Source organism: Antechinus flavipes, chromosome 1 (genome assembly GCF_016432865.1).
Source record: "Antechinus flavipes isolate AdamAnt ecotype Samford, QLD, Australia chromosome 1, AdamAnt_v2, whole genome shotgun sequence".
In the NCBI taxonomy this organism is placed as follows: domain Eukaryota; kingdom Metazoa; phylum Chordata; class Mammalia; order Dasyuromorphia; family Dasyuridae; genus Antechinus; species Antechinus flavipes.
This window is the reverse complement of record NC_067398.1, coordinates 332,351,158-332,477,454: the sequence shown is the minus strand read 5'-3', so window position 1 is coordinate 332,477,454 and position 126,297 is coordinate 332,351,158. Positions and strand designations below refer to the sequence as shown.

The window sequence follows — 126,297 nt, the reverse complement described above, 5'->3', positions numbered from 1 at the left end:
AAAAATAAAACAACTCTGAGATACTATCTCCCACCTATCAGAATGGCTAATATGACAAAAGAGGGAAATATTGGATTTTGGAAAGGATGTGGGAAAACCAGGCACTAATATCCTATTGGTGGAGTTGTAATTTGATCCAACTATACTGGAGAACAATTTGGAACCATGCCCAAAGGACTATAAAATTGTGCATATCCTTTGATCCAATAATACCAAAAAAAAGGGGGGGGAGGGTAGGAGGGAGAAAAGACCTATTTGTACAAAAATATTTATAGCAGCTCTTTTTGTGGTGTCTATAGAATTAGAAATCCAAGGGATGCCCATCATTTAGGGAATGGCTAAACAGGCTATAGCTTATAATTGCTAATAGAATATTATTATGCTATAAGAAATGACTTCAGAAAAACTTGGAAAGACTTACATACACACCGTGAAATGAACAGAACCAGAAAAATGTTGTACACAGTAAATAGCAATATTGTTCAATGAAGAACTCTGAATAACTTAGCTTTTCTCAGCAATGTAATGATTCAAGACAACCCCAAAGGACTAATGATAAAACATACTGTCCTCTTCTAGAGAAATAAACTGAAACATGCCATTTTTTTACTTTCTTTCATTTTTTTTCTTTTAGTTGAGTCTTGTTCCAAATGACTAATATGGAAATGTTTGAAATAATTACTCATGCATAATCTATACTTGATTGCTTACTGTCTCAGAGAGATGGAAGGAGAGGGAAGAAAGGATAAAATTTGAAACTCAAAACTTAAATAAAAATGTTTAAGTTTTCTTTAAAAAAATAAATAGCACTTATATTTTTCTTAAAGATAAAAGTTTCACATTTGAAAATACAAAACAAATAGAGACAATTTTAAACAAGCCAGCATAATTGCAATAACTGTCAATATTTTCTTAATATCTTAATTTCAAAATATAATTTCTATTTCTGAAAAGGGGTATTGAAAAGGGAATTTGATTGGGAGTCTGGAAATCTAGATTCCCTTTCTAGTTGTATCATTAATCAGTTGTTTGACCATGATCAGTTGTTTGACTTCTCTTTGGGATTCTTTTGAAAATAAGGGGGTTGGACTAGATGATAATGAGATACTGCTAACAATAAGACAACACCAACAATTATAGTGCTTTGCAAATATTATCTTTTTTTATCCTAGAACATAGGTATTATTTTCATCCACATTTTTGTTGTTGTTCAGTTGTCATGTCTAACTCTCTGTGACCCCATTTGGGGTTTTCTTGGCAAAGATACTAGAGTGTTTGCCATTTCCTTCTTCATTTTACAAATGAGGAAACTGAAGTCAATAGGGTTACATGACTTGCTCAGGGTCATACAGTTAGTAAATGTCTGAGACTGAATTTGAACTCATAAAGATGAATCTATCCACTGTACCATTCAGCTGCCCCATCTTCATTTTACAGATGAGGAAACTGAGGCCAACAGAGTTAAGTGACTTGTCTAGAATCATATGGCTAGTAAGTAGCTGAGGCTGGATTTGAATTTAGAATTTCCTGACTCTCTAGGTTCAGCATCCTATCTATTACATTCCTTCCTGCTCTAACATTCTATATTCTAAAATTTTTTGTTCTAAATTCACATAGTCTGTGCTTCTTTGTAAATTTAACCCCCAAAAAAGCATAGATATTTGATCCCCTATTCATCACATTTAGACCACTGTAGCTTTTTTGCTATGAATCAATTCTAGATCTTCCAAAAGATTAGTTGAACTCTCATTTAGTAACCAAAGTAAGACTTGTGTTCTTCCTAGCATACACAGACTTGGGAAAATTAGTGAGTTAACCTAACTATAATTTAATTTGGTTAAGAATTTTCTTTAAAAAACAAAGATAAGGTCAATAAGATAAGGCTTGGGAGGGAACTGTGACTCAGACTATCAGGAGCCTTTGGTCTAGAAAACAGTCCTCAAGGTGGCAAATATTAATCAAAAAGTGCCACTGAAAACAAAATCGAACATGAGAAAAGGATCTAGAAGACATTGAGTCTTGAAGATAAAGCTCCCCACTACTATCTCTTGGGCTATTCTCAGCTAAAACTTTGACTTCCCACCTTATACAATTAAGGAACAGTGTGGAGTACTGGTCAGAGATCAAAACTAGTAAGGAAGACCATGGGCAAGTTATACAATTTCTCTGAACTTCTATTTCATCTCTAAAATGAAGGTATTAATGCCTATAGATTTCTCAAAAGTTGTTGTGAAGGTCAGATGAGATCATGTATATTGTAGTTTGCCAACTTTACCATGCTATTTAAATGGTAATTATTATCAGTGTTCATTTTTATATTCCATCCAGTATCTTGAAATATTCAGTGGCTGGCCTTCGGTGATTCAGAATGATCATTTTTCATAACCTCATTGTGGAAATACTGGAAAAACAAAAATCCCACACTCCAAAGTCAGTGAAGAAAAATACAGTCATCTATATATTAATAATAATACATCTATCTAATAATAATATACTCTCTCTTTTCCCTCCCCACAATTTCTATATTTCCTCTTTTCCTTTTCTCTGTCCTATCCTCAGTGTCCTTTTGCTTCTCCTAGTCCCCTATTATTGTGATAATAGACCTGACTTTGGATTGCTACCCAGTCACTTACAAGGTATATGGCCTTCCTTGTTTTATTGGGATTTTGGAGCATGTCCAGATCATTCAAAATGGAAGGACTCATGTGTAAGATGCTAGGGACCTGCTTCTAGAAGGAGATACTCTGTGTTTGCTAACTACATAGGAGCAGCTTCTTTCCCTTCACTGTACATTGCTGCTCTCTCTTTTTGGTGGTATTCAAAGATGAAAGTCATTTTCACCTATAGCATGGGCACCATGCACTAATTTGGATGGGGGAATAGGAATGGGCTTGGGGTTTTAGTCTTGTTTCATTTGTTTTGTTTTGTTTTTCAGTTCTAGGAGCAGAAAATGAAGTCCCAGAGCACCTTGGGACCATGAGGACTTTAGGATCCTGCATTCTAGGATAGATAGTGCAACCAGAATAATAGAGAAGTCCTGAATAGTTAAGGTCCCTGGATATAAAACCCAGGAGTTTGGGATTTGAAACTTAGTGGACTAATGCTTCATAAGAGTTGAATTAAGCTTTGAATCTAATCCTTTTCAACTCCTCAGTTCCTGAGATGTAGAAGGGAATATGTCCCCAAAAATGGGAGGGGGGGGATAGTTTATATTTGTCTTGTTGTGCTTTTGAAGTAATATTCCTTTAAACATAAAAGCAATCTGATGGAACAAGATAGAGAACATTATAGGATGGAAAATGGATGATTTTGAATATTTTAAATTAAAATGGTTTTGTACAAACAAAGTCAATAGGGACAAGATTAGAAGGAAAACAAAGAAAAAAAAAACACATTTTATAGCAAGTTTTTCTGATAAAGCCCTCGTCTAAATAAAGGAATGTGAACAGACAGTTTTCAGACTAAGAAATCAAAGCTATCTCTATAGTCATGTAGGGAAAATGCTCTAAATCACTGTAGATTAAAAAAATACAAATTATATAACTCTGAGTTACCACTTCATATCTATCAGAATGGATAAAGAAAAGGAAATGATAAATGTTGGAAGGAGTATGGAAAAATTGGGACCATAATGCACTATAGGTGGAGTTGTGAATTGATCCAACCATTTTAGAGAGTAATTTGGAACTATGCTCAAAAGACTATAAAACTGTGCATACCCTTTGATCCAGTAATACCACTACTGATTTGTATAACAAAGAAATCAAAGAAAAATACAATAACATATATGACAGATGTTTTTTGTGGTGGCAAAGAATTAGAAAGTGAGGGGACACCCATCAGTTAAGGAATGTCTAAACAAGTTCATGTATGTGATTGGGATATTAATGTGCTATAAGAAATGACAAGCAAGATGATTTCAGAAAAACCTGGAAAGATTTAAATGAATTGATGCAGAGTGAATTGAGCAAAATTAGAACTTGTATCCAGTAATAGCAATTTGGTATAATGAACAACTGTGAATTATTCATCTATTCTGAGCAATACAATGATCCAAGACAATTCTTTAACAATTATGATAAAAAAATACTATCCAGTTCTGGAGAAGAAACTAACAGAGCTTGAATACAAATGGAAGCATACTTTTTAAACTTTATTTCTCTTGGAGGGAGGAGAGGTTCTGTGATTTCTTTTGCAATATGGCTAATATGAAAATATATTTTGTGTGATTTCACTTCATTTGGAATGGGATTAGATAGATAATAATAGCTAGCATTTACATAATACTTTGTTGTTCAGTCATTTTTTCAGTCATTTCTGATTCTTTGTGGCCTCTTTGGGAGTTTCTTAGCAAAGATACTAAAATGGTTTGCCATTTCTTTTTCCAGCTCATTTTACAGATAAAGAAACCGAGGCACGTAGGATTAAGTGTTTTACCCAGGGTCACATAACTAGTAAATGTCTGAGGCTGGATTTGAACTCAGGTCTTCCTGATTCCAGACCCTACATTCTATCTATTACAAGACATAGCTGCCCTATGAAGCACTATAAACTTTGATACAAAGCACCTTACAGATGTTATTTCATCTGATCCTTATAACAATTCTTCGAGACAGAAGTTACTACTATCCACATCTTTATAGATGAAGAAACTGAGACTGAGATTAAATGACTTATTTAGGATTATATGGCTATCTATTAAGTATCTGAAACAATATCTGACTTCAGATCTTCTTAACCCCAAGTCCAATACTCCCATACCACCTAGAACTGGATGATTTCTAAAATCTCTTCCAACTCTGAGCTTCTGACTTTGCTGCTTATTACAAGTATTACAATTAATTACAAATTATTACAAGTTATTTGCAACTTATTACATCTATATAATAATAATAATACATCTATCTAATAATAATATATTATGTGTATATTTTATATTTATACATAATGCAATTTTATATTTACATTTATTATATTGTGTTATTTATATGTATATATAATTTAATATAACTTATTGTTATTATTATCTAGTATTTACTCTATGCCAGGCTCTATGCAAAGCATTTTACAATTGTTATTATTCATCCTTCATTCAAAAAGGACCAATGACAAATAGCAGAAATGTCTTAACTCTCCAGTGATTTGGATTTAAGTTAGAGGGACTTTCACAAAGTTTTCAGCTTCACTCTCTCTTCCAGTCATTGAAGTCTAGTTGTAAGGCAAAAGTCAGGGAGAATAGCAATGCTAGGATGAAGATGAGCAAGACCCTGGTTCCTACCATGTCTGAACAAACTCTAAGCACCGCAGAGCTTGCTTCAGCCCATTCCACCAGGGAAAGTCTTTGCATAAGTTTTATACTTACCAATTTCCTTCAATTCATTCTGTCCACCAAAATGATTTTACCACCAAGTGTGGTCATTTTGCATGTTACAATTTCTTGGAACCACAGGTGAAAGTTGGGTGAAAAGTGGACATCAAAGGTCTCAGCAAGCCCTCACACCAGAGCTGCTAATTCTCCCTATATATGTGTGTGTATGTGTGTGTGTGTGTGTGTGTGTGTGTGTGTGTGTATACACACATACATATTTGTATATACTTCAAATTCAAACACTAATACTTTACTATTTGTCTGACCCTAGGCAAGTCATTTAACTTGCTTGCCCCAATTTCAACTATAAAATGGCAATAATAATAGCACTTAGCTAGAAGAATTAATATCAAATGAGGATCATATGAGATAATATTATTAAAGTGCTTAGGATAGTGTCTGACACATAATAGGTGCTTAATAAATGCTTTTTTCCTTTCTTCCTACATAGACAAACATCTAAGAAACTCATTCATCAAAATGTCAACTAAAAAGTGTTGGACAACAGTAGACTTGTGATGGAAAGTACCATCAGCATCCAGAGAGAGAACTATGGAGACTGAATATGGATCATAGTATTTTCATCTTTGTTGTTATTGTTGTTATTTGCTTGGTTGTTTTTTTCCTCATTTGTTTCTCTTTTGATCTGATTTTTCTTGTACAGCATGATGAATATGTTTAAAAGAACTGCACATGTTTAATCTATATCAGTTTGTTTGCTATCTTGGGAACAAGGCAAGAGAAAAAAGGAAGAAAAATTTGGAACACAAGGTTTTGCAAAGGTGGATGTTGAAAAGTATCTTTGCATGTATTTGGAAAAACAAAATATTATTAAAAATAAAAAAATAAGTTGGACAAGTGACAGAGTCATGAAGATCTGTTTATAGATAGAGGGGCCTATCTTAGCAATAAAAAATAAAATCATTTTTTACCAAAATTTTTAATTTAAAATTTTAATTAAAATTTTTAATATCTACTGCCATTCCAAATACTTACCATGTCCAAACTAGATGCATGACAGGCTTTCAAAATACTGAGAGTCAGTGGGAGAAATTAAAACCATGTGGGAACAGAATGAGGTACATATTATCCCTGTTGTCCTATCTGCAATTGGAATTATCCCAAAGACCCTTTCAATGAGTCTATAAAAAGCAATCTTTTTTTTTCCTCTGCACAATAATGCACAAAACATTAAATACAAAAAAAATAGCAGTATGGTGAATTGTTTTCAAGGCAGTTAAGTGGCACAGTGCAAGAGAGTGCAGGGCCTGGTGTCAGAATGAGCTGAGTTCAAATTCATTCTCAGATACTTACTAGCTATGTGACCCTAGGCAAATCACTTAATCCCCTCTTTCTTAGTTTCCTCATCTGTAAAATGAACCAGAGTAGGAAATGGCAAACTATTCCAGGTATCTCTGCCAAGAAAACTCCAAATAGAATCACAAAGATTCAGACATGACTGAAATGACTGAAGAACAAAATTTGTACTAATGATGAGGTCAGGGTAGCTATTCCTAATTCAGAATAAATATGTGACAAATTCACAATGCCATTCTCTTTGCCAAAAGGTAAGTTAATTTTTTTTTTAAATTTTATTAAAGCTTTTTATTTACAAAACATATGTATAGGATAATTTTTCAATATTGACCCTTGCGAAACTTTCAGTTCCAAATTTTCCCCTCCTTTCCCTCTTCCCCCAAATGGCAGATAGTCCAATACATGTTAAATATGTTAAAATATATGTTAAATCCAATATATATATACGTATTTATATATATATATATAATACACACACACACACACACACACACACATATTTATACAGTTATCTTGCTGCACAAGAAAAATCAGATCACAAAGGGAAAAATAAAAAATAAAAACCTGAGAAAGGAAACAAAATGCAATCAAATAACAGAGAGAGTGGAAATGCTCTGTTGTGGTCCACACTCAGTTCCCACAGTCCTCTCTTGGGTATAGGTGGCTCTCTTCATTACTGAACAAGTAGAACTGGTTTGAATCATCTCATTCTTGAAGAGAGCCATGTCCATCACATTTGATCACCACATAATTTTCTTGTTGCTGTATACAGTGATCTCTTGGTTCTGCTTATTTCACTGAGCATTGGTTCATGTAAATCTCTCCAAACCTCTCTGAAATCATCCTGCTGGTCATTTCTTATAGAACAATAATATTCCATAATATTCATATACCACAATTTGTTCAGCCATTCTCCAACTGATGGACATCCGCTCAGTTTCCAGTTTCTAGCCACTACAAAAAAGGGCTGCCACAAACATTTTTGCATGTGTGGGTTCCTTTTCCTCCTTTAAGATTTGTTTGGGATATAAGCCCAGTAGTAACAGTGCTGGGTTAAAGGGTATGCACATTTTGATAGCTGTTTAGGCATAATTCCAGATTGCTCTCCAGAGTGGTTGGATCCATTCACAGTTCCACCAACAATGCATCAGTGTCCCAGTTTTCCCGCATCCCCTCCAACATTCGTCATTATCTTTTCCTGTCATCTTAGCCAATCTGACAGATGTGTAGTGGTATCTCAGAGTTGTCTTAATTTGCATTTCTCTGATCAATAGTGATTTGGAGCACCTTTTCACATAACTAAAAAATAGTTTCAATTTCTTCATCTGAAAATTGTCTGCTCTTATCTTTTTTGAACCATTTATCAATTGGAGAATGGCTTGAATTCTTATAAATTTGAGTTAATTCCCTAAATATTTTAGAAATGAGGGAAAAGGTAGATTTATTTAGGAGAAGAGATTACAAACAAAATAAGAGGTAAAATCGGTATGAGGAGTGGCAAATATGAAATAGATTTGGGAGAGCAATAGGGTAATCCATTTAAGAAATGTGCCATGAACCTAAGAATACCATTGTTTGGAAGGTTAGAGCCAAAGAATTGTTTAGCAGACTAATCAAAGTTAGCTAGAGAAAGGATAAAGATGCCATTAAAGGGAAGACACCATGACGGGGAGAGAAAGAATGAACTTAGCCTGGAAAAAACTTAGCAAAGATCTTCATCAAGAAGAGATCTTTTATAGGGAAAATATAGTATTGGAGATTTTTCAGAGAAACCAGGGAAGTAAAGGATGGAATGTACCTGGCAGACCAGGTCCCAGAGCTGTCTAAAGATATGCTAATCGATATTTCAAAGGTCGTTTAAAGATGTACAGAGATTGGGGGATAGACTATGAAGGTTGATAAAGAGTTCCATCCTCACAATCTCCCTTTACCAACAGGGTAGTCTAGGACTTGGTTATGCCTGATATTATCTGGTCGGGCTTCTTCCTGACAAGGCAAGAGAAAAAGTTCACATCACTCAGACTAATTTTTGTCTGAAATCCATTAAAAAGATAAGAAGAATGAAATGATGATGATGATGATGATGATATTATTCTACAAATTCGGGGATTACTGATAGAAAGACCTAATTTGGAATTTTTCTAACAATTACTAGCTGAGTAATGTTTTAAGTCATTTAATCTTTGGATACCTCAAGTGACTCCCTAAGACTTATCTATTAAATAAGATAATATTACCAACTTCAACATTTTCTCCCTGTTTCTTCCTCTCCTCATTGGTGACTTCCTCCTGGGGACCACCATTTTGGGAAGGATCTAGGCTAGGTTCACTTCATTATTACCCTCAATTATCTCCTGACTTCACTTCCTCTTCCTCACCCACACATTGCCAAGCAAAGTAGGTACTCTTTCTCACTTGGTCCCTAGCCACAAACATAATTTCATGAGGTCCTCAGGTTCTATTCCACTCCCAGCTTAACTCCCTGAACTCCTTATATTTCAGACTTTTCCCTTTCCTAACCTGCAACCTTATCCTCATGGGTACTCTACCCCCTATTCTTTCTAGCACTTTTATATGTGTTGTTTTCCCCATTAGAGCTCCTTGAGGGCAGACTATCCTGTATTTTTATCCACAGTGAGCTCAATATAGTGCCTCAGACATGTTGTTATTTAATAGTCCCATTTTCAGTCATGTCCCACTCTTTATGACTTCATTTGGGAGTTTTTTTGGGTTTTTGTTTTTTTTTTGAGTAATTTGCCATTTCCTTCTCTAGGTCATTTGACAAAAGAGGAAACCAAGGTCAACAGAGTTAATCCAGAGTCACATAATTACTAAGTATCTGAAGCTGGTTTTGAACTCTGGTCATCTGGACTCCATCCAGGCTAAGTGCTCTAAGGAGCATGTCTTAAACCCAAACCAATGTGATTCTCATTGACCACTAATAGGTTTCAGGTCAAGCCTTACTTCGTCATTGTTTGGGTCCTGATTGACTCAGATTGAATGTAAATAGCAGTCATTTCTGCTCTGGCCACAGGTTCTTCCCTTGCCAGATTTATCTAGATTTTTTTTTAAACTGGGTGAAAAGAGATTCTTTGCTTCAATTGCTACCCAGCTTTTATCACTGTACGGGTGTAGCCTTAGTCAAAGACCTTAATTTTTAAAAAGGCCAAAGTCTCCCACTGTATCCAGGGCCATCCCCAGTCGTTCTGATCTGTTTCTGGCCACTGAACCCAGATAGCTTCTGGAAGAGAAAGTGAGGTAGGTAACCTTGCACAACTCTTTGTCACTTAAATCTAATTCATTCATGGCACTTCTCTGAGATCATGGTCCTTTTCAAGAACAAAGGACAAACAACAATATATACTATTTCACCTAGCTGCTCTGATCTTAGTTAGCATTTAACAAATGCTCTGTCTTGTGTCACTATGGTGTCATGAAAAGAATGTTGGACTCAGAGTCAAAAGATCAAACTTAGACTATTAGCTCTAACACTTAGTGCGATCTTTGGCAAGTCATAGAGTTGAAGGATTTGAAACTGGAAAATTCTTAGGGTTTATTTAGTTTAGTTTATTGCTTAGTTTCCCCCCACATTTTACAGGTGTGGGGGGAAAAATCACCAGTGGGTTTAACTGAGTCATCCAAGATCACCTAGATTTTGAATAGTAAACCTAAGATTCAAATCCTTAGTCTTTGATTCTAAACTGAGCACACTTTACACTATAGCCAGGAATGTTCTGGTAAATGTTTAACAACTGGCTGGGGAAGGAGAAATGTGCAAAGAGACATTCTCAAATTTAGTCTACATTGTTAATACTTTCTCTATCTCACTTTTTAAAATGTAAACAATTAAGAAAAAATAAATCAATCCCAGATTTATATTATTTGTCAATTTCTGATGTTCATCCTGAAAATTTAGTAATCAGTACTTAGGAGCTGGTTAGAGCTAGACCCAGCATAGTCCTGAACCCCTCTCTCACAATCTCCTTGGAGTCCAGCTTTCTTATTTGTAAAATGAGAATACCATTACCTATATTACCTGTTTCATTTCAGGTGCCCTGAAGATTCAGTGGTTCTCCCTTGTATATAAAATGCCTTATAGATTTAAAACATTCTATAAATGTAAACTATTGCTATCATTATAAAGAAGGAGGAGAAGGAGGAGGAGAAGAAGAAAAGTAGAGGTAGAAGAAAAGTAGGAAGAGGAAGAGGAAGGAGAGAAAGAGAAGGAGGAGAAGGAAGAGGAGAATGTGTGATTCTATGATACTGACTCACCTTGAACAAGCATTTATGTCTTGAACAACCATTTATGGGAGGGTTATTCTGAGTAAGGCATTTTGATAAGTGTTAAAGATACAAAGAGTCATACCAGAGTTTATACACAAAAAGATAACTGATATACAAGACACCATATGGTAAATGCTAAATTACAATAAAGTCCAGTGGTCTCAAATCCAAATTTTGTATTTGTTTCAAAAACACTAATCTGTTTGTACTCCCACTATTTATATTCTTTTTCTTAACAAAAATTTGTTAATCCAATTATGTTTGTCTGAACAAAGGGATAAAGGGCTCCATAATAGGATTCTGATGAACTGAAGGCAGTCTAAAGAGGAGATGCAGAGGCAATATAATATAGGCAATGGGATTTTATGGGGAGGGAGAGGTTCCTGAAGAGTGTGGGGTAGGGTGGGGGTGGGATGGAAAGCTTTCGTGGAGGAGCAGAATCTTAACCTGGGCCATGAGGAATGACTGGGATTTATATAAGTAAAGATGAGGGGGAGGACATTTTAGAAAGGGAAACCTGAGTGAGCAAAAAACATAGAGCCTGTGCTCTTTAATACAAAAATAGGAATGCCTGTGGCATGTTTAGGGAATGAGATCACTTTGGCTTGCATTGAGGGTTACTTCTGGGGACCCAGAGAAACATAAAGATGGAGGCAGATTGGATGTATCTTATTTCATTGGAAATGCACAGGTATTAATTTTTTTTGAGGAGGAGGGATACTTTGTGTAAATCAAATCTTTAGAAAGAAGATCCTAGCACAAAATTTAGGATGAATTACAAAGGAAGAGAATGGAACCATGTCTATGGTAAAGGCTTGTACCTCCACTAGATATCCACGTTTATTAATGGTGAAACTCAAGAATGGCACAGGCTTTCCATTGCTCAGGTTATCCAGAGCAGAGCAGACCATAGGGTCACCTGAAATTTCTACACTCATAAAAGGGAGTGGCTAGGTCCTCAGAGCTGGTTTCACCCAAAAATGTATCTGTTATATTTTGGGGAGTTGTTAAGGATTTTCTTTTCTTTCTTTCTTTTAGTGGCAAGGTCCTGACAGGTCCTAGCAGAGAAATCCTGGCAGAGAGATAAAAAGGGGTTAACTCTGAGAAGGGAATGTCTTCACAGCAGGCAGGGGTCCTGGCAGGCAGCTATGCCAAAGAGAGTTTCCTTGGCATGGCATAATCCTGCTTTGGGCATTCTGCAAAAAAATGAGTCTAAAAATTGCCCTTTAAATAGGAAATTTGAGTCTGAAGTTTCAATTGAATGAAATTCCTTCATTATTGAAAAAGACCTCTTAGGTTCGAGCTAAGTAGGAATGGTTCTAGACTAATTTTCAGCTCAATAGAGGGTGTAGCCAGCTACTCAATAGAAATATCAGGTCCAGATATCTAGCTAAATGAGACCATTTAAGTTTGAACTAAGTAGGGAGTGGTCCTGGGCCAATCTTAATGAAACCATTTAACTGCCCCAAGGGAGGGTCCCTGCCAGGAGAGTTTCAGGGCTCACCTCAAAAGTCAAGGACAGTTTCAGGGTTCCCCCATCACTTCCTTCCTTCCTTCCTTCTTTTCTTCTTCCTTCCTCTTTCCTCTTTCCTCCTTTCTTTCTTCCTTCCTTTCTTTCTCTTTCCTCCCTCCTTCCTTCTTCCCTTCCTTTTTTTCCTTTCTTCCTTCATTCCTTCCTTCCTTCCTTCCTTCTTTCCTTCTTCCTTCCTCTTTCCTCCTTTCTTTCTTCCTTCCTTTCTTTCTCTTTCCTCCCTCCTTCCTTCTTCCCTTTCTTCCTTTATTCCTTCCTTCCTTCATTCCTTCCTTCCTTCCTTCGTTCCTTCATTCCTTCCTTCCTTCCTTTTGCAATCAGGCTTACATGATTTTCCCAGTCATACAGCTAGTAAGTTTTTGTTTGTTTGTTTGTTTGGGTTTTTTTTTTGGGGGGGGGGGTTGCTAGTAAGTTTTTGAAGCTACATTTAAATTCAGATCCTCCTGATTTCAGGGCTGGTGCTCTATCTACTGTGCCACCTACCTGCCCCAAGTTTCCATGTTGTTTATTTGACAAATATAAATCTTCTGTTCTGATTGATATTAGATTGTAAGCATATTCAGGACAGAGATCCTAATGGTTTAAAAATGAGTTAGTGAAATAAACATTGAATGTTCAGTTAGGAGATCCAGCTTTAGATTCTATTTTCTAGTTAAGTGACCCTACACAGGTCACTTAAGTCTCTGAAACTGTTTCCTCATCTTTACCATCTAGATAATATCAAGAGCACCTACCTTAAAAGGTTGTTCTTTTTTTTTTTTTTAATTTATTGAGGCTTATTGAATATATTTTCAAAATATATGCATAGTTTTCAACATTCACCTTTGCAAAACCTTGTGTTCCAAATTTTTTTCCTTATCTTCCCCCTTTTCCTCTTCTAGACAGCATGTAATTCAATACGTTAAATATGTGCAGTTCTTCTATACATATTTCCACAAGTATCATGCTGCACAAGAAAAATTAAATCAAAAAGGAAAAAATGAGAAAGAAAACAAAATGCAAGCAAACAACAACAAGAGTGAAAATGCTATGTTGTGATCCACCCTCGGTTCCCACAGTCCTCTCTCTGGGTGTAGATGGCTCTCTTCATCACAAGATCATTGGAACTGGCCTGAATCAGCTCATTTTGAAAAGAGCCACATCCATCAGAATTGATCATTGTATAATCTTGCTGTTGCCGTGTACAATGATCTCCTGATTCTACTCACTTCATTTAATATTAGTTCATGTAAATCGCTCCAGGCCTTTCTGAAATCATCCTGCTGATCATCTTAAAAGGTTGTTCTAAGAATTAAATTAAATATTGGATTGAAAGCTCTTTCTACACCTACAAGCACCAGACAAAGTGATTTGTCATAATATATCTTTATATCTCTGGTTCTTCTCATCTCCCACCATGGCCTAGTCATTAGTATGTACTCAGTAAATATTGTATGAAGCACAAAAATTAACTGTGTTTTAAATGTAGTCACAGTGATAGTTATGTACTGGACAAAAGCACTGCAAGATGGCTGTTAGCCATTGTTGTGGTATTTTGCTTTATTTTGTCTGCTTTCCCTATTAACAAGTAAATGGGTAGCTTCTAGATTGCAAAGTCTGAAGGCCATGACCCTCCACTTGCTTCCTTGATCCACTTCTGAGGCAATAAGTGAGACAATGGCAGTCAGTAAAACAGATAGCTTGTCATGGAGAGGGGCACTATCAGAGAGACAGTCACTTCACTTCTCTGAGAGGGTCTCAGTTTCTCCATATGTAAAATGAGAGGTTTGGACTAAGGTCTAATACTCTCTCATATTCCATGCACTAAAGTCCCTTCCATTTGAAAATTCTGAGTTGCTATAATATGAGAAGGTAGGAAAAGGTAAACCCAGGTAGAACAGAGGGAAAGAACACAGTATAAATCAGGGAAGGGAGGAGAAGGAAAGAAGGGAAAGGGGAAAAATAATTTTCTCTCTTCTACATCAGAGACTATTTAGTCACCACTTTTTTAGATTTTTAGATTAATAACTCAAGAGTCAGTAAAAGAAGTGATGTTATCACGTTGCCTGGAAATCATTATATGTCATTCATCTGTCTGAAACATTCTTAGCTTTGGTCAAGTCTGTAAGCTGGGGGATGAACTAGGTAAGTTCCAGCAGTGCATCGGGGAGAGAAAATACTATTGAGACATAAGGCCTGGTAGTGCAGTGTGTCATAACACAGGTTCCCAACCCTTTTTATATGCAGAAACAAACCAAGTTAGAAGAACTCAAAGTGATGATGGCACATGGCAGAAGGCCTGTGCCTAGTGATGACCTCTGGAAGGCTGTCAGAGAGAAATACAGTAAATACCAAAGGAAAGATTTTGTGATTGATTAAAAAATAAACTTTAGTCACCACTAAGCCCAAACCCCCTTGAAGCCTATGAGGCAATGTTGTCCTCCCAAGTAGAGAGAAACAAATGAAGAACTCTCTGTACTTATTAAATCTGAACTGGCAAGGGCCCACACTTAGTGGAACACGATGAGAGAGGAGGGAGGGGGAAGGATAAGTGCTTGAGATCCACAGCAAAGTCAAAATCCCAGATGGCGCAGCCATGGAGACTAAGACAACTGAGACAGAAGAGGAAAAGCTGAAAAGACAGAAAATGTACTAGAAAAAAAGGCTTGTAAGCTTGGTCTAGGAAGCTGAGCAGTTGGCTACTCAGGTGGACAGAGGCTCCCTTTGGATATCCAAGATCATTATAAAATGTGATCAAATTTCCGTCACCTCCATCCTGATTCTGGAGTACCTCAGTATCTCAGAGTTGGGATGAAAACTCAGAGGTTGTCCGATTTAATCCATAACTGAAGATTTCCAAGGAGAAGTAATTCATTATGCCTTAAGACAGTCCATGTTAGTCTTGGACAGCTCTTGATTATTTGGGTGTTTTTTCTAACATCAAATATGACTCTGAAATTTCTACCCATTGTTTCTACTTTTGCTCTCTGGGGCCAACTTGAATGAATCTAATTCGTTTTCCACATAAGAAAGCCCTTTCAAGTACTCGTAGACAAATATAACATCCCCTTTACTGCCCTTATTCCCACCCAATTTTATTCTTCTCTATGTTAAACAGTCCTATTTCCTCCCATTAATCTTTGTATGGCATGATCATGAATCTGGTCATTTTCCTGTAGATCAGTGCTTCAACTTTTTTCTTTATCATGGACTGCTTTGGAGAAACCATAGGACAATTTCTCAGAATAATGTTTTTAAATATATAAAATAAGATATATTGGACTATAAAGGAAATCATTTATACTGAAATAAAGATGTAACTTTTTTTTCCCATCCAAGTTTTCCTTAGCTAGACTTCCTAAAATCTATTCACAAAATCCAAGTTCAGAACTCACTTACCTATGTCTTTTATTATTATTATTATTATTTTGGTTTGGGGAAAGCATGAACGCAGTTCCACCACTACCACCACCACCACCACCACCACAAATTATGTAGTGGAGTTTCCAGCATTTGGGAAAATCACAAGTATCAGCCTATCCAGAGTGGATGGATAAGCCTTGCCTGGGGAAACCACCTTTGTGATCATGGAGTCAACCCTTCCAGGTAAGTAAACCTAAGTCTTTTCTAAGATTGGTATCCAATGGTTCTTGCCTTTCATTCCGTCTGTGGGAAAAAGCAAAAACAAAAAACAACAATAACAACAACAAAAAGCAGTGCCTGGGCTTAAAAATGTTTGCAAATCGCTTAATCAGCAGGTAAGGCCCCAAATGGCTTTTCTGGGAAAGACAAAAAGGAAAGAGCCCAACTCCCTGAGGATATGTGTTAGTTACCACAGTATAAGGATGGTCTCTGTACCAGATCTCTGAAAAGCCAATTCACCAAGATTCCCAAATGCTGATCTTCAGCTTCTCACCTGGGGACAAGCCTCTGACAATCTTACCCTCCATGCATTCTGAGTTCAGGTTAGGACCAGTGCCTGAAAAGTCCTCTGTTCTTCCAATGGATTCTTGAGTGTTGAGGGAAATTTTTACTTTTCTATTATAACCAGTTATTAAATTAAGGTTTTCATTTCTATGTCATCATTCGGTGATCAACACTTGTAAACCGGTCAGTCAATCTCTGAAGGACATTGTTGATACATGAGATTGCCTAAATCCTAGGGGGTACATGCTCTGTGATCTTGGGTGGGATCCTATCCAAGTAGAAGACCTTACAAACAGAATCTAATCTTGGTGTATTCTTGCCCTTAGGAAATAAGCCCTTCTCTTTTGAATCTTCCATTAGAATATATAGGGTGACCCAGCTTATGAAGGAGAAAGCCAACCAGAATTTTCTGGGTAGAGATGGACTCCTTTGTCTAGATTGATGGAGGCAACTGAGTCTCACAATCAAGTGATGTTTTCAGAGAACTTAAAGATTTTTAGCCCAACCCCTCATTAATTGTTCACCAATCAGGCTTGATTTTCACCACTTAGGGGAATCTCCTTTTCCAAAGGTATTTAAGCAGTCAGTGATCTCCATGTTTTTGTCTTTAATTACCCAGATAAATCATTGACCATCAATTTATTGACTACCAGCTAGCCTAATTAACTATTAATTACAGAGAAACTTTCTCAAGCTTTTCATTTGTCTCAGTTTGTCAAGCCCTAGAACACCAGAGTTAATGCCCACTAAAGACTGTATGATTAAACCTCCTATTTGCAGGAAGGCTGATTCCTATCAATAATTTCTGATAATAATGACAGAATTGTGAGGGTTTTAACTTCTGTCTAGAAAGCCAATACCTCAAATTTATATTATCCTTACTTGCTCAAAGTACAACCTGACATGATTACTAGGAATTGCTTGTTGGACTCCATCCAAGGGAGTTTAATCAATTAACAAACAATTATTAAGCATTATTATGTATCAGGCATATTTACTTACTGAAATACCAAAATAACCTAATTAAAAGATGGATTTGTGTTATGGACTGTGGAAAAGAAACATGGGACTGGGATCCAAGAGGGTTTCTAATACTTTCTCTGCCATTAATTTCTGTGTGGTCTTTCACAAGTCATTTTCCTTTATGGTTCTCAATTACTTCCTCAGTAAAACCAGAGTCCAAGGTCCCCTTCTACATTGTGATTTATTGGATTTTATTTTCTCAAGTTTGGAGGAAGTGGATCTTCTATCCCATCACCACCACAACAGCCATATTGCCAGAAGAATGTGCCAAGAGCTGAAGCTAGAAATGCCATTGTCTCAGCAAAACTATGTTTGGAGTTCAGCTACTTCCTTCCACATCCCTGAGGGCCCCTGTATTATTGCTGCTTTCCTACTGTCCATCTGTCCAGAGTTCACCCACTGTGATACACTCACACTCATATCTGACCTCCTAGGCAATCCCCTGTGTCTGAGATTTCTCCCCTTTCTTTATTCCAATCAAAACTCACATATCCAGTGTCCCACTTTTATAGTTCTGTTCCAATCTTTACCAACCCTCTAACATACTGACATTCCCACTCCTAGTCTCAGGCACTTTGTTATTACTTACTAATGAGCTTAGGTTACTTATTTATATTGTAATGGCCAAAGAACAAGATGCCCTGATTATAAATGTCAAGAGACAAAAAACTAAATACTTACCACCGTCATAAGGATGTCTGATGCAGAGTATAAATGGAAAAGGGATGTCCTGCATCTAGTAAGATCCTCCAGATGCTCTCCATTGTACTGATGTCATCAAGCCATGGAATACAGGAGGTTCTCTTAATTGAGCTTGGGAATCACTCAAAACAATTTGAATTAATTATCTATATAGGAAAAACTAAATGGATGAAGAATGGCAATTATCCAGATTATGCTAGGGGAGGTGGAACCATACATCTGTACATATGTTTTAAGGACAATGAGTCCTTAAATAGGAGAGAAGGCTGAATTGCTTTTGGGAAATGTGAAATTCTTTTAATGATTCCAAGCTTCTCCCTGAAACAAAGGTCCATCTTTTTTATATCAATATTATTCCACTTAGTCTCTAAAACTGTGGGTCAATCAAAGGGCAATGCTGAGGTACATGGTGGGTGTAAGCAAACTGCAACACATTACAAGTGAACAGCACAAGAGGAACTGTATAAAGGAGATTATCTGGAAGATATATCAGCTAGCTGGCTCAGCAGATAACTAGCATTTATGCATACCTTTAAAGTTTGCAAAATCTTTTTAAAAAATAACATCTCATTTTATCTTTGCAATAATTCTGAGACACAGATGCCATAACTATGCCCATTTTATAGATGAGGAAACTGAGGCAGATACAGGTTGAATAGCTCAGAGTCACACAACCAATAAAAGTACCTAAAGTCACATTTGAATTCAAGTCTTCTTGATTCTAGGTTCAATGTTCTATTCTTCTCCATCTTACTACTCCAGTGTTGACTTGAAGTCAGGAGGCCCTGATATACTGTAACCTATTTAACATATAAAGGACTGCTTGCCATCTGAGGGAGGGGGTAGAGGAAGGGAGGGGAAAAATCGGAACAGAAGTGAGTGCAAACATATCTAACATATATAGGACTGCTTGCCATCTAGGGGAGGGGGTGGAGGAAGGGAGGGGGAAAATCGGAACAGAAGCGAGTGCAAGGGATAATTTTGTAAAAAAATTACCCTGGCATGGATTCTGTCAATATAAAGTTATTATAAACTAAAATAAAATATAAAAAATAAAAATAAAAAGAACACACACACACACACACACAAAAGTGAGTGCAAGGGATAATGCTGTAAAAAAATTATCCTGGCATGGGTTCTGTCAATAAAAAGTTTTTTAAAAAATAATAATAATAATTAAAAAAAAAAGAAGTCAGGAAGCCCTGAATTCAAATTCTACCTCAGGTTCTAGACAGATGTGTGACTCTAGATAAATCACTTAATCTCTTTCAGCCTCAGTCAATTCATCTGTAAAATGGGAATAATAATAGCACTTATCTCACAAAGTTGTTGTGAGGATCAAATAAAATAATGTGTGTAAAACACTTTGCAAACCTAAAGTAGGACATAAATAGCAGCTATTATAATTAGGATATATAGATGTATATATAAATAATCAAAAAAGGAAAGGGCTTGTGAAGTGAGATACCAAGTCAAGTTAAGTCAACATGAATTTATTAAGCTCCTAATAGCCAGGCACAGTGTTTAGTGCTGGGGATACAAATAGTACCTGCCTTCAAGGAGATTAAGGTTTAAGAAGGGAGATAGCATGCAGTTTATAAGAAATAAATTATAGGCAGGATAAGTAGGAAATAATTCACAGAGAGAAAGTTCTGGAATGAAGAGGGATTAAGAAAGATTTCTTGTAGAAAGGAGGATTTTAGCTAAGATTTAAAAGAATGCAGGGTAGCTCATAGCCAGAGTGGGAAGGAGCCTTCCTAGGTTTGGGGGATATCCAGTGAAAAGGCCTGGGAGATCAGTGTTGTGTGAAAAAAACATCATCAAGTCAAAGTGTGGACAGGAGGAAAGTGTAAGAACACTGGGAAGGGAGGAAGGGGTCAGGTTACAAAGGGTTTTGGGGAAAAAAGCGGGAGGGTTTTATTTTTGATTTGACCTTTGGGGGAATCCCAGACAGGCAATTTTCCACCCCACCTCCCCATCAACCACCTTGATTGGCCTAATCCTAGAAGGGCTCTCAGATGACTGTGAGCCAGTATTGCCCTAATGAGGACATTACTTCACCATGCTGTGAACTGTGTCAACAAATGGGTAAAGCTCGGTGTTTGAAAGGATCAATGAAGTGTTGTCATAGTCTCTGGAGAGACTGTAAGAACTTAGTTCCACAACAGCTCCAGAAGCTGTTCAGCCAGAAGCAGCCAATCTGACCAAAGCTGATTGTGCCTCCAAAGACAGGCAAACTGGATTCTGGGGCAGAGCCATGGGAATCTCATCTGAGGGCCAGCTATGGAAGAATCCACTTGAATGCATCCACCTTGCCTCATAATGAAACAGGACCTGCGTTTTTTCAATCCCATGGGAGCTTTTCAACACTGCGAGAAAGGTCTATGGCTTCTTTGACTTTTCAAAGACATATAGACATTGTTTTTTCTATGTAGTTACAGTCTAGACTTTTATTGAGAACTTTGCATAGTCTCATGAAGTAATATCAACAAGAAAACTACAAGAAAGTAGTGTGTATGCATAGATCTTTGTGAATCCCCATTAATTGCTTTTGTTGTTATTGGGATTTCTTTCTCTTCTTGACTTGCCTACGATTTGGATTTAAATGAGGCACAGATGCACCAAGTCATTAGACTCATTCTCCTTCAGAATTGTTGAAATCCAATGATTTTTACAGTTATCCCTTTCCCATCGTGGTTTCCTATATATTTTCTGTATATGAAAGTTGGCATAAAAATTAAATGGGAATTTGGGGGAAAGGAGTTTTGCAGAAATTACAGACAATATGCAAAGGCCAGCAGACTACATCAAAAAAAAAAGCTTAGAAACTCAGAAATATATAAAACGTATCTATAGCATTATATAATATCAACATATTTTATCTTTTAATACTATAATAATTCAGACTTCTCTGATAAGACTAAAAAATTTTCCATAGATTTTCCATACTTAGAAGGACACAGTGGACCTACTCCTCCTTCCAGATGTGGAAGACTTAACTACATTTTTTTTATTTATTATTAAAGCTGTTTTTTTTTTTAATGTATGCATAATTTTCAAAATTCACCTTTGCAAAAACTTGTGTTACAATTTTTTTTCCTTACCTTCCCCCACCCCCTTTCCTAGATAGCAAGTAATTCAATATGTTAAATATGTGCAATTCTTCTATACATATTTCCACAATTATCATGCTGTACAAGAAAAATCAGATCAAAAAAGGGAAAAAATGAGAAAGAAGACAAAATGAACACAAACAACAATAAAAAGGGTGGAAATACTACGTTTTGATCCACACTCAATTCCCACAGTCCTCTCTCTAGGTGTAGATGGCTCTCTTCATCACAAGGCTATTGAAATTGGCCTGAAATCCCAAAGAGATTTTAAAGAAGGGAAAAAGACCTGTGTGTGCAGGAATGTTTGTGGCAACCCTCTTTGTAGTGGCCAGAAACTGGAAACTGAGTGAATGCCCATCAATTGGAGAATGGATGAATAAATTGTGGTATATGAATATTATTGTTTGGTAAGAAATGACCAATAGGATGATTTGGTAAGAAAAGACCAATAGGACTTACATGAACTGATACTGAGCAAAATGAGCAGGACCAGGAGATCATTATATACTTCAATAACAATACTTTTTGATGATTCTTGTCAGATTGGCTAAGATGACAGGAAAAAATAATGATGAATGTTGGAGGGGATGCGGGAAAATTAGGACACTGATGCATTGTGGGTGGAGTTGTGAACGAATCCAACCATTCTGGAGAACAATCTGGAATTATGCCCAAGAAGTCATCAAACTGTGCATCCTTTGATCCAGCAGTGCTACTACTGGGCTTATACCCCAAAGAGATACTAAAGAAGGGAAAGGGACCTGTATGTGCCAAAATGTTTGCGGCAGCCCTGTTTGTAGTGGCTAGAAACTGGAAATTGAAAGGATGCCCATCAATTGGAGAATGGTTGAGTAAATTGTGGTATATGAACGTTATGGAATATTATTGTTCTGTAAGAAATGACCAACAGGATGAATACAGAGAGGCTTGGAGAGACTTACATGAACTGATGCTAAGTGAAATGAGCAGAACCAGGAGATCATTATACACTTCGACAACGATATTGTATGAGGACATATTCTGATGGAAGTGGATTTCTTTGACAAAGAGACCTAACTTGGTTTCAATTGATAAATGATGGACAGAAGCAGCTACACCCAAAGAAAGAACACTGGGAAATGAATGTGAACTATTTGCATTTTTGTTTTTCTTCCTGGGTTATTTTTATCTTCTGAATCCAATTCTCCCTGTGCAACAAGAGAACTGTTCGGTTCTGCAAACATATATTGTATCTAGGATATACTGCAACATATCTAACACATATAGGACTGCTTGCCATCTAGGGGAGGGGGTAGAGGGAGGGAGGGGAAAAATCGGAACAGAAGCGAGTGCAAGGGATAATGTTGTAAAAAAATTACCTTGGCATGGATTCTGTCAATATAAAGTTATTATTAAATAAAAAAAGGAAAAAAAATACTATATGATGATTAATTCTGATGGACGTGGCCATCTTCAGCAATGAAATGAACCAAATCAGTTCCAATGGAGCAATAATGAACTGAATCAGCTACACCCAGTGAAAGAACTCTGGGAGATGACTAAGAACCATTACATAGAATTCCCAATCCCTATATTTTTGCAGACCTGCATTTTTGATTTCCTTCACAGGCTAATTGTACACTATTTCAAAGTCCGATTCTTTTTGTACAGCAAAATAACTATCTGGACATGTATACATATATTGTAATTAATTTATACTTTAACATATTTAACGTGTATTGGTCAACCTGCCATCTTGGGGAGAAGGGAGGGGGAAGGAGGGGAAAAATTGGAACAAAAGGTTTGGCAATTGTCAATGCTGAAAAATTACCCAAGCATATAACTGGTAAATAAAAAGCTATAATAATTTAAAAAAAAAAAAAAGAAAGAACGAAAGAAACTGGCCTGAATCACCTCGCTGTTGAAAAGAGCCATGTCCCATCAGAATTGATCATCATTTAATTTTGCTATTGCTGTATACAGTGTTCTCCTGGTTCTACTCATTTCACTTAGCATCAAGATAACTACAATTCTTAATAAGTCTGCTCATTACTTTAAGGTCAGAAATCTAAGTAATAGTCAATCATTTCCAAATATATTCCATACTTGATAGTAGTTGTTCATCCATAGTATGGTCATCATGGATAAAGCTGAGTGAGGGGAGGGGTCCTTTATCCTTTACCCCCCTAGGTACCAAGAATGGACTTGTGTTTTATTCTGTATACCTTTGACACTGGTCCAGAACCCTAAACTTTCGCAGGGTCTATTGAACCCCTGAACCCCAATAATTCTCTGCCTCATTTCTGACCTAGCCTTTATCACTGATACAGCATTGCCTCAAACTGATACTTGTTAAAGATTTTAGCTTAAAAAGGTCAAATCCTCCTGTTGAGATTTAAAGACCCCAAAAGGTAGGGTTGCAGACTGGTGTCACAAAGTATCTCAAAAGAATTTACAGGCTTGAACCCATGTCCAAGTCAAGGGGCAAAGTTTATTATAATTGTAATGCCAATTGAAGCAGGCTAAGTTCCAAATGGATTTAGCAAAGAACCAGGAGCAAGAAGACAAACTTATAGGAAAAGATAGCATTGGGTGCTTCATGTCTCTAATATGCTAATTTTATGGCTTAGAGGCAGAATTAAGGAGTAGTCTGGTATGCACCTTGATACTAAATTTTATGGTTTAGAGGTGGGGTTGAGGAGTAGTCTGGTATGCACCTCATTATTGTCTCAGAAACTTTGTTGTTACTGACCAACAGTTTGTTACCTGACAGCAAAGTTTGCAGGACTATGTTACATATTCCGGTAAACTTTAGGATCATTGACAGATTGTTATAACAATAACAATCCTAAGATCAGGGGGCCTCAGGATTACTGCTATATTTCTCCTAGAAGCTGCACCCACTACTCCCACTGCCATCTCCAGGCATCCTAATCTATATTTTGTCATTGGACCCAGATGGCTCTAGAGGAGAAAGTGAGACTGGTGACTTTGCACAGCCCTCCCTCACTTAAATCCAATTCACTTGCATGTTATGGTATCATCTCTATGTTGCCACAGTTCTCTTCAAGAATGAAGGATAAACAACAGCTTTGATTATACTTTTCAGCTCTAGGTGAGTACAGTAGAGTTCCCATCCTGGAAGCCGAAGCCATGGAAACCTTGGGCCTCAGGATTCCAGGCCAGATACTGCTATCAGGCCAGCAAGGAAGCTAAGAAGCCCAAGAGGACTTAGAGTTGAAACTTTGTGGAACTGTGCTGTAAAAGAACTGGATTAAGTTGTGAACCTCATCTCCCTCCACTCCCTAGAGACTGAGGTATGGTAGGGGAAAGGTTTGTTTGTTCTTGCAATACCTTTGAAGTAAATACCTTTGTGAAAGGTTTAAAAAGAAAGAGAGCTGTACGAGGCTATACAAGGGAAAGTTACAAGTGGGTACAGTTTCTAAAATAAAAAGTAATCACAAACAAAAGCATCTGGAGAATCTCACTAACTACAGTACAAGAATCCCTCTTACCTTTGAATTCTACACTGGATATCCTCTGTGACAGTAGCAGACCCCTTTGACAAGCTTATATCTCTCTATTTTGTTCTTCTTTTGATATGTACAATTAAAGGATCATGTTCTTTGGCCTTCACAGTACAAATAACTATAAAGTAAAATTATGTAATAAGTTAACCTAAGAGTTCGTTGTTGGATGAATTAAAAGCTATCAGGAATCAGTTTGGAAAAGTCACTATTTGGGGGAGGGAATGAAGATGGGGGCAGCACCCATAGAAATGAAACACTGGATATTGAGTTTTGATTAGGGTAGAGAAAGGAAGAAAGGCAATTTTTAAAACAGACAGTAACTCAGGTTAAGTTGTGGGGCCAGCTCTAATGGCTGTGGAGGTAGCAGGAACAGGCTTGTGTTTAGCCGGAAGAAATAAAGGACATAAATTAAGTTCACAAGGACCTCTGGAAAGATGCCAGGGGTGGGCTCAGGCAGCAGTGCTCATGTCTTACCACAGCGTGAGTTCCAAATGGTTCCCGCTCTGGTAAAACATGCCAAGGACAAGACCTGGGAGGGAGAGTATATTTACACTGATTCATGGGCCGTAGCCAGTGACAAAACTGAAAAGTTAAAAACATGGCAGGCACAGAGGTGGAAGACTAGAGAGAAATAAATGAATAACCTAATGGAAAAGCATCTATTACATTCTATGTGCCCAGCAATGTGCTGAGCACTAGAGATACACATAAAAATACAAATGACTTCAATAATAGGCAGCTAGTTGGTCCAATGAGTGGAGCCATTTGGACCTAGAGTCAGAAAGATCTGAATTCAAATCCAGCTGTGTACAAGTTGTTTGCCTCAGTTTCCTGAGGTTTATTTCCTATAAAATAGGGATAATAATAGCACCTACTAGAGGCATTGTAAGAATAAAATGAGATAATAATTGTAAAGTTCTTTGCAAACCTTAAGGTACTATAGAAATTCTAGCTATTATTATTATTAAAATATAGATAGTCCTGAACCTCAATGAGTTTGCATTCTATTTTTTCCCTTATTGCTAAAGTTAACATTTCTAATACAATATTGAATAGTAATGATGATAGGGGGTAATCTTGTTTCACTCCTGATCTTAACTGGGGATGCTTCTAGCTTATCCCCAATACATATGATCCTTGCTGATGGTTTTAGATAGGTGCTACTTATTGTTTTAGGGAAAATTAGAGTTTGCATTCGACTGTGATAGATCACACATAAAGAAAAATAAGAGGTAAGGCAGGACTCTCTGGGAGAGTCACACTGATTGGACTTGCCATTTTCACTACTTCCATGCCTCACATGAATGTACACCCCACATGCCACACCCTCAAAGAAAAGGCCAACAACCAGCTTGATAGATTTACATGACTTTTATCATATGGTAAAGTAAGAAGCTGCTGGGGCTCCCTGGCGCCTTGCCCCAATGAACAGAGTGAACATAGAGGAAGTTCTGGAGGAAACGTACGAGCTAGAAGTCATGGGATCTTGCCACCACAGCTGCCAACTGTCTCAGCTACCAATATACACTACCCACCTTGATCCCCACCTGTGGTAGTCTCCAGAGGATTGCAATCTGCCATTTGGTGTCTATATTCTTGTCATATTATTATAACCTAGCCATACTCTATGAATAACTTTCTAGCGCCATCTGAATAGTATCAACATATGAGATGTATAGATTCATATTTCTTTTGGGGTCCCTGATAAATGTTTGTGGGAGTTCAAAGATGACTGTTCCTTATTTTTGATATCAGAAATCTATTTAAGAATTAATATACTCTTAAAACAATATCTTATGGACTTGGCTCTTTTCAAAAATGAGATGATTCAAGGCAATTTCAATAGATGAGGTAGAAAGTGTCATCTGCATCCAGAGAGAGAAAACTATGGAAACTGAATATGGATCAAAACACACTATTTTCACCTGTTTGTTATTATTGTTTTTTGTTTGGTTGGTTTTTTTTTTCTTCTTTCTCATATTTTTTTCTCTTTTGAGATTTTTTTTGCACAACATGATGAATAAAATAATATGTTTAGAAGAATCACCCATATTTAATCTATATCAGATTGCTTGCTATCTTGGAAAGAGGGAGAGGAAGGAGAGGGAGAAAAATCTGGAGCACAAAGATGGCAAAGGTAAATGTTGAAAATTATCTTTGCATGTATTTGGAAAAATAAAATACTACAAAAAACAATATCTTATATGATATTCCCCAATAAATTTAATATGTGACCTGAATATTAAAAATCATGCCCTTAATGTTAGGGAAAAAGCAAATCATAAAGTTTTTATTTTTTAAACTGGTTCAAATGTTTATTAAACCAACAGAAGTAAAACCTCATCTAGGGAAAGATACAGAGGTACCAACAGAGGGAAAGGAGGGAATGAAGATTAAGGAAGGCAGGGACAATGGAACTTGTTTAGCAGAAGATCAGTTACTATTTCTGAGTCCCCTTGGCAGCTCTGGAGAGCCACACCAGAGCCAAGGATGGGGGGGAGGTAGGAGTTCCAACAAAATAACTGAAAACTTAGATTTGATACTTTACATAGATTTTATACCTATCTGAATAACCAATAGAGGCAACTACAAAAAATAAAATAGATAATTTTGTTTATATTAAAGTAAAAAGTTTCTATACAAGCAAAATTAATGTATTTAGGATAAGAAGGGAAGTGGTTGATTAGAAAAAAGCTCCATGCTAAATATCTTTGAAAAGAATCTGATAACCAAGAGAGACAACAAGCAAAACTATAAGATTAAAAAGCCATTCATGGTCAAATGAAATGAACAAATGGTTCTCAAAATAATTGCAAATAACTAGAAACTATATGAAATAATGCTCCAAACCACTAACAATAATAGAATTGCACATCAAAACAACTCTGAGATTTTATCTCATACCCTTCAAATTGGAGAATATGACAAAAGATGGGTGTGGTTAATATTAGAGAGATTGTAGAAAAAATAGGCAAACTATTGGTGGAGCTATGAATTAATACAAACATTCTGGAAAACATTTGAAATCATGAAATAAAACAACCACAAGATCCACATCCTTTGCTCCAGAGATTCCATTGTTAGGCAGCTATCCTGAAGAGGTTATTGATAAAAAAGAAAGTCTCCATGTACAACAGACTATAATAGTAGCACTTTTTGTGGTAGCAAAGAATTAGAAACAAAGTAGATATTCATTGATTGAGGAATAGCTAAACAAATTGTGGTACATAAATATAATAAAATATTTCTGTGCTATAATAATAGCTAATATTCCTATAGTACCTTAAGGTTTTTAAGGAATTACAAATTATATCAGTTTATTCTCACAAAAACTCTGGGAAGTGCTATTTTATTCCGATTGTACAGATGCGGAAACTGAGGCAGACAAAGATTAAATGACTTAAGAATTACAAAGCTAGTAAATGACTGATAAAGAATTTGAGTCACACTCAAGTATTTCTGATTCCAGGACTAGGACTCTATTTATTGAACTTTCTAAGTTCCAGAAATTATAAACATAATGAATACAGGGAAGCATGGAAAGACTTACATGAATGGATAAAAATGAATATAAGCTGAACTAGGAAAACGATATACAATAACTACAACAATGAAAGTAGAAAAAATAATCATACAAGTAATTGAAACTGAATGCTGTAAAATTATAGTTAACTGGCAGCTAAACTCTCATAATGGATTAGTAATTGAGTAGGAAGGGAACTTGGTAAGAAGGATGCTCTTCCTCCTTTCCTTCTTCTATGTCACCTGCAGTGAAAACTAGGACTAGGAAAGTAAGCCAAAGAGTGAAAATGAGGTATTGCAGCAAAATAGCTGTTCGGACATATATACATATATTGTATTTAATTTATACTTTAACATATTTAACATGTATTGGTCATCCTGCCATCTAGGGGAGGAGGTGAGGGGAAGGAGGAGAAAAGTTGGAACAAAAGGTTTTGCAATTGTCAATGCTGAAAAATTACCAATGCATATATCTTGTAAATAAAAAGCCATAATTTAAAAAAAAAAAAAAAGAAAGAAAGAAAGAAAGAAAGAAAGAAAGAAAGAAGAAAAAAGAAAGAAAGAAAGAAAGAAAGAAAGAAAGAAAGAAAGGAAGAAAAGAAGAAAGAAAGAAAAAAAAGAAAGAAAGAAAGAAAGGAAGAAAGAAAGGAAGAAAGAAAGGAAGAAAAGAAGAAAGAAAGAAAGAAAAAGAAAGAAAGAAAGAAAGAAAGAAAGAAAGAAAATGAGGTACTGATTTGACCAGATCAAGATGGGGATTAGAAGCAAAATGTTGACTAGACTAGAACAAAATGGATGGGGATGGTGTGTGAAGTCCTAGGAGCATAGGATTTAGCATAAAAGCCAAGAAGAGATAAGTGCATACATGGATTAACTGAGACTAGTCAGAGAAATGCAGGGTTGACTAGGACTCAACAGATGCAGTGAGTGGTGAAAGTAAAGTTCAGACAACAACTCCTTTCTCCTTGACTTGCTTTTCTGGGACACCACCTGGAAAAGTTCCTGCCTCACCACTTTCCTTCCCATTTTCCTTCCCTCCAATAGGTAAGGAGGAAGGGTGAAAAATAATAAATCTAATCAGACAGTGGTAAGAAATATTCTAGTGGGCTATACTGTGCTCTAATATCTATCTATCCTTCTATGCTATTTTCTATTGCTGTTACAGCACAGGACTAGTAACTACAATTTTTGTTTTTAATCCTATAAGTGCATGGTGTGGGATTGAGAGAAGAGACTCTAACTCAAGTGGACAATAGATTTGTTTGGCCTAAGTTAAGAACCAGACCATTTAGATAGTTTTCTGCATTTTGGATAAATTGGAATTGTAGCTAAGTACAAGCAGAAATTTGCTTTGTCTGACATTAGATGTCCTATCCCCATACACAGACCCATAGTTCCTGCTCCTGGTGTCCCACTCTTCCCTTTTACAAATGTAAGCTACTTGAGGGCAGGCACTATTTTAGTTTTTTGTATGCCTAACAGTGCACCTTTCATGTTGAATTGCACTGAACTAAGTCAGAAAAAAGCAACAAACTAATGGTTAATTCTACAGTCACAGGAATAGTTAGTGTCTGAGGCAATTCTCAAACCCACATCTCTCCTAACTCCTAGCCCATTTTATGTCTTGCTATCCCCATCTGTCTAAAGTAGTATAGATATGTGTATCTTTTATACACTAATTTTGTAATCTAACTTTTCATGTTTGTGTATATCTTCTAACTAGACTAGAATCTTTTCAGTGTTGTATTCATCGTGTATGTGTGTGTGTGTGTGTGTGCGCGCCTGAAACAATTGAGGATAAATGACTTTTTCGGGGTCATACAGCTAGGAAGTGTTAAGTGTCTCGTGATCCTTCTGACTCCAACTCTGGTGCTCTATACACTTCACCATCTAGCTGTTTCCCCTCACCCCCTTTTATTCATCTTTGTATCTGTTCTCTCTTTTCCACCTCCCAACAATGACTAATTCAGGACTGAATACACAATCAGAAGACTTACTGGTTGACTGACAGTTTTGTCCAAGGTCAGCCATGTGTTATGTCCTCAGGAAAAGTGGCCAGTGTAAGTGGACCTTTGATTCAAAGCTCATTATAAGCAGGCAACAATGGAATCCGTCACAAAATAAGAGACCTCATAATATAGAAGGAAAAGTGCTGACTTTGCATTCAAGGGATCTGGATTCTAATTCTGACTGCCACAATCACTGCTATCTGCGTGAGATTAGGCTGTCATTTCACTTCTCTGGATCTTAGTTTCCTCATCTGTAAATAAAGGCAGGCTGGAAGGGTGAGGGACTCACTACCCTCAAAGGTACCTTCAAACTCTAAATCCTATGCTCGTAGGACTTCACACACCACCCCCATCCACTTCCATCACAAATCATGAGAGAGCTCCAAGGTTGCATGTATCATCTCTGAAGCTTGTCTTTCCCCAGATTCGTCAGCCTTGTTTTCAGGCTCAGGCCAAACTACCATTTCACTGACTCATATCCTGGTATTTTGTGTTTGTACATAACTAGAGGAAGTTTGCAAGCAGAAAGAGAAGGCAAGGGCCTTGAGGACAAAGGAGCTCTCCTTGGTGGTCCTCACATGAAAAGGCTGATGCTCTCTGGGCTAGAAAAGTTACCAAGAAGAGAATCCCACCATCTGTCTATGGAGAAGCAGTGGGAGCTCGGACCTAAATTCTAGCCTCCATGGCCCCACCCCCCCAGGATTATAGTTGTTTTTTTTCCTGCCCCACCCTGGATTCCTATAGTCTAAAAGTCATGCTCTGGATTTTCAACAGTTTTCACAAGTCTAATTCCAGACATTTTAGCAGATTGGACTGTCAAAAACTTAGCACAGAGGACCATGTCATCCTGTCCCAGGTCCCTTGCAATTCTGAATTTCTTTGAATTTTTGCATCTGGCGCCAAATGGGGAGTCTAATGAGGGTCTGCCTGTCCCTCTGTGGCTCATACCAGCTAACTGAAGGGGGTTTGGTGATCATGGAATTTCAGGTTAGAAATACTAAGCCCTGGATCTAAAGAAAGGTTAGGAATCAGTCACAATCAAAAGTATTTCAGACTTTTTAAAGTGCCTTCACAATCATTATCTCACTGGGGACTCTTGTGACCAAAAACAAGGTTTTGCTATCACCAATCACATCAAATTCTAGTTCGTACCTGGCTCTACATGATTTGGCTCCCAACTAGTCAACAGCCTCCTCTTACCCCAAACATCAAGTTAATGATAGAACTAGGTTGGTCTAGTTGCTAAAATACAATAGAAACAATGCTGGACTGGGACTCAGAGGACTTGAGTGCAAGTCTCAACTTGCTGCGCAACCCCAGACAAAGCACTTGTCCTCTCTGGTCTGCAGTACACAACACTAAAAAGGGCAGTCATGCTTAACTTTAATTTCCTCAGCATACATCCAGTCAGACTGACCACAGGGGTCATAGACTTAGAATTAGAAGCATTGACAGAGGTCATTTTCGAGATAAGGATTTTTACCGATAAGGAAACTGAGACTTTAAAAGATCAAGTGACTGCCATGTCCCAGCTCACATAGGTAGACAGATGACAAGTGGCAGAACTGGGATTCAAACCCAGGACTTTTGACCACAAATCTAGGGCTTAATGATGGATATGGAAATATGTTTAGAATAATTACACGTTTATAATCTATATCGAATTGTATGCTGTTTTGGGGAAGGAGGGAAAGGGATGAGAAGGAGAAAAGTTTGGAATATAAGGTTTTTGCAAAGGTGAATGTTGAAAACTAACTTTGCATGTATTAAGAAAAACAAAACAGTATGAAAATTAAAAAAAAAAAATCTAAGGCTTATTCTATTGTACCTTTTTCAACGTCCCCCAAAACAGTCCTATTTCTCTATCTTTGTCAATGACACACTGCACTACTCCCTTCAGAACAATTTAAATCCAGCTCTTCCTTTGATGTACAACTCATCCATGAAGACTTCCATCACATATCCCTCTCTCCCCCGTAGCACATGCTGATCTTAGCATTTCCTGAACTCCAAGAGAACTTAAAACCAGGGCCACCAAACCACCTCAGACTTGTTCATGAGATTGTTTTGCCCTTTAAATATTTTGTTTATGTGCATCCTGCCTTCCCAAATAAATTATGGATTCCTTTAGGGCAGGAAGAATGTTCCATCTATAAAATGAGAGGACTGGACCAAATAACAATACTAACAATTAGTACAAGCTTTGAAGTTATATAAACATTTTCCATTAATCCAACTTTATATTCATACTGGGTGACTCTGGGCAAGTCATTTGATATCTTCAAGATTCAATTTCCTCAACTACAAATGAGAGATAATTATTGCACCTGGTTCAAACATCAAACAAGAGAAGGTAAAGAGCTTTGCAAGCTTTAAAGAACTATAATTAACAGGACAGCTAGGTGGCACCATAATGCACAGAGTGAGGAGCTGGAGTTAGGGAAGATATATTTTCCCAAGTTCAAATCTGGCGTCAGAAAAACCTGGAAAGACTTGCATGAACTGATGCTGAGTGAAGTGAGCAGAACCAAGAAAACACCAATCATAGTAACAGTAACACTAGATCCTCTTAGCAATAAAATAATCTAAGACAATTCTAAAAGACTCATGATGGAAAATGCCTTCCACAACTAGAGAAAGAACTGTGAAGGCTGAATGCAGATTGAAGACTTGCATTCAAATTAAATCTGGGACACTTATTAGCTGTGTGACTTTGGACAAGTCACTTAACTCTGTTTATCTCCATTTTTCATCTGTAAAATCTGTAAAGGAAATGGTAAGCCACTCCAGTAACTTTGCCCCCCAAAAGGGGAGGGGGATCATGAGGAGTTGGACAAAATTGTAAATGACTGAATAACAAGTAGCTATTAAAAAAGTAGGCCAATATTTTTTTTCCTCTGTTAACTAAGGCTCACGTGCACAACATAACTAACCTCTGCCTTCTCTTCTAACTTGATAATCATAGATATCAGCCAGACTAAAACCATGTTGCAGAAATAAGGTTAAGTGCTCTTCAAATTTCAGAAAAACCTGGGCAGACTTACATGAACTGATGCTGAGTGAAGTGAGTAGAACCAGGAGAACAGTCATCGTACACAGTAAACAAGACTGTTCAATGAGCAACCTTGATAGACTTAACTCTTCTCAGCAATATAATGATCCAAGAAAGATTCATGGAAAATGCATCCATATTCAGAGGAAGAACTATGGAGTCTAAATGCAGATTGAAGCATGAGATTTTCACTTTTTCTATATTTTTCCTTTCTCATGATTTTTCCCTTTTGTTCTGGTCTTCTTTCACCACGTGACTAATGTGGAGACATGTTTAATATGATTTTGCATCTATAACAGATCAGATTGATTGCCATCTTGGGGAGAGATGAAGGGAGGGAGAGAGAAAAATGGAAATAAAAATCTTATAAAAGTAAATGTCAAATATTAATAAATAAATTTTAAAATAACAACTGCTTTTGTTATGTACTCAGAGAGACCATTTTTCCTTTGTAAAAAATAAATTTTCCACAATAACAAACTTTTGAAATTGAATGTTCTGATTTACAGAAAAGGAAACTGAAGCACAAAAGAGTCTAAGCAATTTGCCCTAGGCTGCACAATTTGAGAGGCTGCCTGCTGCCTGCTATGGTGAATAGAGTGTTATACCCCAAGTCAGGAAAATCTCAGTTCGAATATTACCTATCATACTTATTAGTTAGGTAAATATAGATAAGGCACAGCTAGGTAGCATAGTGTATAGAGTTCAAAGTCTGGAGTCAGGAAGACCCAAGTTCAAATCCAGCTTCAGATACTTAAAAGCTGAATGATCCTAAGCAAGTCATTTCACCATGTTTGCTTCAGTTCCCTTATCTGTAAAATGAGCTAGAGATGGAAATAGAAAGTCACTCCAGTATCTTTGCCAAGAAAAACCCAAACAGGGTTGTGAAAAGAGTTGGACATAATTTAAACAACTAAGAATCAAGTCACTTAAATTTTCTAGGTCCTAGCTTCCTCCTTTGAAAAATGGGAACAATAATACTGTACTATCTATCTGATTGTTGTGAGGCTCCATTGAGATATGTATGTAGAGTGCTTTGCAAATATTAAAGAGTCGATTGTTATTAGAAAATTTTTGAATTAGTCCTAGAAACCAAGTCCTTCTGACTCTAAAAAATCATCAGTTCTTCCTACAACATCATGGTCTCACTTTAATTCAATTCACTTTTGTTAAGTCTCTTCTATATACAAGGCACTGTGCTAGGCCTGGGGAAGGAGAGAGCAAACCTGAATTGAGCCTTGAAGATTAAGAAGGAGAAGAAGAAGAGGAAATGAATTCAAAGCACTGGGGACAGCCTGAACAAGTCAGGGGGATGACTTTGACTAAAATAATAGATTGTTGAGAGCCCCAAGGGGCCTGAGTCCATCTAGTCCAAACCTCCCATTTTATAGATGGGCAAATTGAGATCCGTGGGGATTAAGGGATTTGTCCATAATCATACAAGTAGTCAGCATCCATGGTGAGATTTAAAACCAAGTTAGAAAAAGTCAATAAAAAATTAAATTAAAACTTTAAAAATAAATAAAGTCAAGGTAGGTGATGAAGTGGATAAAGTGCAGGACTTACAGTCAAAATGTTTCATCAGTTTGAGTTTAAATCTGGCCTCAGGGGCAGATAGATGGCACAGTGGATAAAGCAGCAGTCTTAGACACTTAACACTTCCTAGCTGTGTGATACTTAACCCCAATTGCCTCAACAACAACAATAAAAAAAGAGAAAAGGGAAAAAAATCTGGCTTCAGATACCTACTAAATGTGTGATCCTGGACATAGGGCACCTTTCTGCCTCAGTTTCCTCATCTGTAAAATGAGCTGTAAAAGGAAATGGCACACCACACCAGTATCTTTGCCAAGAAAACCCCAAATGGAGTCACAAAGACTAAATAACAACAACCTCTGACTACAAATCTAGGGTTTTTCACTCTAAATTAGTTCAGAGATAGAATCCTGAATTGAGGGAATGGCATAAATAAGCCAGTTTGGCTAGAATATGGAATAGATTAAAGGAATAATGTGAAATTAGTTTGGAAGTGTAGGCTGGAGCCAGATTATAGAAATCCAAATGCCAAGTTGAATTTATATCTCAAGATTCTAGGGAGTCATTGAAGATGCTTAAACAGTGAAGTCATATGATCAGACCTGTACCCCAAAGGTCCTTTTAATTGCCTAGACTTTGAGTCTGTCCTTTCCCTCTCATCTCTCCTGTAGTGCTGAAAATATAACTGGGTACACAGATGATTTGTTGATTGATTAGTGAAGTGTGTATCCTCATGAACAATGAAGTGACTATTTCACACACAGTCAAACTAGTAGGTCGAGTAAAACAAGAATTCCCAAGCCCAACCTAGGCTATAAACAGAAAGAAAAAAAAAAAATTGGGAGAGGCAATTTGTTTAACATGATCTAAATTTAAATTCACTAGATTTGAGGTCATACTATATAGGACTGCCTTGTATTTCACCTTCCTGTCCCTCTTTGTCTTAGAGCTTCCATATTTGGTCTTTAATCATCTCTTTCAGCTATCCCAAATGCTATCAATTAGATCTTACTGAGTTAGAAGGAATATGTGAGATCATCTATCCAATCACCTCATTTGACAGATGAAGGGACAGAAATAGCCCAATCGAATAGGGCAGAAGAAAAGACTTCTAAATTTGGAGGCTGGATGCCTGGGTTCAAGTTTCAGCCTTACTACTTACTGGGTGACAGTGGGACAAGCCATTTAACTTCTTTGGGGAGGAGGGAGGCTCAGTTTCCCCATCTATGAAATGAGGGTTTCTGAGGTTCCTTCCAGCTCAAAATCTACAAGACTTTTAGAGCAGATTTTACAAGGTCACAGGTCAAATTAGTGATAGAATCAAGATGCCTTCACTGCTAGTCTGCTGCCCTTTCCACAAGATAATGATGTTGACTCATTTCTTCATATGGACGGTTTGGAGATGAGTCTCCTAGTCAGGGCATTGTACTGCGAGAAAAACAACAAAAAACACAGGCTCTACAGTCAGACCACCTGGATATGCCTCTGAGATCTATGACTTATGGGCTAGCCTTGGACTTTTTTCCCTCTTTAAATCTCAGTTTCTTTACCTAAGGTTCTCTTCCAGATTTTAAAATTGTCTGATTCTAAGGCTTCTGAGGTGTTTAGGATCACAACTGTTGAGAAACCTGAGCTGATGTCATTGAACGATTCCCTCTGTGCATCTCCTGGGGAGTGGTGCCATTCCGTGGGCTGTAGAGAGAGTCTGCACCCAGCTGGTGAGTCATCCCAGCCCACACCCATTCACTCTTGAAAAGCTTAGGCGTTCTGGCTGAGCCTGGGGAGCGGGTGCTCTGAGCTGGCACCACCCCCGAACAGGGCCTGCCACCATGGAGGGAGAGCTGACAGCGCCCCCCCCCCCCTTCTCTGAAGTCTCTGCCTCCCTGGGGAGTGGTAAAAGTCTAACTTTTGTCTATCTAAGGCAGCACCAAAGGGCCCTCAGCTAGAACTGGTAGAAGCCTGTAGTTTTGAGAATAACTGATAAAAGAAAGAGGAGACTTATGTAAATATGTAAAAATAAATAAATAAATGTGCATATACAACCTATATCAGATTGCTTGCTAGTGTGGGGAATAGGAGGTAAGGGAGGGATAAAAAAAATTTGGAATTCAAATTCTTACAAAAACAAATGTTGAAAACCACCTTTACATATACTTGGAAAAACAATATACTGTTAAAATAATTTTTTTTAAAGGAGAGAGTTTATTATTATTATTATTTTACCATATTAGGGACTCTTCTGACCTGAGAGATTTTTGTAACTCAAAGGAGATGAAGGAAGAGGGAGATGGGCAGAGTGGGGCTCATCCCTCCTTTGTAAGGGGGAAAGTGGGGGGGGGGGGGAGGGTATGCAACCATTTATGTTTCCATCCATTTATGCTTCCATCTAACTATCCATTCTTTCCACAAGTATTTCTTATTCCCCAACTTTATTCAAAGAATTGTACGTGGCATTTGGGGAAACACAAAGGTTAAATACTTGTCTGGAACTTAGTCTAGTAGGGCAATAAAACACAAACACACTATAAAACTATAATAAACCATAATACAAAATACATGAATTCAAGGTACAAAGTAAGTGCTATGTGAGGTGAGGTCTAAAACACTATGCCTTACCTGCTTTCTGCCTTCCCCCTTCTTCCACCATTGGTGAATTACCTCCTAGAAACTCCATTTTGAGGAACAAGCTAAACCAGTCATTCTTTATTCTCTGAACCTTGTAACCATGTCCTTCTGTAGATATCCTTACCACCCTTCCCCTACTACATTTTATGAGTTGTCTTCTCCCATCAAAATATAAACTCTCCTCCTCCTCCTTCTTCTCCCTTTTTCTCTCCCTTTTTCTTCCTTCTCCTTTTCTTCTTTTTTCATTTTCTTCTTCTGCTATTCTTTCTCTCTTTCCCCTTTTCTCTTCTGTTTTTCCCCTCTCCTCCTTTTCTTCCTCTTCCACTTTCTCCTTTTCTTCTTTTTTCATTTTCTTCTGTTCTATTACTTCCTCCCTCTCCTCTTCTCTGTTTCTCTTCCTTCTTTTCCCCTCCCCCTGCCTCTTTCCTTGTCCCTCCAATTTAACATGTGCTACATTTTTATATTTCTATGTTATTTCCACCCACCCCCCAGTAGCAAGTCAGCTCCTTGAAAGGGAAGACTATCTATTGTTGTATCAACCCAAATAAGCAGCCAGGGATACTATCGCTACCGGAGAGACACTGTCACTAAGAGGGTGGAGACCACTATTAGAAGGCAGTGACAGCTACTAAAGCCTCAGAGGTGACTCTTAAAGGATTTGAAGTTGACAGTGAAGCAGTTGAATCAACCAGTATAGAAACAGGGCAAGAAAATAAGCTTCAACACAGTCTTATAAAAATAAATGTTGAAAACTATCTTTACATGTATTTGGAAAAATAAAATACTATTGAGAAAAAAAAAAAAAAAAGAAAGTGAGTTTGAAGTGAACTTTAAGCTTCTAAGTCTCTGCTCTTCACCCTAAATTGTCTAGTGGTTTTCACAAAGTGAATGCCCCTATACTCAATGAGGATTTGCTAAGGCCAGCTGACCAACTCCAGGACTGAGAGGGATAAAGCAATTACCATCTTAGTGAGCAGCACAGATGGGCCATTTATAGCTAATAGAATGAGGCAAAATATAAAGCACAGAGTCACTAAGATGGTAGACACCTCAGAACAGAGAATGTTAGATCTAGAAAAAAAAATTTTCTTAGAATATAGGAGAGGAAAAGGGAATGTGTGTATTAAACAGCTAATAAGTGCCAGGCACTATGATAAATATTTTACAAATCATAGCTCATTAGGCTGATTTCAGAAAGGCCTGGAAAGACTTACATGTACTGCTGCAGAGTGAATTGAGCAGAACCAAGAGAACATTGAATACTATAACAACAAAATTTTATGATGATCAACTGTGATGGACTTGGCTCTTTTCAACAATGAGTGATTCAAAGCAATTCCATTAGACTTGTGGAGAGAGCCAACTACACCCAGAGAGAGAACTAGGAGACTGAACTGTATCAAAGCATAGTATTTTCCATCTTTTTGTTGTTGGTGGTTTGCTTGTTGTTGTTGTTTTTTTCTTTCTTGTGTTTTTTCTCTTTTGATCTGATTTGTGTGTGTGTGCAACATGATGAATATGGAAATATGTTTAGAAGAATTGCACATGTTTAACCTATATCAGATTGCTTGCTGTATTGGAGAGGGAGAAGGGGGAACAAGAGGGGGAGAAATTTGGAACACAAGGTTTTGCAAAGGTGAATGTTGAGAGCTATCTTTGCATGTATTTGGAAAAATAAAATACTATTAAAATGAATTTTTAAAAAGCAAAATAATAGCTCACTTGATCTTTAGAACAATGCTGTGAGACAGGTACTGTTGGTATTCTACAATTGAAGAAACTGTGGCAATATAGAACAAGAGAGCTGAAAAGGACCTTGGAACATAGACTAGAGAAACTGAGCACTCCTTGAAGAAGCTAAATGCAACCCAGAGCTAGCAACAAAGGATCTGGATTGAAATTCCCTAAATATACAAAGGAGGAACTTGAAGAATTCAGCAAGGATATTTGAAAAAAAAAAAAGTGAAATTTTTTGGAATTTTAAGTGATTCTCTTTTAACTCTCAACTTTTCTGATTGTCCACAATTTATATTTATAATTCCTTCTTAGAGAAGGCTTCTATGTTAGTTGGTAAATAATAATTTATATAAACAAAACCTGTTCTGAAATGAAGAGAATTTTTTTAAAAAGAAAGAAAGAAAGAACACACTATATTTGCTGAAACAGCTTTAAGTGTGTGACCAGTCTCACTAAATTAGGAAAGGTTCATCTTCAGAAGGTTGTACACCAGGTGATGAGGACTGGAGACAGTTTGTCGGGGGAGAAATAAGTTTACACTAGGTGCCAGAACACCTAAGTTCCCTAAAGAACAAAATGTTCTACCAGAAGCACCAGTCCTGCTATAAGCTTGTGGACAGATGCAGTTGAGAGTGGGAGCTCCTCATGGGGGCGAGGCAATGCTTTGGTCCCAGGCCCAGAATGGGTGGGGAAGAGAGTGAGAAGGGGGTGGTGTGCACATAAGGCTTTGGGGGAAAAAAAAGTCAAATAAATTCAGAAATCTGTCCTAAACTAGAAAAAAAAAAGTAATCATCCTCTTCCTGCCTATGAGGGCATTTCATATATTCAAAATCTTATAGGTAGCAGGGAGCTTAGAGATGAATTATTTTGTCTAACCCTTCACTTTACGGGTAAAGGAGCTGACTTAATTAAAGTCACACATTGAATAAATGATAAGAAGAAAACTAGAACTCAAGCAGTCAAGTATAGAGAAATGAAAGAAGGAAGGAAGGGAGGAGGAAAGGAAGGGAGGGAGGAAAGAAGGAAGAAGAGAGAGAGGAGGAAAGAGGAAGAGAGAAGAAGAAATGAAAAGAGGAAGGAATGGAGGGAAGAAGGGGAAGAGGAAGGAAAAAAGGAAGGGAGGGAGGGAGGGAAGAAGGGAGAAAGGGAATGAAGAAGAAGAGGAAGGGAGGAAGGAAGGAAAAAGGAAAGAAAGAAAGAAGGCAAGAAAGGAGAGAAGAAAGGAGGGAAGGAAAGAAGGGTATGCTATGTGTGAGGAACAGGAAAAAAAAGTTTTAGTGGATTATAATAAAAATAAGGTTGGAAAGGTAGATTGGAGTCAGGCTATGAAAGGTTTTAAATGCCAAATAAATTTTGCATTTTATTCTAGAAGTAATAGGGAGATTATGGAATAGGAGAGTGATATGGTTAGACTTGTTTTTAAGGGAAATTACTTTGGAAGCTGTTTGGAGCATGGCTTGGAAAAGAAAGAAATCTGAGAAAACAATTTGGAAATTATTGCAAAGGTCCATTTAAGAAATGAAGAGCAACTAGATCACACACTGGAAAGAGCACTGGACCTAGACAGGAGAATCTGAGCTCAAATCCAGTCTCAGACACTTACCAGCTATGTGGTCTTGGGCAAGTCACTTAATTTTGTTTGCCTCAGTTTCGTCATCTGTAAAATGAGCTGGAGAAAGAAATGACAAAGCAGTCCAGAATCTCTGCCAAAAAATCCAAAATGGGGTCACAAAGAGTCAGATACCACTGAAATAACTGAAAATGTAAAAGATGAAAAGGGCCTGAACTTGAAGAAGGGCAATGCAGGGCTGTAACATGATAAGAAAAAAGGAGAAGTAGACTATACTGTGGGGTAGAATTAATAAAACTTGGCAACTGATTAGATAGGTGGGATGAGGGAGAATGAGATTTTGAGGATGATTCAAGTTTGGACCTGGTTGGCTAGAAGGATAGTAGTGTATTCAGTGGAAATAGGTACATTCACAAGAAGGTTGGATTTGGAGACAAAAATAATGAATTCTCTTTGGGCCACTGTGAACTTGCCATGCTTAGGGGAAATCAAGTTCAAAATGCCCAAAGGTCCCTAGTATTGTGGGACTTTGTAGAAAGTCTGGGGCTGAGGACATAGATTTGAGAATTGGTAAAATTCTGAAGAAGGTGCAGAAACAGAAGAGGGCTTGGTATTGTCTTCTGTTATACCCATGGCAAAGAGAAACAAAATGAAGAATGATTCTACAAAGGAGAATGAGGTGTATCAAGTTCTGTATGAAAATACAAAGCCAAATAAAAGTGGCCCCTGCCTTTAAATCAGCTGAAATTCAACTTTCAAGGAGATTTTTCTAGTCCTCTGTTTTCCTCTATGGCTTCTCTCTGAGATTTCCATCCATTCTTTCTATATCGTATGATATATATGATATGATATGTAGATATCATATATATATAGTATGTATATGTATACATATATATAGTATATATCTAACTAGTACATATATATATGTGTGTATATATATATATACATATATATATGCTATTATGTTCATAATTACTGAATGTTAGCAATTAGATGGTACAATGAATAGAGTTCTGGACCTGGGATTAAGAAGATCTGAGTTTAATTCCTGCTTCAGATACTTACTAGTTGTGATACAAGTACTAATTGTGTGACCCTAGACAAGTGACTTAGCCTATATTTGCTTTGGTTTCCTCAATTGCAAAGGTGGGATAATAATAGCACCTATTTTTCAGTGTCATTGTGAGGATAAAATGAGATATTTGTAAAGTTCTTTGTAAACCATAAAGTACTATATTAAATAATGTAAGCTATTATTATTAAGGAAGGATTCTTTCTACAATATACCTACATGGTTATCCAGTCTTCAATGAAGTACCTGCCCAGCTAAAAGTCTCCTAAGTCAGTCCATTCCATGTCTGGATATTTCTCATTATTAAGAATTTTTTCTTTATACCAAGCCCACATTGTAGATCCCACCAATCATTCCTAGTTCTCCTCTCTAAAGTCAAGGAAAATCATCTGGTTCTCAACTATTCTGCCCCCTCCTAAATGCAGCATCCACCCAAGCCCCTCCCACACACATACATTGGGGTATGTTATGATCAGAACATTTTGTATGTAAATAAAACATCATTTAATTAACCAATTCATAATTCAACAAGTAGTAAAAAAATTATACACTTGGTAAATATCTCCTATGGGGAGAGAAGATACAATGTTTACTCAAATTAAAGTTCTTGCATACAGTGTAGCACATAAGACTTCATGAAAGTATATTGGGAACAGCTAGGTATCACACTAGCCTTGAAATCGGGACAATCTGAGTTCAAGTCTAGACTCAGACATTTACCAGCTATGTGACCCTGAACTTATCACTTAACCGTTTTATAAAAAAGTACATTACAAAAAAACTAAAACAAAGAGTAAAGTGTTAATCAAAAAGAATATAAACCCAGCCTCCTTATAGAGAGATAATGAAGCTATGATGCAAAAAAGCAGCTTTTGGAATCTAAGAAAACCAAATTCAAGTCTGCCTCTGACACATACTATCTGTGTGACCTTCCTCAGTTAATCAATAAGCATTTATTAAGCTCCCCAGTGTTTTAGGTCAGTATATCAAATTCAAATAGAATTGGAATGTCTGCAGCCAGACTTAGAAAGCCACAAATGAATATTATCTATGTTGTATTGCATTTTAATTTATTTTTGTTATAGATTTCCCAATTATATCTTAATCTGGTTCCTACCTCCCCCACCCCCTTCATACACACATTGAGGTATGTTGGGGGGCCTCGTGCAGGCTACCCAAGTTTGATATTTCTCCTCAGACAATTCTAAGACTATAAAAGTTTCCAAGAATGTGCTGACCTACATTGGTAGATAGAGTGCCCTCCCCCTGGGAGTTCTCGAACAATGACAGTCCCTATGTCTATCTTTGAAATATTCAAGTGCTCAAGGTATTCAACAACATTCCAGAGAAAAGAACCAAGTGAATGCAGACATGAAGGTGGGAAAGTGCAGGATGTTTTATAAGGTAGAAAGCAGTCCAGTGTTATTGGTGCAAAAGTCCCATAAAAAATAAAAAGGTGACTCCAACTGGGGGCAGAATAGAATATCAGTGGATGAAGTTTGATAGAGAAAGCATTCTAGGCAATCTGAAAATCTGAGACATTATACATCCTAACAGCAATAAAGGTTTTAAGAACAACTTTGAGTATCCAAGTTATTCTATTATAAATACCCAGAGTAACTACAAAGGTCTGGTGAAGAAAGGCTGCTTCTATAGAAAAAAACGGAGATATGCACACATTTGTGTATATATATATATGTGTGTGTGTGTGTGTGTGTGTGTGTGTGTGTGTATGTGTGTGTGTATTTACGCACATATGTATATATATGTAAAACTATATGCATACATATATACATACATATTTGTGTTTAATGGTAACCATTAGGATTGGGATGGGGGAGAGAGAAAAAAAGTTAATCTTGTTGTATATTTAAAATGAATATCAACCTGTACTTTATAGATCACAGTTTCTGGTGCAATCCTTTGAGTATCCAAAGTCATTCTATTATAAATACCCAGATTAACTATAAAGATCCTATGAAGAAAGATGCTGTTTACATTCAGAGGAAAAAAACCCAAGATCCATACATAGGTATATGTATATGTGTGTGAAATAGACATATATACATATATGTACATACATTTATATCTAATGGTAGCCATGTTTAGGAAAGGAGAAAAAATGTAACATGATAACTTTGTTGTATATTTAAAGGGAATAGTAAGTTGTACATAGATCACAATTTCTGATGCAATTCTCTTTATTTTCTATTCTACTTAATTATGGAAAGATGTTTTATTTTTTAAATTCAGAGTTTTTTAAAGTACTTGAACAAAATTCTTTTTAAAAAAATTTAAAAAGCAAAAACAAAAACAAAAAGCCTGAGAAACATAGTAGTGAATGTCCAATGCAAGACTCAACATGGAAGGGGAAGAACTAAGGTTGGGGAAGAGAGTTAGATTGATTCTATGGAAAACTCCCTAGGACCTGACTGAGAAAAGTGACCTCATCTAAAAAAGAAGGAATGGGTATCCAGATAATGGCAATAGCCCCAATGACTGTTCCTTGCTTTGGACTGGTTATAATAGCCACTTTAAGCCAGAACACCCAGGACTCAAACACTTGCCCTTCTTGCTTCATTCTCCCCTACTTCCCGGTGGAGCTAATAGTGCCCTAAAAGGACAGTATCTGATAAAGTAATTCTCGCTGAGGGCAGTCAAGGTTAACAATGGATTGATTGTTGTCACGCCCAGGTAAGAGAGTACTTTTTGCAGACACAGTGGGGAGACGGTGTCTCAACCTATTGGAGAAATTCCAATGGGAAGAATTTCACAAGTGACTAGAGAGTTATCCTTTCATTGTCAAATCATACAATAAGCTATGGCTTCCTCCCATTTCCTTCCTAGAGACTTAATCATTTTTATACCTGGAGTAACACAAGCCTGCTAGTCTAAGGCAAGCAGTACAGACAGGCTCTTTATCCTGCTTTTTAAAACAAGTACCTTCTGGAGCAGAGATTCTGAGATTCCAAGAGATTACAGCATGCAGGTGAGGAATAGGTGGAATATGGAGGCGCTTACTTGATATTCCACTGGAGGATGGGAGGAAGGGAAGGAGTAGAGGAAGTTAGCCATCAGATAGTTTTGTAGTTTTGCGTAAGAGCTAAACTCTATCGTTTCTATTTAGTAGTCAACATTCTACTTCTCTCTCTCTGCCTGTTACCCCATGACTGGCACATTCTTCCTCTTTCTTACATCTTGGAAACCCTAAATCTCTTTAAGGGTAAACTCAAATACAATCTCCTTCAAGAGGCCTGTCTTGAGTACCCCGTTTTACCTCTCCCAAATTACTATGTGTTTGTTTTGGATATGTTTTTCCATAAGGCAAAAGAATCAGGGCAATTCTTTGATGTACATCAACGGGAGTGCTTTTCTAAATAGCCTGATACCAAAATAGAATGTGAGCTCCTAATAGATGATGGTCCAATGAAAGTTTCTTCGTCATTCTGGTGGAATTATAATGTATTCATTATTCATTAAATTAAACCATGATGGAGTATGGGGAATTTCTGATTGACAGAGACAATCAGTTTGTGGGCTTTTGGCCAGTATTGAAATTAGAAAGACAACCTGCTTGAACAATAACCTTGGAAGTCAACTCTGTCCCTTTTCCCTCTCCCACTTCAAAGAATACGAAAGAAGAAAGAAATAGGTTTCTTTCTCCTCCCCAAAAGAATAAGAGAAGCATCTGACCTTGGAAAATCTTTATGCAAAAGCCTGAACAATTCAATAATTTTTTTCAATCCCAAACTTTTGGTGGAGAGAGTTTGAAAAGAGATTTTTTTTGTGACTGCAGTATAAATCTTGCTTCTCAGGAGATGTTAGGTCTCAGATCTAAGATTCCAACAAAGTAGAACTGAGGAAGTTTCCCATTGGTCAAAAAATAAAGATTCTCTATCTTTTTGAAAGAGCTGGGCAGTGGCCTAGCCAGGTATTTCATTCTGGAGGGAGATTATAGAGACTAGCCAATCATCAAAGCAATGTGCCCTTCAGAGAGAAGATCCAAGAATCCCAATGAAGTATCCAATAGAGATGGCTTAGTGAGTCTAAACTAAACATCACATCCAGCCAAGACATCTCGCCAAGGAAGGAACAAAAGGATATCAGAGACCCTGCAGAATCTAAAGTATGAGCTGCCATCCCCACATTTCTCTCACGTGATCACTGAATCATTTTAGTTATATATAGGCTGTCAAGGGAAAATGCCTTGATATTATTATAATAGAGGAGAGAAAGAACTATGGAATCTGAATGCAGATCAAAGCATACTATTTTCACTTTTTTTAGTTTTGTTTTTCATGGTTTTTTTTTCCTTGTGTTTTGTTCCTTCTTTCATAACATGATTATTGTAGAAATGTGTTTAATATGATTGTACATATACAACCTATATTAGATTGCTTGCTGTCTTGGAGAGGGAAAGAAAAAAGAAAGAAAACTTTAGAACTCAAAATCTTATAAAAAAATAGATGTTGAAAACTATCTTTGCATGTAATTGAAAAAAATAAAATACTATTTATCAAAAAAAAGATTATGCAAGAAGAAGAGGATATTTGTATATTGTAAATCTTTTTTGTGTGGTATTCCAAGAAATGTCTTTTTTGTGTCTGATATTGTCTATTGAAAGATATTTACATTATTGGTGTCTGCTGAACTCTAAAGCTTTAAAGAATACATATCTGAAGAGTACATAGAACCAAAAGTAGTCATCCTTCTCAGGAACCTGACACATATCAGCTGAAGAGTAGCCAAAAGAGTCATTATATTTGTATTTACTTATTTGTGCACATACAAATATATAGCATATTATGCATTTGTTCACATTATATTGTTAGGTACATATATATATCATCCAATAGAATTTAAACTCCTTGAGGTCAGGGACTATTTTGTTTTTGTTTTTGCATGCCAGTACCTACTACTCTGCCTTGCTCATAGCTGGAGGTCAATAATGCTTTTTAAACTGAAATTGATTTGATCACAATTTTTTACAGAGCCTTCTAAATTCAGCACATTGGGATAAAGTCCTAGTCACCCTATAGGCCTCTGCCTCTACTTCTTCTACTGAATAGTGGTCCTTTGTCTTAGAACAAGAAAATTCACCAAAAGACTCATTTTGATCCTGACAGCAACCTGGTGAAACAGGGATTTTTTTTTTTTACATTTGAGGAAACTGAGTCTCAGACAACTAATCCTAACTCCAAATCCAAGACTCTCTCCTTTTCAGTAGACTCAAATCACTGTATTAGGAAGCTAAGTCTGGTCATGTGCAGAAAAGAGGAAAGGCTGAAGGGAGGGAGAACATTTAGAAAGTTGTTGCAATACTGTGATGGACTTGGCTCTTTTCAACACTGAGATGATTCAAGGCAATTCCAATAGACTTGTGATGGAAAGAGCCATCCTCATTCAGAGAGAGAAGAATGTGAATCACGACATAGTATTTTTATCTTTGTTGTTGTTTATTTGCTTGCTTTTTTCTTTCTCATTTTTTCTCTTTCTGATCTCATTTTTTTTTGTGCAGCATGCTAAATGTGGAAATATGTTTAAAAGAATTGCAAATATTTAACTTATATTGGATTTTTTGTTGCCTAGGGGAAGGAGAGACAGGAAAGGAGGGCGAAAATTTGGAACACAAAGTTTGTAAGGGTAGGTATTGAAAACTATTTTTGTATCATGTGCTTTGAAAAATAAAAAGCTATTATTATAATGGACCAAAAAGAAAAAGAAAGTTGTTGCAATATTTCAGGTTTAGTGTTCTGTCCATAGTACACAAATACACCTGCTCTTGATAGCCCTCTGCTCTTCCCTTGTAAAAATAGGGTGGAACAATCTGCTTCACCATCACCTGCTTCTACTTCATCTTTAGGGCTACTCGAGACCAAGAAACCCTAAGTGTCTTCTACCTATATTCTTCCTTCTCAAAATATATTCTCTGCACATTTTCCCCAGATGGTTGATTTTTTTGGGGAAGGGGAAAGGGTGATGCAAGGCTGTTGATGCTTGACCTTCCATCATTAACAACTCATTCATTTTTACCTCTCTGGGCATCAGCTTTCTCATCAGTGAGAAACAGTTTGAAATGCTGAAAAGACATCAGAGGAAAAAATTATATCTTTGATCAGGTTAAATTAATAATAATAGCTAGCATTTATATAGTGTTTCAAGGTTTGCAAAATGCTTTCTATATGTTCTCTCATTTGATTTGAGTACAGTGAATTCCTTCTGGATACCTTTCAGTCCCCAAGACACAAATTGCCTAAGGGCAGTAGAAAGAGAAAAATGAACAAAACATGAATTCCCAATGTATCTGAGCCTTCCTAGAAAATATGTGTTCAATCAATGACTGAGCCTTCCTAGAAAACATGCATTCAATCAATGACAGCACAAACAAGGAGATATCTTTGGAGAGCAAGGTAAACTCAGCCATGTTCCTTCCTTCCCCTATACCCTAAATTGGAAACCCTCGAAACTGGTTAGTTTGACACAGAACGACTGCCCTCTGCTGGGAGTCAGCCCAAATAGTCAATTCTTCCAACAATTCTTCCAAGTACTTACTAATGATTCCCTTACCCAAAGTTTCATGATTTTAGATGTCTCAGATGATCATATATTGTATGTTTTTCTTTCAGACTCTGGAGTTTTTTCTTCTGTTCTGTTGAATTATTTTCCCAGTCAACATAAATGTATTTTCTCTTCCTTCCACAACCATCCCAAATGGAAAAAAAAAAAAGAAGTAAATGAAAACCAAAAGTTTTATTAAAAATGTGAAAAATAAAGGAAAACAAATTCTTGCATTGGTCCTATTAAAAAAATCATTGATCTCTTTTTTCTAATTTTTATCGATAGCCAAATAAGTATTATGTCCATCCTATTAGAAGTTCAGAAGGTGATCATATGAACAGTCATAACTATGATTTTTGGGAAGTTCATAAGTGTAAACTATTCTTGTCCTCCACTGCCTAAAAACCAGGTATATTACAATTCACCCCTCTTTCCAGCATCCCCTGGACCCAAGGAGTTTGAGGTAAGAGGAGGAGTTATTTAGTCCCTACCATTGGTTCAAGTCCCTGACCACTGTGTTCCCCAATTTTAGGGAACCTCCATACCCCACTTTCATTTAACCACGTCCATAGTCAAATGACCTTTTATATAGGAATACTTATTTCAAAGAAAGGTATTGCCAAAACAAAAACTACAAATATTTCTCTCCTAAAGCCTGGGTAGAGGGCATAATCTCCCCATGCTCCTTTGATCTCTGTAGAAGGGAGGTAGATTGGGTTCACAGCATCAGTCCCACCAATCTGCAAGTTCAAAGCACTCCCCCCTCACTCCTGTGCCCCAGGAGATCCTGGCTTCTCAGGGTTTCCCTGCTGTGTTAGCTGTAGGAGCCAGCCTAGAATCCTGGTCCTAAAGTCCCCATGGTTCCATCTTACAGATCTTGGGCCCCATCTCCTGCCCCTCAAACTGAAAAGAACAATTGCAACAGGCCACAACTCAGAGCCTGTTGTTTGTTAGTTGGATCTACAGAGCCCAAGTAGACAGAATAATGGCCCTCCCCCCACCAGCTTAATGCTGGCTGCCTATGCTGTAGATGAACAAGACCTTCATCCCTGGATGCTACTAGAGAGAGAGTGACCATGCCATCAGTGTACAGAGTTAAAGCTAGTCCCAGCTGTTCCACTCATGCGGTAGATGAATGCAGAATGTCTTCTACTAGCCCCTCCCACATGGTGGCTGGAGATACACATTTAGTTAATCTGAGCATGCGTCAAGTCTTATACAAGGGTCTCGACCCAGGCAGTGGTCCTCAAACTACAGGCGCGGGCCAGATGGGGCAACTGAGGACAATTATCCCCCTCACCCAGGGCTATGAAGTTTCTTTATTTAAAGGCCCACAAAACAAAGTTTTTGTTTTTACTATAGTCTGGCCCTCCAACAGTCTGAGGGACAGTGAACTGATCCCCTATTTAAAAAGTTCGAAGACCCCTGCATGGATCAGAATAAATTGACTTTGGCCATGCAGTCTATACGTAAAAAAAGGCTAACTGATGCAAAAGGATGAGCCAAATACTGGCTTTTCCATTTATTAACTTCTATGATCTTGGACAGAGCCATTAACCTCTTTGTGCTTCAGTTTCCTTAACTATAAATAAAAGGGTTGTACTAAATGACTTCTACAATCATGTTTATAAGGAAGCTGGGTAGATAAAATGTTGGATTTGGAGTCAAGAAGACCCAAGTTCAGATCCTTTAAGACACTTGGTAGCTATGTGAGCCTTACACTTAAAAAGAGGTTGTCACTTAAAACTATTTCCACTTCAGTTTCCTCATCTATAAATGGAGAAATGATAGTCCCTACTTCACAGGGTGATTGTAATCATCAAATGTGATAACACAAGACGTAGAGCACTTTGCAGATTAGCTACAGTCCTTTTAAACTCTAACTCTGGAGGTTATACATTTATCCCAATTGACCCTTGTAGAACATACTATGCAGTCTGTCCCAGGGCTGGGCTTCTCATAGGTTCCTGTGATAGAGGTAGGCAGCTTCTTCAGCTCATAGCTAGCTGCTCCTACTTCCCTGATTTTCCTTCTTTCTTTCCTATCTGTATGACACCTTTCTTCTCATTCTCAGTGTCTTTCTTTTTCTTCCTAAACTGTATCAACCCAGGCCAGGCCCTCATCATTGATACAGATCCAGGTCTAGGTGCCAGTTGGTATCCAAAGAAGGAACTCAAGAGTTTATCCTAGCTTGATTGGAGGGCCAGTCAACACCGGACATTCTACATCACAGGGGTTCTTAACTAACCTTAACCTCATGGGGTCCCTGAACTTAATATTTTGATATTTTGGTTATTGTTGTTCCATCATTTCAGTCATGTCTGATTTCATGATCCCATTTGGGATTTTCTTGGCAAAGCTACTGGAGTGGTTTGCCATTTCCTTCTCCAGTTCATTTTACAAATGAAGAAACTGAGGCAGAGTTAAATGACTTGCTTAGGGTCACATATTAAGTCTCTGAGGCCAGATCTTAGCTCAAACCTTCCTGACTTCAGCCCAGTGCGGTATCCACTGCTCCGTCCACCTGCCCAATGTAAAACCTGCCTATACTTTTATAAAGATCTCTCTCCCCCTTCTTTGACTATTAAGGACTGTACTTAATTGATCTCTCCTCTTTTTGAATGGAGAGACTAAATGTGGTGCTAGATTTGGAATCAGGAAGATCTGAATTCAAATCTTGCCTTATTTACTTACTATGTGATTATGGACACATCACTTAATCTTTGAAGCCCATAAAATACTTGCACCTACTCCACAGGATTGTTGTGATGCTCAAATGAGGTAATGCAGATAAAGTGTTTCTTAATCTAAAGCACTATATAAAAGCTAGAAAGATTAACTTTAAAGATAAACTTCAGACTTTATCCAGATGGTCCTTTATTTATATTTTTATATCATTCTCTAATTATTTCGATTGTTGAGCTCCTTAAGGAGATATCTATCTAAAGATAAAACATTTCTGAAGAATAGGGGGAAGAAATCCAGGGAAAAAACGCTTTGGTATGATGTTATTACCTCTAGAACAGGAGTTCTTAGTCTGGGATCCATGGAAAAATTCCAGGGGTTCTATGAACTTGGATGGAAAAAAAAATACATCTTAATTTTCACTAATCTTTGTAATCCTATATATTTTATTTTACATATTTTAAAATATTCTTTTTTATTAAAGCTTTTTGTTTTCAAAACATATGCATGGATAATTTTTCAACATTGACCCTTGCAAAACTTTGTGTTCCAATTCCCCTTCCCTTCTCCCCACTCTCTCCCCTAGATGGACATAATCCAATATATGTTAAATATGATAAAAATATTTAAAAACATTATTCTTAAAAGGAGGCTTTAGGCTTCGTGGAGTCCAGGATATTAAAAATGCTAAGAACTCCTGTTTTAAAATAAAATACTGATTCCTTAACCTGACATTTAAGGTTTTCCACAATCTGGCTCCAACCCACCTATCCAGTCTCTTTTTATACTACTTTCACACACACACACACACACACACACACACACACACACACACACACACACTCCCTCTTCCAGCCAGATTGTACTCCTTGATGCTCTCCATCCCATTTTGCTCTCTTGGCTTTCTGTGCATTACTGTAGTTTATCTCCCATGTTTAAAACACACTCCCTCTACCCCTCTATTTTTCCATCTGTTGAAATCCTTCTCTTCCCTCAAAATCCAGTTTGGTTTCTTTTTCCTCCAAGTGTCCTTACCTAGATGGCCCTAGATGAAAGTGATATCTTCTCTTCAAATTTTCATATAATGCTTTGTCCAAATCTCCCCTTTGTCTTTCTTACATTCTACTTTGCATTCACATATATGTGTATTGTGTGTGCATAGCCTCCAAATTAGATTATAACTTCCTTGTGGGCTTTTTTCTTTGTATTTCCAAGGCCTAGTAGAGTGCTTTGCAAATAAAATCTGCCTAACAAATATTTCTTGGATTATATTGAACAAATAACTTGGTTTGTTCATAAAATAATTGTGTTTACATATTACATTTAAAAGTACGGTTTATTTAGAGAATCCCAAGTTTACTAATTGAATCTCTTCCCAAATGTTCTCAATTTTTATTACAAATGAAGGTATAGATGAACTTTAAGGAACTGAATACAGCTGGATCCTTGAGAGTTTATGCAATGGACAGAAACCCAAAAAAGAAAAAGAAAAAGCTTGTAACGTAAAAGTAAAAACAAAACTAAGACCTACCAAGCAAATGGATACAGAGAACATTTTCAAATGATGAGACTAGAGGGAAAGGGAGAAAATAGGAGAACTTTGGAGTGTTTAGGCACTGTTGGTGTTTTCTTTTTTTTAATTTTTTTTCAGTTAATAAGAATCTGACTTCTTACAACTGCCCCTCTATCACTTGCTCCATGACACACATATGCCCCTCCCCAAATTCTTGAATCAAATATTCATAATCAGCAAAACAAATTCCTATATTGGCCATGTTTTTTAAAATGTGTGTTTTATCCAGTATATTTATTACATCACTTATTTTGGTGCCTTCCATTTAGGGGTTCTGGGAACACAGAATCTATTAATTTGTAATTCCTTATCTTTCTTTTGTATCAACAAATAAACTCAGAACTTGCCCAAGTCAGAATGAGAAATTTCTGGAACCAAAGGAGCCATTCTCTGTTGAGGTCAGGATGAAATGATGTGGGCTCTAATGTGGCATAGTGCTCCAGAAGTGGAAAGTATCATAAATTAACAAAAGTCCAGGGAACTATAACTAAACATAATAGCTAGAATATGTAAGTACCATTCAGAATGGAACTAGATAGTGTTCTTTTAGAGAAAAAAATCCCTTTACTTTATTCTCAGATGAAATATATATATATATATCTTCTTTTCCCTTTCTTTACAAGGGAAGAATAAAAAACTAGAACTCTCACTCTTGGGAGTCTCAAATATGTGGGAGATGAAGAAAAAATGGAAGAGTATTGTTGTTGGTGCCAGGGCACCTGGGTAAATGTAGCTGAGAATGAAAAAAAGGAGGACAGATAATTAGCAGTTGGGATTGAGACATCTGTGGCCTGAGGAAACCAAGTAGGACTAGAAAAAGAAGACTGAAGAAGGTTCAGTGCTTTGAGTTGGGGCTAGACCTTGAACACTCAGTTAAACTCTTCCACTCTCATTACTCCAACTTGTTAAATACATTTTTTCTGTCACATGGAACTATATAATACATCTGAATTGTCATCAAAAGCAGCTTTTACTTCCTTTATTACTTTGTTTCTCCATTTTCATGGGTTTCTGAGACCTGAAATTTTGGCCTGAAGCAAATTCCTCCACTACTGCTGCAGGATGCAGGAAAATTACTGTTAGATGGTTTTACATACTATTCTTCAATGAAATAGATTTTAGAAATCTTTTGTGAAGAGTAAAAGCCAGATAGCAGTATATAGATATGGTATTTAAGTATTTTATTTATCATGCCAAGCAAAATTCCAAATGTTCTCTATCTTTCCAAAATTTGGGGAGCAGAAGGAAGTTATAGAAAAACTTTCTACTCCAACTTTCTCTGCACCCCAACTTTCTCAACATTTTCCCATGCTCTAGACCTTCTGATTGATATTTAAAGCTATATATATATATATATGTGTGTGTGTGTGTGTGTATGTATATGTGTGTATATATATATATATATATATATATATATATATATATATATATATATATTAACAGCCCTATCCCTCAAGATGGACTCAGAGGATGTACCTCAGGAGTACATCCCTAAACAAATATTTACTGAGTGACAAATTTGTGCTTAAATAAAATATCCTCAGCTAGGTGGTGCAGTGGATAGAGTACTAGGTCTAGAGCAAGAAGACTTATCTTTAGACCCCAGCTGTGTCAAAGTGGACAAATCACTTCACACCCTGTTTGCTTCAGTTCTTCACCTATAAGATGAGCTGAAGAAGGAAATGGCAAAACACTCTAATATCTTTACCAAGAAAATCCCAAATAGGATCATGGAAAGCTGGACACAACCGAACAATAACAAAAACATCCTCAAGAGATCCGACTTTTATGGTCTTTACTAGCAGCATAACCAATAAGATTAGCCTCTTTCCCAAATAATTGACAAATATTTCTTTGGCCTTAGCATACAGGGCTACTGTCAAATTTGCCCCTACCAAAATGGTATCACCTGCCCATGCACATTTTTCCTTCCCTTGGCACCAATTCTCCCAATCACACAAGGATAACTCCATACTGCCTTGCCCATTTACACATACCTCCCATATACCCATTACTCACTACCACAGAAACACACATGTAACACTCCTACCTCCACCTGCACATATTTACTCACTTATAATGCATACACAGCATCACACATACATACACCTATGTCATCCCTACAAATACCTCAGTGGTACCTGCCTGGCACTTTTCTCTAACAACAGAGTTCAATCAGATTTTGTTTTTTTTTTTTTTTTCCTAATTCAGAGAATGTATCTCCCAGCTTCTTTATTTGCTATTGAAAGAGAGGATAATGCTGAAGGCTGTTTGAGTTCCCTAGTTTGGTCTAAGAAGGATGTGTCTGAGGGAAGCAAGAGGCTGCTGACCCTGCTTGTGAGGCTGTAGGTATTCACAAGATATCAATGTCTGGCACAAGTTGTGTCTTAAACTTGGTAGTTTAAAAAATGGACACCAACTTCATTATCTATAGGATTTTAGAGCTGAGACAGTCCAAAAACATTGAGACCAACAGCCCAGGAAGAGTAATGTGCCCAAGGCAAAAATTCAGCGCAGATTCTCACCCTTCAAATCTAGGCTCCCTAGTATCTCATCAAGAGTATCTTTTGTATCCTTATATGGGAAGACTTTGTTACTTGTTAGAGTAAAGAAATAACTGAAGTTAAAAGTGGAGGTATTAACTTTGCCAAGATAGTTTGAGAATCACTCCTAGTCATATGGGAAGAGCAAAACTAAAAAAGGTAGCATGAAATTCAAACTGACCTATTCCCTGAGCAAATAGCCAATTAACAAAGACATCATGGCATTTGAAGTTAATTTCCTTGGGTCTCAGGTTCATTTCCTGCCTTGGATACTTACTAATTATGTGGCCACAGCTCAATCACTGATGCTGTGTGCATTAATTGTTTGTTTTTTCTTTTTTTCCAAAATGTAAAACAGAGATCATAATACTCTAGTACTTACATCATGGTGGTGGTGTGATGTCATCTTCTGAGGCAGTCAAATGGGAAAAGTGATATGCAGAGTATTTTGCAAATTTTAAATCATTAGATGAATAGCAACTGCAGTTATTTTATTAGATTATTTGCTTTCATCCCTAAGGCCCAGATCATGGCTCTTATAAGAACCAGAAAAATACATAAAATTTAATTTTCCTTCCATCCTTCCTGAGCTACAGTAGTTTGAACACTACAGTAGTACTTGCCTACAGCACTAAAAGAAACTTGGAAGACCTGAGAAACTTATCTGTGGCTTCTGCTCTAGTCCCACTTCACCAGCCTTCTATCCTCCTTGCCATGGCTTCAGAGTTTTATTCTTTCCTATCAAAACATATTCCTAAGAAAGGGTCTAAAATTCCCTTCCAAGTTATCCTTCCTAAGAGAATTTGCCTTTTTAAAAAAGATTGCAGATACAGCTAGTGAAATAACACCGTAGGCTGAACCAGAGGGAACTTGTGTGATGAAATGAGCTATTATCTGGAAATTAAGACCCTGGGTCCTCATCCTAGTTCTTCCTTTAAATTAGGTTATGACTTCAGGCATGTCACTTAAACTTAGCTTCTTTCAGGGAGTAAGGAGGAAAGAATCAAGTTGAGGGAACTGGAAGGGAAGGAGGAGATAAGCAGAGACCTTCCCAATAGCCCTTAATCACACCATATATGTCACATGTATTTTTTAAATGTTGGTCCTGCTTTCTGGAAAGATAGACACATAACACAAGTGGGTTTGTCAAATAAGTAATTTTATTTATGTGGCTGTCATACACAATATCTGTAAAATACTATGACTTTACCCCAGTCCATCATGAATCATAGGATTTAAAGCTGAAAAGGGTCTTTCTGTCTAATCCACCACCCCCCTCATTTTATAGATGAAGAAACTGAGTCCCTTAGTAACGTGATTTGCCCAAGATGACACAAAGAGCGAGTTATAGAGCCAGGATTTGAATTCAGGTCCATTGACTTTAAATCCAGTGCTCTTTCCCCTACAGCTTTCTGAGTGTCTCTCTTGGCATGGAGCAAAACGGGATTCTTGCCCAAATTCCACTGACAAAGGAATTTAGGACTGTGGATTACTGGCTAATTCTTTAAAATCAAATACACTAGTTAAGCCAGATTCTTCATAGAATGGCTTAGGATAGTTACCTTCTGAGGCAGTCAAATGGGAAATGATGTCCTTGCATGTTATCACCATAGGCAGAAACTTCTAACTCAGCTGCACACAATTACCACTAGAAGGATTTACCTTAGGTATAGGAAGAGTGGGTGACTGCCTAGTGGGTATAACTTGAGGTATTTGGGGCAGGTTCTCTTCCCTGAAGTCTCTTCCCCAACCTTCACAGTGCCTTAAATTCCATCATTTAGAAATTAATTCCTTTTGGTCTGGAAGGTTTTTAAGCTACTAAAATACAAACATCTTAAAGAAGTAGAACATCTAAAAACCATCAGCTAACACTTTATTAAGAATTAGCTAGCAGAAAGCAGGGCCAGGAGAATTGTCAACTGAATAGACAACTAATAAGATGGAACCAAGAGGGAAGAAGTGTGTGTGTGGAGGGGGCGGAGAAGTGTCCTAAACACAAACTGCTGAATTCACAATTCTGCTGAAAGCTGGGCCTATCCATTCTTCTACCCAAACAACCCAATAATTTAGGAATAACCAGACCATCTTTGTCAGAAGGAAATTAATAAGCCCTCCTGGACTATCTTCAAAAGATACAAGGTGCTAAACACCCACGTAAAGCTTTTTTCCTTACCGTAATCAGAACAGCATCTAGATGGTCTTCTACATACTTCATCTATGTGAAGAATAGTGGTTGCAAATCATAACCCCTCTGCACCTTCTCATCCTATATAGGTCCATCATTATCTTTCTATAAATCTCCCCTCAGAGGATTCACCCAGTGAACAGGAAGTCTCCTTCTTGGTTTAATTCCTCTAGTACCATGTCAACTGTCTGATCTGTTTTGTTTTGTTTTGGTTTGGTTTTTTTGGCTGAGGCAATTGTGGTTCAATGACTTGTCCAGGGTCACATAGCTAGGAAGTGTTAAGTGTCTGAGGCTAGATTTGAACTCAGCTCCTCCTGACTTCAAGGCTGGTGCCCTATCCACTGCACCACTTAGTTGCTGCAACTGTCTGGTCTCTAAACAAAAATCACATATCAAATAAAATGGTTAAATTAATTTTTGTAATTTTTTTGTTTTGTAAATTAAATTTTGTAATTTTGATTTAAGAATTGTGTGATTCTGTAGCCTACCAACAACCCATTCCATTAAGAGGAAGAGGTATCTTATGTACTAATTAATGAATGTGTGTTATATGGAATTGAATTAAATGAACATTGAAAAAGGGCAAGATATGGATAAAAGCTGGGTGTTGGGAGGATTTCTCTGTATCTCAATACCTAAAGAAGGGTTAAAATTTTGTTAAAAGCCCAGCCTCCTCACTCTCCCCAGTGCCTACCCAAGTACTAGATAACCAGTAAGTATGCCATAAACATGTAGTGACTGATTAAATGGCTTGACAGGAAAGAGACAGAATGCAAACAGAGAAGGAAGGAGAAAAATGATAGGAAAGAATGGAATAAAGGAAAAATAAAAGGCAGGAGGTGAGACAGGAAGAAAGATGTAAAAGAACACATTGATCATGTAGCCCTTGGAAATATAAATAGTGTAGGAATTTATTATTAGCCTTATTCTACCCCAAAAAAAAAAAAAAAAAAAGCAACAGTGACATCTACATCTATGACAAAGCCTAGACAGTTCTGCCATTTTTTTTTTTTTTTTGCCTCAGCTTGCATAGTTAGTAAAACTGTTACACTGGGAAGTTTTCTGTGAATATAAGATAGAGAGGAAAAGAGCTCATTGAAGAAGGAGGAGGTAAGAATAAAGAAATATGAGAAGGAAATCTAGGGCAAACTCCCAAACTTTCTCTTCCTTCTGAGTCACCATTTGTCTTTTCATAGCAGGCTCTCTAAATGGCCCTAGATGTTGGCCTGTCTGCCTTTTTGGCTGGCCAATGTTGGGCTCAGCAGGGACCTCCCAGGAATTTTCCCTGCCCTTCTCCCATTGTCTCTAAGTTCCTGCCCTCAATTCCAATCTAAGATTATCACCTCCAGGTAGGTTGACCAGGTGACTACTAGGGAATGGTATAGAACCAAGTTCCTAGGGACTTTGGAAATTAATCATTTTCTTTGGAATTGTTTCAACCTTCTTTCCACACCACTATCCCCATACCCATCTCCAAGCCCCAGAAAAGCCAAAAGCAATAACCACTTACTAAGATACCCCTATGAGAATGGGCCACTCGCACAGTAGCTGTCTATTTTCTTGGATCATGGATCTAGAGCTAAAAGGGGACCTCGGAGGTCATCCATTCCAATATCCTAATTTTCCAGCTAATGAAGTTGAGACCCAGAGAAATTTAATCACTCGCCTAAGGTCACATCTTAGGCATGGTCAGCATCTTAGACAGCATTTGAACCTAGTTCATCTGGCTCCAGAGCTACTGTGCCACATTACTTCCATTGTCTCACCTTCTCTGCCTTCCCTTTCTGGCCCAAGGTAGTTTTTTTCCCCTCCTCTTCCCTCTGGTGTAAGTGACTCTGGCTTGAAGGCAGGGAAAACCCCATTATCTGCCCCAGTATCAGGGCTGGCCCATTGATTTCACAGGATGGTCCACATGACAGGTCCCCAGCATTTCCATGCATCTCTTACTACCCTAAATGTTATTTCAACTAAGGGCTTCTTCCTTCTGCTCTGAGAACCGGCCCTCCCCTCTACCTCTCTACCGGCTCTACCTCTCTATCTGGCCCCTTGATGTCCTTGGGGCCAATCAACCAGGCAGTATTTTCTCAACAAAAAATGTCTGTCTATACATTCTCTACAATATGATTATTTCCATCATCACACACACACACATGCACACAGAGATTTATACACACATATCTATCCATTGCCCATGACTTTCTCATGTGCACTGTCATATGCTGGCTGTAACTGGATATCAGCATGAAGTTGCTATTGAGATGAATGAAGAGCTAGTATTGGTTCTGACTTTGAGTGTTTTCTAAGTCAAAGGAAATCATTCCTAATTCTGGATGTTGGTACATCAGGGGTATGAAGGGCAGGACAAAAGAAAGACAGAAACTACCACATGAAAGACATCACTCTTACCCCAACAGCCCCGACAGATAGAGCATGGAGTTTGTCTCCTCCGAAATTTAGAGGAGATCATTTCAAAGAAAAGTCCTTTAATGGAGAAGGAGCATGACCCCCACCATCCTCTTGGAGGCCTTGGGGCCTCAGTTAGCTGTCTCTTCCAAAACATGCAATAGACAAAGACACACTGCAAACCTATTAACCCTCTGAGCTCTATTCATGCCTTTGCTTGATTGGTAATCCAAGAATGGCATGAAGCAAACTACTTGCATACACTGAATGTCTATTTTCTCCTTTAGCATGATAGAAAAACTAGGTTTCACAGTGGGCCTGGGCAGTAGGCTGTATTGAAAAGTAGTTTATCCCTGTGGAAGAGATGACATAATCCTCAACTACTCTGGAGAGCTCTTATTCCTTCATAAAGTACCCAAAGAATCTGTGAATAAAGAGCCCAACAGAAGAAGACAACAGGCTCTGCAGTTGAGTTTGAACATGGAATCAATCCTTATATTCAAACTCCTTAAGGGGTCAGAAACTGAATGTCCTCCTTCTGCCTACAGCCAAGCCAAAAGCTGGTCACCAGGTATCTTTTACTTCCTGATGTCAGAAAAAAGATGATATTACTTCTGAATTTTAAGACTGATGGTGAAAAGGTCAGGATAGAGAAAATAAAACCAATATTTGACCTTCAAGCCAAGTCTTGGAATTGGCTTTGTGGGGAAGGTTTTTCTGGTCATGGATCCTCTTATCTAACCTGTTTTTCATGAAAAGGAATCCCAATTATTTCTATTGTATGTAAATCCCAACCTTTTTTTTTTTTTTTTCGGTGTATACAAACTATCTTCTGACCCTCCAAATCAGTGCCAAGGGAAAGCAACTATACCCTATTTTACATTTTTCTGCTTTTGCTCATAGGGAAAATGGGGCCTCCTAATTGAAATACAAGTACAAAAAGGTCTATAATTCACAGTTTCCATTCTCTTTACTAGGCCCTTGCACATTCCCCCACAATTGGCCTCCATTAACTCCAAGCCCTCCATTGTACAATAGCTCTTGCCAGTTTGGCTCAAAGGGTTAATAAACCGGGGCTTCTCATACACATAAGACACAAGCTCATTCACCAATAGAAACACAAGAACCAGTTAAACTCCACAGCATTAAGGTTTCCTATAGCGGTTCTTTGGGGTTTCACCACACCCTGTTTTGTCGCAGTTGGGAGCACCTGGATTCTTCCCCAACCCAATGCTTCCCAAGAGACTGGGAAGCTCATGGGTGATGGCCCGTTCAATCTTCTCCAGAAAGCATCCTCCCATGTAGGAGCACTGCTGAGAGAGCAGCTTGAAACTGGAGATAGGATTGATGCCAAAGAAGTCCTTATAGGCCTCGCGATTGGGAAGGTCGAACTTGCTGACATTGGTCTTAGCCAGAATGGTCTTGAAGATGTAGAATTTATCTGGATCCTCCACAATGTCCTTGAAGACCAACTCTCCATCACTAAAGAAGGTCATTTTGTCCTTGTAGGTCTGCAAATAGCGGTCTACTAAGAGAGCATGAATGCGTACCCGGATGGCGTGCTGACGGATAAAGGCAATCTTATTCTCCATCCTATTCTCAATCACCTGGTTCAGATCTTCCAAAAGAGAAATTTCTTCTTTGAGGAATAACTCCCGGTGGGTGTCAGGCTTATAGTCCTGGGGCCAAAAGGAGCTGACATAAACTCTTGGAGGTTCTGTGACATTGATGAGAGGGGCCAAGCTCCAGAAGAGGGCACCATAAACCCGCATGAGCATCTGGGTGGCCAGATTATCAGCTTTGTTCAATATTATTCTTATTTGGGATTCACGGCCTTTTAGTTGGCGAAAGAGCATCTCCAGCTCCAGACCCACATCCAGTTTGGTTGGGTCAAAGACAACAAAGATGAGATCAGCTCTGTCAATGAACCACTGGCACACATCATTGAATGGGTAACCTTTGAAAGGAAGAAGGTAAGATTAAACTAGTATTCTTTTCAGCATCTTCCTATTATCTGTAGAAATGAGAACATTACATATTTAACCCATATCCAATTACTTGCTATCTATGGGGGGGGGAAGGAAGGAAGGGAGAAAAATTTGAAACACAAGGTTTTGCTGAGGTGAATGTTGAAAACTATCCTTACAAGTATTTGGAAAAATAAAAAGCTATTTTAAAAAAGAAGTGAGAACACTTAGTATCTTCTAGGTTTCTAAAGAGTTTAGCAACAATCTAAATGTATGCCTCTAGCAATTTCATTAATACCATAAACTTTTGTCCTCTCGTGGGTGAAGCCCAGAAAAACTTTTTTCTACTTTGATCAAATGCCCAACTCTCCAATAGAATGTTCATCCTGAATTAAGGGTGGCCAAGCTTCAATTCAGTTGTCCCTCTGGGTTGACAAATTAAGTAGATTCATTGAGAAGTGAATATTATTTTTAATTAAATATCTTTCTGGCCTCTGAACATTCCGTAGGGTGGAGAGAGCATGAGTAATGGCTTTGACATGGAAGGTGAGAAATGGGGACCTGGAAAAGAAGACCTAAAAGGAGGCAGTTTTGTCCTGTCACCTGTACAATGACAGCATCCTTACATTACTTGAGCAAATGAGTAACACTCAGCAGTGTGAGTTACATCACCCACTCACTTATCCACTCATTTTACATCTGCCTATGATCACTAGTCATGGCAGCACTACACTGAACTTCCACGCCATCAGCCTAGTGTTTGCCTAGCCTTCTGAGTCCAACTCCACTCTAGAGATCAGTTCGTTTCTAGGAGTACACACAAGCATTTGCATCAAGACAAATTCACTGGGAAGAAGGGAGGTTTAAGAAAGGAGCAATTATCTAGTCTTGAGCTTGAGTAATCCTTTCAGTTCCATGTCCTGGTTGGACAAAGGTCAAGTTGAGAAGGCCACATGGATAATGGATAGTGTGCTAGCATTAGCATTAGTAAGACCTAATTTCAAATCCTGCCTTTAACATTTTCTGGCTCTGTGATCATGAAAAAGTCATTTGATTTCTCTTGACCTCAGCTTCCTCACCTACAAAATGAAAGGATTATTCTAGATGACATCTAAAGTCCCTTCCATCTCTAAATCTATGATCCTATAAATGCACTTAGATAAAGAACCATGCTTCAGTCCAGGACCTTTAAAACCCTGTCATCTCAGCTACTAATGCAGTTCAAAATTAACAACCTCAGAATAAATCTCTAGGGCTTGCTTTATATTTATCTATCTGTCTGCCTGTCTATCTAGCTATCTGTCTAATCTATTTATCTATCTATCTATCCATCCATCTATCTATCTATCTATCCTGACTGTATGTCCATCTATCTATCTGTCTTGACTATATTTTCACCTGTCTATCCATCTGTCCTAACTGTATGCCCATCTATCTATCCTGACTGTATGTCCATTTATCTTTCTATCTATCTGACTGTATGTGCATTTATCTATCTATCTGACTGTATGTCCATTTATTTATCTATCTGACTGTATGCCCATTTATCTATTTATCTATCTATCTATAGACTGCCTTGGAATCAACTTAGCCCTAGAGAACAAAGCAGGGTCACTCCCTCTGTAGTCTGGGCTGATGATGAGTAACACATCATCTTCCAACCCAATAATTGCCAGAAGGTTCACCAGATGATACAGAGAAACATGATATTGTGGTTTTGGAGTCTTTGGATCTGTTTCCTCATCTGTAAAATGAAGGGACTGAACTAGATGACCTCCTCTCTCCAAGATCCCTTCCTGCTAGACATCTGTGATAATACTCTACTCTCCCTCTCCCCCATACACCCTGCCCCTCAATTACCTCGTTCTTGCTGCTTGCGGTTTTCAATGATGCCCGGTGTGTCCACAAAAGTGACCCTCTCCAAAAGCTTGTGAGGGACTTCAATGCCAATCAGCTTCTCCAGGAAGTTCTGGCCAAATTTTTCAAGAGGTGAGAAGGAGCGGGCACTGTCAGCAGCCATGACAATGCCCTCGATGGTTTTCAGCTTAGGGCCATGCATGAGAACTGTGAACTCAGAAGTGGTGGGCTCAGCACCTATGTCACAGAGAGAAATGATAGCAGATGTATGGAGGTGACTACAGGAGGCATTTCAAACACATTTTTTGTTATTGAAAAGTGTTCCTGGATTTGAAAGTCACTAGCCAGTAATTTCTATGATCACAGTGTCTGTCTCTCACATCTGTAATTGTTTTCCACATTCTGCTTGCCACCACTCTGGTCCTGGACCCCTGACCTCTGAGTTTATCTATTAACAATAGCTTCCTGACCGAACTCCTTAAGAAAAAAGCAATTCCTGACTAGAGTCAAGAAGTTAGGGGCTGAATTGGGAGGAAAGTTAACATGACAACAAAACCAGTCCAGAATGGTAGTGGAGAGGTGTGGGGGCTGGTAGAAAGAGTCAAAGAGCACTAAAAGTCAAAGGTCTGACTACAGAGTTCAGGAGACAGATTGCCAGAGATTAACAGATTTCCAGGGGTCAGAGAACCTGACTCAGGAAGCCAAAATGCAGGTGTCAGGAAGTTGACCATTTGTAGGGCTATACTTAGTGATTCTTCAAAACTTTAGTCTTTTTTATTGTGGCTGCGTCTGTTCATCATCTACAACACTTAATGGCAGTGTGGTGATGGGTGTAGTCTGTTCAAGAGATTGATCTGTTAAATACCTAAAACTGAGGAAAAAAATTCTTTTTACAGAACATACCCTGTGGCAACATTAGCCACTTTAACTTACATGATGAACTATTTCATATATCAAAAAAGAGTTGAAGTGTATCAGTTCATAAGTCACCAAATTTCTGAATAGCTATTATGGTATTTCACAACCCAATAACATAATTAATGATATATTTTCATATAGGAAGTACTAGATCTAGAAAACTACCTTTTTATTCATTACTCCTTCACAGCTTCAAGCATGACATCACTTCTGACCAATAGTCCATTAAATCAAATATCTATGTATTGGAAGGCCAATTTAAAATGGTAATGTCAATGGTTCCTTTGTGATAGAAGCATTTTACTTTTTTCTTTTACTTAACAGCACTGGTAGAGGGTCAGATGAATTCCTTCTTCTAATTCTTTTCTAAGAATCTTTACAAGGCTGCCATGTCTAGCTTGGCCAACAAGTAAACATAGCTTTCTTTATGGCTCTAGGAACCGAATTAATTATGCAAAACAAATAGGCTTTGCAGAATCAACTTTTCTGCCTCAATCATGCTAAACGCATCCTGGTGATCCTCAATGCCTAACACAGTCTGTTATATATAGTAGGTACTGAAGAAATGTTTAATTTTTTAAAAATACACATTTTCAAAGCATAACAAGCACATCATAAAATAAGATCTCAGTTACCTGTGTAAAGCTGGTAACGAGTGTCTTCCAGACCAAGGAGATAGTTTATCATGGTAGATTTGCCAACACTCCACGGTCCCAGGAAAAGTACCATTGGTTTGGAAGTGATCTCCCCATCTATAAGGAACAGACATTAGAAATTAAAGTGAACAAATAATATAATGTTTTCCATTACATCAGCAACACATTTTAAAAACAAAACCTTTTTGTAATAAATAGTCCCTCTAGATATGCTAATTAAGTTGCAAAATTCTAGATTTAAGGAAATAAAAGTATAGTGGGGTTATAAACTCATTGCACCCCAGCAGATAGATTTGCAAAACATGAAGGTGCATCATCAGGGTTTTTCAGAGATAAAGGAGAAGGAAAATAGTGACAGAGCACATAGCAACTACTACCCTGTCTGTTCCCCACTTATATTGTTCATTTTAGAAGGGTCTCTAATTGGGGGTCCCTATGAGTGAGCCCAATGGATCACTACTTTTGGCAGTGAAAAGACAAAGATATAGGAAAAATATACAAGTTAAGAGAGAGAATTTAAGGCTTGAGAATCCTGGAAAAGAAAGTCTGGTTGTCTCACTTCTTGACCTGACATTTGCAGCCTTGAATGGGAGCACCAGAGGCTCCACATGTGCTTGAAAGGACCTGTAGCCCTATTTGGGAGCAAATGACCATTGCCTGGCCCCCAAGTAGGGATAACCAAGAACTAAATAGCCAAGTTATCTCTTACCCCTGGCAGAGAGACAAGAGACATAGATCAGCTCTTAAAGAGTTTCTGCCTTTGGGAGGTGCTGGATCAGGGGATCAAATAGAATGTACAGTCTAACATATATGCAAGAAATGCTTTTATTTTTATTACCTTTTATCTAATCCCATTGAACATCCTATAAATTAATGATCTTTCTGGAAAACTGATCATAAAACAGACCTGTCTCCTCTGACAGAGACATATTACTGGGGCAGTATGTTACATATGCTGTCACTTGGATCCGTAACAATTATTTTTGCTTAACTGTTTATCTTTGTTTCAAAGGAGGATTCAATTTAATATGGGAGTGAGATTGGGGTACATCTGGTAACAACTGTCTTGTAGTAACAAAAACCATTAATAAAACTTTTTTTTAATTAAGGATTTTAGGAGAGATGAATTAATGAGGCACATGCAATGAAAATGATAAATGAGAACTGCCTAAGTAAAGACGGCAAATACAGTCAAGTGTCTGGATTGGTGGAACCACAAATTCACATCCCTAGACATGTACAGAGTGAGGGATACTGAGGAACCAGCTATTTAATGTTCTTTCCAAGAGGAATAGTTAAGTTGGTTAATACTCACAGCTCCCCCTAGAGTTTGTTGAATCATATTACAAAAGGAAAAAGATAAATGGACTTTTCAAAATGTTAACAATAGAATCATCTGTGAAAAATTGGCTGTTCCTTTGTAATATTTTCATCAAGTACGCCTTCGATACATATATGGAGCAACTTCATAAAGACTTTTATGAAATGGGAAAAGAGGTACAAAACAGACTGTTGGTGCTTTTTTAAAGTAGTAATCTCATCAGTATTTGTTTCCCCAGTCCTTTTAGTATCTCCACCAAATTGAGTTAGTTTATAAAATGATACTTCAACTAGAGGATTCATGTATAAAATATTTATAGTATCACTTTTTGTTGTAGCAAAAAAACACAAACCAAAACAATGTAGATGTCCATCAGGGAATGGCAGAACAAATTGTGGTATATGTGAATAGAACAAAATCTTATTAAATAAATAATTTTTAAAAAGCCAATTTAAGAGAAATCTGGGAAGAGTTATAAGAACTGATTCAGAGTAAAATGAGCAGAATTAGAACAGTTAAATGTTGTAAAGGAAAACAACTTTGAAAGACTTTAGATCAGTGAATGCAATGACCAAATACAACTTCCAAAGATTGGTGAATCATGCTTCTTACATCTTACCAGAGAAATAATTGATTATAGATAGAGAATGAAATGTGCATTTTCAGACTTGGACAATGTGGGGATTTACTTTATTTGATTGTGGTTATTTGTTACAAGGGAAAGCTACTTATGTTATAAATGAACCTAAGTTCACAATTGAAAAGGAGAAAAAGAGTAGATGAATGAATCTGAGAAATTGTACAGTGCTTTCAATGATCCAAATTACTCTCTGACAAAAACTTCCCAAACTGTAAGATGGGAATACTGCTTAACACCCACATTCCCCAAAGAGTAAAAATTGTGAACCTCAAAATCAATGGAAAGATAGATGAATGTATAAATAGGCTACAACAGATTTCCAATGATAACATAGGGGTATCATTCAATGGATTATTATTTTTGGAAAAGGAGATGAATTGATTATGTAGCAAGAATGAGAAACAGCAAACAGCCCAAGGGAAGCAATGATAAGAAAGAGGAGGAAGAAATGGAGGAGGAGGAAGAGAAGAAAATAAGGAAGATCTCCAACAAAGTGGTTAGATCCTCTTTAAGAAAACATGGAAAAGAATCACACAGAATGAGAAATCATGAATGTATTATAAACTGTACCCTTGGAAAATCACAGATGCATTGAGGTAAGTAAGCCCTTTATTAAGGAATTCTAATGAGATAACATGGTGTGACAGAAACAGCACTGGATTGGCAGTCAGAAGATCTAGACTCAAGATTAGAAAAAGATTTGAGTTACAACTCTTCAGCTTACTAGAAATGTGACCTTAAGCAGATCATGTAATACCTAGATTCTCAGTTTCTTCATCTTTTAATGGTAATTATGATAACACTCTACCTTATAGGATTGTCATGTGAAAAGAATTTTATAAAGTGGGATCCTTTAGAAATATGAACTAATATTCCTCAATTAACTTTTAAGACTCTTATCAAGTATATTGTCGGTGGAATTGTGAATACATCCAGCCATTCTGGAGAGAGATTTGGAACTATCTCAAAAAGTTATCAAACTGTGCATGCCCTTTGATCCAGCAGTGTTTCTACTGGGCTTATATCTGAAAGAGATCTTAAAGAAGGGAAAGGGACCTGTATATGCAAAAATGTTTGTGGCAGCCTTCTCTATAGTGGCCAGAAACTGGAAACTGAGTGGATGCTCATCAATTGGAGAATGGTTGAATAAACTGTGGTATATGAATGTTATGGAATATTATTGACCAGCAGGATGATTTCACAAAGGCCTGGAGAAACTTACATGAACTGATGTTGAGTGAAATGAGCAGGACCAAGAGATCATTATATACTTCAACAACAATACTATATAATGATCAATTCTGATGGATGTGGCCCTCTTCAACAATGAGATGAACTAAATCAGTTCCAATTGTGCAATAATGAATAGAACCAGCTACACCCAGCAAAAGAACTCTGCGAAATGAGTGTGAACCACTACATAGCATTCCCAATCCCTCTATCTTTGTCTGCCTACATTTTTTATTTCCTTCACAGCTTAATTGTACATTATTTCAAAGTCCAATTCTTCTTGTGTAGCAAAGTAACTGTATGGATATGTATACATATATTGTATTTAACTTATACTTTAACATATTTAACATGTATTGGTCAACCTGCCATCTGGGGGAGGGGGTGGGGGGAAGGAGGGGAAAAATTGGAACAAAAGGTTTTGCAATTGTCAATGCTGAAAAATTACCCATGAATATATCTTGTAAATAAAAAACTATAATTAAAAAAATGATTTAAAAAAAAGATTGTTATCAAGGAAGAGGACATGGACATCATTTAGTGTTCCTATCAGAAATAAAAAACTCATCTGGATGATCCAATATGGTAGGTCCTTAGTCCAGTTTTCTTATTAGGTATAACTGCTTCATTAAAGGAATGTAGGAGAAAAAACTGCAATATGTCACTAAACTTTATCACCTCAGAAGTGGGAGCTTCTGTGTAAAATGTAGAAGTGAGAGAAGTCTTCCTCCCAGAAAGGCCTGCCTCATCCTCACCTTGGCATTCCTCTCCATAAAGTGATAGAGGTTGAAATAGATGATCTCCAAGATCTTCTTTTAACTCAAAACCCTATAATTAGACTTAGGATCTGTAGAACATAAAGCCCTTGATTTTCTACTTTAATCCTTATTGATCTCTTCTTTCTCTGAAATCCTTCAAAAGAGCACTGACCATAGAATCAAATAACCTGCGTTTAAACTCATACTCTACTATTTATGACCTGTGCGAACTTGGCAGACAATTCCTGCAATTTCCCTAAGCCTTGGTTTCCTCATCTGTAAAATCCAATCTCACTCACTTAACACTTACTTGCTGTGTGACCCTTGGCAAGTCACAACCCTGACTGCCTCATGGGGAGGGAAAAAAAAACTCCTCTTGAAAACCTTCCAGTCTTATTTTTAAAAGGCTCCTCAGCAGGATGGCTCAACCCTGACTCCTAGATTAAGGGCTGCACCACAGGCCCAGACTGTCCAGAGCTCCTGTGCTCTTAGCCCCCTTTTATAGGATGGAGACCATTCAGCCCAGGGCTGGGATAGTTTAACATAAGGGCTTCTGTCCAAAAAATAATTTCCTATAGTTAATGGAAATCCTATCTCATTCCTTTCCCTCACATCTCATCACCACATCCCTATCTCCTATAATGAGTAATATTCCTGTAGACAGCAAGTGCTCAAAAAAAATTGTTGGCAAAATTGTGTATATAATGACAGGTTAGTTAAAAGCTCTGTACCAAAACTAAGATGAGACACTGGATGAAGTGCCAGACCTGGAGGCAAGAATTCCTATCTTCCTAAATTCAAATCTGACCTCAGACACTTTCTAACTATATGATCCTGGGCAAGTCACTTAATCCTGTTTACCTCAATTTGCTCATCTGTAAAATAATCCGGAAAAAGAATTGGCTAACAATTCCAGTATCTTTGTGAAGAAAACCCTAAATGGGCTTGTGAAGAATTGGAAATGACTGAAAAAGAACTAAACAATAGCAGCAATAGCAAAACAAAGGGCTCAGTGTTTCCTTGTATAAGGAGATAATATTATAGGAAGCATATATATACATATATATGGAGATATAGTAATTCATCAATAAGTAGAAGTTTGTTGACCTATTGGGACTCTCTTAAGGAGTGTCTATCTCTTCTGGGTAGATAAAACCATCTCCTTTCAGAGAAGAGGTTGTGTCATTCTCACTCACTCCTGAGATAGCTCACATAAAGAAAGCCCTTCTGTTTTTAGACACAGCCCAGTGAAACTGAGAGGATATAAACTATGGGCTCCTGGGCTTTCTGAGATAGAGTATAATTAGAGTCGTTCATAGGAGAATGAAATTTGAGCAAGGGACACTGTTGTTTCAGCTTTTTTACACCAGAGGGCATGAGAGCCATAGCAACATCAAAATAGGAAACCTAGAGGAGACTATGTTGTTGACAGTAGAAGCATGCCAGAAAAATGTTAGGGACCAGAAAGAAGGTAAAATCCTAACGGTGAATCCTGGTCTCTTTTTCCCTAGCTTCTGGCCAGTATTACTTCTGATGCAGGCACTTAGAATCAGAACCCAGTCAAGCATTATTCCCAGTGAAAGCAAATTAACCTGCCCCAAGGAAAGATGAACTGGGGTGAGGGGATTAAGAAGAGAGAATAAAGAGAAACTAAAAAGTGATTTCTGTACCTATAGTCATCTCATGAAATCAGACCCATGATATATAGAGTGAGAAGGAAACAGGCCTTGAGTTTAGGGTTGGCAACGTGGGTGATTAATGAAATAGAACCTCAAGCTTTTGGCAAGGGGAGGGGAAACATGGAAACATACCAAGGAGTGCAAGTAATGATAGTCTCGGGAAATATTAGATTTCGGAAAAGTCTCCTCCAGATGATATTCTGAGGAGGGCATGAGGAGGCAGGGAGAGATTATGGAATATAACTGCTGGTTTGGACCTCTACAAGTTGCGCTTATGCCCATTCAAAGAGATATGGCACCCAATACCTTCTTGCAAGAAACAAAAAAAACCTTCCTTCACTCACTCAAAAAGAAAGGAACTTGCAGCCTTATTCTCTGAGTCTTCATTTCTGAGTGGGATTCCCTAAGGAGTTTCCCTGGGCCCTGCTCTCTAAGTAGAATTCTGGTGCTTGTGCTTGATAACAAAGGAAGCCAAGGATACTCCATGAGCCTTAGGTCTTCATATGATCAGCCTTACCTGTAATCTCATGCTGCCTCAGTTCATTGTACTTATAGGATTGCTCCAGAGGTTTAATGGAAGAATGGTAGATCTTTCTTAACCGCTGCATCACTCCTAGGGGTCAATGAGGAAAAAGGGAAAAGGTCAAACCAGATAGGCTTCAACCTGCTTGAATATACCAATATACCAATCCTCTGAGGCACTACATTAAAACTACCTTGCCAAAACCTTGAGCCATGGTTTTTCCAGGGAGTCCTTCTTGTACCTATTAATGCTATATACTTTGCACATCTGGAGAGTAGGGGAAGTTCTTGATCATTATAACCACATTCCTCATCCCTCATCTCACTGAAGTAAATTCTCATATAACAACATACACTGCCACACAAAGAATCATACAATTTTTCAAGCTAGAAATTCTTTTACTTCATCCTTCTACCTCTAGGTCAAATGTTCTCAAGGTTCCCAGATCTATTTTTAAAGATCCTCTCAGCAGTGTGTTCCAATCCGTAATTTCTGGTTTAAAGGCTTCATTGGAAAAGCCTGCTTTCCAACTACATGGCACCCCTTTGTGAGACGGGCATCCTTCAACTCAGGCCTTCTGAGGAATGGGGAAGTTTAACTTAAGCTCTTCTGTCGCCCAAATAAGTTCCTATAGTAAATGGGAATCTCATCTCATCTCTTTCCATTTTTTATAGCACAGTGAAGACAGATTTCAGAGGAGTAATTATTTAACATAAAAAATTTAAGAAATTAGCTCCTGTAGAACATTTCTGAAATCCTTCCTTTGTGAGATTTTTCTTGTCTTCTTAGCAGACGAAACTAAACTTGGCTACAGCATTTAAGTCCACCCCACTTCCTGGTCAGTAGAATTTCTCCTTCTGACATCATATAGCACTTCTCTAATGAATTCACACTATTTAATAGAATATATTCCAATTATTTGTATTTGGATCTTATTCTTTTACAGGACTATCAAGTCCCATAAGGGCATAGTGCCCTATACCCAGTAGGTATTCTCTCCCTACTGTTCTCATAAGACAACAGTAGTTCTAATTCTGACATCTTGTTGGAAATCAAAAGGGGATTCTAGGGCTAAGTCATTCACTGGTCATTCCATGCCTACTTCTTGATTGGTTGATTGAATAACAATTATCAGGGCAAATCACAGAAGTCATCTGTGTGAGGATGCTTCCAAGGCTACCAAAGAGATTGTTACAAGTCTCCCCCAAAATGTATTATATGCATTACACTAATTACACACCTTTGCCTATGCTATTCCCCCGTCTGAAAAGCCCTCCTTTCTACTATCTGCCTATATAAAGTACACATTCATCCTTCAGAGTCCAACTTAATGAGGATAATCTGGTTCTACAATTCCAAGTTACTTTTTCTATTTATTGTGATTTCCCTTAAAATTTATAGGCATGGCCCCAGAATACATTGCTTATATATAACTTTCCATTAGTTATTATTAGACCCTTTCTTCTCCTTGAAACTCATCCCCACTTTACCTGAAAAATCATCAGCTGGCTTGTCTTCCTTCAGCATCAGGGTTTCTTCTATATGAGATCGGTCCCTTACAGGTGCTTCACTTACATCTTCTGTCTCTTCTGGGAAGAAAAATATAGCAAGTCATTAAGTCTCAGGCACAAAGTTAGTCCTCCCCCAGGAACTAGACCCATATTCTGGGAGCTTCTCCTCCACTCTCTTTTTTCTTTTAAGGCCTTGGCTCCTCTCTCTCTCTTTCTGACCAGCTTTTACCCCTTCATTCTCAATATTCTGAGAGCAGTCAGCATTGTGGGAAGAACATAGATGACCATCAACTCCTCACACACCCTGTCTGGGCTGATCTCAATAGCTAACTACACAGATAAGACTCCTTAAACTAAAGGTCCTACAGGGAATCAATGTCAAATTCAAATAGAAATAGAAATGGATCTCTATAGGCCCCATATTGACTTAGAAAACTATAAATTAACATCTATGTTGTATTATATTGTCATTTATTTTGTTGAACACTTTCCAATTACATTTTAATTTGTTTCAGACTACACTAAGGAATTTTTCACGCACAGGCAGCCTGAGTTTGATAATTTTACTCTTGGCTATTTACCCTATCTCATACTTCCATGTATTCTCTCTATCACTGAGTTCTAAACTGATCACACTCCAGGAGCTCACTAGATTTCTCTTCTTTGAAGCATACTCTAGAATCCCAACACTGAAATAGCCAAAAAATCACCTATGAACCTTACCTGAAGTAGGAATTCCATCTATAACACCTCAATTATGTTTTTAATGAGAGAATTTGAGCTGTGGACTTTGTGACTGGATTAGTAAAGGTAAGAATGAGATTAAGTTGAAGAGTAGAGGGGAATCCAATATTTAACATAGAGTTGTCATACCCTTAGTGCCACATAGCCCTTGGATTTGAGAGGGCAGGTGATATATAGCAAACCTAAAAAGAAACAAGGGTCATGTCCTAATCAGGCACAGCAGCTTATTGGGAAACCAATTAAACCTTGCACAGGGGCATAAATCTAGCCAAGCATGATTGCCAGTGAGAGAACCAATATAGCTAGATGCAGCAAGCAGGGAAGAAACAAATAATAATACTTTATATTTATAAGCCACTGTAAGGTTTACAGAATTCTGTATTCAGAACAACTCTGTGAGGTTGACTGGATACTGTGAGCAGAGAACTAACATAACTGGGTAGTAAGCAGAAGGAGCCAGACACTGAGCATAGCAGCTACTACTACTACTACTACTACTACTACTACCACAACAATTATTACTATTACTACCACCATTACCAGTAATAATAATAATAGCCAGTATTTATATAATAATTTAAGATTTGCAAAGTACAAATATAATTTCATTTTATTCTCACAACAACCTTGGGAAATAGATATTATTATTATTCCCATTTTACAGATAAGAAATACTACCATTTTACAGACTGGCTCTGGGTCCAGTTGGAAGTCAGATCTTCCTTACTCCAGGTCCATCACTCTATCCATGGCCACCACCTAGATGCATTATATACAACTAAGCACATTTCGCAGAATGTGCAGAGTAGGCAAAGGGGTACTAGAATAGAAAGACAGCACAGACAAAAGGAAACTAGTACATCTTATCTTGTTAGCTGTGTGACCCTTAGCAAGACATTTAAACTCTCTGGGTCTCAGTTTCCTCATTTATATAATGAGGGGGTTAGATAATAGCCTCTGAGGTTCCTTATAGCTCTAAATATATATATGATCCTATAATGTGAGCATATTGGGTAAAAAGGAAACCAATACATCTGGAGAGAGTAGAGAAGAAAAACAACAGAACTGGGCACTAGTGAAAAAAATCTCTAAAGATATTGAGCAGCAAAACAGAGCTGCAGGACTGAATCTGCCAAATTGATTAAGGAGTGCTGTCAATCAGTCACCAAGAAGCATTCAGCCAATTTATAAGCAAAAGAGCTTGTGACTAAGTAAAGTTGATCTTATCCTACACTTTTTAGAACCAAAATTGGCCCATCTTGATCACCTCAAGATATCAAAGGGTAAGAGAGGCCATGGGAGAGGCCATGTTTCCCAGAGTCCTGGATTTGTAGCTGAAAAGCTCTAGGAAAGAACGAAGTCTATGGGGCCCACAAAAGAGGGAAGATTTAATCTTAGTAAATAAGGCCTAACTTCATTTTATTCTAGTGAGATATATGCCTGGAAAGTTGTGTGTAGCTCTGTGATTTGAGAAGACTGACATTAAATTGTCCTTTTAGCACAGAAGTAGTAGCTGAAGACACTAAATAAAGTATACATTTTTCAGATTTGGCCAATGCTTTGATTCATTTTATTTAGCTACTCTTTCTAGATAGAAGGGAGAATTCGACTGGAGATAAGGAAGTCATTAAGAATTCATAGTAATGGGGGAAAAAAACAGCAAAAAAAAATTGTTATATATAAGTAAATGTCATTTTAGGATCTAAGAAGATATTATTGAAAAATTATTCTGTAGAAAAACCTTTTTGGTTATATGAATCACTCCAATTTTTCCATTCTGAAGGCTTAGATTTTTATAGAGCTATTTTATTTAAAGTCCATATGAACATTTAAATAGGGAAAAAGTCACCCTGTTCCCGAAGTTTTTAGACAAATTATCCTAAAAATCTCTTTCCTTTGATGTTTTACCCTATCCCATTAATCTCTACTACTCATCTGTATACATTCCCATTGCCACCCTATGGGGAAAGTTGCCACCTTCTTAGACTAGCCAAGTGGCCCAACCTTTAGTTTGTCTTTTGCATAAAGGCAGACATATTGATCCCTCCAGGCCTGACCTGTGGTGAGGCTTAAATGAGATAATGGATATAAAACACTTTGCACACTTTAAAGAGCTATACAGTTGTTATTATCATCATCCTCATCATACAGTCACCAGGGCTCCAATCTGGAGATGACTTTATTCCATAAGCCTTCTACTGTCCTCCTGCTGAGCTCAAACAATGTTTATAGAGCAATAAGACATGTACCAGTAAATGTTTAACAATAGGGCTGGAAAGGGGAAGAGGAAGAAAAAAATGTAAACACACGCTTTTAGGTTTACTTTGCATTATTAACACTTTCCTAAGTATAGACAATAAATAAAACAATAAATCAAGCCCAGATTTGTAGAGACTGCCAATTTCTAAGGTATAAATGCTTACACTGAAAATTTAACAATGCTTAGCAAACTAGTTAAAGCTGAATCCAGAACATGTTGGTTTTGGTCTCGGTCCTATGCCTCTGCTTCTATGATATGGAATTTAATGCCTTCTAACCAAAATATGTCCTTTTAACCCTCCTGTGATATCATCCAGTGTCTATCATTAAAATCACTCATATGATAAGGCTTTTCTCCAGTTAGTTAAAATGCAAGTGTGTTATTAGGAATGGGGGTTATCCATCTATCTATGAATACTCATGATGAGTTTATGAGAAAAGGTAATTTTAGGCTTGAAAGTCAGAAAGCAGTCACATCCTAGGATGGAACCCAGAACAACTAAGGAAAGTGAAAGGAGAAATTCTGTGATCTGTGCGTTCAGCCTCTGGGAAGCAAGAAACTGGGAAGGGAATGAAACTCTGGGGGAAATAGGGCAAAGGAACCTTTCTCATTTACTCCTTTCACCCTTTTGAAATACAGCCAAAGGGTCCTGAGGGTGACTGGCTTATTTAAATTTTTCAGCCCCAATGCAGCAGATTAACTGCATGTGTGCACTGAAACAGAGATAGAAAGAGAAAGAAGAAATCTGGTCTGTGGTCTGCCACTCTGGGCGCTGCTGATGAAGGGAGCCAGGTGATTGTCTCACAGCACTTTCCTCGGCAAATGTACAAAGCTGCTTCAGCTCTACCTATATTCTAAATTAACCTCTAAGAGACCAGCAGCAGCTAAGAGGGCCACCTGGGAAAGCAGAACTGCAACTAGCTATGTTGATGACTAGGACAAGATGTGTCTGAGGCTGCTCCGGTTTAGGAAGAGGGAAGAGACTGCAGAGGCAGTGGTACTCTTGAGGCTGGTGTTTAGAGGCCTCCCAGGTCAGAGAACCAGGGGGCAGTAGCAGAGAGGTACCAGACCATCAAGGAACTAACTTAGGAAGAAGAAAAGTAATCATTTTTCCTACTGAGGTACTAAGTTCAGTTGTTTCTATGCTGCTGAAGAACTTAAAGGACCATCCTCATCTCTGGGGGAAAGATGTGGTCAACCCACCCACTCCCGATTGCAACTGCTGGAAAGTATATCGCTTGAGAGGAAGCAGGGTATAGTGGATAGAATCTCAACTCAGAAAGTCCTGGGTTCAAACTGACTCTAATACTTTTTAGCTGAGTAAGCCTTAATTTCCTTAACCTATAAAATAGAGGGGTTGGACCAGGTGGTTCCTAAGGCCTCCTTATAGCTCTAAATCTATGATCTGATAACTTGCGAGTGAGAGTCTGAGAGTTCAGGTGTACACCATCCCAATCATGTGCTCTAACTAACTTCAGTTTGCCTTAGAATCAAAGAAGCCAAGCCTTCTATGGCTTACGGATCAGGATGAAAACTCTATCACAGTTGTCTAGGATCTTGGGGCTAAAACTGCACAGCTGGCTGTCCTGAGAGGAGGTATCACAGTTTGCCACACCTACCCAAGTCTCTCCTAACTCTATCCAACTACAAATTAAAACCTGCTTCCTTTTTCCTGTCCTCAATAAAATTAGAAAACAGCTGCTAATCACCATCTGTACCACATTCCTCCATATAGTTTTTGCCTGTTATTAACAGCCTACTCCCTCTCCCAGATCCCAGTTTGCCTCCAGCCTTCTCTTTCCCAAACTAGACAATCCCCATTCCTGCAGCAATGCATTTTCCCATCTGGATCCATTTTCTTTCCTCAAATCTTTTTGCCTCAGGGCAGGAAATTTAAACCAGTTGCACTCTTCTAAGAAGAAGGCTGGGGAAGTTCAAAGGTGCAGCTGGGAAAATCTGGCAACCAAAGATACCTGCAGAAGAAGACTCCTCGAAGGAGGGGTCTGAGGTCTCATGAGCCAAGGGATGAGGAGGGAGACCTAGCCCTGATTCAGGGAGCTAATCCCCTTAGTACTAAGAAGGACAGATCTATCTCACAGGCAGAAGGGTAGCACAGGAAGCAGCAGTGGTCAGCTCCAGTGGGGAGGCTCCTAAGGAGCTGTTCTTTAGCACCTTCTGCTGAGGAAGGAAAGGAAGGGAGATATAGCTTCAGTGCTTGCTGGTAGGTCATTCTTTTTCTGAACAAACCTCTGCCTCCTCTATCCCCAGGAACCCTTCCCCCCCTCAAAGTTTTGCTCTTCTACGCTTCTCAAATTTTCCTGATAAAAGGAGCTGTAAGCAAGTCGAGACAGGAGAGGGATATGGTACCTCAACCCTAGCTAGAGGGTGAATACAGCTGCCCTCCCAATTCCAAAAATCTTTTCCTTCCATCTAAGATCTGTGCCCATCCCACACACCCCCCACAGTCAGACTCCTTGAATTTTCCTTCCTATGAGAGATTACAAGGTGGATAAAATTGGGGCTAGGATCTTCCCAAAAGGACCATGGGCTCCCCACTTTCAGCTGCTCATCCTCAGTCATGAGACCAGGGTCTTCTGCTTCACATGAGCTGGAAAACCAAACTTCCACAATTTGGATGAAAGAGCACAAAACTAGGAGGAGTTAGGCCACCTGTTGTGATACAGATTAGGCATCCTCTTTTTCCTCTGAAAAATGAGATTGGACAAGGTGGTTTCTCAAGTTCTTTCCAACTCTCATACTACAAATCTTATGAGAATTGAATTCCATAATTTGACCTCAGCTCACCCCCAATTTCAGAGTCTTTCCTATTCTGGACTGGAGGTCTTGAGACCTCTTCTCTAAAATAAAGGAGTTGAAATAAATGATACCTAAGATCCCTTAAGATCTAACATAATACTTTGAGAGCTAGGAATTGCTTGGTTGGTTTTTTGGTTTTGGTTTTGGTTGAGTTTTTGTTTGTTTGTTTTTGTGGGGGAGAGGGGTTAGTACCTTCAAACTCTCTTTTAATCTATTCATCCAAAAAGAAGTTCTCTGTTTTCTGTAAGGATTACAACTCTACCCCCACCTCATCCCCAGGTAATATAGTGGGTCCTTTGTTGCCAAGTTTAAAAAAACACCTGTCTTTAGCACCTAATTATCAAGAATACAATAGAGAAACAGAACAAGTCTGAACTGTGATTTCATTGTTATAGAAATTTTCTCTACCTGAGGCAGTAGGCAGTTTTTCTATAATTTATTGTCCTAATGAGTTGCCTGGGGCACTAAGATATTAGTTGATTTGTTCAAGGTTATCTAAGTATGTTTGTGTCAGAGGTGATACTTGAACTCAGATCTTCCTAACTCTCAGGCCAGTTCTCTATCCACTATGACAGTTTGCCTCTCTGAACTACTTGATAATCTGCGAAATAGGGGAAGGTGTGTAGCTCAGCAGTGGCCTTGAGTTTTACCAAGAACTCTGCCCCTCTTCACAAGGTCTGGATTCAACTCCCTCACTCTCCACCAAAACCGAGGGTACCCTTCTTCCTTTTTGCTTTAAGAGCGGTTTGTAATGCTTGCTCCAGTCGCAAACATTCCTACTTGAGGCTACAGGGAGCCTCATGTTAGCCTCCAGAGTCATGCACCAGTGCAAACTCCCAGCTCAGGGGACCTCACTCCCCATCCTCACTCCCTCCACTCCTCCCTGCATACAGAGCCAATAGCAGATGTCCAGACATTTGGGAGGATTAGAGCCCTCTTTAGATCTAGGAATAAGAGGGCTTGCTCCCTTTAGGGGATAATGGTCAGAATCCCCTCACCCTGACACCTGCCTGGGGAACCTGGAACTTCCGAGTCTTCAAGGGCTGAGACTGTCTCATCTGGGCTCAATTTGGCTTCTTCCTCCTCCTGGCTTGTGGCTCCTGGCTCTTCCTGGGCAGCCACAACTTCTCCAGAAACCTCCCCTTCTTCATGGCTTGTGGCTCCTGGCTCTTGCTGGGCAGCCACAGCTTCCCCCGAAACCTCCCCTTCTTCTTCTGAGCTGACTTCCCCAGCTTTTTCTTCAGATTTCTCCTCAGACTCATTTTCTTCCTCTTCCCCTTGTTCTTCAGAGGATGCCTCCTCCAACTCCTGGCTGGTTCCTAGTGAAACCTGACCTTCAGGAGAGAGCAGCTCAGCCTCCTGCTGTGCCCCAGAGCTGTCAGTGTCTTCTGCCTCACTGGCCTTGGCTGGGGCTGAGCTCTCCAAGTTCTGATTTTCCTCCAAGGTTCCCTGGGGCTCTTCCTGGGCAGGCACTTCTGCCCTAGCCTCCAACTCTTGTTCTCCTTCCTTAGGCCCTCCTACATCTGCATCAGCCTCCGGTAATTCATTTTCTAGTGTCATTTCTGTCTCCTTGCTTCCTGGGACCTTGCTAGATTCTTGGTCTCCATTTTCTCTCATAGAATCCTGGCCACCATCGTGCTCTGAGCTAGAAGGGGACTCAGGTTCTGCTGCTGCCATTTTCTCTTCTCCTGGGACCTCTTCCATCACTTCAGTGGCCTCCACTTCCTCTCCAGCTGGCCCTTCAGTCTCTCCTGCACTAGAAGATTCTGAGCCTCCTTCAGTCACAGCCTCCCCTCTCAAGGGACTAGCCCCAACCCCTTCCCCTCCTGCACCATCTCCCTCCATCAACTCCTGCTGCTTTTCCTCTAGGGGTCCTCCTTTTCCTTCTTCAGAACTAGCCTCTGCCTCATGCCCTCCTGCATCATCTCCCTCCATCAGCTCCTGTTGCTTTTCCTCCAAGAGTCCTCCTTTTCCTTCTTCAGAACTAGCCTCTGCCTCTTGCCCTCCTGCACCATCTGCCTCCATGAGTTCCTGCTGCTTTTTCTCCAGAGGGGCCTCTTTTCCTTCTTCAGGGGCTTCCCCTTCCCTTGCAGCTCCAGCCTCAGCAGCAGCTTCCCAGGGCACAGCCGACTCTAAGGCAGAGGTATTGGCTTCAGAGTCAGAAGCAGGGCTATGGTGACCTTCAGCATCAGCAGGGGGCCTGGGCTCCCCCCCAGCCTCTCTCCTCTCCCAATTCTCAGCCTCATTGTCATCTGTGTAATGGAGCTGCAGGTTCTTCTCTGGAGGAACTGGGTCTGCATAAAGTGCCCTCTCCTCCTCTAGACTTGGGTCTCCAGCTGAGAACTGATTCTCCAACAAATTGGCAACATCTTCCGTGCCACCCGAGGCAGAGACTTGCAGTTCTAAATGATCAGAACATGATCAGTCAGTTTCACAGGGTTGGCACTTGATCTGCTCCTCTAAAAAGCCTAACTACCGCTAACCTTCACCTTCACAGGATGAGGAGCTAGTTGGTAAACATAGTACCCTAGGGTCTTACCCCTGCTAGCTCATTTTATTCTCATAACATCCTTTGAGGTAGATGGGAAAATGTAATTAGCCCCATTTTACAAGAGGTCAAAACTGATCCAAAAAGAATTTACACCCTTATAAAGTGTAAGTTCCTTGAGGGTAAGGACAATTCTTCATTTTTTTCTCTTATATTATCAGATGCCTTGCATATAATTGGCACTTAATAAATGTTGTTAGATTGAATTTCGAGCCAGAAGTGGGACTAAAACTTCTCTCTCTAGTTTAGTGGTCAGTCCCTAAGCCAAGATACTTTCCATGAGACCCCTATGACTGCATACGTAAAAGGGAACATAAAAATGGCAAATTAAGTCTTTTTAAAAGGGAATATGGAAATAGGTGTTTAAAAGAATTGCACATCAGCGTGATATTTGTGGAAACGTATAGAAGAATTGCACATGTTTAATGTATATTGAATCTAGGGGAGGGGATAGGGAAAAGGAAAAATTAGAATATAAGGTTTTATGAGGGTGAATGTTGATATATTTTGAAAATAAAAGGCTTTAATTAAAAAATAAATAAGCATGAAAGACTATTTTAAAAATAGAACTTCACATGTTTAATTTATATTAGATTGTTTGCTGTTTTGGGAAGTAGAAAGATAAGGGAGGGAAATTTTGGAACACAAGGTTTTGCAAAAGTGAACGTTGAAAACTATCTTTGCATACATTTGGGAAAATTAAATACTATTGAAATAAACAATGAAATAAATAACAAATGAATGAGTAAATGAAATAATAAAAATAATGAATGAATAAATAAATATGATTGGCTCAACACTACCAGGTATTGCCAAACTGTTAAAATAGCATTTATTTATATTCCACCCCTACAGATTCTAAGGTTATTTACCAGCATAGTATTTCTATTTAATATATCTATCCACAAATGGGGTGAAAACAGGTGTTTGCAAGCAAGATTATCTCAAGTTACATGTCAAGATACTTAGGGGATTACTTAGTGGTTCTCAGCCTCATTAAGTCCCACACAGCCTCTGGTACTCTTTAGGGCAGGTATTTCATTAGAACTCTGCTCTCCTTAGCTGCTCTAGCCCCTGAATGAATTTGGCAGGGAAAGTATGTTTTTTTTTTTTAATTACAATAGAGTTCCCTCTGGTCTAAGCTCTAGAAGCCAGTCTTCTAAAGAAATACCCTTTAAGGCCTCCAGACTTTCTTGAAAGGGGAAAGTGTGAGAAGAGTAAATAGAAAACAAGGAAAACAAATTAATTCTCCTTCTATGGGGGGAATTTGGATAGGAATGGTCAGTTAAAAGGAAAGGATCCTCACCAAGCTTGGAACTCTCTTGAGTCCTAATATCCCTGTTAGATAAACATATCTACGCTTACCTGAGGAAGCAGGCTCTAGAGATCTCAGACTCTGGGTTGCTAAAACAGCATCTTGATTTCACTTCTCTCCTCTTCTCTATCCACAATGCTGGCCTTCCTGGGATAAGGATGCTCTTTTGCTGTTCCAGAGTGGACCCCTAAAATCTGGTATTCCCTAATCTCTTTAGACCTGGGACACCTAAAATCAGGATCAATCCTGAAGGCCTGAAGCTATTTGCAAGGAATAATTTTTCAATAGTCTCTTTGAGATCCAAATTCTGGAAGAGGGTATTAGTTAACTTTGACAATAAGAATAACAATAATCTGATATATATCCATAACCCTCTGCAATTTCCCAGGGTCTTAGCATCCATTCTGTTCTTAGATCTTTCTAATATCCCCATGGTATTAGAGAAGCAAACTGAGGTAAAAGATTTTTCAAACATTATACAGATATTTAATATCAGGACAAGATCTAGAAAATTAAATCTTTTGACTCCTATAATACACTTTCTAGTTGTCTTGAGGATACCTCTCTCCCTCTTTCAGCTTCTACTCCTAGTTGGTAATGAACGCTCAAAAGTCACATAGGATATTATATTTGAGTCTCAATGCCCTTGAATTGCTCCCTGATCCTTCCCTACCATTAAAGCTTACCTGTCCCAAATCCTGGTCCTCTATGAAACAAACCAAGCCACATTAAGGTGTTAATGGGTGACTACCACTTAATGTCTAACTCTCCTAGATCTCAAGAATCACAGAACCATAGAACGTCAAAGCTAGAAAGAGTCATAGGGAATCATCCCATCCCAATCCTATTTTACAAATTCAGATAATTAATAAGCCCCAGATAATTTAGTTACTTATCCATCTTAATAGGTCTTCAAGAGACAAAGGCCTTTCAAAAAAAGCCATCATAAATGGTAAAGAGTTCTAGCACTCAAGCAAACTGTAAGAACAAAGTAGGGAAGAGTTTTGATTAACTTATACAAAGTGGAGAAGAGGGGAAAATGGAGCTTTTGGCTCTTTCCAAAATCCTCCACAAAGGTTGCAACTATCCAACTACATGTAGGCTAGTCCTTCTTGGGATGAGGATGCTCCATCTCCAATTCTCAAGTGGCCTAGCATTTACCCTTAGGACAGCCAGTGCTTGGGGTTTTCCCCAGAGGAGCTCTTGGTCGTGAAAGCAACAGTGTGTAATAAGTCAAAATGTGTTAGACTGGGGCTTAGGAAACTCGGGCTCTAATGGTCAAAGGATATGAACAGACAATTTTCAGATGAAGAAATTGAAACTATTTGTAGTCATATGAAAGGTGCTCCTCCAAATCATTAATGATCAGAGAAATGCAAATTAAGACAACTCTGAGATACCACTACACACCTGTCAGATTGGCTAAGATGACAGGTAAAGATAATGACGAATGTTGGAGGGGATATGAAAAAACTGGGACACTCATACCTTGCTGGTGGAATTGTGAATGGATCCAACCATTCTGGAGAGCGACTTGGAACTATGCTCAAAAAGTTATCAAACTGTGCATATCCTTTGATCCAGCAGTGTTACTACTGGGCTTATACCCCAAAGAGATACTAAAGAAGAAAAAGGAACCCATATGTGCAAAAATGTTTGTGGCAGTCCTGTTTGTAATGGCAAGAAACTGAAAACTGAGCGGATGCTCATCAATTGGAGAATATAAATTGTTATATATGAATTTTATGGAATATTATTGTTCTGTAAGAAATGACCAGCAGGTTGATCTCAGAGAGGCCTGGAGAGATTTACATGAACTGATATTAAGTGAAATGAGCAGAACCAGGAGATTATTATACATGGCAACAGCAAGAGTATACGACAATCAGTTCTGATGGCCGTGGCTCTCCTCAACAATGAGATGATTCAAACCAGTTCCAATTGTTCAGTGATGAAGAGAGCCATCTACACACAGAGAGAGAACGGTGGGAACTAAGTTGGACTACAACATAGCATTCTCACTCTTTCTGTTGTTAGCTTGCATTTTGTTTTCTTTCTCAGTTTTTTCTTCTTGATCTGATTTTTCTTGTGCAGCAAGATAATTATATAAATATAACTATACATATATTGGATTTAACATATATTTTAACATATTTATATGTATTGGACTATCTGCCATTTAGGCAAAGGAGTGGGGGAAGGAGGGAATATTTTGGAACAGAAGATTTTGCAAGGGTCAATGTTGAAAAATTACCTATGCATATGTTTTGTAAATAAAAAAGCTTTAACTTTTTAAAAAAAGGAAACTTGGATTCTGATAGAAGCTCTGTTACTAATTATATGTAGAGTCAGGAAGATCTGGATTCAGATCATGTTTCAGATTCTTTACTAGCTACATAATTTGAGCAAGTCATCCAACCTCACTAGGTCCCAGTTTCTTCTTCTGAAAAGTGAGAGGGTCAGATTAATCATCTTTAAGGACCCTTCTAGTTTAAAATATGTTATCTCGTTACTTTTCAGGACCTAGGTTTCCTCAATTCTTTAAAAAAAAAAAAAAAGTTGGAGTCAGGAAGGAAGAAGGAATTGGATTTCTAAGGTCTTTTCAAATGCTATAGTTTTAAGATCCTAAACTCCATAGCCTCTGATCAGTCTGAGGAGAAAAGGTGGAGAGAGAGGAATCGACTATGAGAGAATGGAAAATTGCAAACCTCCCTCTTAATTTCCATGCACCTGATCTGCTTAGGGGCCAGAAGAGGGGAAGGAAAGCCAAACTTCATTTACTCCACAGTTCTGGAACAGCAACTATTGGCATCATGCTGCCTGTTCACTTACGCATTTGCTGGGGAAGCCATTAAGCCCCTACTATTAATTTATAATTAATTTGTTAAACCCCTACTATGTGTAATACACAATGATAGGCATAGCCACAGAAACAAAGCTAAATGAGACAAAGTCCTCATTCTCAAAGAGCTTACTAGGCAAAATAGGCAATTTCCAGCTGCTAAACTTCTACATGCTTCAACATAGCTGCAATCAAGCAGGTAGACACAGACCCTATGGGTACCTAAGCAAAGAGACAGCAGCACACAAACACACACATACATGTTTCATTGAAGTCTTGGAGAAATGCAAAAACATCCCACTTGCCTTAGCACATGCCAGACTCCAGCAGTAGAGCCCTGGCTCAGTACCAGGTAAGCTGCCAGATCCTTGTGGCCTTCAACTGCACTAGCCATCCTTCACCCCACCCCATCAGCACAACAACAGACCTGAGGGTCCCCATGGGTCTAGGGCAATAACTGTGGCACTAAGTAATCAGCCAAAGCCTGCAGACCCTAGACCAAGAAACCTAAAACAGTTCCCCTATTACCCCTAAAGCAGAGTTCAAATTTATAAAAAAGAAAAAAGCTTAAAAAAAAAAGATGAATAAACAACAACAAAGTAAAGGGGGTGGAGAGAACTGACAGAAAAGAGAGCAGACCAGGGGAAGCTGTAGACAGAAACAAAACACTATCAATGAGGGAGAAAGTAAAAGGAGAGAGAAAGAGCAAACAGGAGAAAAAAATAGGATAGAGGGAAGTACACAATATGAAATCATCACTGTGAATGTGAATGGAATGAACTCTCCCATAAAATGGAAGCAGATAGTAGAGTAAATCAAAAATCAGAATGCTACAATATGTTGTTTACTTGAAGCAGACAAATGCATACACAGAGTAAAAGTAAGCGGATAAAAAAACAGAGTCTATTATGATTCAGTTGTAGTTAAAAAAAAAAAAGCAGGGTTAGCAGTACTGATCTCAAAGCAAAAGCAAAAATAGACCTAATTTAAAATAATAAGGAAGAAATTGATAAATGGTCAAAGGATATGAACAATTTTCAGATGAAGAAATTGAAACTATTACCACTCACATGAAAGAGTGTTCCAAATCACTATTGATCAGAGAAATGCAAATTAAGACATCTCTGAGATATCACTACACACCTGTCAGATTGGCTAAGATGACAGGAAAAAGTAATGATGAATGTTGGAGGGGATGCGGGAAAACAGGGACACTGATGCATTGTTGGTGGTGTTGTGAACGAATCCAGCCATTCTGGAGAGCAATCTGGAATTATGCCCAAAAAGTTATCAAACTGTGCATACCCTTTGATCCAGCAGTGTTTCTATTGGGCTTATACCCCAAAGAGATACTAAAAAAGGGAAAGGGACCTGTATGTGCCAAAATTTTTGTGGCAGCCCTGTTTGTAGTGGCTAGAAACTGGAAAATGAATGGATGCCCATCAATTGGAAAATGGCTGGGTAAATTGTGGTATATGAATGTTATGGAATATTATTGCTCTGTAAGGAATGACCAGCAGGATGAATACAGAGAGGCTTGGAGAGACCTACATGGACTGATGCTAAGTGAGATGAGCAGAACCAGGAGATCATTATACACTTCGACAACGATATTGTATGAGGATGTATTCTGATGGAAGTGGATTTCTCTGCCAAAGAGACTTAACTGAGTTTCATTGGATAAATGATGGACAGAAACAGCTACACCCAAAGAAGGAATACTGGGAAATGAATGTGAACTATTCGATTTTTGATTTTCTTCCCGAGTTATTTTTACCTTCTGAATCCAATTCTCTCTGTGCAGCGGGAGAACTGTTCGGTTCTGCAAATATGTATTGTATCTAGGATATACTGCAACATATTTAACATATATAGGACTGCTTGCCATCTTGGGGGGGGGGAGGCGGGAAAGAGGGCGGGAGGGGAAAAAACGAAACATAAGTGATTGCAAGGGATAATGCTGTGTAAAAATTATCCTGGCATGGATTCTGTCAATACAAAGTTATTATTAAATAAAATTAAATTTAAAAAAATAATAATAATAATAAGGAAGAAAATACATCTTGCTAAAAGGTACCATAGGCAATAAAGTAATATAAAATACTAAATTTAAAGCAATACTAAACACATGTGCACCAAATGATATAGCATTCACATTCGTGAACAACAGGTTCGTGACATGTAGAGAGCATTACAAAATGTAAATAGATAATTTTGATTATATTAAATTAAAAAGCTTTTGCATTAACAAAATCAATGCTACTAAGGTTAAAAGGAAAGCAGAACTCTGGGAAACAATTGTTACAGTATCTCTGATAAAGGCCTTGTTTCTCAAATATATAGACAACTGAGTCAAATGTATAAGAATACAAGCCATTCCTCAATTGACAAAATGGCCAAAGAATATGAATAGGCAGTTTTCATATGAAGAAATTAAAGGTATCTATAGGCATATGAAGTGATCTAGATCACTTCTGACTAGAGAAATGCAAATTAAAACAACTCTGAAGTACCATCTCATACCTATTAGAATTATCGTGACAAAAAAGGAAAATGATAAATGTTGGAGAAGACATGGGAAAACTGGGACACTAATGTGCTACTGGTGGAATTGTAAACTGATCCAACCATTCAGGAGAGCATCTGGAGACCAAAGGTCAATCAAACTATGCATAGCATTTGACCCAGTAATACCACTACTAAGTCTGTATCTCAAAGAGCGCATTAAAAAGGGAAGCAAGTCTACATGTGCAAAAATACTTATAGCAGCCTTTTTCATGGAGACAAAATATTAGAAACTGATGGGAATGCCAATCAATTAGAGAATGCCTGAACAAGCTGTACAATATGAATGTAACAGAATATTATTATAAAATAAGAAATGATAAATAGATTTTTGAAAACCCAGAAATATCTTTATGAAATGATGTAAAGTAAATTCAGCAGAATAAGAAAACACTGTACACAGTATCAGCAACATAATAATCCAAGATAAGTACAAAGGCGTCACAAAGAAAAATGCTGTCCATAACCATATAAAGAACTGATGGCTTTGAATGCAGATCAAAACATATTTTTATCACATACTTTATTTTTTTACATGGGTTTTTTTAATCTGATTCTTCTTTTGAAACTGTGAGTAATATGGAAATGTGTGGCATATGTAGGCCCTATATCAAATTGCCTACCATCTTCCATTCCAAAGAGGGGAGGGGAGGGAAGGAGAAAAATTTCGAACTTAAAATCTTGTAAAAATGAATGCTAAAAATTGTCTTGATATATAATTAGGGGAAACAATAAAATGTGATTAAAATGTGATACCCAGGGCTGAAAAAAAGCACTTATTTATTCAGTAAACACATAGTCAAGAAAAAAAATTCAAAATAGAATATGACAAATGTATAAAGAGTATAAAAAGATCTATGAAAGCAGATAAGGGAATGATCAGGGTGAAGTATTATAGTAAAGTGGAAAGTGGAAATCCTACTTCCTGAACTAGAGGACCTTGGTTCAAATCTTACTATTAACAATCTACTAACTGGATGACTTTAGCAGCTCTCCTCATTTGACTTCCCTAGACCATAATTTTCTCATCTATAAAATGGGTTTAGACTATCTGGCCCTCAAAGTGCCCCTTATTTCCAAAGACTCAGAAATGAGACAACATAGACTTTATCTGGGAACGTCAAGTTTGCTTAGAACATAAAATATATGTAAAGAAAAAAATAAAGCTAGAAAGAGAAAGCAAACAGAAATTATGGAGGGCCTTCAATGCCAGGCTAAGATATTTAAAGACATCCTATCTGCCAGAGGGACTTCCACAATCTCCTTAGCCTGGTTGGCAAGTATGGCCAGTCCCTTTATCCATGACCTTACCATTTAGGTTACATCTTTGTGCCTATCATTTTCTTTCTTTCTTTTTATACAGATGTAGAAATATTTTTCCAATATATGTTATACATGTTAAAATTTGTCAGCTCCAAAATACGTAAACATATTTGTATAATTAGCTTGCTGCACAAGAAAGATCAGATCAAAAAAGAAAGAAAATGAATAAGTTTGGGTTGATGTTTAGGTAATGATATAGACAAAACTATAAACAGATTCAAAGAATTAGATAAATCTATAAATGACAATTCCATAATAGATTAAGGGGAATAAGGGAAGAATATCTGGAACATCTAGCCAGCAAACCCCAAGATATCTTGGGAGGGTTCAGAGATGTAAAAGAGAAAAAGGGGGGGGGATCTTCCCACTCCAACATTCTGTTTCTATAAATAATCACACAGAGGCTGACTAGTATAGAAAATGTCAGTCCAGGAGAAGCTAGGTGATGCAGTGAATAGAGCACCAGCCCTGAAGTCAGGAGGACCTCAGTTCAAATCTGATCTCAGACACTTAACACTTCCTGGCTGTGTGACTCTGGGCAAGTCACTTAACCCCAATTGCCTCAGGGGAAAAAAAATCAGTCCTGCACACCCCATCGAGTTCTTGCAAGAATGCAAGAATTAGTATGGCAGAATCAGATCACATTTCGTACATATAAGTGGTTTGAAAACGATAAAGAAAAATAAGCACTGTGAAGTAGTGGAAAAAATTGGGTTTAGAGTTAGGAGATCTGGGTTCAAGTCACAGATCTGTCTTATTAGCCATGTGACTTTCTACAAGTCATATAATTTATCTAATGTTTCTTCCTCCTTTTCTTCCTCTTCCTCCTTAGCATAATTAGTGCTTTGAAGTTTTCAAAGAGTTTCAGCTATGGTATCTCAATTTATCCTCACAAAAATTCTGGGAGCTGGGTCCTATTGTTATCTCCATTTTACAGATAAGGACACTGAGGCAAGTAGATTTAAGTGACTTGACCAGGATCACATAACTAAGGAAATATCTGAAGCTGGATTTGACTCCAATCCAGCACTCTTATCTAGAGTACCACCTAGCTGCCTCAAGAGGGTATTAATGAAATTTCCAGTATCTACTTTACCAGGTTGCATGAGGATAAAATGAAATGATGTACATTAAAGGCTTTGTAGGCCTTAAAGCACTATGTAAATGTAAGTTATTTTAAAGAAAGCAGTATAGGTATTATTGTTCATTAAGGCTTTCAGTATGTAACTCTTTGTGATCCCACTTTGAGCCTCAAAGCAACACTATAGGATAGTCCCTGGAAGTATTCTTATCCCCATTTTATAGATGAGAAAACTGAGGTTCAGAAAAGTTAAGGTTAAGCTTACAGTCACATAGCTAGAAAGTATCAGAAAATATTTGAACCCAGGTCTCCCTGACATCAATATCTACTATTTCCAAGAACATGATAGATGCATACTCCAAATCACCAGAAGGGAGCATTCTTTCCCATGACCTTCAAGGTATTACTTAAGGTGATTGTGGGACTAAAGTTTTTTCTTGAGCTTTAAATATATGATGCTGAGCTACCCTTGACCCTTTGCCAACTAATTTGCAGTTAAATGAACTGAGGCTTTGAGTGAAGATTCCCATCAATGACCTTTTTTCTAGGGATTAAAATATGAGCTACAGCTTGGAAGGAGACATCAACAAGACACAGAAGGCCTCTCAATGAAAGTCCTTTTGAGCCCCTGTTCTTAACAAAGAACTATGCCATTGGGCCAGCTTTCTCCCCTGAGATCTTGTTCCCTTTCATCACCCAGAGATTTCAGAAATCTCAAACAAAATTTAATTAAGTCAAATTGAACCCAACTGGGATTGGGAAATAGCTAGAGGTAGTAGGAGTGAGAAGAGAGGATGTAGCTGACTCTCTCTTTATGGAGCCTTCCGTCGGCCCCTAAGATACTGTGCAGAAGGGGCAGAGGTGGGAGCAGGGGAAAGTTGACACCATGGCTGCAATGAGTCCATTGTAAGATGAGCCCTGGTCTATCCCCAGGACGTGGAGTCCAGTACTGTATGTGCTGCTGCCAAGGCAGCCGGCCGGCCCCTTGACAGCAGCAGGCAGTTACATCAGAGCACATGCTTCGGCAGGGCCCCAGCCTCAGCCTCAGGGACAATGGGAAAACCAGTGTGCCAGGACAAATTGGTACAGCCTTCCCGCTCACCCTGCAGGCAGCCGCCCAAAACCACAGGACTGTGTGGGCCATTTTTGTATTTCTTTGCACACATCCCCACTTTGGCTCCTATCTCCTTTTGGGAGATCCCCTTTCAATTCCTACACTCAAGTTCCTTCTTCCTTCATGACCCATAGCCTCTGTGGTACCTCCAAGGTAGTTCTCTTTTCTCTTCTACAAATTGAATTGGCCCTCAAAACTTTTCAAGACCATAGAATGTTGTTAGCCTTGGAAGGAATCCTGGAAAATATCTTATCCAATATCTAGTCATTTTTAAAATTAGTAAACTGAGGCCCAGAGATAAGAAGTATTTCGATCAAAGCTATGTGACTCATTAATTACAGAGACAGATGTGGAAGCCAAATTTTCCAACTCCTAGTACAATTCTTTTCATTGCAGTTCTCCCTGTAGTGTGGTACAGTGGAAAGAAAGCCAGATCTGGGGTCAAAAGACAAATTGGAAGATTGATTCAGACATGTACTAGCTAAATATGGATAACAGTGAATCATTTATCATTTTGAACTTCAGTTTCCGGAAATGAAAATGAGAAAAATAGTACTCAAGGAGTGTTTGTTGAGGCAAGTGTTTGCAACTCTTAAAACACCATAGAAATGTGGGCTATGAAAGTTTTTATATGTAAGGGCCCTTTCTTTACTACCTAATTCACAGGATGAAAGAGAGAAGTAAAAGAGATGATGAGATTTAAAAATGGATCTCTCAGATCTGAGTAGATCATTTTGCACTCTGTAAAAGATATAAAACTTTGAATTGGCTCATTTATACTTTGTAAAATTTGTGAGACTTTGAGTTACTCATTTACATATGAAAAGCAGGAAAAGCTATGGAGTAGCCAGTAGAAACAATTAACTTGTCTCCAGGGAATAAATTGTCTCTCTATATTTTCCCTATTTGCTAATCTACTTGAACTATCAGGAATTCTTTGGTCATTATTGGGCAAATGGTCATTGCCTTGTTATGATCTAGCCCAGGGAGATGAAATGTAGGGAAATGCAATGGGTCATGAAGGAAGAAGGAACTTGAGTGTAGGAATTGAAAGGGGATCTCCTAAAAGGAGATAGGAGCCAAAGTAGGGATGTGATCTTTAGCATCATAAGTTAGAGGGACATTTCTCATCATGATAAGCTGTGTACTAGGAATGAAAAATTAGTGTCAAAGAACTCTTTTCCACTTTCTGCCTGGAAAGTAGCAAACCTCAGGACAGAGGTCCTGAGAGAATAAAAATGGGGAGACTTCTTTGAGTCCTAGAAAGCATCTTTGCCCTTTCTGAAAGAGCACAACAGTACCTTAGCCAAGAATTCCAACTGTCCTGAAGTTGGAGGCATGAAAAGACATAAAAATTGTGTATCATGTGATGAAATTGTGAATTGTTTTGATTATATGAATTCTCTATGTAAATCCTATACAAGCACTTTACTTGAAGTTTTAGTTACTTTCTTTATGTGTATGGTATATATTTGTGGGAGTTTTGTAATTATCATTCTTGCTATATCATTCTTTGATATAGATACCTTTACTAAGAGTTGATTGGGTCTACAGCATGAATGTTAATGGAAAGTATATCAGTAGGGGCTCATCAACTTTCATTTTAGTAGTACATCCTTGAGCCCTGAGAGTAATCATCTATCTAAGGACCCATCTATGAGTACAAGTTGGGGCAATATTACATAGGGTATGCCAAATAATAATAATAAATAAAATAATTTTATAATAATATACACAAAATGATATTGTCATGATGAATTAAGAGCACAATTTTGTCTGAGTTGAACTTTCAGCAGTCGGGATAGACTCCCACTGAGTCATCTACATATTCTTATCCAGTCCTCAAATGTGTGACTAATAGCACACACATTTGCAAGACAGCTGGCCAAAGCCAAGGGTATAGTTAGCAGCCACGAAACAGAACAAAGCTACCTGACTCCCTAGGGAACCATGCCTATGACCTTGTCTTCATTAGCAACATATGTTAATTCACTGTTACTAACAGATCCCCATCAGCCTTTGCCCACAAAAATGGTATTTAAGCTCACAGTAGAAACCTAAGCCAAGAAGTCAGCACTCTAGACATTGTGTTCTGACTGACCTGGAATATCTTGGGTCCTCTCTTTCTTTGTTAGAAGTTGGTGCAGAAGGCAAAGGAACTCAGTTAAGAACCTTAAATCCCCATGATAAAAATAGTTCACACTTAATATAGAGTTTTACATTACAAAATGATTTCTTATCATCTCCACTTTATGGATGAGAAAATTGAGATTCATAGGGATTAAGTGACTTGCCCAAAAACAGAATGCAAGTAAACGAAAAAATCAAGACTAAAACGCAGGTGTTCTATTGACAAGTGCAGTGCACTTTCTGGTATATTAATAGCATTTTTCACATAATTACACAGTTAAGTCCCAATTAGTGTGAATAAGAAATCCCTTGAAATGGTTGCATTATTTGAATTTGCACTGCATATTTCCCTTGAGCCAAAACATATTTTACCCATAATTATCATTTTGAATAATGTGACCACTTCCTGAAATTCATCACTTGTACTAGTCTCACTTATGGTCCCTACCTGTATGAGTTATATTTCAACTATATTCCTCACTCATCTGGCCTTCCTATAATGACCCTCTTGTGTTGAGTCAGTGCCTTCTCTTCTGACATCCTTTTTTATTCTTATTTCTTTTTTCCCCCCAATCCTTGCATCTCTATTTCTTTAATATATCTATTGCATTAAAGCTATAGTCACAGGGATTTTTTTGTTTTTTACAAGTACAAGCATAAAAATGATGCATACCAGTAACAGAGCCAGGGTTCCCAAAGTAATCATTTCTATTTTCCTTCCCTGAAAACGGCTGCCCAGAGAGGTAAGGCTACCATTGTACCCAGCTTCCAGAGAACTCACAAGTCATAAGTCAGGTATTTTGGCCAGACGCTTTGACATCTCATAGAGAGCAAGCAGCTGGGAATATTTAAGGAAGTGATGATAAGTAGTGAATCACAGCTACTGCATATTTCTTCCTTTCTCTGAATAATTCTTAGGATCCCATGTTTCCTTCAAAGATCAATTCAAAAGTTACCTCCCACATGAAACCTTTCCTCATATATCTGCCCCCCAAAATTATATAGTATTTCTTTTGTATATGTTTTATAGCAGCCAATCAGTTGATAAACATTCATTAGGCATCTCCAATGCACCAACATTGTTACACGTACACAGATACCATTTAACTCCCTGAGTAGACTGTAAGCTCCCTCAAGATAAAGACTATTTGATTTTTATCTTTGTAGCCCTAGTACCTAACACTATGCTTGTCACATAGGAAAAAAAGTTTGATTGATTGTAAGTTTCACTGGAGTTAATAAAAGTGCCTCAAGGGCTTTTGCTGACACTCAAACTAATTTTTAGTCTCTTTTAAGTCATCAAATGTTTATTGTCCAGAATCGCTTAATCTTTTTCTTCCTATTTTGCATGGAGTTTTATTCAGACAGCTAGATATTGTAGTAAATAAAGCTCCATCCTAGAGTCAGGAAGTCCTGAATCAAATCTTGCCTCAAGCATTTAATAGCTATGTGATCAAATCACTTTACTACTCTTAGCCTCAGTTTCCTCATCTATAAAATGAGAATAATAGCATCTACTTCCAAGGGTGGCTGTAAGAATCAAATGAGGTTTGCTTTGCAAACCTTAAAGCACTCCATGAGTGTTTGCTATAATTAAGAGTTCCACACAACTTTGCAGACAAACAGGTAGCTTAGTCAAGAGGAAAAATATTTGTTGGAACCTTGTGAATCCTCTTCCCTAGAATTCCATATTTAGATATTCTGCTGAACATCTCTTATTTTCTACACAAAGGTGGTTTTATACAAATGACAAGTGGAAAAGGCAATGGTTCTTAGAGGGTTTCTTGAGCCTGCTGGCTAAGATCCTAAAGATGAATATGATCCCATCACTACAGACTGTCCCTGTACTGGCCCTGAGATCATTCAGTCAGAAGGCAGGGTAATGACAAAGGTACTCAATTACAGGAATGACTCCTCATGCGTCATTTCTCCCACTCCCATCTCCTCTAAGAGAGGCTTTGGCCCTGCCAGGCATGGCAGTTAATCCAACTCTTTGTTCCCTCTCATTCCCTGACCACGGCCATCCTTACCCTCTCCTACAAAAAAAGGTTTCTTGAGATCATGGGACAAAATATTTTTCAAAAATAAATCACAATGGAAAATACCATTGCATCCAAAGAGAGAACTATGAGACTTAATGTGGATCAAAGCATAGAGTTTCATTTTTTTGTTTGGTTTTTCTTTCTACTGCTTCCTGCCCCCTTTTTGGTCTGATTTTCCTTGTACAATATGGAAATATGTTTAAAAGGATGGCATATATTTAACCTATGTTAGATTGCTTGCTGTCTTGAGGGCAGGGGGCAGGGTAAAAAAGGGATGGAGAAAATTTTGTAACAAATAGTCTTACAAAAATGAATGTAGAAAAGTATCTTTATCTGTATTTGGAAATATAAAATACTATTGAGAAAAAAAATTTTTTAAAAAACATATTAGGACTGCTTACCATCTTGGGGGGGTTGGAGGGAGGGAGGGTAAAAATCGAAACATAAGCGAGTGCAAGGGATAATGTTGTAAAAAATTACCCTGGCATGGATTCTGTCAATACAAAGTTATTATTAAATAAAATTAAATTAAAATTTTAAAAAACATATCACAAGATCTCAGAGAATGAGTAGGATCCATTATTGCCTTATAGAATTCCCCAGATTTATAACTGGGGCAGTGGAGGGACAGTTATCAATAATTTCTGTGTTCTCTTTCCCTTAAAAAAATTTAATTCCCACAGGCCTAATATTGCTGCTTAAATAATTTGTTTTTTTGAATTAAACAATGCCTTCTTCCCATCTTCTTTTAAAACATAAAAACGAAAAATCCACTCATAAGAGACAGAACATTTTAAATTCCTAAACCTTCTGTATGAATAAAGTTTAATAATTTCTTTTCTTGAACTCTAAAGAATGACTAACATAAAGAATTCACAAACACATAGGAATACAGGCCAAAAGTGTGTGTGTGTGTGTGTGTGTGTGTGTGTGTGTGTGTGTGTATGTAGGAGTGGGGTAAATACATGATGCAGTGGCTAGAGCACCAGCCCTGAAGTCAGGGGAACCTGACTTTAAATCTGAATTAACACTTACTAGCTATGTGACCCTGGGCAAGTCACTTAACTCCAACAAGAAAAAAGAAGAATATATGTAATGAATACAATAGTGTAAATGAAAGACAGGTACTAGAAGAAAGAGAAACTGAAGCCATCAATAATAGAAAAGGGTTGATACCAAAAGATTAAAGCTAAAATATAACTTCAATAAGTGGCGAAAGTGGAAAGTGACAAGCAATATCAGTGCCAATCATTCCAGTGGATGCTTTCCTTTGAGGAGTTTTCTTATTGAAAAGACAAGCAGCAAGAGAGTATCAGGATTCTTGGGGAAGGATAGAAAAGAATTGATAGAGAAGAGATGTGAAATGGGGAAAAGAAGGTGTTAAAGGAAACACTAACCTCCAGTTTCATTCATTTCACTATTTTTGTCCTAAGCAGGTTCTCACTAGAGACAATGAGAGGTCTATCCCTTGCACTGAATCATTACATACACTCAGCTTGGTCCAGAGGGACCTAGAAATCATCACCCTTCAGCAAGAATCTGAGCTCTATAGGCTGCAGGAGAGGGGTTAGGTCAGATTCCAGCAAGAGGATTGATTAAGGCAGGTAACTAATCTCCTTCCTTCTGGATTCTGGAATGTCAACTTAAATAGGAGCCTAAGGAGACCAGCTTCTCTGCACCCATACAGTCTCTCTATCAGAATTTTCATTTGAAAACCTCCACCTAATCCCCACATATCCCATGGTGGGCTGGGCTGGGCTCAGGAGTGGAATGTGTCTTTGCAGGTAGAATTGAACTCAGATTAGCCTTTGGAAAAACTCTATTAGTCCTGGGATTTCTTTTGAAGTGTCTGGTCCACGAACTCAGAACTTCCTCCCTTCTAGAGACCACACTGGGATAGTAGCAACAGACTTTCCACTGTGATACAGAAACAATACTATAGTCCATTTGATCTTCTTCAGGCTTCAGAATTAACCCTTGTCTAAGAATTTAGATAAAAGATGGCTCAATTTACCATCACTTGCCCTTAGTCAACACGTTGGAATAAGTGTTCCTTTAGACATACTGAAACTCAGGAAAGACTTTAATTTAGAAAAGCTAAGGTCACCCACTACATCCTGAGTGATTGCTAGTTTTTTTATTTTTTTCCTTGCCACTGGACTTTGATGACTTTGGAGGAAGGAATGATCAGATTGGCTAAGAGGATAGGAAAAGAAAATAATAAATGTTGGAGGGGGTGTGGGAAAACTAGGGCACTAATTCATTGTTGGTAGAGTGGTAAAATGATCCAACCATTCTAGAGAGCAGTTTGGAAACATTGAGCTATAAAACTGTCTATACCCATTGATCCAGCAGTGTCACTACTAGGTCTGTCTCTCAAAGGACGATAAAAGAAAGAAACGTGCAAAAATGTTTGTGGCAGCTCTTTTTGTAGTAGCAAGAAACTGGAAACTGAGTGGATGCCCATCAGTTGGAGAATGGCTGAATAAGTTATGGGATATGAATGTTATGGAATATTACTTTTCTAAAAGAAATAATGAGCAGAATGATTTCAGAAAAGCCTGGAAAGATTTACATGAACTAATGCTGAGTGGAGTGGGCTGAACCAAGAGCACATTGTATATAGCAACTACAAAATCATATGATATTCAACTGTGACAGATTTGACTCTTTTGAACAATGAGGTAACAAGGTAATCCCAGTAGGCTTGTGATGGAAAATGTCTTCCGCATCCAGAAAGAGAACTATTAAAACTAATGTGGATCAAAGCATTTTAACCTTTTGTTGTTGTCTGTTTGGGTGGCCTTTTTTTTTCCTTTCTTGTATTTTTTCCCCTTTTGAGCTGATTTTTTTGCTGAGCATCTCAAATATGGAAATATGTTTAGAAGAATTGCACATATCTAAACTATATCAGATTGCTTGTTATCTTGGAGAGAGGAGAGGCAAGGGATGGGGGAGAAAAACTTAGAACACAATATGAATGTTGAAAACTCTCTTTGCATGTATTTAGAAAAAATAAAATACCATTAGAAATTTTTTAAAAAGAAGAGGAAGTGAGGCTGAAGATTTCATAGCTCTGTTCATTTAAATCCAATTCATGCTAAAGGAAAGTAATCATACTCATGTTATCATTGATCTTTTTCAAGAACAAAGGACCACCAACAACAAAAATAACCCCTGACTGGAACAGACTTTTTAATTCAGATTGCAGATCTAGAGTACAATGAAATATGAGGATAGAACTCTAGGCTGGAAGTTTAAAAAAAAAAAAGGTGTAGTTTCTATAGAAGAACAAATCCCACCCAAAAAACAACAACAACAACAAAAAAAAAAAACCCTATAACTTCAAGGGCAAATTGTCACATTCTAAATTTTTGAGGTGATTTTTAAACTCAGACTTGTGATTTCATCAAGTTGGAAAACACCCCATGTGGAAACTCCTTCGATCAATGTATACCAGCAATTCCTTTGTAGTTGTCAGTCTTCGAGAGTTGTCTGAGGGCACTGAAGAGTTAATTGACTTGCTATGATCACATAGTCTGTAGGAACTGGAAGGAACCTTAGAGGTCATAATGGTACTTTCATTTTACAGTAAAGGAAAATGAGGCTCAGAGGTGTTAAGTGTCTAGAATCATACAACTTTAGACAGGATTCAAACCCAGGCTTTCTACACTCCATATCATATTCCTGACTTCAAGGCTGGCACACCATTCCCTTTGCTATGCTTGCTCTTGAGGCTGTTTTTACATCACTAAAAAGCATGGAACCAAAAGGTGGTCGAGGCCAAAAATATAAGCAGTTTGAGGTAAGGTGACAGAGTCATTAAGAGCTGAGGAGAGTTAGGATTAGATGTTTATAACGAGGTGGATTTCAGTTCAAAACTAATATGGTCAACTTGTCCCTTAATGTCCTCACCAGAAGCAGAATCTTCAAGAAACCCAAGTCTTAATCCCAACCCTATCACCATATTAATTGTGAGTCTTTGGGCAAGCTCCTTCCCCAATCCTAGCCTCAATCTTCTGACATCTTGAACTTTTCTAATGCTCTATAGTTGGAATAAAATTTTTCATGCACCATTTAGTGTGATTCTGTCATTATTATTTCGATATAGTGCTTATTGCATTCTTTTGTGACCATGCTGTGTGGTTCGTAGAGGTAAGTGACTTACACAATGGAAGGGAAAATAGGATCATAGATTTAGAATTGGAAGGGACTTTAAGGACCATTTAATCCAACCCTCCTACTCTCTGACTTTTCAGAAGAAGAAACTGAGGGTTACAGAAGTAAATTCTATTGCTTGCCCAAAAAGGCTTGCCCAAAGTCACACAAGTAGTTAGAGATGAAATTTGAACCCAGATCCCTTGACTTTAAATCTAGAGTTCTTCCCTGTACAACATTATATCCATACAGTTATTAAGTGTTTGAGTTGGGAGTTCAACCAGTTTTCCTGACTCCAATATTGTCAGACTATCTATGCCATATTTTTTCTCATTAAAGGGAACAAATACTTGGTTTGCCTACCTCATAAAGACAATGTGAGAGTCAAATGAAATAATATATAATTATATTATCTATCATATTATATATAATATATTACATATAAAAGAACATTTTCCAATAAGGAAATTATTATAAAGAACAAGGTACAGGGGCAGCTAGATGGAGCAGTGGATAGAGCACCAGCCCTGAAGTCAAGAGGATGTAGTTCAGATCTGGTCTCAGACACTTAATACTTCCTGGCTGTGTGACCCTGGGCAAGTCTCTTAACCCCAATTGCCTCAGGAAAAAAAAAAACCCAACAAGGTACCCAGACCAAACTAGGCAAACCCATACTTCCTGATGGGACTAGAACCAGGATAAACTTTGGACATAGGCAATGGAATGCTGATAAATGTTTAACAATGAGTTTTTTGTTTTTTGTTTTTTTTTTTTTTGCTGAGACAATTGGGGTTAAGTGACTTGCCCAGGGTCACACAGCTAGGAAGTGTTAAGTGTCTGAAATCAGATTTGAACTCAGGTCCTTCTGACTTGAGGACTGGTGCTCTATCCACTGCGCCACCTAGCTGCCCCAACAATGAGTTCTTTGGTGAGGGAGTGGAGGGAGTTGAAGATGCACCCACAAGATACTTTTAGGTTTACTCTGCATTATTAACACTTTATCTCCACTGTCAAGGAGCAGAATCTAAAGTTACCCACCTCTCAGGCCCTTTGTATTCCTGCTCCCAACCTATAGAAAGGTCAAAACCACAAGAAGGGGGTAGGAACTAGGCATGAACTTGCACATGATTTGTTCTTTTCTTCCAAAATGAGATCATTGTATATAATACAATTTGCAAACCTAAGGCTATACTATATAAATATTAGTTCTTATTATTCTTGTTTATCTGAACCTCATCTCAGATATAAAGGCTCTATGTTTGTTCATCTTTTGCCCTTTCCCTAAGATCTGTTGGACCCACAATTGTTTGTTTGAGATGACAAGGAAGAATCTGGTATGTATCTAAATCTAGACAATCAACAAAACATTTAAATCCTGATTTGAATAGTTGGTTGATATCTGAGGTGTAAATTCTTACTCTGAAAATTTAATAGCTAGAGAGAGAGATTATCTGACTCTAGCATGTGACTCAGTACAGACCCTTCGAGTAATCCATTAATTAATTAATTAATCTGTTAAATTTCCTGTGAAACTTGTATAGCTCAGCTGTCAAGCTCAGCATGTCCGTAGGCCAGGGAGCCTCAGTTTCCCTCTACGCCAGCAAGCTAGCAGACCATTAGAAAGGTTGCTGAGAATATGCAATAGTTACAACCTTATGGCAGCCCCATTCCTGGCATACAGTTCAGCTGGCTAGAAAGGAAGGAGGGGGCAATATGCCATGGAAGGGAACAGGGGCCAAGAATGGGTCCCAGCTGTCAACACTTACGCTCTTCAACCCAAAGTTGACTAATAGCTTCTATGAACACAAATTCCCTCTCTTATTCAGGTCTTGTTATGCCAGAGTGTGGTATCCTCTCTCTTTCCCCTAAAATTCCCCAAATCTACCTCTTCATCCATATTCCCTACTTCCAACATAAATCTGTATGGAGAAAGTGAAACATATTCAGAAACTAGCCCACTTGCAAGTGGATATTTCTAACTAAGAAATAGAATGGGGAGTTGAAGGTGGAGGAGAAAGATGGGTTGAAATTTGAATACCCAAATGGAGAAAACCATTATATTTCCTTCAAAATCCCCCAAAATATCAACACACTTGGAAAGACTATTAGCAACAACAGTAGTGATCTCATTTGTCCTTCTAACAACTTGGGAACAATGAACAAAACAACTAAGCTACCAAAAGCCATTCAGACTTTGACAACTTGGCTTTGACCAGCTACACAGACAGAGAAAGAAGATCCCAGTTCCATGTGGGCAATAAATTGAATCCAGTTAATAGTCCTACTAGTTTTGAAGGACCCTGTAAGGAAGCCAATTTCATCATATGTAAATAGTCTACCTCCCACTACTAGAGGTCTTCCTTGATCTGCCCAGCTGCTAAGTCCTATTCTTCAAAATTATCTCATATTTACTTTCTCTACATATAATCAAATCATGTCAAGAAGCATTTTTTAAGCTCTTACTATGAGCCAGGCACTGTGTTAAGTGCTGGGAATACAAAAACAAAAAGTAAGACAATTCCCACCCTCCAGATAGTGTGATGGATGGAGCTCTGGGCCCTAAGTCAGAAAGATTTGAGTGCAAATATAGGCTCAGACACTATCTGTGTGACCCTGGGCAAAGAACTTAACCTCTGACTGGCTGCCTCTATTTTCTCAACTATAAAGGATAATAAGAGAACCTACCTCCCAGAGATATTATGAGAATCAAATGTTATTATATTTGTAAAGTGTTTTACTCAGTACCTGGCACTAAGAAGGTGCTTGCTATATGCTTATTTCTTTCCTTCCTTAAGAAGCTTGCATCCAAATTGAGAAATTCACCACAAAAAAAAAAAAAAAAAGATCAGAAAAGAAATGGATGGATAATGAAAGAAAGTTGTTCTTGACCCTTCTTCCCAATGGAGGCTCTAGGAAGACCTCGTTGATCAGACAAGGGGCCCATGCTTGGAAAGAGAGAAACATGTTGATCTCCCTATAGAAAGTAAGTTAATTGAGGGCAGGAATTATTTTTATTTTTATTTTTGTAACACAAAAATTCTGCCACTTAGTATAGGGTTTGTTATATAGCAGATACTTAAATGCTTGTTGATGGATTAATGGATTGATATATACAAAGCACTGGAACTAGACTAGCTCATGTTTAAGATCTCTTCCAGGTCTAAATCCTATGCCCCTATAATCCCTCCTATCTCTATTACTTCCACCGGGCTTCTAATCAGAACACAAATTGACAAAGTCAGGGGTGAAAGGCTATGGTTGGTAGGAAGTTCACCCAGAATGTTGGATACAGCATATACTGTGATGTGCCAAAACTCTCACCACTCAAGGGCTGCTGAGCTTATGTGTTCTTCTCTTTGGGCAGCTTGATACTCAGCTGCCAAGAAGAAGGCCATATAAGGCTACCCATTCCTCAGTCCCTGTAGATTCCTGTTCCCTCCCCATCAGAGAGGAAGGTCAGAGCTAAGGGAAGGAGTTGGGGGGGGAAAGGGAGGAAGGGGAGCCTGGCATAAACTTGTATATGATCTATTTTTCCCTTCCCAAATTAGATAGTGTATATAACACATTTTACAAACCTTAAAGCATTACATAAATATTAGCTATTATTATTCTAGTATATCTGAGATGAGGCTCAGATATACAAACTCTATGTTCATTTTTTGCCCTTTCCCTGAGACATCTTGGTCCCATAATTGTTTGGGTTTTTTTGTTTTGTTTTGCAATGACAAGATGTGGCATATTAGAAAGAAGCTGATTGATATGGATGGGGGCATATATTGACTTTGTCCTGAAATTCTCTGCCATGGCAAAAACTTTTCACTATTATGACCATATGGTAGTGAGAAATGAGATCTAGTGATTCCTGTGGTCCTATTCCTATATGTGAATAAAGGCAGAGGATTAGACTAAATGACCCTTAAAGTCTCTTCTAGCTCTGAATCTTAGTAGGATCCTATTCTGTTCCCTAAGGCAAAGAAACCAGCTCAATTTCCTTTGAATTTTGTTGGCTTAGATCTGAGCTGATCATGGTCAGTAGTAGACAAGGGAATAAGGACCACAGGAAGATTTACCCAGGAGGTTTCTTCAATTTAAGGTCTCTACAATTCCAAAAGACTCATGATAGAAAATGTAGTCCACATCCAAAGAAAGAACTAATACAATCTGAATGAAGATAAAGCACTCTATTTCTACTTTCTTTGGTTTTTTTTTTCCTTTTGTTCTATTTTCTTTTTTTCCCAACATAACTAATATGGAAATGCATTTAACTGCACATGTATAACTTCTATCAGATTGCTTGCCATCTTGGGAAGCAGGAAGAGGAGGGAAGGGGGAGATTTAAAACTCAAAAATTTTATTAAAAATGTTAAAAACTATCTTTACATGTAATTAGGAAAAAAATAAAATAGTATTTACATTTTAAAATTTTAAGTCACCAAAAAAATTGGAAAAGTTTTGCTGTCCCTGAATTAGAGTCTGTACTATAGCAAATCAGTCTAGAGACCTAAAATTTCCAGAGACTGAATCAACCAGTGTCAAAACTCTATATTAGTCTGGTCTCAAAGCCTGTAGTATCATCTGAGGATAGTTCAGCTCAATTTGAGTTAAAAAATAGTGAGAGGGAGGATTATAGAACACTGCGGACAAATCTACAACCTCCAGGACCTCCTCTAGAGTAAACTAATATGAAGCCCCTGAAGTGTACCCTAAATTAGTCTGCATCCCTAAGATTAAGCAAGCAAATATTTATTAATTTGCCACAGCAGGCATTGGAGACCAAAAACAACTGTATAAATGATGTGTTTTTCAAGCATCACTGGGCCACTTTCTGCACAAAATTCAGTAGCATCCCAGCCTGAGCCTGACACTCAGGTTCCTTCTCTCTAAACTCACTCACAGGTTGACTCTCTCTCTAGAGGATTGTCCTCATATGTCCCCTTTGCCTTAACCCCAAGGAGGAGCACCTCTCAGATCGTTAAATAAGCGAACAGCTTTTCTCTCATAAAAGCCAGCGTCACTTAGTCCCGGAGTTCTCTTCATTTAATCTCATCCCTTCAGCATACTGAAACCAGATAGGGGTCTCACCACCCAAGGATTGCTAGGGTAATGAGTTCCTTTCTTCCCTTAGAGCAGTTTTCCTCTCTGCTGCCAAAGAGAAGGCCATAGCAGGCCATCTCTCCTGCCCTGCAGAGGATTCCCCCTGGAAAGGAGAAATATTAGAGCCAAAGATAAAGGCTAAGAGATGGGCACGAACACATGCTCTCTTTCTCCCTATCCAGCCTATCCTTCTCTGTTAGGATTGCAGGCAGAGAAGACTTGCCATGGACCCCAAATTCCCACCATAGAAAATATGAATAAAAGATGTGTTCTCCAGGACATCCCGGCCAAAAGTGACAGTGCCTTTGCTCACACTGCTCTCTTCACCCAGAGGGTCCCTCCATCTGGAATGCTCCAGCCCACTAATAATAGCTCACATAGCACTTCACAGTTTTACAAAATCCTTTCTTCACAACAATCCTGGGGGTTAAGCAGTGCAAGAATTAGTTAAAAACTAGAAAAGGGGAAAAAATGATTGAACTCCCCAAGATCATTTGACTAATAATAAGTAGCAGAGCAGAGATTCAAACTTGGATCTCTATTTCAGTGTCCAGTACCCTTTTTCTTGTAGATGGATTCTTTGAATCCTACTAGAACCTAGATGGGCAGTGGTCCCCGCCATGACTACCTTATCTCCCACCTGGGGAGACTTCTCTAATGCCCTAAGGCCCACGAGAGTGAAGTTGGTTGAGGAGGTACAGCTGGGAAGGGTCAACTTCTCAGACCTGGGCTAGGATTAAGAGCCATGGTCCTTGAGCTGAGGGGGCTGGAAAGAGGGTTTCCAGTCATTCAAAGTCTCTGGCTCAAGAATGATCTCTTCAGTCCTCTCCCTTCCTCTGCAAAGCTTTTGCAGTCCTCCTAGCATACTGAAATCTCTCCTTCTTCCTCTGTAGCATTCACTGTCATGAGCCCTCTTTTGGCATTTACCTTGGGATGCCTGCTTCATTTAGTCACCTTTTTATATCTATATCCGTCTTCCTCAAAAGAATTTATTCCGGAACACAAGGTTTTGCAAGGGTGAATGTTGAAAACTATCTTTTCATGTACTTTGAAAAATAAAAAGCTATTACTATTTTTAAAAAATTATTTCTGGAAGACAGGAACCGAGTCTCCTTTGAATCCTCCACAGAAAAGACTTCTTTTGTGTCAAACAATGAGTGCTTAATGATTGATTCTAAAGAAATCAACCAGGGTGAACTGTTGGAGTTAGAGAGGGTAGGAATAGGAAACTAATAGCTAATAGCTAATGATCCACTTTTAATTCAGATTTTCCACTGATTAGGCCTGATTACTCTCACTGCCATCCTCTTTCACTTCTTTAATAAATGAATTATCACTTCTTTAAGAAATGAATTTTTCACTTCTTTAAGATTGAAATGTGAAGAGCTCTCCCCTAGGGACTTCACAATAGGATCAATTAACAAGCTTTTATTAAGTTAGTCATTGTGCTGGTTATTAGGGATACAAAGATAAAAATGAAACAGTCTGTGCCCCGCCCCCCATGAGCTTATCTTCCACTAGGGAAACATGTGTATAAATAAGCATATACAGAATGAATGCATAATAAATATAAAGTAGCTTTTGGAAGGGAAGCACTAGATGCTGAAGGAACCAGTAAGCACTTCACATGGAAGTCTAGAGTTGAGTATTAAAGGAAACAAGACCTTCTAAGAGTCAGAGATGGCGTGTATTTCAGGCTTAAAGAACAACTAGTACCAATTGCAAATAAGATGAAGTATCATGTATAATAAGAATGAAATAAGCATTTATTTGTCCATGCAGAGACCCATCCCCTCTGCAGAAAATCAGAGCATGCGGCCATTCTAATTTGGTGTACACCTTTCCTGAGCATAAGGTTCTGGACTTCAGTCCATCTTCAAGGCCTAAGGTTGCCAAATTTTCTTCTTCCTCTCAGGGCTGCCCCAGTATGTCCCATTCATGATCTTTGGCCTATAGCAGCAGGCAAGAGTGCACATTTTTGGAAGCCTACCCTGAAACCCTACCAGAGTGAGGTATGGGGCAAAAAAGGGAAAAGGAAACAAGGATACCAATCTTAGGCATTCTCAATAGCAGCTATTTTTTTTGGTCAGGCTAAAACTACTTTTAATTAAAGTTTTTTAATTTTCAAAAGATATGGATGGATAATTTTTCAACATTAACTGTTGCAAAACTTTGTGTTCCCATTTCCCCCCCTCTTCTCTTCACCCCCACTCCTAGATGGTAAATAATCCAATATATATTAAACATGGTAAAATATATATATGTTAAATCCGAAATATGCATACATATTTATACAATTATCTTGTTTCAGCAGCAGCTATTGATCTATATGCTAAGTGGCTAAAACCAGGCAGAAAAGGGCAACACTATGTGCAGTGGGAAAGACACAGAAAAGCCAAAGGGGGATGAGTGGTAAGGAACAAGGAGCTGAACACACAGAAACTTTGGGGGAACAAGAAGTGGTATAGAGAAGAGAGAAAAGACTAAGTCTCTCATTTTGGTGGCAAAGAGCATGAAATCGGGAGAAGTGATGATGATCTTAATTCATCTTCTAACTTGAATCTACTCTCAACCTCTGTTCCCTCACATAGTGAGTGTGTACAATACCTACTCTCTTACCTATTGTGAGGATAAGATTAAATCACAGTGAGACAGCATCATGGTATTATGGAAAAATTTTTTGCATCTGGAATGAGAGGAATTTCAAGTCACACCTCTGTCTGACCTTAGGCAAGTCAGTTTCTCAAATCCTCAGTTTCCTTAACTGGAAAATTAGGGGGCTGAGGATGACCTCAAAGGTCCTTTCAGGCTTGAAATTGGTGATCCCAAAAGCTTTTCTTAAAGTACAAAATGTTAAAGAAATGTAAGGTATCATTATTTTCTCAGAAGGCAGGGTCAATGACTATTGACCTCAACTGAACTGAGTCTCTCTAACAACAGCTGCTGCCTTCTCCATCCTTCACCTACTGGTCAAGTTGCCAGTGGAAACACTTACTCCTGGTCTAGTGTTGCCAAGTTGGCTCTTTATCCTGTAGAATGAACCTCCTTTCCTGAGCACCTATACCACAAACCCACCCTCAACATCTCATTCAAATGCCAGGGTTCCTTGAAGATGGTTATGCAAATGAGAATCCCAAGGAGAAACTTGATTTCATGCCCACAACTTTTGTCCAAATTAGGCTGTGGTTCCTCACACAAAGTTTTCAGGTTCCACAAAATAAGTGTTGATTGTAAGCACTGATTTCCCTGTTTCCAATAGCACAATTTTTCCAGAGTACTTAAATTGTTTAATGTCAATTTTGCTTAATATCAACTGCAACAATGTACAAAAGTTAATTTTCCTCAATAATTAATACATTTTCACAGATAAACACTAAACTTCTGTCACACAAAGAAATGGAAGACTGATAGTATGCAATATTACATACCTTGTCAGGTATGTTTTTTATTATTTTTCTTTATCACAACGAAGAGTTCAGTGAGGAAAGGAGAGAAAAAAGAAAGAAAAATGACTCATGTAAAGACAAAAGTATTATTTACTAAGAGAAGCATCTTGTCTTGATTGCTTTAAGACTCACATCTAACATATATTGGCTATGAAACTCTGAAGTGATATTACTTCTCTGTTCTCTAGGCTACTCTCTAAAACTAAGTTGTGAAAAAGGAGACAATCTGCATTGAGAGAGTTTCCTCCCTTGGGAATTCCTTGCACTGGTGAAATCACAAATTCAATCCTTATATGTGTGTGAGTGTAAATATACATACATATACATATACATATATATGTATATGTATATGTATGTATATATAAATTTAAGGCTACATAAGTATTTATTAAATTTTTAAAAATTTAATTGTCTTATTTTTTTGATGCCCTATTAAGTCTGTGTCTCTCCATGGGATATCCCAAATTAGAAGTAAGTCTAAGCTTTTCAGAAGCTCTAATAATGACTTCTAGGAAAAGGTCCTCTTTTTAAGCCAGGTACTGACCAGCATCAATATCATTTATATTCAGCCTCCATCCTCTGTCATACAGGAATCCCTTGTTTTCTGGGCCCACCAGTCCCTTTTGTGTTCTAAGGAGATGATCTTATCTTACCATGGTAAAGAGTCTAGCATTTAGTAGATACTAAATAAATCCTTAGTAGTTGACTGATTCTCCCTATTTATTCATTCCTACTCATTCAATTAATAGTCCTTTTTAGTCCTTGCATTCTATAATAGCTCATATTTATATAAAGGGGCTTAGGAAATTTATAAAACTTTACCACTTTACTTGCAATAACCCTTCAATGTTCATTTTAAAATTAAGGAAACTGAGACTTAGAAAAGTTAAGCTACACTTATCCAGTGTCACACTGCTAACAAATGTCAACAACAAAACTTGAGTCCAGGTCTTTTGATTTCAAGTCCAGTGTTCTTTCCATCAGACTGCCTCTTATGCATCTTCCATGTATCCATACTCATATCCATACATAAAGGCACTGCAGAAGGATACAAAGAAAATATAAAAACCTGCTCTTGAGGAACTTATAATCTAGTATTGCTTGTGTTGAGGAGAGAAAACATACATGAAAAGATAACTATAAAAGGATAAAGTAAGCAAGGTAGTGTAGGAGATAGGTCACTTAATTTGATATCAGAAAGACCTGGGTTGGAATCCTTCCTCAGATACTTACTACCTGGACAAGTCAGTTTTCTCATCAGTAAAATGAGAGTAATAATGTCATCTAATTTCCCAGTGTTATTTTGCAGATAATATATGACATAATGTATATTAAGTACTTTGTAATCCTTAAAGAAAGATACTGTTTTCTCTTGGTTTTCCTCCTACCTATCTGACCATTCCTTCTCAGTCTGCTTTACTGGATCTTTATCCAAGTTATTATACCAAAGAGCTGTCTTGTATTCTTTTCGCTTCTCACTTTATACCATTCCTTGGTGATCTCAACAGCCTCATGCATTTAATTATTTTCACAATGCTGAAAATTCTTATACCTGTTTATTCAGAAATAACTTCTCTCCTGACCTAGGGTCTCAAATTTCCAACAGCTTAATAGATTTTTTAAACTCAAGAAGTCCAAAACTGAACTCATTATCTTTCCCCCACAAATCCTCACCTTTTTCTAGTCTCCTTCCTAGTTACCCAGGATCACAACATAAGTGTCATCACCATTTTATCGTTCTCTCCCCCCACAATCTAATCTGTTGTCAAATCCTATGAATTCTATTTTCAAAATACCTCTACTCTAAAACTGTTTACATCCTGATACAGGCCCTCATCATTTCTTGCCTGATCAATTGAAATTATGTGCTGGTTGGTTGTCCTGCCTTGTCTCTCACCATTCCAGTCCATCCTCTCTTCAGCTATTAAAGTCATCTTCCTAAACTGCTTATCTGGCCATGTCTTTCCTTTGTTTGATAAACTCTGGCTCCCTATTGTCTTCAAGATCAAACATAAAATCCTCTGACTTTTAAAGTCCTTTATAACCTAGTCCCTTCCTATCTTCCCAGTCTCCTGAACTACACACACCCACCCACACAGAATCTGTAATCCAAAGACCCTGCCCCTCTTGCTGTTTCTTGAACAAGATGCTCTATCTCCCAAATATGGGCATTTTCACTGATTGTCCCTCATTTCTGAAATTTTCTTCATCTCTACCTCTTAACTTCCTTCAAGTCTCAGTTAAAATCCCACTTTCTGCAAGAAACCTATTCTGGTTCTTCTGAATGCTAATGCCTCTCCTCTGAAACCATCTCCAGTTTATGCTGTATGTTGTTTGTTTGTACACAATTGTTTGCATATTGTTCTGCCTGCATTTGATTGTGAGCTCGTTGAGGGAAGGGATTATTTTTGTCTTTCTTTATATCTTCCCAGGTCTTGGCAAAGTACCTGGAACATAGAGACTGAATAAATTCTTCTTGATTTGGTTTATTATATATTATATTATAACTAACTATACTAGGTTGTGTACAGTAAATAGAATGAATGACATGAACAGTACTATGAAATCTCAGAGAAGAAAGGGAAAAGTAACCTACATTAGATTGCTTGCTCTCTTGGGGAGGGGAGGAAGAAAAATTTGAAAAATAAGGTTTTGCAAAGGTGAATGTTGAAAACTATTTTTGTCTGTATTTGAAAAATAAAATTAAAATAATATAATAAAATAAAAATTAAAAGAGAAACAGTCATTGTTGGTTGGAAATAGCATAAGCAAAGTTTGGGAGGCAGAAATGACAATACAAGGAATGGTTAGGAGACCATTTTGGCTGGAGTGCAATTTACCTTGGAAAAGTGAATAGGAGCCAGATTATGGAGAGCCTTAAAAGCCAGATTCACAAATTTTTCATTTTAGCCTGAACTCCCCAATCTTTTTTATTTTTTGAGAAAAAAAAATATGCTGATAGTAGAATTCCTGAGCAAAGCGTGAAAGGGAAATTACTCTTACTTCTACCTACTGTTACTTCATTTCTACCCCACCTAAAAGGCTGGCAAAAATAGTGGGGGAAAGGGGAAAACTCTTTAAGGTGAGATGATGCAAGGTGAGATGATGTATGTCCATCTTAGAGATGAGGAAACTGAGGCTAAAGAGATTTAAGCCTAACTTTTCCAGCTAATAAGTTTTAAGACCAGAACTTAAATCCAGTTCTTTGGACTTCTAATCCAATGTTCTTCCTATCAAACTGCTTTCTCGACATCTTCCAGGTGCTAATGCTGTTCAAGAACCTGGATAGAAGTATATTAGTAAGCCATATTTTGATGGCTGGAGAACCCTCCTCCAGGCAACAAAGACATTAAGTTTGCAATGACATTTTCTAGATGTAGAGATAATGCCTCCTAGCCATCATTAATAGGACACATTATAAATGTGACCACTTTTCCTTTCTGAGTATCAGCTTCCTTATATATAGAATATAGAATAATATTATTTTCATTAATAGAAATAGAACTGGACTTAGAATCTGAATGATCTGGATTCAATTTCCAGATTTGGTTCTAGCTATGTGATCTTGTACAAATCATTTTACTTGGGCTTCAGTTTCCTCATCTGTAAAAGGGGGTAATAATAGTTACATTATATGCATCAGAGGAGTATTACGGGGAAGGCTTTTTGCAAGTCTTAATTTACTATGTAAGTTAATATTATTATTATTATTTCATGACCTTGATATTTTCCCCAGCAGCATGGATGTCTGTCTTGAGTTATCTATACCCTACACAATCTGCACCAGAGGAGCAAAAGCTATGGATATCTGAATACTGATGTATTCAGAAATTAAATCCCCCCAAAAAAGAAATTAAATCCATAACTTTAACCTTTTGAACATCATTTCCTAACTCATAAAGCTAGCCAGACTTTTGTTACTAACATGACCTCTGAGATCCACCAACATTCAGATTCAAATCTGTTACTTATCAATCAACAAGCATTTATTAAGCATTAATTATATGCCAGATACTATGGTAGTTCTGGGGATACAGAGAAAGACAAAAAGTCATCTTCTGCTCTTAAGGAACTCACATGCTAATGAAGAAGACGTTAGGTAAACAACTATTCGTGTACACAAATATATATATATATATAGTATAAATGGAAAACAAGGAACTGGGGGAAGGGAGGAAAGGACGAGGAAAGGTCTTCTGCAGAAGGTAGAATTTGGGCTAAGACTTAGAGGCAGACAAGGAAACTTAAGAATTAGTAATGAGAAAGAAGAGTATTATAGACAAGGGAGACATTCAGGGCAAATACACAGAGACAGGAAATGGAACTCTAAGGAGACCAGTGTAGCTAAACAGTAAAGGACTATGGAGGGTAGGCAGGAAAGGAGAAGAGAAAATAGCATATGTTAAGAGTAGTGATGATTCTTAAAAATTAATTTGAAAGTTATTGGAAAATCAACTATGTAAATGTATAATTTGTATAGGTGGGCTAATACACTGCCTATTGATTCAACTCTGGTACAAACTCTCAGGAAAGTTCTATGAGAAACAATTGAGCTAGCTTACTTACTAAGCAACATCTTGGAGAAATGCCCAAAACAGAAAGTCTGGCAGTAACTGGATTAGGGGTGGAATTGCCCTCCCTACTCCTAGGATGGGAAGGGGGCTTCCAAACCTCAGGATTCTCCCTGCCCCCCTTACAGGGCCTTCTTGTCGGGCTGAATTCCCAGCAACAACATATTTCCTGCAGACTCAACTCCAGGCCTGGCTTTCCCTGCACCTGTTGTAGCTTGCAGGGTAGAAGCTTTAGACTTCTGGAGATGGATATAAATGTCAGAGAGGGTGAGGTCCCTTAGAAAAAAGTCCCTATAGGGAAAGGGATCAGGGAAATTGCCACTTAGCCTGTAATTTTAGACTTTTCCCAATTAGGTCCCAATCTACCTATGGTCTTATTATATTTCTTTTTTTTTCTTTTTGTAAAAATTTTTAAATAAATTTTATTTTTTTCAAATAGTCTTCAACATTCACCTTTGCAAAATTTTGTGTTCCAAATTTTTCTCCCTTCCTTCCCCCTTCTCCACTCCCCAAGACAGCAAGCAATCCAATATAGATTAAACATTTCTCTAACAATTGAAGATTTGCAAAGTAGGCACAACAACTTTCTGGAATAAAAAATGCAAATATTATCATATTTATCTTACAGATCAGGAAACTGAGGCTTAAGTAAGTGGCCGACCTGCTACTGCCTTTCACAAACCCGTTCTCCAACAAAATGGCTATCTTTACTTATCCAAAGATTCTACACCTTGAACTTTCTCACATCCCTTGTCTTACTTCTTAACATCCTATCTCATAGGGAATTCACTCCCTTATTTCATAATCTTTTAAAATCTACTCATTTTCAAGGCCTAATTCAAACACCATCTCCTGTATGAAGGCTTCCAAAATCAGTGCAAATGATAGTAATATTGACTTCCTCTGAATGAAAGTATCTATACCACCTAATGTCTATACATTAGGTTCCAATCTCAGCTCTTATACGAGTTATACTCAATTTCCTCATGAGTAAAAGAGAAATAAAAAGAAGTGTTTTATATTATAAAACATAAATTTGGATTTTTACTATAATCACACATTTGGTTTTCAACATGCAAATCAGTTCTATACATATTTATTAAGCACTTATATATCTATTCATATGCTGCCTTTATGTGTATATAACCTTTTCATGTGTATATGATACCTACCAATATATTAATAAACTCCTTGAAGGCATGTCTTATATCATTTCTGTATCCCCACAGTGTTTGTGGACATAGTAGATTCACAATAAATGAAAACATATAAGAGATCTATGATCTCTTCAGTGTGAGAAACTTGTGCTTCACCAAAAAAAATAGCTAGCAATCCATGTATACCTTGGTAGATAAGCCTTAAGGAATTGCCTGAGTTATGTAGAAGTTAGGTGACTTTTCTCAGCCATATGACTAGTAAATGTCAGACCTTAAGTTTCCTGACTCCAAGCTCAGCACTCTATTCAACCTAGCCACATCACTTATATACCCAATAAATATTGGAATGATTTATAGAGAGGATAATTGGACTCTAAGTATCAGGACAGAAGATCCCCTAAGCTTGGTCTGTGTCAAGAAAACAATTTGTTCACCAAATTCTTCCTCCTCCCTGCTTTGGGGACTCAGCTTCTCCAAAAGGTCTATTCTGACCAACCCCACCCCCACAAGTACTCTGTCCCATCTCTGAATTCCTAGCACATTTGTAATCTATTCCACATATCCAGAGCCGTAAATAGCCATTTCGGTACCCCCAGGGTAAGAAACACCAAATGACAACTGGATCCAGCTGCAATAAATGTATCTTAGAATTAAACATGGGGGACATGCACTGACATAAATCTGGGGAGGGGAGACACCCTAATCCTAGCCCATGAGGGAGACCCTGGATTATTGTGAGATCATTGTTGAGAAAGCCATTCAAGAAAGGTCAGGGCAGGACCTAACCAGGGAAAAACTCATTTAGACTAATAAAGTTTGGAGAAAATGAATTACCCGAATTTCCAGTTTAATTATTCTTGTTAACTAGTTGCTACACTTCTGAAAGAGTGAAAATACTGTCATAACGTAAATGTAACAAATTTTGAAATTGCATAAACTTTTAAAATGTAATTTAAAATTTCTGCACCCTCTAAATTTTTTCATGCCTTGGGGAAAACCCTAGTTTCCCAGTCTCATTATAGTTCTATATACATCTTCACATTTAATTAGGCAGGCATGAGGAGAGGAGGTGTGGAGGGAAGCACAGGATAAGGTAGCAGCAGAAATAGATTCTAATCTTAGCCCTATCCCTAACTATGTGACCTTGGTCAAACCATTTAACCTTTGGGGACCTTAATTTCCTCTCATATTTTGGGCTACAGTTCTATCCATTACATGAATGGCTTAAAGTGGATAATCTCTAAGGTTCTAACATTCCAGTACAATTTTAACATTCCATGGCTTGTTGACTCTACATGTGACTGTTTCTTTCTCCAATTATGTTCATTAATATCTGATCTAACTATACAAGAGCCATATGTCTCTTATATTCTTGGCATTGTACTTGGTGGGACACATAGTAGGCATGCAACAAGAGCCTAATTAATAATAGTACACATTTTTGTGGTATTTTTCACAACATTATTCTCACTCAACAATCTTGTGAGACTGGAAGCCCAAATATGATGATCCCCTTTGAGGCTGTGTCTTAAATGACATACCCAAGATTACACAGCAAATTAAATAATGCTGCTGGGGCTTGAACCCAAGTGATCCTGGTAGTCCAAGTTTACTGTTCTTTCCATTATACTACCTTGTCTCACATTTCATATTTGCTGAACAAAGACAAGGCAGATAGGGTGAACTTTGAGATGGGGTCAGCAGGGCCTGGGTCCCATTCTCTGAGGTGGAGGTTGGTAAGGATCTTTTGCAGCAGGTTATATGAGAAGAGGTCTCCCTCAATCTTTTAATACCCTTGGAATGAGATGGTGAGGAGGCTGCCTTGGCCAGCGTCCCACCCGAAATCTCTCTATGCCCGTGTTTGGAGCTCATTAGAGCAACACCGATTATACTTCCCCCATGGTCTCACTGACGTTATCTCAGGGAAGATAGGCAACTGGCAGTGTCCCAGTCCAGGGGCAGTGCCAGGCAGAAGATGCTCTCCCAGTGCCCACAACCTCATATTTTCCTCATAGAGACAGCCTGGCACACCCAACCACAGGAGAAAAAGAAAGAAACCTATGGCCTAGAAAGGGTTACAAAGAAGTCAGGTCACTGAGGACACGTTATTCTTCAATTCCACTTCCCGGGAACTGTCTCTTTCTCTGTGTCACCCACTCCATGAGAGATTAGGGAGGGAGGGGAGGGAATTACTGTACATGTCTCCAACTAGAAGGTGTGAATGGCCCATCCCTCTGCCTGACACCCCCAGAATAGCTTAGTCAAGGGAACTTGTGAAGGTACAGTTTAATTTGAAGACCCCAAGCTAGGATCTCGCATTCCAACTAGAAATGAGGTAACAGAACCTAAATAAATTCAGGAATGATTTTACCCTGAGTGTTAGGAAGCTGAATGAAGTGGGGGGGGGGGCGGGGAGATGATACTCAATTATTAGCACCTGAACAAACCTGCCTACAAAAGAGGAAGAGAATTTAGTCTTCAACTCCACTAGGCAGCAGGGACTCTCTTGGGAACAGGATCACTGCTAGCCCAGACCTGGACTTTGTCCCCATCTAACCCCCTCATGGCTTACTGCACTCTGCCCTCGACCCTCTCCAAGGCTGGGAAGCAATAGAGATCTGGATCCCTAAGCTGGGGAGGTGTTAGGGCCTTCAGGGTTCTCACCTTTCATCAGGCTGAGCCCCTAGGAGACAGGGAAGCTCTGCAGCTGGCCCCACAGCTGACCTCTCTGTAGGTCAAAACCAAGCCCTCCTTTCAACAGCCCAAGGGCTTTTTCTATTATTCCTTCCTAAACCTAGGATGCTAGAGCTAAGAGGGGCCTGTGATGTGGATAAGAAGCCCAAGGTTTTACCCTAGGTATAAACCTAACATAACTGGCTCCCCATCCTTCAAATCCCTCAACTCAAATTGAAATGAGGTCATTAAAGAATACGTGTTCTATGGGATGTATGTTGATTTAGAAAGCCACATATTAATGTTATCCATGTGGAATTGTATTTTTATTTATTTTATTAAGTATTTCCAAATATATTTTAATCCGGTTCCTGCATATGCTGGCCAGCAGTATGTTTAACACCTCTTGCTCCAAAACACCTCTCTTCAAGACTTGTGATGGAAAGTACCAAAGAGAAAACTATGAAATCTGAATGTTTCAAACATAGTATTTTCACCTTTTTTGATGTTTTTGTTTGCTTGAGGGTTTTTTCTTTTTCATTTTTCCTCCTTTCATCTGATTTTTTTTTTTTGCTCAGCATAGCATATATGAAAATATGCTAGAAGAATTGCACTCGTTTTACCTATATCAGATTGCTTGCTATCTTGGGGAGGGGAAAGGAGGAAGGAGAAGGAGAAAACTTTGGAACACAAGTTTTACAAAGGTGAATGTTGAAAACTTTTTTTGGATGTATTTGGAAAAATAAAATGCAATTAAAAAATAAAAATAAAAAATTCTATTTAAAAAAAGACCCACTGCCTAGAATTTCATTTTCAAGTTTTATTCCTTTCATTTAAAATGTTTTCCTCTGGAAAGACAAATTTTTCAGGAAGGTAACATTTTAAACAATTAAAGGGTCCCTGTACTTCAGTTTGAATAAATTTCTAATCCTCTTCTACTAGCAAAATTTTGTAGAAAATTAGAGCAAGAAGATATACCATAAGGATTTTAGATTACCATACTTAGCAGAAGGGGAAGTGTGCCACAAAATGGAAAATGACATAAAATGGGGGGCTCTACACCATAATTTCTACTTCAGTTCATTAAGAACTTGATATAGTGAAAAGAACACTGGACAAAGTCAGAAAATCTAGTTTTCAACTCCAGCTCTGTCACTAATTAGTTGTGTGTCCTTAAAGAAGTTATTTCCCATCTCTGGACCTCAGTTTTCTCCTATATAAAATGAGGAATTTGGAAAAACTTGATAGTTATGTTTTAGCAGAAATTCTTTTTTTTAGTAGTTTTTTTTATTTTTCCCAAATACATGCAAAGATAATTTTCAACATTCACCTTTACAAAATCTTGTGTTCCAAATTTTTCTCCCTCCTTCTTTCTCCCACAGATAGCAAGCAATTCAATGTAGTTGAACATGTGCAGTTCTTCTAAATGTGCAGTTCTTCTAAACATATTTCCTTATTCATCATGCTGCACAAGAAAAATCAGATCAAAAAGGGAAAAAAACACAAGAAAGAAAAAAAAAAACAGGAAACAAGAAACAACAACAAAAGATGAAAATGGTATGCTTTGATCTACATTCAGTCTCCATAGTTCTCTCTCTAGATGTGAAAGACACTTTCCATCACATATCTATTGGAATTGCCTTGAATCATCTCACTATTGAAAAGAGCCAAGTCCATCACAATTGATCATCACATAATCTTGTTGTTGCTGTATACAATGTTCTCTTGGTTCTGCTCACCTTAATATTCATCAATTCATGTAAGTTTTTCCAGGCTTTTCTGAAATCAGCCTGCTTGTCATTTTTTAATTGAACAATGATATTTCATTACATTCATATACTATCACTCATTCAACCATTCCTCAACTGAGAGACATAACATCCAATTTTCAGTTCTTTGCCACCACAAAAAGGGCTTTTAGCAGAAATGCTTAACCTGTGTCCATAAACTGGCTTTTAAAAATATTTAGATAACTGTATTTTAATATAATTGGTTTCCTTTGTAATCTGTGTTTTATTTTATACATCAAAAAACAGCAGCAAATAACAACAATTTTAATATAATTGGTTTCCTTTGTAATCTATGTATTTTATTTTATACATCAAAAAACAGCAGCAACACTATTATTCTGAGAAGGGATCCATAAACTTCAGATTACTGAAGGGTCTATGATACAAAAGAAGGTTAAAAATGCCTGTTATAGAAGTAGTGTGATGTATTAGAAACAGTGTTAGATTTAAAGATGTTCCAGTTTGGACAATTACCAGCTAACTATGTGTTTATGTTTAAGACATTTAACTTCTAAGACATTAATTTCCTCATCTGTAAAATGGGGATAATATTTGTAATATTTTCCTCATCTGTAAAGTGAGGATAATAATATTTGAAATACTTTCCTCATTGGATTGTTGTAAAGGTGCTTTAAAGCACTACTTAAATATAAATTATAATTGATTTAAGGTGCCTTTCAACTTTAACATACATGTTGATTCACTTGATTTCATTCAGTCTCTGTTGGATTTCTAGAGTAGCAGGTTAATTATCTGACCACTAGCCTTCCCCTATCCTGATCCAAAGATACTTCTAGGTATCCAGAGTAGGTAAGGAGAGGTATACCCCTCTCCTTAAAGCAGAGAGTAAACCTTTTTAAGAGTCATAATCTCCTGTGGAAGTTTGGTGAAGACTGGACTTTTTCAGAGAAAATTTTGTTTTAATTCTTAATTGAAGTATTTTCAGCTTTTTTGCTATTGTTTGCTTGCTTTTTTCCTCTTCTTTTTGATCTGATTTTTCTTGTGCAGCAAGATAAATGTGGAAATATGTTTAGAAGAATTGCACATGGTTTAACCTACACTGAATTACTTGCTGTCAAGGGAAGAGGGGTAAAGGGAAGAAAGGGAGAAAAAATATGGAATACAAGACTTTATAAAGGTGAATGCTGAAAATTATCTTTGTATGTATTTTGAAACTAAAAAGCTATTATTAATTTTTTGAAAAATTCTTAATTAAAAGAAATACTAACTTTAAATCAGAAGTTAGTGAAAACAAAGGTATATTTTTTCCATTCAAGTTCATAGACCCTAGAAATCTATTCATGTTGGGAGTTCATTGATTTCCAGGTGAAGAAACCCTGGCTTAGAGAAAAAATATCCAGAAAGAAGCTCAGTTCATCAAATTAAATTCTGTAATGTGATGATCCCAAATTGAAAGGATAGCAATATCTCAGAATTCCTATACAACATAACAAGTGTCATGTAACTGCAACTAGAAAAGATAAAGGTGATGGAAAGATATGCAAGTCCTCTTAACACAGTCAAATCTAAACCACAATATAACAAATTTCAATTCCCTTGGATTAATGTATAATTTTTATACCTAGTTTCTTCACAGCTGAAAAGTTTGGGATTGCAGATAGAAATAACCTCCCTAATCAATATGTTATTCTCCATTCTAGATACTTAGGTCAAAACTCCAAACTTCCCAGCGCACCTCTGTTTTCTTCCATTAAATCCCATGTATCTTCTTGTCCCAAATCTGAGCCTAAATAGACCTATGATCTGCCCAAACACATCTTTTCTTATTCTCAAAGCATAAACAGAAAAGCTTGCCTTCTCTAATAAGCCTGCCCAAGTTAAGTATCTTGATCATGAACACCCAATTAATCCTCCCAACCCAAAAAGTTCATTAATGTTTGAGTTTGCCATATAACCATGGCAACATACTTATAGGTTTATATATAAATTTATTACATGTACTGCCCCAAGTCTAACTTTCCCAGGTTTGATCTTGTCATCTTACTTGAATCCTTTATGACTTAATAGAACTTCCTTCTCTTCTGAATAGACCATATGAAAGAACATCCATTGATAAAAGTGGTTTTCAAATTAAACTGAGACACATGTATGCATACAGCTAACCCTTTCCCTACTTTAAAAACAAAATATTGTTTTTCATGTTAGTAATTAGTTATAGAAAGCATCTTGGTGTAGTAGGGAAAACCCCTAGATCAGGAATAATCAAATGATCTAGGTAATAATCTGGATTCTACTGCTCACTAGTTGTATGACTTTGAGCAAGTCAATTACAATTTCCTATAAAATGAGAGAATCCAACTAGATGAACTTTAAGATTCTGAACATCTTGAATATTGTTCTAAAAACCCTTCTAGTTCTAAAATTCTATAAGGCTTTTCTAGCCTTCCAGATCTAAATACTATGTACTCCTTTTAAATTCTGACATTCTGAGGTCTATGGCCCCTTTCAGCTCTACCATTTTATATTCTAAGGCTCCTATTGGGTGTGTAGTCTAAGTTCTAAAAATCCTTCTACTTCTGATAGTCTTTGTTCTATGACTCCATTATGATCAATTAATATCTGATGACCAAGTTAGTTTACACACCACTAGATATTTAAAAAGGAGGAAAGAAAATGCAACTTAAGTGAGCTTTGGTTTGCTTCAGGATCAAGCTGGCCCAATCATGCATGGTATTCTCTGATTTTTGGTGGTGGGGCAGGAGGGGAGGAGGAAAGAAGTAAAGGGACTCTCTAATTGGAATATGATCCATAACATATACTAGATTGATCAGTCCTTTTATCACTGGTTTTAAAGGAAATGAAAAAAGGCCCTTTCAATACGGATTGGGGATGAGACTTGAGCAGGATCTCATCCTTTCATATTATATATGTAGCAAGTAGTGGGACTGTATCACTAAGAAGGTCACTATGAATGACAGATAGCTACTTTCTTGGAATCATCAGAAATCTTAGAGTTCATTGACTGTAACCACAAGCTCTCAAGGAGGGTGGTTACCTTTGGAGTACTGAGGGACCAACACTGCCAGAGCAGATCAAATAAGAGTTCTTGACACTATGGTGACAGAATAGGATAACTTCTGCCCCCACAGGAAGCCCATGAAGAGACAGATAACTGAAAGCATCATTCTTTGCCATGATCCCCGAATGCTGCACAATAGATGTGTGCCCTCTTCCCCATCCCCATAGTCTGGATAATTACTACAGAATTTCTGTATGGATTTGTAGAATGCCTTCTCAGGCCTTATCTAAGAAGTAGAAATCAAAGTGGAAGGCTGTCACAGTGTGATCATTTCTTTCCTCTCTTTAAAGACTGTTTCTAGGGCTTGGTGTGTCTCCCCACTTACAAATTGAGATTTGAGCTAATTTACTGATGAAGAGTTTTTCACCTCTTGGATTTTGATTCTAAGGTATTTTGGAGGGACATCAAATACTCCACTAAGCCATATCATTGAAATAAAAATGAGCAAAGGATCATCCTTGAGGAAATAGGAAGTGGGCAACAATATTTAAAATTTATAGGAGCAAAGTGGCATGTTGATGTAGATCTGGCCCAGATTAACTGGATTGCTTTTTCTAAGGGCATTCTGAGTAGAAAAGCCAGATATCTACCAGATGATATCAACTAGGGAACAGAGGTTATATTAAGCCTTCAAAGAGGGGCTTATGAAAGGAGAGATCCCACCCCATCCAAAGAGCTTTGCCCAGAGTGATTAAGAGCATATATGTTGAGATCAAAGAGATTTTCTTGGAAACCTCACTCCATGAGGAAGCAACAGGGCTTAAAAAGGGTAATCTGCTTCCCTCTCATTCTTCTTGATTCTATCACCATAAGTCCACCTACTGGGGACAATAAAATTAGAATACTTTAAGGCAGATGAACAAAAGTGGATTGGGATTGGGATAAGAATATATAATTTGTCATAAGAATAAGGTGAAATTTATCATGGAAATATATAATTCCAGCCAAAGATGCAAGAGAACTACCATTCAGAGGATAGAATTTAAGAGAGAGAGCTGCCATCTGAATGGTGGAATCCACTAAGAAGGGCATCAATCCAGGGATATAATCAGCTGCAGTTTGGGGAGGGAGCAAAATCATTCTGGGGGGCAGTCTCTCCCATTTGGAGGTAGAGGAAGAGTCACTATTCTAGAAGTGAAATTTGTCATTGAAGAGGAAAATGAAACACAAGTCAAGCTCTAAGAAGGCAGACTTCATAATTCCTGCCCAATTGGGAGCTATCCTTCCTTGGAACTAAGACAAGATGCTTCCACGTCTCTATCAGAAGGAGATTTCTGAAACCAGGTATGAACCAGGCAGAAGAGTCTCCAGTAAAAAGAGAAAGATCATCTTCCTTTTATCCTCTTTCTACGAAGGATAGGAAAAAATAAGAGCCTATGGAAAGAATCCTTCCTGCCTACCCAGTGAAATCAGTGAGATACCAGTGCCCATAGGGTTCAAGCCCCTTTGTTAGAAGGAAGGATAAAGGATATCCTTAAAAGGCTAAAACTCCCCGGCCCCCTGGCCCCTGTGACAGTGCAGGGGAGGCAGCAGCTGTGGCCCAGCAGGGTGGGGGGAAGAGGCCAAAGCAGGGGAGAGCCAGGGAGAGTAGGGGTGGTGGCGGCAGCTTGGGGCTCAGGATCCAATTACCAGGCTGTTTCCATACTTAGCCACCTGACAGCCGCCTGGAATACGCAGCAGCTTCTGCCGTTGCAGCCCCAGGGAGACCAAATTAACTCAAGGGCAGACAAGGGCAGGGCGCAGCAGCACATGCTGAGGTCTGCAGGCCCCTTCCCCACCCCTCTAGGCCTGGGGAGGGGTGCTCCTCCATCAGGTCTGCCCTGGTTACATTCCACTTCTAACTGTAACTGCCTAACAGTAAGAAACAGAGTCGGGGTGACACAAGAAGCTCAGAGCTTAGGTCCTTGAATGTCCCCGCTGTACAGCATAGCAAGCTTGGGCCTAGACTGGAACTGCCCAGTTCTGAAAAGCCAAAATGGTAATGGGGATCCTGAGCCAGGCCCCGAAGCAGCTCATTGCACTCCTGGGAGCATGGCTTAGAGGAGCCTAACCCCAACCATTCCTGCATCAGGGCCCAAATCAAGGGAGGGGGAGCAAACTGATCCAGTGTCCTCTCCACAGCCTATAAATAACTTCCATGCTGTAACCCAAGCTACCTTCCCAACCACACAAAATGCTGAGATGTCAAAAGAAAAGTGACAGCTCTGGACCCCTTTTCAGTCCCACTCCTGACCCCAGGCCAGACCTTGTTCCAAACTCAGTTTTGATTCTCTCACAATCGCTGTCTCTTTTCCTATCTATGATTCTGTCCCTAGTTGATCTCAGTCCTATAAAAAAAGCAGAAAAGCATCTGGAGTTTCCTGCCACCGTCTCTTAAGATCACTGAGTGTGTGTTTGAAATAGGTGACCTCTAAAACCCCTTCCAATTCTAAGATTTGAGGGATTTCCTTTAGAGGTCCTCTAGAGTTCATCACTACCCCGGCTGCACTTCCATTCCCAATCCCATCCTGTATGTATGCCCCCTCCAAGGTCTGGCCTGAGATCAGGCAGATGGCTCCTTTTAGAACTTCCTCCCCACCCCCATCACCAGTCTCCCCAGCTACCCTTATTCCCCAAACTGCTTCCCACAATTCTCCCAGTACTAAATCCTTCCTCTGCCACCTCAGACACAGGGGTAAAAGGGTGATGGCTAGGTGAAACCAGCTAGCTAGGAAAATTTGACATGAAGAAACCAGAAACGGCTTTCAGAGTGAAAGTTGGGAGATGGGGGTAAGAGGGGGTGGATCAGGGACAAGCAAATTTATCTTTCCAACTTTTCCCATTTGCTAGGGTGCCCAAAGCCCACTCTATCCAGCCACCTAATGCCTCCCACCCAAAGGGTCATACCTGCTTTCCCTGAGAGCAGGAGAGAAGCCATGCAGCAGCAGAGCAGAGCCAGCGTCCTCATGGTGACTGCCAAGAGCTCCCAGTTGCTCTGTGCCTCTATTTATATGGTGTCAGGCAATGGGGAGGGGGGGAAGAAAGGGGAGGGAGAAGGGTCACACAGTCACTAGGACAACCAAGCCAATGTGTCGGGGAAATCTGCCTGGCCACAGAAAAGCCCTCAAAGTTCCCTCATTTCTTTGTTGGGGGGTGGGGAGATGACACTTGGATCCAGGATATGAGACCCCTAGATTTGTCTTCCCCTCCAAGGGATAGCCTGAGCCTATATGAAAGTGACTTGCCTTCCACCACCATGAGGAATGAGTTGGGAGAGAGAGAAGGGTAAGCCCAGACTTAGAATTGCCCAGGCTTTGCTTCTACCTTGGGAAAAGTGAAAATATTAAACAACTAATACAAATTGGTCTCTTTATGGTGTAAAGAAAAAGAGTTCTGATCTTTATTCAGACATTAACTAGATGTGAGCACTGGAAAAGTGAACTCCATTTTCTGTAGCTCAGTTTCCATTTCTGTAACAAGGAATGCTGAATTAGATTATCATTTTAGCTTTGGAGCTGGAATCTTCCAGAAGAGCAAAACTAAGACTTATAAAATGTTTTATGCAGATTCATGTTGTTTCCCTGTGAGAATGTCAGCTCCTTAAGATTAGAGATTCCTTCTTTTTCATCTTTACATCCCATTCAGCAGTACTAGTACATAGCAGGCACTTAATGCTGATGGATTGCCTAACTGACCTCAGGAATTTACAATCTACTACTAACTTACTACCTTGAAGAGTGACTTGATTTCTATGAATTTTAGCATCCTCCTCTCCCAAAAGCAGATAATAATCCCTGCCATGCCTGTCACATAGGGTTGACATGAGAATCAAAAGAATGATAATTTTGCAAATGCTCCATAAAATGTAAAGTATTATCAAATTTAATTTTATTAAGTTTATTATTTTAGGTCGCACAGACAATACCCAAAAGTAATGGTACTCAGAAGTAAATGTCCTGAAATGTCCTGTTACAGACGAGGAAATGAAGAACTAGGTGGTTTGTTCAAGGTCACATGGGTAGAAATGGCACAGTACAAATATGAATCCAGTTCCTCTGACTCAAGATCCAGGAGTGTTTCTAATGCACCAAGCTATTGCTTCCAGATCTAAAACATTCTGAGGTTTCAGAGTAGCCTGAGGAGGTCAAGGACAAGAGCCTTAAAATGAAATTTATATAAAACCTTAAAACAAAGAAATGAGAAAAAGATGGATGTAGGAAAAGCAAGGTGAGGATATAGAGAAACCACTAGACTCTCAACATTTGTGCTATTATCCCAGTTCTTCCACTAACTGGTATGACTTCAGATAAATTATTTACTCTGTCTGGGCCTCAGTTTGAAGGAAGTTATTTTAGGACAATTTTTTTTGTATATTTTAGGACAAATTAAAGGAAGTCCCATTTTGTTTTAACACATTATGGATGCACTACCTGTCATTCCTAAGAGGTAGTTTGGCCTAGAAATAGAAAGACATTCAAAAAAAACTCAGAAATGGCAGACCAGAATGATTAATTAAGAAAAATTAGGGATGCTTGCTGTTGGGATTAGCGAGAGAGAACAAGCTTCTTGTTTGTCCCTTGATGTTCCTTTTGAGGAGAGCATGCTAGATGGGAGGCACTATGGGGTTAACCAAACTGGGAATTCTTGATCTTACTTTGCTTGATCTAAAGCCTTTGGAAAGTGGCAAAAAGAAGGAATGGGTCCAGTACCAAAGAGCCAATAATGAGA

The 126,297-nt window shown here is 38.1% G+C and overlaps 1 protein-coding gene and 1 pseudogene across 2 annotated transcripts; both read right to left on the bottom strand.

The window, feature by feature from the left end:
• Positions 1–15,912: 15,912 nt before the first annotated feature.
• Positions 15,913–16,093, bottom strand: LOC127546148 (uncharacterized; annotated as a pseudogene).
• A 40,281-nt stretch (positions 16,094–56,374) lies between these two features.
• SRL (sarcalumenin) lies at positions 56,375–124,541 on the bottom strand. Of its 2 annotated transcripts, XM_051967691.1 has the most exons (7): positions 124,477–124,541; positions 79,712–81,103; positions 72,860–72,958; positions 71,364–71,459; positions 65,198–65,314; positions 63,648–63,881; positions 56,375–61,777 (listed from the first exon to the last, which is right to left on the bottom strand). In XM_051967691.1, the coding sequence occupies exons 1-7, from the start codon at positions 124,535–124,537 to the stop codon at positions 60,966–60,968; spliced, it is 2,811 nt and encodes a 936-aa protein (XP_051823651.1). In that variant the 5' UTR covers positions 124,538–124,541; the 3' UTR covers positions 56,375–60,965. The 2 variants fall into 2 exon arrangements, with proteins under 2 accessions (XP_051823651.1, XP_051823661.1); XM_051967701.1 differs by lacking the exon at positions 79,712–81,103 and having other exon boundaries at positions 124,477–124,537.
• Positions 124,542–126,297: the final 1,756 nt, after the last annotated feature.

Coding starts and splice junctions, on each gene's coding strand:
- SRL (XM_051967691.1), bottom strand. CDS start 124,537: ATGAGGACGCTGGCTCTGCTCTGCTGCTGCATGGCTTCTCTCCTGCTC. Junction 63,882..65,197: donor TCGTTACCAGCTTTACACAG/GTAACTGAGATC, acceptor TCTGTGACATAG/GTGCTGAGCCCACCACTTCT. Junction 61,778..63,647: donor CCGCAAGCAGCAAGAACGAG/GTAATTGAGGGG, acceptor TTCCTTTCAAAG/GTTACCCATTCAATGATGTG.